Consider the following 123486-nt stretch of genomic DNA (forward strand, 5'->3'; position numbering starts at 1 on the left):
CATAGGAATCAGCGAGTAGCTGAAATATACAGCATAGTTAAGTCCCACTAAGGTTAGTTAACGCTTCTGTTTTGTAGTTCAACACAATAAATATATTTTATGCAGTGTGCGTTACACGTTGTTAAACTCGTACTATAGTTACATAAATGGATAAACTACTTGCATAGACTTGCTAATTTAAAACAGTGCCATCTAGTGCCCACAACATGAACAGCAAGAAAAACATCTCAGTACTCTATATGCAATTTGAGAAAGGTAAATAAAGCATTAACACAGTGTTGAGTACTGACACCGCACTACTGCAGAAGCAGTGGGTTTATAAACTAAATAGCCTTAACTGGCACACGTGGCAAGAGCCTGGGGGTCTCAACCGCGTCCTCTACTACAAATCTTTGCAGGCAGCCCCGTAAAAACAGACACACGATGAGGATGGTATTAAAGACTAAACTACTCTCACGCTGCCTTCTTTGTTAATTGATACCGGATAAATGTTTTGTGTTGGAGGCATATTACATTAGTTACCAGGCATCGAATACTCCTGTGTTTTAATTATTATTTTTTAAATCATTTTTTTTACAAAACATAAAAATAAGCACTGCACTCTGAGATAACGGGATGTGGGGCTGCTGGATATTCCGAGGGTCAACAAAAGCAACACGTGCTTTTTCTTGTAGAGCTCCTAAATTATGGAATGCTCTGCCTTCGTTTGTCAGGGAAGCCGGGACCGTTATAGTTGTCAAGCCAAGACTAAAAACGCACTTTCATAAAATGTCTTTCTTATCTTAGTGGGTTTTAATGTAACTTTAAAATTGCCGGGTTTGTATTTTTATGTGTATACTGTTATTTAAATGGTCTGACTGTGGCAGTTGTATGTGTGACACGCTATACAAATGTATTGTGGTTTGCTGTTTTTCTGCTGTGTATTGTACAGAGCTTTGCGATACTTTTGCGCTATATAAATGCAATAAATAAATAAATAAATAAAGTAACCAAGACAACGGGTGGCAGAGAACACAACATTCAAGTTCAAATATTGACTACTAGAGGGAGACAGACCTGCATTTTGTAGTCACGTTCCAGGCACAGGCTCTTCACAGTCATCCGATGGGCTGGTCTTCTGACTTCTTCTTTCTCTTGGGAGGACCGAGGAACACAAGCAGCGGCAGGGCAGGTAAAATGCAATGAATGGTATTTGTCCGATTGAAACCAGACTGAGAGAACACACACTGGGATCAAACGTTCTGTTGAAATGTGTCTTGTTTGATACAGAGAGGAATGCATTGTGGAAACCTACAGCTATAATGCAGTCTGATGTTAGGAAGTGTTGTGTATCGTTTAAGCAAATGTTTAATTTTAATACGGCTTTGAAAAATCTTGCTTCTAATGGGCTAGTTAAGGAGGTAGTGTGGTCCAGTGGTTAAAGTCCAGGGCTTGTAACCAGAAGGTCACCGGTTCAAATCCCACCTCTGCCACTGACTGACTGACTCACTGTGAGCAAGTCACTGTGCTCCATCCTGCGGATGAGATGTTAAATCAATGTCCTATTGTAAGTGACTCTTTACCTATACAAACTCTAAGTAAGCATAATATTTTTTTCCAGTTTTGAGAGAACAAAATACCAAAAAAAGCATCACTCATTAGGGCAAGTTTTTTCTTTATTTTCTCCAGTTTTTCAGTGCTAGATTAAATGGTATTGGCAGAAGTCTGAAATCAAATAACAAACGAAAAAACTGGCACACAGAATTTCTTTTTTTTTATACCGCTATAAACAAAAATTGAACAATACAAAATAAACAACAAAAAAAGAAACTATACATTTAAGTATATACACAACTCTGATAAATAGACTAATACTGTTTAGTCATTAAGGATATTTTTTTTTAATTAAATTTTTCTTTAACAACCAGTGCATTGAAAAATGAGTAATTAGGTCAAATTTAAAGTTATTTAAAAACGAAATCAGAATGGCTTCTTGTTTTCTTAACATTTGACCCAGTTAGAACATCTCACTTAAAAAAAAAAAAAAAAAAATCAAAATAACAACTTTTTTTCTATTAAATTAACAGGAAATACAATCTTGGTCAACTTGGCTACCAAAGTTGAATCTTGTAAAACTGGCATCATACATAGCAAGTTGTAACCACCCGTCTTAACTGGGCCACAATCAATCTCCCTATGGGCTACCCACTGGCATAGCACACTGTCCAAAGAGACTGTACAGAGACTACTCGGGTGCGCTGTCAGACCCCGGCTGGTGGAGCACCAATGAGAATCCCACTCATTGAAAGGAATCGTCACCGAGAGACGAGGATGATGGCAGCGATAGTGTGGCTAATTGAGCCCACCCTCTTAAATACTCGTTTTATTTGATTAAACATCAACCTGCTTCTCGTGTACCTCATACTGACTGCAGTCAGTGCATCGTTCAGCCCCTAGTTTAGCACATTGGAAACACAGCTGTGTGCCTTCAGCTCAAGTCAAACCGCTGAAGCCCTCCACTTGTTCACAAACGAAGGAGATTAGTCGCGACATGCCGGTAACAGTAATCGCCAGCAGTGACGTCGATTTAAAGCGTTGTACACATTTTAAAATTGTGGCACAATCAATGCACTTTGCTAAGGAGTGGCACCAAAGACTGGGTTACCAAGAAGCTGTCGAAGGGAGAACGTGTGCCAGTAAACTCTGGTATCCAAGTAAGTTTGGAACTTTTTTTTTTTTTTTTACACGACTGCTTTTGAACACCTTGCTTTTTACCCATTACTGGCCATGATTAACATACCATGTTACAGGATGCATCTGCTGTGTGTAAATGTATTCAAAACCACTCAGAAAGCTGTCGCTGATGTCACAGACCCCTGGCAGTGGATACTACTGTGGGCAGGGACAGCATGGTAGGTGTCTCACAGGGCAAAGGTTTGGCTCAGAAAAGCCAAAGGAATCTGCCAGCTAGCTGCAGGAGCCTCAGTCCCCGATTCCTCTATTACTTAACTGCATGGAAAGTATCTGCAGGGACTAAACCCCAACCCGTTTCTATATGCAGTCATTGTTTTTTCTCTATCAGTTTTGAGCTCCTCTCTGTCTAGCACTGTGTCTCTTTTGCATTTGAACGCATGATTTTTAGCAACTACGTTCTAGCAAGCCTTGTGATGTTTTTGAGAACCTGTTTTTTTCAGATGGGCGTTCTCAATGAAGAATGGGTCAGGTATTAGAAAGAAACGCTTTCCTCGCGCCAGGAAGTAAAGTGATACAATTGCTGATGTTCTAAATGTACTGCCATTGGAAGCTGCAACTATGTTTACAGATATTAGAAACAAGGTATTGCCCCCATCTTTAAAACACATTCCCTCTGATGCACAATCCAGGATGAAACTGTCCTTTTGGCGCAGTCTTTGTAGACACAGTTCATTCTCTATTAGGAGAGGGAAGGTAAGAGTACTTCCCCAACATCGTGAAAACAAACAAGAAAAAAAAAACACAACAAAAATCAAGTTCCTGAGGGCTTTAAAAGAAATTCAGAAGCGATTCTTCCAGCCAGCGAGATCAAATCCTTCAGAAAAAGCACAACTAAAAGTACAGCAGCTTTAAAAAATAGGTGCATGTAGTAAATATTTATATATATATTTATGCAGAACGAAGAAAATCTTAGATTAGATTTTTTTTTTATTATTATTATTTATTTTTTGCAATGGAAGTTAGTTTCACTTGAGACGCCACATTCAGACCCGCTGAGTTGAAGAGAAACTGTGATGCAAAAACCTTGAACAAGCCACTCCCTCCATTTGAGAGGAGGGTCCACACAGCTGGCCAAGCAGCCAGTCAGCACAATGTCAATTCCCCCTGAAGTGCGGAGATGTGGTGGGGCGAGCTAGTGCCTCTTCAAGGAGGAGACCTTCTTCTTCCTGGCTGCCAGCATCTCGTAGAAGGGGTCTCTGCTGATCGCAGCTCTGAAATCAAACCACAAAGACACTCAGAACCAGGCGCTCCCGAGCAAGTGTTTAGATTCCAATAGGCACAGCACAACGGAAACTTATATTACTACTGTCTAAAGTCATGCAGCACGCTTACAAAACCCATTTTACAGAGACTTCTTAAAAGTAAACAGACACTTCAGGAGTCTATTATAAAATATCTAAGAAGTGGCAAATTTAAACATCACCGCACCCTCAGAATGAACTGACCTTCTTTATCGCAGACCTCACACTGCAGTAATGCAAATAAGTAGGTCTAAAAAAACACCCTAGAGGAAAGTCCACAGATGGATTAATATTGAATGGTTGTATTTAAATCTGCCACCGTTTGGATCATTGAAATATGAAGCCAGAGTGTCACACAAGTCCTTACTTGATGCACTTGATCCACTCGTCCTTCTCCTCCGTGGCAGCGGCTGAGATGCGGTAGAACGTGTGGTTCCCCTCCACCACGCGGCCGTCCGCCTCCGTCTTGCAGGCTTTGATCACCTGGTCTTTGTTGTCTGGGATGTACAGCTCAAAGCAATTCTGGAACAGATAAGATGCACACACGCACACACACACAGACACAGACATCAGCGACGGAAAGGAGGCAGTTATTTGTCTGGGAGCAGACATATACAAGAGAGACAAAGAACACGGTCCGATTGCCTCAGCTGACGTTTATTGCTCTTCTGGCTTAATGCTCCCATTAATGTGCTCTGCTGTAACTAATCATCCTATTATCTCTGCGTAACCCTGCATAAATAATTCATAGACATGGGATGATAACAAAACACAAAAGTTATTGGGAAATAAATACATTTATAACAGTGAATGGGAAAAAAACTAACCCTTCCACTGATCATCACAGATATGCTTAGAAAGGTGGATGCCCACTAATATTCATGTTCGTGAACCAGGGTTTTACCAGAGATTAGCCTGGTGTGATAATGTTTTGTCTACAGTCAGAAGAAATGGATCTCTGCTATAGTCACTCAGACCACTGCCAGGTCTTTTGACTACATGATATTCAAGCCGCTCCTCTGCTTTATCCCTTGGTCGGAGCACTGTGACAGGCAGAGAGACTGCTTCATAATTACTATGGTATCGCTGTCATATTCCGTAACCTGCCCAAACAAAAATAAATAAACAAACATCATCTTACTGGCTTTTTTGAGTCCTCGACTTCTCGAATGCTGAGGTTTTCCAAGGGGATAATTCCTCTGGGTTCTTTGTCCTTCAAGTAAAAAATAAATAAAAAGAAAAAGAAATACTGCCGTGAGTTTAGAGTTGATCACGAGACTGTCTTACAGATAATCCTCTGCTGCAGGTCTGCTGGGGTGATGCATAACACAAGGCACTGCAGAGGTCCTCAAAGTCGATACTAATATAGAAACAAGCCACTAAAGGGTCCTAATATATTACCCTGCAAGCTGACCCTTTTATTATAACTGGTGCACTAAGAACCCAGCGATAGAGCATCTAAATAATACAATCTGTATCACTGCAGAGAGGAGTGAGGATGACCTGGCAGGACAGCTTCCTGGTCATACAGGTCGAGTCATTGCCCCTTGCGTCAGTCTGTGATAACTGACCCCGAAGTCCGCACTGTAGTACAACTTTGAGGCTATCATTATCAGCAATTGATCGACGTGGGGTGAAAGTCAACACAGTCAGAAACATGTATTAACGTGATATATGGCACACACTATACGCCCGGCCGCAGGGTGCAAGGCAGCATTAGAAATGAAGCAGAGGCTTCCTTGGCAGGTGCCAGCCTGTACTCACTGTGGTGTACTCAAAGTAATAAAGGCAGTTGTCTGTGAGAATGAACCACCGTCTCTTCCAAGTCTTTACACGGCCACCTAGTGGAGAGAATCAGAAGTGTCAGCAGAGCCGTTTCCATGGAAACCAAGCGCAGCAGAGCTCAGCACAGAGCAGCATGGGGGAGACAGACAGGCGGACGGACAGATAGACAAACAGACGGATGAAAGCTGCCACACAAAACACACAGCGGATGGTCTGAAGGTTTGCTTTGCGATTAAAAACGTCTCGGGGCTTCTTCCCGTCAGCCTGTTTGTCGTGACATCCATCAATCCCATCTGCTACACAACCCAAATCACTGTTAGCTTATTTTTGTTAACAGCCCAATCCACCGCATGCCATCCCACAAGCAAAAAAAGACCCAATTATTGTTTTTAGTTTCTTTTAAAAAAATCAGTCACCAGCAGCCTGTTCAGGCACAGAAAATGAAGTATCACTTGACAAAACACTGGCAAAATAACAAAAGAAAAAAACAAAACGAACACGCAAACCAAAGCTTTGTCCCTCGCTCCAAATTTCACTAGATGAGACAAAACATATTAAACCCAAAAATAAAATCCAAACTGGGACAGATAGAGTCAAGGTTAAACATGTTCAAGCTGTAGTTTACGTTCACTAAACTCAGAGATCAGCCACTAAATTTATTCATTGGAAACTCAACGGAACGGCGTTCATGATCCCAGAAAATAAACTACCTTCAGCAGCACAGAAAAAATGTGTGCTTTGATAAACGGTTCTTTGAGGACTCACATGGTCAACACTACATTTCCACTACCCAATGGCGATCTGCAGGTCAATTTGTTGAACTTTTTTTTTATTAAACACAGGGTTTTAAAAAGGTTTTTGTATACTGCGAGGCTTCCGAATGCTAGTCACCAGCTAACTCCACTTTTTAACCTGTTTCCATGTCAAAGTAATTTTTGAAAACTTTGCACAGCATGTGCTGCCTGATCAAATACATATCTGCAAGTTATTGTTCTTGCATATTCATTTCAGCATGTTTTATTGAATACACTACTGCCTTGGCTGCCTCCCAGAGCCCCCTTTGAAGAGAGATGTTTCATCTCAAGGGGAGAAGATTTTTAGCACACGTCTGAGCTGAAAAACACACACTGCATAGCCCTTACAGTTGAAGAAGTCAATTTACTTTTGTCATTGGTGACTGATGTTTTGCCCTTTAAAAACAAAAATGGGCCCTCACACTTAAAGATCCACAGTTTTGCACTCATGAGGAATACAACGGTATATGCCACAGGAGCTTTTACATTTAATCAAAACAGAATCTTGTTTATACAATTTTGCCAAACTTGTATGGAAATGACATAACATTTAGCATGCATATCTCAAAACAAGCCAAATGAGACACATGCCGACTACTAGGCTTAGTTCTGTGTTCAGCGACACTACCTCGTTATAGATTCCCTGCTAAACTGCCAGGATCAATTCCTTTTGAAATATTTACACATGCCGCCTTCTATTGGGAAACCAAAGCACTTGCCTGCGCCAGACAAACAGAAGGACTCAATCCCATCAGCAGCCAACTCCTGCAGTTTACAGCCCCCGTGGAGGTGGTTAAGTGGCTGAGAACTGAAGGCTTCCTCCAGTTAAAAACGCTGCCTCACCGGAAAGTTGGGTCCTATCAAGCATGTTCAAGCTGCACAACCCAACAGCAGATAAGCCACCCGGAGCAGGGGCTGTCTGTCTGCAATCTTCCACTTCAATCTCCTTGTCCGACGCCCAGTGTTCCCTTTGCGAGCCGCAAAGCGATGCTCTTGCTGTGACTGGCTGTGCTAATTTCCTGTCCTAGTTCACGTCATGTTGTACGCAGCATCGTTTTTCACATTTCCTAATCTTGTTGGAAGCCGCTCCACTGCCTTCGCACAGACAGGAGCACATCCGCAGTGGTTAAGTTTCAAGTCATATTCCCTTAACTGCTGCATTGCACAGAATTAAATCTTACAACAATGTCACACTGCTAAACTGTTAACTAACCCTGTGATGGGGTACCCCCGCCCCTGGGTGTATGTTTGGTTTATTTTGTATAGTTTGGCTTATGTATCACGGGGGAGTTAATGTATATTGGTATGTGAGCACAGGGATGTGGGTTTGGGTTTGTGTGTGTGTGGAACAGTGGTGACAGGGAGGCAGTTAAAATCCTCCCTGTAAAAACACGTGGCCACAGGTGTATAAGTGGGGTGAACACAGGTGAGAAAGGAGTCGGTGTGCCAGAAGTAATGTTGGTGTTTGAGGTATGCGGGGAGTGTTCTGTGCTGTGCCCTTCGTCCTGTATTATTTATGTCCGTGAGTGTTTTGTATAGTCCTTTTGTTTTGGCCCTTGCGCCTCAAATGGTTGTGCGATATCCCCGGTACACTCACAGAAAGGAGCCTGACAAGCTTTAAAAAAAAAATTTATAACAACCTATTTTTTCATATTATATTTTTTTTTTATCTGAAACAAATACTTTGAAATCCCTCTGAAGAGACAGTGTGAGTTTAAGATCTGTTTTTTTAATGCTGGATTAATAAAGGCTCAAGCAAGCTGGCTACTTCAGAGGAGAGTGGATTTAAAAGGAGCAATTTTTTTTTAAATAATGATAAGCATCACAATTAAAATAAAACCTAATTTTGTCTATAAATGGGTTCAGTGAAAACAGGAAGCTTTCTGTAGCAGAGATAACAAGACGTATTTCAGCTCCATATGCGACAGAGAGGAAGCACTGATGGGCTCATATTTCAATGATCTAGGCTTGGTGCTAACATGGCTTGATCCTCAGCACAGATCTGCTGGAATGAGCGATCTACCTCACTTGTGCTATAAAAACACTTTTGCAATGTAAAGTGCTGCATCAATAATTTAGAGTAGTGCTCAGACTGTATTGTCACGTTAGACTTCCTCAGACAGCCAGCAGTTGCCCAGGAATACACAGTAATGCAGCTATAAACAAACTTTTTTTTTTTTTAAATCCCAGCGTGCAATCAATTTTTCCGTTAAAATATTAACGCTAATGTTGAGTGGCCAAGGTTTAGAAAAGGCAGAGGGGGGATCAGTGGTGCCCAGAATGGCTCTAATCTCTGGGGATTATAAAAGTGTGAGATTGTTACTGCCGCTCAGATCCGAGCAGGGAGCATGTGGGCTCCCTCAGAAATTAACTGTACTCGGCTGAGAAACCCCCAGGGGCTTTTCTACAACGCAATTCACAAAACAGGCATCGTTATGAAGCCTCCTGATGACTGCTATGAACTTCAATGACATGGAGAGGCTTAGTTCATCAACTTAATCACACAGCTGCAGGGGCTACTCAGGTCAGAGCAAGACTCTGTGAAGCAGATCTGCACTCTAAAGACACAACTGTCGCAGATGAGCCTTATTCACCACTATAGACTTGGGTGTGGCGGAGACAGCTCATTGTAAAAACCTCTGGAATGGAACGCCTCAGTGCTTAACAAGAATACAAGTCTTATTTTCAGCCCTGTAGAGTCACGATTAGCCGCCTAGTTGAGACAACAAAGTTGCTTCTCTGGTTATGGGTGTCAAGCTTGAGGAATTTCAAATACTGTACCCACCCCTCGAGCCCTCACCTTTTACCTGCACTCAATCCAGAAACTGAAAATTCAAGACATAGACAACCCAACAAGATGATACTTTCATTTCCAGCAGATTGAGTGGAGTCAGGATCGGGATGAAAAGGGTTAAAGATCATCACTTCAATCTAAAATCAAGCAGCAGGGTTACTGGACTGGTGTGGATCACAGGCTGCCCAGGGAATTTCAGGACAAGAATGAATGAATAAATAAATAAATAAATAAAAAGCATGAATTTCTTCACAGAAAGCTAGACAGAAAATTTCAATAGAACAAATAATTCATTAATACCTGGTTTGGTTAGTGATGTGGATGATCACATTTGAACAGTGCATTAACCAATCATCTGTCTGAATTGTTAACTTGTATTTGTTTGGTTAAAAATAGTGTCTGTTTTTTTAAATACATTTTCGCTGCTGTATTCACACATTTGTCTCAGTGGTCTTAAATCAGACAACCAACTGGTAACTGATTAGATGATTCAGAGAACAAAAAAATCACTAATGAAGAACTGCATTGCAAAAGTAAAACATGCAGTCCAATATCCAATGTACCCTGCAAATGTTTGTGTAAGCTGAACCCCCGATTCCTCCCTCCCCTGTCCTCAACACCGTCCTGATCCTTCAGGTGGGATTCAGCTGCTTCTCCTTCTGGTTTCGGAACCACATCCAGCGCTAGCCCTCCGATTCCCCAACAGTCCAGTACCATACCCAGTCAAGCTGTCATTTCAGTTAATTTTTGCAATCAATATAGCACAGCTTTAGCCAATTTGGTAGGGCTGCAGTATTCCTTATCAAGAGACAAGTATGTTATTTTTTGAAACGGCAAAGCTTGGCTATGGTTTAAAATAAAATAAAATAAATAAATAAATAAATAAAATAAATAAAAGCATGCCCAATGAAGAAAAAACAAGTTTAACTGGTACAAAAAACAAAGTAAAAAACATGGGCAGATTAGAACCAAATAGATTATATATATATATATATATATATAAAAAAATGAATGAATGAATGAATGAATTAATGAATGAATGGAGGAAAACGACCGAGAAAAAAAGAATAACAAAGAAACGAAAATTAGTATAAGACCTGATGACTCACTGGCCTCTCCTTTTGTTTGAGGCAGCGGTAATGGCAGGATTGGAGTTCGGGGCACAAGGCTTTTGAAAAGGAATAGTGCAGCATCCTACAGGGACCCACAGAGTCACCATCACAGCAACAGGGAGGACTAATTCTCCACTAGGCACAAGCAACACCGAGCAGCTGGGCGCCCACCCAGAGCTACTACAAGCCCCGAAACAGACACAAGCAGCATGTGGACATCTACCAGCTTAAAACAAAATTAAACTGGAATTAAAATAAATCATAATTAAATAAGTAAAAAAATAAATAAATAAACAAACAAAAGCATGGCTGATCACCAAAGCACCCAGGAGCAGAGCTATGGGCTAGGGAATAGCAGGTGTACATACCTCCTGAAGGATGGGGGGGGGGGAGGGAGTAAGAGAACAGCCAAAATCATGGAAATAAACAAATGAGGAAGAAAAGAAAAAAAATTAAATCAAAGAAATCATACTCTGCTTTTTGGTATTAGAATGTGGTATGCAATATTTTATAAAGTAGGCATTGTAGTATCAAAACAAACAACAAAAACCACACACACGCTACACATAACAATTAACTTTTTTATTGTGCTTCGTCCTGTCAATTATCTTGTGCATCTCTTTCTTTATGTGGTATTTGGCTCAGCTGTATACCCTACAGTAGTGCTTTGGAATTGTCACACACTTACTGTACTTTAAATGTTTCAAAAAAAGATTGCCGTACTTTTTAACAAATTGCATATCGCTTCTTCTAGACCCAGTGGGAGGAAAACCCAGCGGCACAGTGGCTAAACGCTGGCTGGACCCCAGACGGAATGCCCGTTACATTCTATATTCTAAAAAGTTGCCTCTTTTAGCCACTGTGTAACTGGAGAAAAGCAAAACGTTTTTCAGACACAAGGGCTTGTCATTGAATGAGATCCCTCGATTTTTTTTATTTTTTAATCCACACCAAGGAAGCGAATCACAGACTCTGCACAGAACTGGGATACAGCTGGATCAACCAGAATACACAGGACTGGTTCTGAATAATCTAGCCTCACAGTAAAACTAAAAGAAATGTACTTTATTACATTGACACTGGAAAACATGAGGATGTCTGCATCTAAATAAAAGAAACATGGGTATGGAAACCATGGCAGGAGATGGTAGGGCCAAGCTCTGACCACAGGACTACTCTCCAGATAGAGAATTTCTATCATAGCTGGCATACCCAGCGTGATGGACTTCAGTATTAATCTAGACCCATAGAACAGCATTTTAATATATATAGGGGGTTCTCATAGCTCAGGTTTACAAGAAATCTAGAATCTCCTAAAGGGAACAGGGGACATAAGAAAATCAGCTAAATCCGAATAGATACCAGGACATGATGCATACATCTAGGGCATTATTAGTGATGGTAGCCTTACATTTTGATAGGTTTATATTTTAGTTAATAAACTGGACAAGACACTTAAGAGTCATCTATTTCATTAAATACACTGCTAGGCTGAAATTACTAATAGAACACTGGCTATATTAAAAGTATACATGATGTCACTTATTTAATATAAAACACATAAAAGCCCTTTTGTTGTTCTGCATGTATTTCTTTCAGAAGCAAGGCACGTTACTTACCGAGCTTGAGGAGCCAGCCCTCTCGGTCGGGGTTGAAGAAGGTGTGTGTCAGGTCGTTCCCATCGTCCTCTGGGATTTTAAAGGGTTCGTTCTTAATGCTGTCGTACAGATTCTGCACAACAGAAGGGAGGAGAGAGAGCGAGAGAGAGAGACAGAGAGAGAGTTAAGACAGAACTGTCGCAGAAGAAAAATCAATTTACAAGAACGGTGAGCTAGAGGCAGATTCCCATTCCAGCCTTGTATCTCTTATGCACTCCAAGATTCAGCACGATCACACATGCCTAAAACCTCATCTCACACGTACAGTATGCACGCAGCTAAACATTCAATTATCTGTCTGTATATATTTCTCCAAGACCTGCCAAGTTTATTCATGATATGCCTTAGCAGCTGACAACTAACTTTACAAGTGAGTTCTGAAAATAGAAAGAACTCTCTAGTGCACAATTTACCATTTTTCCTGAGGGAAAAAACCTGTTCATGCAGCAAAACGAGCAAATAGAAAAAAAAAATTTAAATGCAGTTGCGTCTCAACAGATTGGGTAGATTGGATTGAAAAATACATAATCCAGGTGTTACAGCGGGAGTGTGTTATGGCAGGGGAACACTAAACAGGAACTGAACACTGCAATCCCTGACTAGGGGAGATGGCTGAGGTGATCCCTTGGTCTGCCAGCAGTGGGCACTGACCCGGAGCAGGTCCTCTGGCAGGTCCCCTCCATCGTTGATGCCCCGGTTCATGGCGATGAAGCGCTCCACCGGGGGCTTGTCCTTCACATTGGGGTTGTGCAGGCTGGTGTTGAGCATGATGATTGCGAAGGAGAGCACGTAGCAGGTATCTGAGAGACACAGGGAGGAAAGGGTTAACAACGCAAAGCTAACAAACATATTGCCATCTTAATTCTTGTTACACAACTTTCTGGCTTGTGGATGATGGGAGTCCGAACAAGCACTTGCCATTCTCTCTTTAATATGGTACGCAGCTGACACTCTCAAGTTTTATTGTAGCTTCCATACAGCGATCACATATGAAATGGGTGGTCTGTTTGTCTAAATAAATAACATCCTTGAGTATCTAAATCAATTTAAATTGTTAAACTGCAGCTGCATAAAAGGTCCACAAACACAGATACAGTATAAATGGCATGGGAGCTGAACCCATTTCCTACCAGCTAGGCAAAACGATTCTTGCTCCGTCAGCCCCGGTGCTGAACAGACATACCTGTGGACTGAAAGACCCCTGGGTTACACCGGCAGTATCGCTGGGCGAACGCTTCCATCATGCGGTCAATCTTCTGGGCCTCTCCGGGCAGCCGGAAACTCCACAGGAACTGCCTGTAGGGGGAGAAGGACAGGGAGGGTCACATTGTGCTACTACAAAGAGGGAATACTGCAACAGGGATGGGAATAAGACAGCAGTTTATATCCATTCCTGGTTTTACTATGCGTTTAAAATCAGACACACCTCCGCTTGTTACCTGCACCCTGTGGCTAATCAAGCTTGTAGTAAAACCTGGAACAGGTGAAACTGCTATGCAATAAGACTTATTTCCATCCCTGTGAAACAGTGGAAGCTCAATAAGCAGGGGTATCTATGGACCAAAGAGACTCCTGCACTTCACATTCTCCATCTAGACAGATCCTGCACCTCACAAATACCCCAAGCTAAGCAGACAGATGTCCTTTAACTGTTACATTTGTAATCTGACGTACAGCTGCTTGGTATTGCAACATGTTGTGACACTGTGGCTCCGAGTGAAGACACCGCTGGAGCCCCCCTCAAATCACCGACACCATCGTTATTTACCGTAGAGCTTGCACCAGGTTGAGGTCCGTGAATTCATGCAGCTCCACAAAGGCATGAAGAACTTGAATATTGAAATCATCCCTAAAAAAAAAAAAAAAAAAAATAGAAAAATGACTGAATATGCATTTAGAAAGCAGCACCAATCTTTCATTTTCAAAGCATTACATTACACCCGTGACCCATGACCTGCTCATCAGTGATAGCCCCTGCAGGGACACAAGCCCTTGTACTCAAGCTGCTGAAGTTTTAACACCCCATTCCATCTGCTGCTGTAATGTATCTCAAGTGATGCACTGCAATTCTGACCATTCTTAAGTACAGTGGCTGTTGTTCCTACAAAGCATAACTGCACTATGCCTAACACTCCAGTGATCCCCAAGTGTGTTTTCTTTCATCAGTTAAGTGTCCTAGGCATTACAAGACTTTAATGGGTACTAGCTAGGATTTTAAATGTTGCGATACTAACCTGAAGCTTGCTTAATAATGACCTCTTTTGCTCCTGCTATTCCCCAAATGCAACCATAGTGGATTACATGCACCAGGGCTGCTCTCAGACATTACTGACACAGACATCATCATAATTCAAAATGCACAAATTGCCACTGCATTCACATCATCCAAACAGGATTCTTTGTAGCAATAAGTCATTTTCAGAAATATGCACTGCAATTAAAAAAAAATCAATACTCTTGCAATTGCAGCGTTTAATTAAATATAGGAGACGAACGTTTTCCTACTATCTTAACACATTTTCACTTTAAAATGATTTTATAAACAAAAAAACAGACATTTCCTTTTTACCAAGAAAACTTGATATGTGAATCTAAAGGGGCTTTTAAAATTAATTACAATAATAATCCTGCGCACCTGTCTTACAGTGCGCCACTAAGGGCTGTTTTTAATAATATTCAGCAATTAGACAATGCCCTTCACAATCCGTAAGGGAGAACGTACATTTAGATAACAAACTGAGCTCGCCTGAGGCTCACAGTGGAAACTCACCATTGCTGAGTTTGGACTTTCACACAGTGATTTATGCAATTGCACACACAAGAAGAAAATAGTCTCAGGGATAGAAAGAAACTCCCCACTGAATAGCAGTTTGGGCTAATTTTGCAGGTTTTACTACTTTCAAAAAAGATAAAAGATCATTGGAGGGGCATGAAGAAAGAAATCCGATTAAAAAAAAAAAAAAAAAAAAGAAACAGCAGTGCGTGGAGCTCAATTAGCGTGTTCTAAAAATAAAAAGCACTGCCTCCACAGAGATGCACATGACCAGTTAATGTCATGTGCAGTTAATATCATGTGCAGTTAATATTTGTTTCTCAATGATGACCTAGCCAGGTTTTTACATGTGCAAGATGTGGTGGCGGATGAGTCACAAGCAGGTCAAGATTACAAAGCGAGTCATCTTAAGGGATTCACTTGTCAATCGATTCCCAGTGGTTTATAATAAAAAGAGGAAACAAAACTACCATGGGGTTAGAAAAAGACCAACCCACTTACAGGAGAACTATTTTAAAAGAATGATTTGTTTGTTGAACCAGATGAGCAAACATGCTTTCTTTCCAGTAAACAAGCACTGGGTTCTTGTGTGCAAAGCGAATTTGATTACAATTGGAATTGTGTAGAGAGGCAGAAATCATCTTATCTTTTTTTTTCCTGCTGCAGAAAGGGAAATCAGAAAGCTTTTGACAAAGTCCTGCATAACAGATTAATTCTCAAACTGAACGCTGTAGGGATTCAAGGAAATGCATGCACATGGATTAGGGAGTGGTTAACATGTAGAAAACAGAAAGTACTGATTAGAGGAGAAACCTCAAAATGGAGCGAGGTAACCAGTGGTGTACCACAGGGATCAGTATTATGTCCTCTGCTATTCCTAATCTACATTAATTACAGATCCTGGTATAGTAAGCAAACTTGTTAAATTTGCAGACGACACAAAAATAGGAGGAGTGGCAAACACTGTTACAGCAGCAAAGGTCGTTCAAAATGATCTAGACAGCATTCAGAACTGGGCAGACACATGGCAAATGACATTTAATAGACTAAAGTGTAAAGTACTGCATGCAGGCAATAAAAATGTGCATTATAAAATATCATATGGGAGATACTGAAATTGAAGAAGGAATCTATGAAAAAGACCTAGGAGTTTATGTTGTCTCAGAAATGTCTTCATCTAGACAATGTGGGGAAGCTATAAAAAAGGCCAACAAGATGCTCGGATATATTGTGAAAAGTGTTGAATTTAAATCAAGGGAAGTAATGTTAAAACTTTACAATGCATTAGTAAGACCTCATCTAGAATACTGTGTTCAGTTCTGGTCATCTCGCTACAAAAAGGATATTGCTGCTCTAGAAAGAGTGCAACAAAGAGTGACCAGAATTATCCCGGGTTTAAAAGGCATGTCATGCAGACAGGTTAAAAGAATTGAATCTATTCAGTCTTGAACAAAGAAGACTACGCGGCGATCTGGTTCAAACATTCAAAATCCTAAAAGGTAATGACAATGTCGACCCAAGGGACTTTTTCGTCATGAAAAAATAAACAAGGACCAGGGGTCACAAGTGGAGATTAGATAAAGGGGCATTCTGAACAGAAAATAGGAGGCACTTGTTTTTACACAGAGAATCGTGGGAATCTGGAACCAACTCCCCAGTAATGTTGTTGAAGCCGACACCCTGGGATCCTTCAAGAAGCTGCTTGATGAGATTCTGGGATCAATAAGCTACTAACAAACGAGCAAGATGGGCCGAATGGCCTCCTCTTGTTTTGTAAACTTTCTTATGTTTACAGGAAGTTCATTATGTTTTAAGTAAGGTTTTGAAGGTTTTGTACTTACAGCACTAGTAGTTGCATACATACTTGGGTTTCCATTTTAAAGCAAAGGCAAATTCTGAGGTACAAAATGGCACAAAAACTATCAAGAAACTACTCAGAACAATAACTCAACCCTCCTTTGTTATTGGCACATGTTTCTTCTCTTCTCCCAAACTGCCTTTTGAGGGATGATTTGTTTTCTGCGTGATCTTAGTCAGCCAACACAAGGTATTTGTGTCGCTGCTAGGTGTTGAATTATTTACTGTGCAAATCAGTGCAAACAACCTGGAAAAATTCAGAAGGCAGAAAACTAGAAGATAAAGCTGTGTGCGCTCTCTCTCTATCTCTCTCTCTCACACGCACACAGGTTGCCACCAGCCTCACCTCTCCCCCAGGTAATCTCCGATTGCAGTCTTATTCAGGCCTTCTCCCTTGTACAGGAACTGAGCGATATCCTCACAGGTGTTCTTCAGCAAGTCATTCTCTATCAAGAACCGGATCCCCTGGAAAGCAATGGGAAGGAACAAGAAATTGAAACATGCAAGTTCAACAGGCTCTGCTTTGAACAGATATTTAAAGCACAGACACTGCTTGAGGCTGCCTGATTTATATCGTTTCTATCATATTCGTACAGAGGGACGCCTTCACTACATCCCAGACGCCGGAGATATAGTCTGCATCCCTAGAGCAGGGGGGTAATAATAAACAGCAAGACAAAGCATTTAAGAATGTTTAAGACAAACACAAACATGGAAATATCCAAAAGGAGATGTAGACAGAAAGCTAGTCATAACCAGAGTCAGATACAGATACAGATGTTAACAGCAGGAACAGGCTGACAGATACAAGTAAACGCCTACCTTTTTGGGGTCCATATTGAATTTCTTACGGCCCATGGCCACCTGTTTATTCCTTTGCATGTTTTTCCTGTAAACAAAAAAAGAATAAAAAGAATACATTCAAGAAGTTTGTTGTAAATAAAAAATAGGTTTTAGATCAAGCACTGTAATACACAGGAACAGTTAGTTCTCACAATTAGTGGTCAGCCACAACTTCTGCTGCCCCCCCCCCCCCCCACATTTACAATACAGCCATTTCCATCCTCTCAGTGTGGTGTCTATGAAGGAACCGTACATTACACAGTTACAGAGAACAGCAGATAGACAGACAATGAATACACAGACACTGCCCTCTGCGCAGTACTGTTGTGTGTTGGTAATGTCTGCCTCTTGTTCATAAAAAAGGACCATATTTTTTTATATTATTATTATTGGGATAATCTTTAACCAGCCAGTCTTGTTTCCATTAGAGATTAGAGACCTTTGTCGGAGTCCTAATCACTGCCAGCACTCCCACGATGCAGAGACAGAACCGCTCCTGCCTCTATAGGAGGGTCATGCTTCAAGCAACGTACACAGTGCTGTCCTGGAAGCGACACAAAATAGCGCAGTAACGCACAAAAGTTAAATGGTCCACGAAAAAGAATATGCTAGGGGCAGTTGTGCAATATGGGAACAACTCTTGGAGTAAAATCTGTTACAGTAGGTTTTAAGGTCCCAATGAATTCCACCACACCACAGGGATGAAAATAAGACTCGTATTGAAAAGCAGTTTCACCCATTCCAGTTTTTACTACGGGCTTGCGTATAGGTAACAAGCTCAGGTGTGCCTTACAATACTCCTAGTAAAACCAGGAATGGATCAAACTGCTATGCAATGGGAGTCTTACTATTTCCATCCCTGTGCCACTACTTTTCTCTTTAGGAAACATGTATACTGAACAACCAAGGACTGTTGAAGGGCTGAATGAGTCACAAGAACCGTGTCCATGTCTGGGGGCTGGGAAGCTGGGGAGCAGGGGCAGGAGAGAAAAACAAATCTTACATCAACCGTCAAACAATGAATGTAAGTAAGCCACTTTACAGAATATTTCAAAAGAGGCGGAGGCGATGATGTGATAAACCTAACAGGCAGTGCATTAGTAACCAGTGTGCAAAGTGGAGTCCTGAGTTAATTACAATCTACCCATCCCTGTCAGTACTGCAGCAGGGGAGTGTCAGGCTGTCTCAGCTACACCGAAGATGATCACAGAGGCAGCCACGGCAGCAACCACACAGACACGTTTGAACACATAAACCAAAAAGCGAACTTTGAGGTGAGAAAGTGGAGTGAATGGGGGCTCCCGAGTGGCGCATCCAGTAAAAGAACTCGCTAGAGTGCAGGATGCGCTCTATAGCCTGGACGTCGCCGGTTCGAGTCCAGGCTATTCCACAGCCAACCGTGGACGGGAGCTCCCAGGGGGCGGCGCTCAATTGGCCGAGCGTCGCCCGGGGGGAGGGAAGGTTAGGTCGGCCAGGGTGTCCTCGGCTCACCGCGCAGCAGCGACCCCTGTAGTCTGGCCGGGCGCCTGCGGGCTTTCCTGTAACCTGCCCAGAGCTGCGTTGTCCTCCGACGCTGTAGCTCTGAGGCGGCTGCACGGTGAGTTTGCAGTGTGTAAAGAAGCGGGCGGTTGACGGCACACGCTTCGGAGGACAGCGTGTGTTCATCTTCGCCCCTCCCGAGTCAGCGCAGGGGTGGTAGCGGTGAGCTGAGCCTAAAAAATAATTGGGGAGAAAATAATAAAAACTAATTGGCAACGACTAAATTATTAAAATATAAATATTTTTAGAAAGTGGAGTGAATATTCAGTATTTGTGTCTTCGTTAAGAGTTATTTTGCAGCATCATGTCATGAACTAGAATACTCAAGAGTTCTGTCTCGAGGTATCATTTGCATCACGGGCCTTATTGTACATACCAACAATGCAACACTTAAGCATTACACTGCTCTGCCAAGAAGCACTTCATTAGTACAGAAGGCTATTCTGGCTCTTCAGAGAATGCAGTACATTATACTTGAGATGGTCTTTTGTTTATGTGTATTTGGTATTTAAAGTCTTTTTTCTTTTGTTTCATTTTAATGACAGAGCAGTTATTTTCATGCATTGAAAAGCTGAAGACATCAGTGTCGCCCCTGCTGTGAATCCTGCAGCCGCCTTCTGAGTCACACAGCTCCGTAAATAATTCACACGCACTTCATTAATATGTAAAATATATATTTTCCCGCAGGCGCGCTTATCTTGCCTTTACCATTTCATGTTAAAAGTTAATGTTGTGTAGTTTTAGATCAAGAGAGGGTCTTTATTTTTTTTCATGTTAAATCGCAGTGGAGACGTGAAAGGGAACGTGGAGGTTTAGGGAAAATTGTCTAAAAAAACAGGAGAAAAGTTTCCAAAGCGTTGACAAAGAGGGGACATGCATCCGCAATCACCAAATGAAAAGAAGCCCTCGCATTCAAAAGGCCAACGCCTCACCTTTCATCACTAAACAGATGAATGAATGAATGAATAAATGAAGAAGAAAGGAGGTGGCTTACCGCTCTTCAGTGGACCCCAGGTTCTCAATCTCATTCGTGACCTCTGTTATCTCATCCTTCAGACGCTGGGGGAGAGAGAGGGGGGGGGGACAGTGAGGAGGGGGAGACTTTACCTTCTTAACTGCAGGCCCAGCTACAGCAGCGAATCAAGCCAAGCTAGAATTCATTACAAAAAACATGTATGACAATTAAATTAACTTCAGTGGTGCAGCTTGAAGCCACAAAAGCCATACCATCCATAACTCAGCTGCATCCAGGTTACTGGTTACATGGATACTGAGATGTAATGGGCAGGGTAGCAATATGTGATAAGGTAAGCAGTGAAAATGACAGAGGTACTGTAAGAAAATGAATTGTTAAACAGCCACACCACCCTTAACAAGGAAAGTTTCATTAAACAATGATAATGACTGTTCTAGATAAATAAACAGAACACGAATAAAAATAAAATGTGGGGTATAAAAAGGGCTAGCCAACGACCCCTTTTTTGAAAGTTATATGCAAGCATGTAATAAAAATGGGGGGCCAAGTTTGTCCTAAAAGAGTCTTATTTGGCATTTTATTTTTCCCTTCGTTCTTTCTTTTTTGGTCACATTAGGAAATACTGCACAGTCACTCCACTGGAGGATTGAAAAGAAAACACAGACTGCCAGAATTGTCATGCAGCTCTCAAATCAAGAGAGCAAATCCAGAACAAATTCTTTTTTTTTTTTTTTTAATCCAAATAAGACAGTTGTTGCTATGCTGGATTTTGAACTGTAGTGATGCAGGACAATCCTTCACCACAGAACCAAGCATACATACAGACCATGAATGTATGAATTGCCTATGAATCCCTGAACTCAGACAGCACCTTGTCAACTCCCCGGCCACAACCAGCCCCCTCCCCTTGAAAAGAATCAGTGTAGAGTCAGGTCTCCACCTGATCACTGCAGAGTCAGGGAAAAACTAACGAAAAACAAGGGGACAGGCAGGCATGAACTGCACTGAGACAAGCAGGCATGAACTGCACTGAGGCAAGCCTGGATATGCACACAGTATGAACCTTGTGCACCATGCAAACAACTGAGCAACAAAAACAAAGACATGCCGTGCAGCCACAGGGGTGTGGAACAAACAGCATCTTTAATCAGTAAGTGGCTTTCCCACAAAAACAAACTTTTTGCAATGAAAAATAAATGGAGAGAAGAAATGAAAGCTTCTCCTTGAAGAACTCTCGAGTGTGTGCAAAAATCCGGAGCCTGAGGGCATTTGCAAAGCCGGAGCTAAATCTGCAAAGAAAGTTAAATTTACACAGAGTACCACAGCAGCCTGAGACATAGCTGAGTGATTCACTGTACAAACAGCTCGGAGAATGAAATCCGGCAAGGAAATCAAACCGGGACAGCCAGGGAGGGAGTGGAGGGACAGGCGGGACAGGGAGAGAAGCATGAACTAGGTGGGGTCACCTTTTAGGGACAGGCAGATGTTTGCATAGCTTCTTGCACAGCATCATTCCAGCTGCATATCATTTCACCAATGAATTAATTATACATGCATGCTTTTTAAATATTAACATAACACAACATACAGACCCAAAGGGTTGAAACTTCCTTCCTTCTTTCCCTTTTCATTAATGTATTTCTTCCACGTCAAAACCCCTGGAGTGGCACAAGGTAGGCGTTTCTGAACTATTGAAATGCTGTGCATTAAGCCTGTACTGAACACAGGTCTAGACGGGTCGATATGATACAACTACCACTGAACTGAGCATCCCAGAGGACCTCGATTTAGATGTTGAATCCACAAACAAATACAATAATACTGTAACAACACAAGTATCAAAACATGCTCCCTCATCCAGCTCTCTCACTACAGTAAATCCAAACCATATGTCTATAAATAAAAGGATTATGTTAAATTACCTAAAGCCTCCTGTTAACCAGTGCTGCTTTTAGTGTTATATACAGGTAGGGCAATGTGAAGCATGTTTTAGTGAGCTTTGTGCTCTACAAGCACTCTGAGGACAAAGGGCCACTAAGACCCAGGGGGCACCAGCTCTGCAGCAACACCCCTGCCCCTGGGCTTCAGAAGTGCATTGGGAATGCGATTTTAAACGTCTAATGATTCCATTTGATATTGTTAAAGCAATCAAAGAGACCTGCGTCAGCTTTGATCAAATACAATAACCAGAGCCAGCCAACTGTGAATAGAGCTCCTCTTTGTGTTCACAGAAAGGTTCAGACTGGATGGGTTCAAGTACAGCCTGTACAGTACGTGACTATATCCATAGGATAGGAGAGGGAGCTGTAGAAATATATATAGATGTACAGGCTACTGCAATAGATACTGTGTAGATTACAGTATCTATAATACAGACAGATAGAGGATGCACATTTGGACAGATGGGTAGAACAATAGACAATGGAGGTGCTGTAAGGAAGAGGAGACAGAGTAGGTAGGCAAACATTTCCATCAATGCAAAGGAGCATAAAAGGCCCAGTATTTCTTTGAATTGCTCAGCTTAAAAGCTTGTCTCCAGCTGTCCAACCCCCCCCCCCCCCCCCCAGTCTTTACATTATCCGGTCTCGCGCTTGATTTGGGAATCATGGTGCTCCTAACAACCTTGCTTGACCTAGTTTAGAGTTTGCTTCAATTTTCTGCCCTAGAGAGTCCAGATAACCCTGGAAATCGAGTCTGCGGGGGGGCTTCACGAACACGCCCACCTAATCCGCATCCTACTGGACTTTCATATGACACCCTGCTCAAGTATGTCTTAAACAGAGAGAGATGCTGTGCACTAAACAGACTTGCACGCTGTGTTGGGCGTTTGATTTTAATAACCTTAAAATATATAAAGCGATGCCCTGAGTAAACCGCTTGATTCTTGCAGTGCATTTCATCACGGCTGTCTTCCTGATGTCATTGCACAGATTACAAGAACCCTTCCAGTACATTTGTTGGTTCCTCAAATGGACGCTCTCTTCTTACACAAGAAATGCAGCCTCATTACACAAATGCTTTCAGTAGTGAAATGGGGAAATGGAAAAGGCAAGGCCCTGTGGAAAGTGCTATTTTCTTTGCTCTTCATCCTTACGTCACCACATATCTCATAACAGCTTGTGTGAGATATGTGGTGGCTGTTAGGGAACTGAGCTACAACGCATCAGGTCTTGGGCTCAAGACCCAGGAAATAAAGTAACCAGAAGCATTGACCCATCTGTGAAATGGGACCAGTAATAAGACTGGAAAACCTCCAACAGTATACAGCCTGGTAAATTGCCATGGCTTTGATGGTACTTTAGTCTTGGAGGCTTATCTTGTAACCAGCAGAAATGCACTGTAAACCACAAGCATTCCTAAAGACACACATTAAGGGTTCCTGAAATGTAGATCAATCTCCTGAAGACTGCTTTCCAGCCAGCTACAACTAGAACAACTAACACTAAGGCAAACAAATTAAAAATAGCATTAATCCCTGTGAAAGCTTAATTACAATTAAAAGACAGGAAATCTGTCAGTCACAATCCCTATGAACTTCAGAATAAATAACGATAAAAAAAATCGGATTCCAGCCTTGGTGATGCTGGTTTATTCCCAATTGGAATAATTACGTTCTCTCTCTCTCTCTCTCTCTCTCTCTTCTCTGCAGTATATTTCCATTCATTATTAGCATTGTGCTTAAGTTCCTTTCTGACTCCTTTAAAACACCATCTACTGTAGTGGCTTTAATCAAAGCCAGGACCACCACAAAGCTTAATTTAACACTGTGAAACAAGACTGTGCATCAGGGGGTGTTCAGCATGCCTGCCTGTTTGTCTCATTGTAAAAGCTTGCCAATTTGCCCGAGTCACCAAAAATCACATCTGCATACTGTCCCTCTACATTAGCAGAACTAAAACGTAACTGTTTTATCTAAAACAAAGCCTGTTTGCATTGCTCATAACCTACTGCTGTAGGTTGCAGGTTTCAAGTTGGGTAAGAGGGTCCTTGCAGTAAAACCTACCCCTTGGGAATGCAAGCAGGACAGTCCATCTCCCCCTGCGCTACTAGGTTCACTTACAGGAAACACACTTCGGAAGGGGGAGCGATAACATCACTATTCATGACGCGTATGGACACATCAGGTCAAGCGTCATGCATGGTTCCCCACTATTCTTTACCATTGCACCTCAGTTCTCCATACCTCAGGGATGTCCTCTCCCTGCTATTCGGTCTTCTGCCACTGCTGTACGTCATCTACGTTAGGATCCCAGGGTGGATTTAACACAAGTACATTGCAACCTTCTTTGGTCCCAGAATGATGGTGCAGCAAAGTGCTTGAGCCAAACGAAAAATACCAAATCTTTATCGAGCATGAGGCAGATAATATGCGGGGACAACTAGACAGGAAAAACCATTAGGATTTTGTCTCCATGATCCCCTCCTGCAGGGAAATCAATGGGACGCACAGAGAACTCCCTGTGGGAGGGCGGCAGGAGGACCGCAGTCTCTCAGCATGAATAACAGCTGAAGACTGCAACACACCCTACCCAGTTCCACCGTTTTTGCAGCAGTGACGGAGAATATCATCTGTGACATGGACTGCGAAAGGGCTTTGGGAAAATGTAAAAGCATGCAAATAAAATGGAGAAAGGTGAAGCAATATTTCTTATGAACAAAACGTCATTCAAAATTGATATGCCTCCACTTTCTCTGGTTATTGCCTGAATTAATATCCTCTCGAAAAGGCACCACCTCCATAGCTAAGAAGTTAATTGAATAGGCCCTTTGTTTCATGCATTAAATTACTGGGCAGTGTTCAGGGCTGCTGGACTTTGCAAGTCAATTGCAGTTTCCTGATTGCAGCAGCATAATGGTTTCAGATATTATAAAAGCAACTTGGAATAAGGAGCTTTGTTCCAGCTCCTCGTCTAGGATGCAAAGAACCTATTCTCTACAGTCATGACTACAGTACTGCTTGATGATCTGCACTGGTTCTGAAGCACCCTAAACCGACCTCCAGTGTTCGACTACACTTAACTTCGTAAGGATCTCTGCTGCATGTATTAACCATTCTTCTTGATGGCCGGCTGTGTATTTGTTTGTTTTGAGGGTTTATTTGTCCGTTTAATAGTATACAGTTCCTCAACTTCATGGCATCTACAGGCCTCTATTGAGATTAAAGCACAAGGCTGTTCTACACACGCAGCACCCCTTATTTCATAGCCCTGTTCCATCAGGTCTGTATAATGCTCGCAACTACTTAACTGTGCAAGCAGCATTGATCCAGATAAATAGCCCTCAATGAGTGTAACAAATACCTCGCTATCTTCAACAAAACGGAAACATGCTGTGGCTAATGCAGCAGAAATAAATAAAAACAGCCTCGGAAAAGCTGCGTGTTATCAGAAACCACAGTGCTGCCAGTAGAAGACAGTGGGAGCTGCAGTATACTGTGTAAATAACTCACCCACATCTCTGGAGTAAAACTAAAGGCGGCTGCAGTCAAAATACACACTACTTTAAAAAGGGAGGATAATTACTAACATTGCTTTCATTCAAGTGACACAGATCAATGTCAAGTTACTCCAGCAGAAAGAAGCCCTTGCTGCTCACTGGGGGCTCCAGTCCATTATCAATAGATGAGGAAAATACCAGCAGAGTTCCCTTCCACTTCTTTATGCAGCACTTACAACAAAAGGAGCACCGGGCAGCTACCCCGGTTCGAGTCTCTGCCTGGTGCTCAGTGGCTGCTGAATTACAGACAGCACACTCCCCACCTAGACCTATTCCTTCCAGGTCAGAGGGCATGCAATGTCCTGACCCATTCCCTCCAGCTGATCATTCTAGGCTGTCAACTCCTGTGTAGTGTGAGCTGTCTGGATTCATTGCAGTGTTTACCTTCAAGACAAGGATGTCTGAAGCTGCACGAGAATCTAAACTCTTTGTTTATCCAGGGCTGCGCAAGCAGAAATCTAGTTCCTCCAGCACAGGAATCATTTAGAAATCAGGTTAGCTGTTCATATTAATGACTCAGAAAGGCAGGGAGGTGGAAATGTCTTTGTTTAGAATGTAGAGTTACAAGGTCAGCATTCTACCCAAGGACAGATTTTACTCATATAGAAAACATGCTAAGCAAGCAAACAGCCACAGATATGAAATGCAAATAAACCACAGAACACAGAAAACACAGCATGACTGAAATTGAGAAGCAAATGCATTTACTTTATGGATGTCGGTTTTCAGGGGATCCCTATACCTCTGTGACTATCTCAGTTTTCTAACTACATCCCTATTAGCAGACACTGCCGGCTCAGAAAGGCTTGTGATTCACATTTTACCCTGAGAGAAGGGAATATTCCATGTGTCTGTGCTATCACACCACATTCCTCAGATATTTTCTTCTACAAACAAAAGCTGTGTGTTTAGAAAGTCCTTGACACACCCCTGTGCATGTACTGTTGTAGGCAGCGGATGCTGACTGGCCAGTTGTTGTAAATATTTCTTGATAAGAGGAGAGCAAAAAGCAGGACATAATCAATTTAAGTCTGTCTTGAAGAACCCTATCTGCTTGTTGTGATCCCAGTATCTCCCAGCAGCTACTGGGCTCCCATGAAAAAAGAGGGAGCGATCGGTTTGGATGAACCCTTTCACTGCAGCCACCCCATAATAAACTTTGACAACTGAACCGAATCAGCCCAAAAGTTACAGTGCAGTGCCTGGGGGCTCAATACCAACCCAAATATATGGAGACAAAACAAAGACAAATAGCTCTGTGATTACACTTATTCACCGTTACACACAATGGCTACGGTGCATTGCAGATGACATTTTTGAAGAAACGAAATATAACCATCAGATTTAAAAAATTCAAAATGGTTTAAAATATATATTCAGTTATGTATTGTGAATGGGGGGGTCACAGCAAAGTCACTTAACATGTGGTGCCCAACAACAAAAACATGTGAGACTCCGTGTTTCAGGAATGCTGGAGAGGCCTGCAGATGGCAGTTCAGTCTAACATCTCAAGTACCAGTTTTCCCAGCAGGGACCAGCAGGTGTACCAGTAACTGTGCAATCTTAATGGCTGTTGTAAAACAGAGACCTACCCCATTACAATCGGTTTTCTCACTGAAAATGTGACAGCATCGTCTAATTATATGACAAGAGTTCACCACAATCAACGCCACAGAGTGGCTGCTTTGTTTCTGCATCAGTAAACTTTGAAAGATCATAACAAATACCTCTCATCATAATTTCTCATTCCTCTGTGATTCAGTGGTACAGACAGATTGATACGTTGCGATTGAGGGAGTATTGTGGGTGAGGAATCACACAGTCATAAAGAACACCTGGTACGCGTACCACAGGTTGAAAACCACGGTCTCACCTGAATGTCCTCCAGCAGCTCCTGTTTGCGGCGGCGGATATTCTCCAACTCCTGCCGCTCCTCCGGGGTCAGGTCGTTGGGAACTGGGGGAGAGAAAAGGGAAGGACTGTTAAAATCAAGAAGCAGGGTCCGAAGCAGGATCTGGTGAACTACCAGCACAAACGTCGCACTCTGCAATCAATTAGCAACCAATAAAACTGCAGGCAGGACTGGTTAAACTGCCAACATACAAGTTATGTCACTTGCAGACCGAGTAGCTCAATCTGTAAATTCGGTAATTGCATGTCATCAGCACTGGAAAACGAGAGGATTCATCTCAAAAGAAAATAAACTAAATAAAAAGCACCCTAATCAAATGCTGGCCCAGACTTCAAGATAAACATTGTAGTGCCAGCCGGCGGCACAGAGTGCCAATTGGCTAGTCGACCGAGTTTAGTAAGCTTAACAAAGGAACACCAACAAGGAACACACATACCGTGTCTTCCTGTGCCGTGGCTTTACCAATCGAGGCTTTTTGTGAGCCTCGATTGACATATTCAGTGATCAAGATGTTGTAACTTAAGCCCTGTTAGAAGATTCTGATTGAATGTAACAAAATCAGAAACCTATGGTGTTATCTACCAAGTGGGATAATGTCCAGCGAGTAGCTGCCTTAAATACTCTCCTGTAGATAAACTAGGAATCAAAATGCTGTCCTGAGCAGCCATTTGTCCGGCTGTTGTTACTTACAAAAGTCATGGTTACCTAGGAAACAAGGTGCAAAGTTTGACATATAAACAAATCCTGGCATGGAACGCAGTCAACAAATTTCATGCAAGCACTGTTTGGAATTACAAACATTTGAGCCATTCCAAGCACTGCACTATTTAAAGTAGCTGCAAGCAGTCTTGTAGCTGCTGTAGGCAGACGAAGAAAGTACACATTCTAAAAGACGACAAGTTGGGAAACAGACCCTACAGGACACGAAGTAAAGCAACAGGGCACTGCTGCATTGTCGAGAAAACTACCCTATTCTTATATTTGTTTTTCTACAGCAAGCGCAATCATTGAACACTGAATCAGCTATCTCTTAGCAGTCATCTGATCTCAGCTCACACAGCTACACGTCACATGGCTGGTAACAGCCTTGCTCATCTGCCCTTGGGCAGACCTCTGTCAACCCATCAGGCTGGCTCTGTAGAGTTCATAGGTCACGACCCGTAGCTAAAGGGGACAAACTCATTGTCGGCACGAACAGGGGGCGTCAATGGGTAATGGTATTTTCATGTAGCAGAGGGATTTGTTACAGTTTCTGTACTGTACTGACATCCATTAGGGCTTGTTCCTGAATCTCTTCTGGATAGGGATGTCAATGAAGCTAGACTGCTAAGGTTGATAACATGGCTTGTGAGGCAGCACACATTAACTGCAGCTGTGTAAGGTGTTTCCATATTGTGATTTACTGTACCAATACAAGAACTGTACAGTATATCCTCTATTCTAATGGGCAGAGATAACCAGCCCAGGGTTGGTGATTTTTTTTTTTTTTTAAACCGGATTTGATTTAAATCAGATTTTTTTTATTTAAATCAATTTTTATATTTTTATATATTTTTTTTTTTGTAGTACCATAGTTTTAGTTCTACGGTACCTCCAAACTGTAAATTTAAGGATGTTGGAAATGGTTTTCCGATAGTTTGTGAATAGTTACAGACCAAACTAAATTACTTAAATGAATACATAAATAAAGCAAACTACTTATCACTGAGGCATCCTCTAAATGTGAACTACAAGAATTGAGCGATGGAGTACGCCAGAGAAAACCCCTCCTCGCTCATCCCAGTCATTCTTTTCTTTTACTTTTCTTTCTTTGATTTCCTCTTTCTGTGTCGGTCCAAACACACACAGTTGTTACTTAGGACTACTTTGCTTTTTGGGTCCGACTTGGCCCAGTTTGATTTACTTAGCCCATGTCTTCAACTCCCCTGCCATTCCCTTATAGTTGACTGCTATCCATCAAATATCGTGGCAATGCAGCTTTGCCATCATCAAGATGTTTCACTGTAAGGTTTCAAGACCGCTCGTAACCTTGACAACCAGCAGCATGTTTCCAAGCGCTTGTTATTGCCATAGCAACCTGACTGCCTCTACTACTTAAACCAGATGGATTTCATCAGACAGTCTACAGCTGGTATCCATCAAAAGAAAAAAAAAAAACCTTAACATATACCCTGTGGCCTAAAATTAGACACTCTGAAACACACCAGATACAATCCATATACATGGATTTACATCTCTTATTTAAACCGGAAATGAGTCTTCCATTACAGAGCAGTATGAGCAATTCCACATTTTATTAAGAGCTTGTAAGCTCCAATAGCCACAAGATATTACATTGCATGTACCTGGCATTTAAATAACCTGTTAAAGTACCAATCACACTGACGAGAACATCTGATATTATATCAAGGCACGCCAGGCAGAGTTTCTGAAGGGAGGCCCTGGTCTTGGAACCCTGGCTACTAACCCCCCGGCCTTCCTGTTCCCACGGTGAAAGCCCCTGGAATAGACACTGGAAACCCCGACACCGGGGGTGTGGTTCCCAAGGCAGAGAGGTCAGGACTGGGACAAGGGGTGGGGATTGGTCTGTGGTTAATACCGGGGAAAATCAGGAGCGTGTAATCTGTAGGAGAGATGAACCTTCGCTGCCTCCCAGTAATAGTGAAAGTGCCCCCTCCCTTCTAGATCACTTCCTTAACGTCCAGACCTTCACAAGGGACACCTAAAAACTCACACTGAGTCATCTACACAGGAAAGTAGGACAGACGTCATGTCACGATTAACCAATGCATGGTAGAAATTGCAGAGTATAGACTCTAGTTTAATTGAGTTAAAAGATGGACACATTACCACAAACCCCATAGGATGTTTTTGTTGCTCATGACCTGTGGGAAGATGATGCAAATAAAAAATGGGTGGAGTATGTGGCAACCAGAGATCTGAAATGTTTTGAGGTCACTTGGGTGGATGCGCTGTGTTGCAATCAGCCACATCCCTGCTGCCCCAGTGTCTGAAGAGAAAGCGTATGAACAAAATGGTTCTGAAATCAAACAGTCAAATGCCCCATGCTCATGTCCATTTTCCACCAGGTATCATTTCAATTTTGTGGAAAATAAGTACAAGGGTACCGCCTGTACCTACTGCCAGGCACAACTGCATTTCACAGGATAAAAAAGGATGATGGAGATTCATTTGATTGAAAACTTTAGCATACGATGGTTTAACTGCCATCTTGTAATACTTTATCGGAACACATTTTATTGCTGACATCTACTAAAATCAATAAATAAATTCCCTTGCAACTGCTTTCCTTGTAGAAGAATTAGATCCTTCAATCAAAAATACAGCTTTAATTCCTTTAAAAAAAAATACTGTAAAGCAGAGAAGAAAAAAAAAAAGTCTGATTTCAGATTTTCAATTTTTAAAAATAAATATTTTAAACTGAATCACGAAAAACCATCTGCCACCAGTATTAAAATACAAACCAAAAAACAACTGAACCCTTAAAATGTACCACTCCCCCTAACCCTACCCCCGAATAACATGTCACAATACCCCTTTGTGTAAACCAGCATAAACAAATGTCTAAACAAGGTCCTTCTGTTTCCATAGAAACGTCAGCAAGTCTTCCTTGGGCTCTTCAGCTTCTCTCGCATTCCGTAGGTAGACTTCAAACAGAATCCAGAAGTACAGACGACATTAAATGATATGATTCAGTTTATGAAGTTATGGATGGACTTGTTAACTCACCCAGTACAAAGACTCTCTAGTTAAAGCTTTATTGGTATAGCCAACTACAAGCAAACATGTGCATCAGAAAGGCTTGGGATAACTAGGACTTAATGAGGATTGTGCTTGGGCCATAAGCCTCAAAATCCTTCATGCATTGTATAAATATGCAGATGTCTGCAGAAATATAAAAAAGGAACAGTGCTCCTAACATGATGAGGAGTTTAATTTGAAGGTAATGGAAAAGATTTATTGCGTGCCTTAGTGCTTGGGCATTTACCTGATAAAAACGCCTGGTCACGCACAGATAGCAATTCCGCATGTTATGCATGTGTGACCATGTATTTGTGCCAGACAAATGCATGCATGAACGCAAAGAGCCTACACGCAACGTGCATATATTAATATTATGTTTTCTCCCTCCCTCTCTCTGCTAGACACAGACACGTGGGTGGTGCTGCAAGCCACCCTGTCTAAAATAATGACACGCAGAGAGATCCTTCACTGGATCAGGATACTTGTCCTAACTTCTAATCAGCAAAGGAAAGACAAAAGTCTTTTTTTTTTTTTTTCCTGAAATGAGAGTAAAAATACGGGATGCACAGAGAAGTGCGGTTTGCTGAGCTCTTGGTGAGGGATGTAAAGGATTTGGTTAGAATATTCATGTAATAATAATAATAATAATAATAATAATAATAATAATAATAATAAACTTTAATTTGATATAATTTAGTACCATTCTTTAACACTGAAGTTTTGATTCACACCACACATATGAATAGGTTACTCGTTTCACAGCAGCAAGGAGGCTGCCAGTATTATGAAGACACAACCTTTCAAATTAAAGGTTAAACTAATCTGCAATACCAATTAAAAAAACGCTCTGTGATCACTCATCAGTAGCCTGTTCAGAATGTACAGAATAGATTCTTATAATGCCACGGCAGAATGTGTCAGTCTCTGCTAGGTCGTTCCTGAAATGCTCTTTTAAATTGCAAAGCATCTCACCAAACCTCCAAAAACTACATATCCCAATACAATCTAAGTGAATGTACGGCTCAATACGCCTCATATACCACAGCTAGTTACAGGTATTAATATGCTAGACTGGCTCAGACTAGATCAAATTCCGGAATGCCCCAGCCTGCTACCACAGCAAGGTAGCAGAACTCTGCCTTCCCACACTGTAGACCCCTTCTCCATTGCTTTAAATAACACTGTACACCCCCTTACCCCTCCTAGTGGAGTAGGATCAGCCCTCTACTGAATAAAGCTTGATATAAATTGCACTACTGCACACTACTGTAAAGAAACAGACACAGAAGCGACACAGTATTCTGCACTACAAATGGGCACTGTGGTGCAACATGACTGTACATTAGTGATGCGTAGATAATGTTTAACTGTACGTGTATATACTGTATCACATAGCATGCATGTTACGGAACTACACAAGACGTGTAAAGTCTACAGAACACTCTACTGTATTACAGCCTAGTCACTATATTATTTCACATATAGGTTGTATCTACAATAGCGAGAAATAGTATAACCGATATTTCAAATAAAAACAACCCATTTTCTTAAACGATACAAAGCTTTGGCCTAGCCCTACTGACAAACAGATATCCAATACACAAACATCAATTTGAAGACATCAAAGAATCAATGCTCTTACCCTTGAAGAGGCCCCCCCTCTGGGTGTACAGTGTGTACGGTAAAGCTCTCTCTCCCCCCTCCCCACCCCTCCCCTCTCCCTCACTCAGTCAGCCCCAGTGTCCTTGTAACCTGCCCACTGTCCCAAAGACAGATAGAGGCACACAAATGTCACTCTGCTGATCAGGAGCTGTAATCACCACTTCGTAATCCAGGAGACTCCATTGAGAATCATTCAGAGAGGCAAAGGAGAAGAGCAGGGTCAAAGCACCAGTCCAGTGTGTTAGCTAGCAAGCCAGTTAGCAAGTAAGCCAGCACTAGAATGACTGACCACAGCCGAGATAATCAAGCCTGCCCTGTGTGTTACACTGCAAACCCCTCTCTCTGTTTCCCTCCCTCCTCCTTATTATTTCCGTGAATGTGTTCAGCATACTGCAGGCTCCACCCTGTGGCATCTCTCTCTCTCTCTCTCTCTCTCTCTCTCTCTCTCTCTCTCTCTCTCCCTCCCTCCCTCTGTCTCTCTCTCTCTCACACACACACACACAGAGCTTCAAAAAAGGACAAGAAAAAGAAAGGTTTTAATTCATGAACAGAGACTAATTAACCCTCCCTTCATATATCTGACTTCACATTGTGCTTTATTTTGACAGATTATTCTGTAAACCTAGCAAATCAATGACAAAAGGCAGGTTGTCTTTTAAAAAAAAGCTTATGCAGAGAAGTCAAGAATGGACAGCACACAATTAAAATGACAGGGGAATGCCTGTATGTAACCCTCACTTTAAATAAAACATAAATTGAGACTTCCTAGAACGGAGTCAAAAGATTTCATTGATCTGTCTATACTATAATATAAAAAATGCATTTTTCGTAAACATAATTTATAAATCGAAAGCTCAGTAAATCTAGACAAAATTCTGATTGCCATGCAAATTCAATAAGACCAAACTGAACTGAGCCATCTGGGTAGGTGTCCCATGGAGAGAGAGGGGAAAAAAAAAAAAAAAGTCTGGCATCTATATTTGACATGCATATTTTTGACTATGGGGAAACATTAAAGAAATCCCCTATCCTAGCCTCTGTCACATACAGCACCTATTCAGCAGAGGTACAGAAAGAAACAGCCACAGTAACTTATTTAAGCTATAACAAGTCTAGCTAGAGCAACTTTTGAGACAATACACTGGATTTGTAAACTGTGATGAAAATGGGTGACAGCTGTGACTTCTGATAATCAAAATTGAAAACCTTTTTTTTGTACAGGGAGAAGTACTATGGTGCATTCCAGTGCATTAGGGAATTCACTTTGATCACAAATAACCCACACGTCACACAAGACATGAAACATTTGTACAGCACAGTGAAAATAAACTCGGATCAGGAAAGCATCTCTACAGGATAGCTTTTAACTTGCTGAATAAAATCAGATTGGTATTAGCTTCTCATTCTGATCAATATTTTGCAATGTAATAGACGAATCCTTTAATAAGTTAAAGTTCTGACTTGCCCCGAACAGCATTCTATGAAACCCCGAGACTAGCAGGGGGACAAGAAAAAAACATGAACTCTCAACACACCCTGCATAAACATAATTAGGGCTTCTGGTTTTCAGATTTTATTTTCCATCTCTGACCCTCCCTTTAAACCTTAATTAATATTTAACTGAATGCCAGATTGTTTAAATTAGCGACGCACTACTACAAACTAATGCCGTGGAAATTAATAAGATGAATTTGTCAATTAGAGTCAGAACAAATGCAGGTGCAAATAGAACCAGGTGAGATCAATACACGTTGTTTGTGAACTCAATCAATATATGAGGGTAAAAAGAAACAACTTCCTTTGGTAATTAGCGTTTGATTAAGAAAGCGAATCAGCTCAAAATATGTTTAAAAGGGACATCACGTGATCAAAAATAGCCCTAAAACACAATGCACTATCCAACACAATGTATAACTGGGCTTTTTTTTTTTTTTTTTTTTTTTTAAAGAGAGTCAGGTTACGAGGAGGGCTCCCTCTGGAGGATCTAGAATGAAGATCACATTTAAAGCTGTCAAGTGACGTTATCACCATGACCTTGTACTGCATATGCATGTAAAAATGTGTGGGACATACAGATGGACGGATGGACAGACAGAGATTCTGATTCTGTAAGAACCACGTTTATCACAAAAGTAGCAGACAGAAGTAAAGAAAATACTTTTGTGACATGCAGGTTAGCGCACTCTATCCAAAGCAAAGGATTGTATTTACTTAGATCTCATTTGAAATGTATTTCATCTGCAATTCCATTTTAGGAAAAATGCTCAAGCTGGTAACCAAATTCTCTTAAATGGCTACAAAAACTGCATCCAATTCTCTGTGCCCCTCTATCAATTATTCAGACACGAATCAGTAACACACTGGTTTCCTCCCGACTCCCAACCTGACTGAAAATATTTATTTTGCATCTAGTTAAGGCTTTTTTTATAGTGTTGTCTATTCCAAATCAATGGTTAGAGGCAAAAACACGATGAAAGACTTGAGCAATACAGGAGTTAAAGCAGTGTGGTATTTGTGATGATAAACGGTTTTATGTCTTCACTTAATACTTAATATATATTTATTAGTGTGTAATGTTAATATTAAAATCCATGTCGCATCAGCAGCCTCATATACACAACATCGCAAGACAAATTCTTTGCAAAAAGGACTTGTTTTGACACCACTTCCTGTTTGGATTAAAACCTGTGAGGGTTTCCTGTCTCGGGGGTGGCGTTCGATAGCGTCAAAAGTTTTCCCATCTCACAATTCTCAATGTCTCAGAAACCGACTATGCTTACAATCCAGACAAGAACCATGCCTGCTTAAATAAATCTGTACTCAAGTACTACAGAAAGTATTATACAGTATGACAGAGCATTGCCCTTATCGACAACAGGAATTGTTTTCTATCAATTTTTAAATCAGTGCCTTCAATAAAAAAAAGATTAGCGTGCTTGTGGAATGTTTGTGTAATTAACCAAATCTGTCATGTCTATGGTATGTGCTACAAGTATGAACTTGTAAATCTAGCAGAATGCAACCTACTGTATCCAAATTTATCACTCTATCCCTTCTTGTGCACAATTATATTGCAGAGAGTAGATAAACCTCTATAGGCCTATATGCCTATTTGCCTATTCCGACAGGAAAATTGTTTGAGTGATGAGTCCAATCACTGAACACAGAAACAGATCAGGGATAACTGGGTTAGTAAGTCATATAACAGAATGAACAGTAAGCTGGTAACATCCTGCAACAGCGGTGACGCCTCACACAGCTGCATGGAAACCTGATGATGCAGATTATTGTAAGTCTTTATGAAAAACAATTCCAGACACTGTATACATGTATAGTCACACACTTTTTTCTTTAATATGTAGAATTTAATACGTAGAATTTAATACAATCATTTTAAAAATGTAAATCACATTTAAAGTAATACAGTTCATGGAATTGTTGTTGATGTAAGCTGCTTTGCTTTTTAAGCTTAATAAAACATTCAAGTTCCAAAAGCTGCACAGCCTGTTTACTGTACTGCACGTCAAGACTGACCTGTACTGTAAAAACAAATTATACATTCCCTGACGTTTTCTGTATTTTTCCTTTTTCTTACAAAACAATAAAAACATAATTGGGAGGAGTGAACATAATGTTCTAGATGTAATTCAAGGACGCACCCATCTTAAATTCATCACACTGGGTGTAGCCTTGATGTGGTTTTATATAAATAGCACAACAATGGATATGCAGTTATGCATCGTATGCATTTTCTATTGCTTCATCCCCTGGAGGAGCAACACATTTTAAAAAGATCAACGTGTGCTCTGGAACCTCAAGTTAAAAGCTCTTCACAAGAGTAAGGAGGGACAGCCGGGTGCAGTGGTGTAGTCGAGGGTAGACGCAGGTAAACGGCGTTTACCCACTTCTATATATGGTACATAGATTTTACTCATTTCTACTGTCCTTTGATATGCAAATCCTGGGTTAAAGACAAGATATTTTAACAGTGAACGTCTGTGTTGTGTTGCTGTGCGTGAGACTGACAGCTGAGCATTCTCAGTCAGAACTGTGGCGCGGCAGGGGGGCGTGGTCACCGGACTGCGTGTTCTTTGTGTGTGAGTGTTCTGTGATTGGTTGTTTATGTTCTGTTAATGTTATGTTGTTAGGCACTCTGTTATGTTGTTAGGCACGGTGCTAGTAGCCTTCATCCTGGCCTGTGAAAGGATGCTCACAGAACTGTTCAGTGAAGCGCACCATCAGGTCTGTGACTAAGTGAAGTACACTTAAGGGAGGGGGGGGGGGGCGCTGGTTGGCTGAGAGTCAATAACAATGTATCTGTTCATCTTTATCTGTTCAACTCCAACAAAAGGGGGCGTTTACCCACTTTTGGATTTACCACTACACCACTGACCGGGTGTAATCCCTTAGAGCAAGATTTTAAGAAATGGTTAAAACCATCCTTCATCTTGTGAGGTTTTTGCATTTAACTTGGATCAAGCAGGCTGGTTCAGGATAACCTCGAGCCTACATACAGTACCGAGCCCCCCCCCCATTCATTCTTCTAGCACTGCGTTCATCCTGCAAGGGTCGCAGATATCCCCCTCTGTTCTAAATCCCCTCGCGATTGCATCCCATCATGGATCTGTGGTCTCAGGAGCATTAACACTAAAGAACGCTTTCATTGCCTCATCCACAGAGATCAATATAATCCAGACACATCTATCCTTTAGGAGCAGCGGTAGTTACTGCACAAGGTTGTTCGTCACCCTTTTCAGATATCAGGTGATGAGCTTAACTAGGCAGACGAATGGCGTTTTACAGACTGTAGAAATGAGTCACGCTAACATCTCAGACCGATTGAGCCTCAAATCCCCTAAAAGGCATTCCATCATTCAAAAACTTCAACAGCATTTAAGTCTCCAGCACCATGCTTACATGAACAGTTTAAATATGAAGTAGTTTACAGACAAATCAACGCCTTACTGATAATACATGTTTTAATGACCAGATGGCACTTTTTTGTAGTAGTATCAATTATTAATGAAAGAAATACAATTTACACCCTGCCACTCTGTCAAATAAGATAAGTTTGGAGGCATATGCTCTGATGTAGAAACACGATGTACTATGCCTGCATCTATATGTTATCATTACCACTATGGTACTGATACTATACCCCTTGACGTTTTAAAAGTTATATTCTGATTAAATGATGACAGCGATACACCCAGTACTGGGCTGAAAAAGATGCCTATAGACTTTGTGGTATCAATGAATAGAGATGTTCATTGCGTTACACACTGCACTCTTAAAAAATATGTGTACATTTAGCATTTTGAACAGGTTATTGTTTTTACCCTGAAGAATGATGACAGTCATTGGCCTGCGGTTCAATAGAATTACACACAATTCATCGTGACTTACTCATGTGTTTTGCATGATGTTCTATGGGACTGCTTTGTAAGCTTGTAAACTTGCTATGAGTGAGAAGCTTTGTGTTATCTTCATCAATCTGCCAAGCTGTTTATTGTAGCACAAGAAATCCACGATAGGGGTGTGGTTATTACACCTCGGTTTTACTAGAAAAAAACATCTTTATTTCTTGAAATTTAAGACATAGGATGTTTCACTTACTACATGCTGGATTTCAGAAAAACGATTTATTTTAATTTCGATGGAAAAAGATAGCTTACATTAAGTAGTAATAATAATAATAATAATAATAATAATAATAATAATAATAATAATAATAATAAATGACTGTACTACAGTCTGTAACAATCTAACCATGACATTATAACTTTTGTATTATATTGTACTTCCCTTTTGATCATTTAACTAGCAGTCCAAGACGGATCTCTCTATATATACGGATCTTGCAATTAGGTACTAGTCTATAGCATATGTTTGTTTACTTGTTGAATCAGCGCGTACATATCGTGACATACTGTAAACTAAGTTACAATGTTTCGGTACAGTAACAGAACACACTTGCCTTTGTTTATGCTAACAATATATTGTACTGCGTGCAAGCTACACTTTAAAATATATATATATATTTTAAACTCGGCAGCAACGCCTTGTACCAACAGTAAAATAGACAGCACTAATATAAACCCATTAAAACACGACGACAGTAAACCACACGGTTGTAGTGTGCAAATTACGGCGCTGAGAGATTTACTTTTTAACTCGGTAAACAAATGGTATATTGTTCGTAAATTAGTACGAACCGCCAACAAACAAGCAAAGGCGAACGCTTGTTTCACAGACTCCTAAATTTCACTTTCAATAAACGAAACTCAACAAATTCACTTACCAATGCCGTCCTCTGTTTTGAGTACCATTTTTGTGTCCCAAACTGTCTGCAACTAGTAGTAGTAGTAGTAAATCCGACTGGCTTTCAAATCACTACTTATTAACTGTTTTGTCTGGTTAAAAGTTCTGTAGGTTTGCGATTCGCTTTTGTTTGTCAGTACTATCCCGCCAGCTCTGAAAAATGTTAATTGAGTCAGTTGAGTAGATATTCAGGACAGCAGGTGGGGCTACCTGCGACCTAGGCCAGCCTATCGCCTGCTACTTTCTTGCTGTATCGAGCGCGTCACAAGCAGGCCCTAGTGCGACGCGGTTCTGCCAATGAGCCGCTTGTTTGTTGGCAGGAGCAGTCATTTCTCTTTGGGGAGTTTAGTTTCAAACACCCAGTTCTCCAAAAGCAAAATAAGCTAGACGAGAAGGGCTGGCGTGGGGGCGGGGTGGGAGTAAAAGACATGCAGCCGTACATGGTGGCCAGACGTCTGGGTTTGCCAGCAAAGGTCCCGCTGTCCCAATATTTAGCTCAAAATGCTCAAAAAGATGTTCAATCAATGTATTTGCCTTGCAACAGCGTTTCCCCTGCGCAGTGAAATGTCAAGGTTTGTAAAGTACCTGCAACGACACCTTTACAAAACGTTCTTCAGATGTATTCTCCCATCACTCAAACATTTAATCAAATATAGATGGAAATCAGTGTTTCTGCTAGTTCTCTAGAAAGGAAATTGGCCGGTTTTGTTACGTTACATTGAATAGATCGGATTTCCAGAGCTAGCAGAAACTTCAGTGTATGAAGACTAGAGCGTTTAAATAAATATGATCATACATGTGCTGCGTGTGCCCTGGGCTGGCGTGATTACAAACGATCCGCCCCCAGACAGGTTAGTATTCACACAGGGCAAAAAGAATAGATCCGCACCAGGGTCGAGAGCCCAGACGAGCCGAGCCTGCCTGTTCTGATCTCGGGTCTGGTCGTTTGCTCGTCTAAGGTCTGCGGGGCCGCCGGTTCACACCCAGGCTTGGCCCTGTTACAACAACACTTACTTCATACTGCACTGTATAAATTGTGTTGGATAAAGGCATCTGTTTATTATTATTATTATTATTATTATTATTATTATTATTATTATTATTATTATTATTATTATTATTATTATTAACAGGAACTTAATCTGCATCAGATTAAGTTTGACACTATACATGCCCACACAAAGTGGAGTGTAGCCCCCTCAAATTTTTGCCTAGCCCCCCCAAATTATACACCCAGGAGTGTACTGAAATGAGCTAGCTGCTAAGAGTCAGAGGATGGCTGTTTAAATAACCATTCAAATACCCAATATTTAAATTGTTTAATTCGTCTTATCAATTATTTAACAATGTGTCCCGGAAAATCTGGTCACCCTACATATAGAGAAGTTTGTATCGTTTACAAAGCGACCAAATTTATCCAGAGTGCAGCGAGGAGAGGAGGGAGACTTCAGCTGCCTTGCAAAGTGTCACATAGCCCTTTACTGAAGATCACTTACTTCTTCCATCCCTCACACAAGAAAGACAAGTTTTAGCCTGTCAAAATTCTGACAGATTGGTGATAGTCCCACTGATATGCGGGTTGGCACTTTCATTATTTCAATTTTTGTCGAGCTGAAGAATGAGAAATAAAGGTATATTCAAGGAGAACCTCCTTTATTGAGTACGCATGTGTACAGGACGGAAACTATTTGTATATATATTTTGATAAATTGAACTCCATATAGGGGAACTCCAAGTGACCACATTTAAACAACATAGTTGTGGTTGATGATCTGCTACTGAAAGTTGGGAAGTAGCCCCTGTAAAACAGCACTGAAAATTAAAGGAATTTAGGCTTCTGGTCACAGCAATAAAAACTGCAGTGAAAATGTTATTATTGTGAGCTCAAACAGCCCTTACAACTGCAGTTACTGTGGGGCCACACTGCTGGTGCTGTACAGCTATGCCCAAAAGTATTGCCTCACCCAAGAGAATGAACTCATTTTGCTTCATAAATTTGAACGAAACCCAGGCCCACCGAGAAGGCGGGGAGAACGGGGAAAATTCCCCAGGGCCCAACGCCCCGAAGGGGGGCCCTGATGAAGGGGGAATTTTTTTTTTTTTTTTTAATATATATAAAATATTTTAAAACAACGAGCCCTGCACAAGACCCTTTGCGTTCCCACCACCACATTAAAAAGAAAAACTCCCGTACTGCACACCGAGCTGATGTGCTTCTGTGGTGTAATGATTGTGTATCCAGGCGCTGTCAAACACTTCCTTTCACACAATGATTTGAACTTTCGCATTTCATATTTTACTACACCAAAAAGCTGAAAAAAAGGCATAGCAATTTTATGTATTTTTTAAAGACTTTAAAAGAACCCTAAAGTTGCACAATATATACCACAGTATGAATTATTCTATTATTAAGATCTATAATTTGCTCAGAACAACGTGGTGCAGCAGTTTGTTAGAAAAATTGTATCATATAAAATAAATAAAGTACTTCTTCAGCTGGTAGTAAACACAATTAGAGAATGACCTGCAGATCAGAGTTTACTGATGGGGATTGAGTGACTGTTGAGTACTGGTGTGACTGTGGATTTATACAAAAATAAAACCCTACCTCACGCTGAACAGCATTTTCAATTCCTCCCCTACCTGCTCTGGCATGTTGCCTGAGATTTGTTTACCAGATGTTTCTTCAATGGAATAATGCTTTCTGAACATGGTGGTATTGGACCCCTATTCCCTGAACCACACAGGGGGTGGGTGTGCCGTTATCTCCATGTCAACAGGAGAAAAACACACCAGGTGCAGAACTGTTTACAAAACTACCTGAATGAATCAATTAGGATCATTTATGTGCTTCAGTCAACATCAGCATTGTTGTTTTTTGTGTGGTTAGTAACATCAAAATACTGTACGTTGAAATATTTAACCGGAGGAAAAATCTTAGATAAAATTCCAGTGTGTGTTTTAAACCAATCCCTGGTTAAATAAATGAATCACGCTATAATCTAAGACTGATATCTGTGGCTTTTGCTTTAATCTGAATCACACCAGCACACACACATCCACTGATTGTCATGCTTTCACTTTATTGGGATTAAGTATGCTTTGCCCAGGAATTGTAGTTTTGAGTAAACCGTGCACGTTCTCTGATAACTGATATTGTTTAGAAGTACAAATATCATCAATTTCTGCCAGGGGACTACAATCCCAGTGGTTAAATACATATTTTGTGGAATTCAAACGCTCTCAATGTAATAACCGTACTGGTAATTATCCCTGACAAATAAATACAATAAACAAACACAGGTTGCAAGCTTGATCAACAAACTTCATTCTAAGCATGACCTCCTTGACGTTAGACGCCCACTCATTTATCAGAGCAGTTGGAATGGAAACGATTTCTCAGATCCGTTTGTTCACTTTGCTGTGATTTGCACTGTGCTCATGGTATTATTACAATACTCCATTCACTGTGCTAGTGTACATCAGCACTCGACTGTTGTGGGTGTTTGCATCCCCAAGGTCTCCACCTCCACTTTAAAAACATTTCCCTGTTAGCATTCAGTAAGTGCATTCCCTCATCAGAAACATCATGACCGGAGTACCGTGCAAAGACTGGCCTTCCCTCGAGATGAACTCATGGAGCTGACACAACCCTAACGACAGCCAAGAGAGCTGCAGGACTACAAACGTCAGGCTGCACTGGGACCCAACAAAGAGGAAAAATTCAGGGGTGAGAGATCTTACAATAGACCGCTGCAGTTTGCTACCTAGAAGCATTTTAAGGGCGTTTTATCAGGACCACAGATATCTGGGCCAGAGCCTGAATATGACCACTGAAGGTAATTACTGTTCATTCTTCCGTATAAAATATACTACCTTGGTTTCTATATTCTTTACGATATATGAGAGAATGCAGATTTACCTGCAGTGGGTCATTTTCTAGCCTGGCCTACTATACGATATATGTGTGATCCATAAGGAACCCTAATTATGCCTCCAGGCAGGACACTGCCTGTCTTCACTTGTCTAGTCTTAAGATTATTCAGACCCTGGACCTGGTTTATATTTGCTGCATGTACTAGTCTCACATATCATTTTGTTGTTTTTTAGAATTGGTGCAGATGCTGCCATTGGTCGAGAACGTCGATGGATTGAGACAGTTTCTAAGTCTAATAACTTTAATAGAATCAGTAGTCTGCTTTATGTATCACTGGATTTTAAAGGGGTGAAGCATTGCACCAGTTACTGGTGTTCAACAAGACAAATGCATTGGATGTAATAGTCTTGCATTCATTTTCCCTAGATTAAGCATGCTTTGCACAGAACATGTGGATTATATAAAGAGGTTGGATATTAAAGTTCCAAGCTGAAATTCTGACATACTGCACTTCTCATAAATGATAAAGGAATTATGCTAATAAGCAGGCCACACAGATGAGTTAGCCCACGATCTCTCTATTATGTGTGTATTTTAGTACAAGCAGGTCCTTGCTGTTACTAGCTAGAGGAAGCCTTTAATAAACCCCAGCCAGCAATTTAAAGAGAGGATTTAGAGCTGTGACTCACTGTGTGGTCCTGGTTCAGTTCAACAGTCTCTCACAGTTTCCTCTGAAGGAGAACTGAGCTTTCTTCAGGAATGGCAAGCATGGAAACCAGTTCTGTTTTTCTGTTACTCTTTTGTTTAATTGCACGTATCACATATCTGCATGGAACATTTCACAAACCTTTTAGTAATAAGACACAGGCTTGTAAGGCTTTAGCACAGAATGTACTCCCATTGCCCCGAGACAAAATGAAACACAGACCCACACGCAAACAAACAGGAGCTGTAGTCTTCCATTCATATAGCAGTTGTCTTTTTTTATCATAACAAGAGTTTGATGAAAGGTGGAACATTACACGTAGTTAAGCTGCTGTGTGAGTATAGATGAGCTGATCAATGCACAGGTCTCCTTTTAAATAGTGACTGCGGTATACCATGGTAAAAGCACAGTGAAGACACAGCGAAACACTGACAGGCACTGTAAATTACATACCCTGTGCAACCAAGGGGAAAGCATGGGAATCACTGTGTACATTTACCACCTTTTAAATCTGGGGGGTTCAATCCCAGTCCTGAAGGGCAATTCCACTCCAGGTTTTACAGGTACAATGAAATAATGAGCTACTTCAGGGTCTGGTTGCAGGTTTAATTGGTTGAATTAAACCATTTAGAACAGGGTTAGAAAAAAAGACCAGGGGTGGAAGGGTCAGCTTTCGCCACAGTGTGTCTGTCTATCTCTACCTACACAAAAAAAAAAGGAAATACAAAGAAACTCAAATTCAACACCCTGACAGTATATAAAACCCTTACCAATTGCAAGGATTAGTTTATATTTCCAGGTATGGCTCCTAATTAAATCTTATAGTAATTTAATAGAAAATGAAGTAGAAAGTATTTCAGGACTCTTACCTACAGTACACATTATTTTCTTATTAGTCTCGCACATTAGCACTTTTCTTATTTTTTTTTTATATAAAAGCTTATTTAAAAAAGTTTGGCTGTGAGTGTGAGTCACAGATGTAAAGATTACAGAACAGTATTTCAGGATAAGTGAATAATCTTCACTCTCTCCCCCACACATACTAATACACACTTACGCCTCAGCTTACACACATACTCATACCCATGTGGATCACAGCAGCACGGAAGGATATGTGAAGGAAGAATAAGCCAAGACCCAGAAAGACTATGAGTAATCAAAGGATTTCACAGTCATCCTCCTTCTCTAATGACGGGCGTTACGCTAAGAATTCACTAGCGAAAGAGAATGCAGCTTTTCAATTAATCGCTGAGTCGCTCACTAATTTAGGATCCTTTATGTCACATCTCCGCAGACGGAAGCACTTTAACAATAGGCGTGGGCCACAGTAGATTGCTCTAGCCATAATTACAGACTGAGACGGCACTGACGTCCCCTGCAAGCAAGAGATTCTACGGCTTCAAATGGAAGTGCATCTTAAAAGCACTTTTGCTGATTTGCAATTAGTATTTTAATGCAGGGGTAATCAGCAAGGTCCATTTTGTTGCAACGGGACAGGTTCTGCTTAATGATGTGCTCACCAGCGCCATCTAGATGGTTCTTGAAGGTGCTTCAGCTACAGCTGCAAACTGATACATACCATTTCTTATGCTCACTGGTGAAAGCCCACATCGATTCCTTGATCTTTACCCACTTTTGACACGGTTGTCTGTCCAGACCAAACAACAATACAAAATGCTTTTATACTGTAATCATTGTAAAGGAACTTTGTACTGTATCAGCAACAGATGATTCCTGATCCTGGAGGTATTGGTGGGTAAATGTGTTGAAAATGACTGCAGTAAAAGTGCTGCGAGAGTTGGTACTGCATCACAGTACAGCTAAAATGCAGCTTTTATTACCAAAGTTTACCTAGCTATGTTAAAGATACCACCACACATTTAGGATTAACAGATTAAAAAATAAACTTCCAGAGAATACCATTTTATTTTGCATGGATGTAAAATCCCTGTACCCCAGTGTTCCCAGGCATGAAACTTCAGAAGCATGTAAAGAGGCACTGGATAACAGAAAATATAGTAACTTTTTGTTAAATGCTACGGTGCACACCCTGTTAGATAGATCTGGGGAATGTGAAAAACACACAGCAGAATTTCACAAGTGCATTGAAACCCATAAACACCACAGTGCTGGTGTGGCAAGCTCTACTGCTGATCTGAAACAACTTCTCCCACTTCTGCTCTTGTGACATTTTTTTTTCTCTTGTAAATGTCGTTAGAAATGATTCAGAGCGAATACGCTGGCTGGTTAACCCCTTCCTGTCTAGACCCCTACATGCCGTTTGCATCTGTTGAAACACATCTGCAGCAGTGATATTAATAATTACTGGACCGACATGATTAACCGCTGTGTTTGTTCCTGTGCCGAAAGCACAGCAAAGTGTAATAGCTCAAAATGAATGCATGGTAAAGAACAGATCTAGAATCTATGGTAAATGCCTATACAGAAGAGGAAAAGCATGTTGAAACTGTACTGGTATTATAATATTCAATAATTTATATTTGACAGAACCTGGCACACTGCAGCAGCGTACAGAAAACCCATTGCTGTATTTAAACATGTCTCAATCCCTTACCGGGAATGCCAAAGCACGACAGAAGGATGGAATACTAATCCGATCAGGCTGAGCCCTGGAAAGGGGACAGTGCATCTCCTGTATGACACCCACGTCATCTCGGTAATGCATTTCAAATCCTATACAACTCCCTTTTTGTAATCCTTCACTAATTAAGCAATAAGACTTAAACTCAAAAGGAGACTGGCAGGGATTACAGTGCGGGTCACTAAGGACGCCAAGCCAGCCTCTCATCCCCGCTAGGGCACAGCCTGTGGAGCTCCCTGCTTGAAAGCTTACCTTCATTCACTGTTATTACGCACATTGATTGATGCCTTTCTTATGTCACAGTCAACTATCAGCCAGGGACATTTATAGAATGCATTTACTGTGGGATGTCATGGTTGAGCACCTGTGTGTGTAAAATGTGACCACACAAAATCCATCATATATATATATATATATATATATATATATATATATATATATATATATATATATATATATATATATATATAAACTTACTTACTGTTCTTTCTACACAGCTGAAGAAGGATTTTAGTCTGAAACTTCTTAAAATAAAGCCTGTGTATAAACCTGGAAGGACAGTGTTTGAACTGCTCTGTGAATTGGTCCGAGGTGCTGGGGTGAAACCCCTGGGTGTTGCGTGACTGAAGTATGAATAAAGATCACAGCTCTCTCAAGAGCACCTGGTGAGTGAGTCTCAACCAAAACCAACCGCTGTGGTTTCCCTGACATCGGAGCCTCTGCAGCAGGTGCTCTGCACTCTGAATCTGCAAGACCTTCATGTCATGCAAGCACCAGTGTGCCTAAATCAACATTAACAACAAGACGACTTCTCTATCAAATTATTCTTAGTGGGTTTGGAGCCAAGTCCATGCATCATCTGTTTTTTAATGAAAAGCCACTTCATTAAAATACACTGCTTGTGGATCTGTGACTGGAGTGCAGTGTACCACTTCTTAACCGGACACCATTTCATAATCAGGGAACTATTCTGGCTGTGATTTCATTTTTTGTTATGGTTCTGCATTTTCTGCAGCTTTAAACATCTGTGATAAGGATACCTGTTCCAAGATAATTGCAATTAATTAACACAATTGTCGTAATCAAACCTAAATCCTAAAGACCAGCGCCCCGCTTACCAAAGGACAGACGGACTGTCCTTTTTTAAAGTGCATTGCAGTCTGCCCTGGTAGAATATGAAAGTGTAGTAGAGCATAGCAAAAGCACACTGAATGCAGGACACAGAACAAACATGCAAGCGAATTGCAGAAAAGCAATAAAACACTTTAAACGCACAGTATAGGATGGGAATTAAAAAAAAAAAAAAAAAAAAGGATGACTGTATAGCATCAAACATTGCGGTATGTTGTTTATGCAAGGCTGAATTCAAATATGCTGGCGTTACCACCAACCTTACATACAGTGGTCTAGTCCTACATCGTACCGGGACGACAATTAAAATATCGATTTTTCTAAAACAAATTATACAAATTCACATTTTATATATAAAGCAGATTTAAACCCGTGTTTATGGCCACAGTCATAGGATGCACTTTTGAAAAAACATGTTTAATATAAAATGAAAATAAATATGTTATTTATCATAAGAAAAAAATAAAATTACATTTAAAATCAATGTTTTTAGAGAATTTGAAATAGCTTTCAAACCAGCACTGTTTTTCTATTTTTCAAACGTACTTCAGAGGATCCAACAAAAATTTGTTACTGGGCATTTCATACGAGAGTTTAATTTGTCATATTACATTCTAATACTTTAAATTCCATAAAAATGACAAAAAAGCACGGTTTACATATGTAGATTTATTTTGGTAGCAAAAAATCAACATCATCATCGTTCGCCGTTGAATTTCGCAATATATCGCGATATTGTCATTCCCAATACCCACCCTACAATAAATAGCGCCATAGCAACGATGAAGTGCAAATGTGGTTTCTTTAGATGTAAACTTAGCACAGAGTGCCACCCCGTGGCCATCACTTGTAATTGCGGCAGGGTCCCTCGGCAGGAGAAGCGAGACTCCTGGTGTGCAGGTAACAGCAGGAAACCAGAGGGCCTGCAGGTGTTGATGATTCAGCAGTATACTGTCAACCTCAGGACCCACACCTATTATAGCAATATGTCTCCATTATCACTCTCCCCACTGCTTGACACAGAGTGTGCTCTTTGAATCCGTCTACCTTGGGGGCTGTGTGTGTTTTCTGCATTCGAGGGATCAATTAAACTTCTAACCTTTCCCGCAGTGACGCAAAAGGGAAGAAAGGCAACATTAAAGTTGTGTAAAGGGGAGTGGGTGGGCTGCCTTTGATTAAACATTTACCACTAACCACAGTGCAGCCCTGATTCACTTCCAACAGACACAAACTCGTAGACTTCGGAGAATTAGGGTTCTTGTGTCCTTCGCTTAGGAAATAGGCAGTGCTATGGACAGTACAGAGCTCCACTCCAAACTATCTATCTGCTGCTTTTACACACACCCAGGCATTCGGTAAACCATGGTAACATCCCATGACTGTTTCACGGTTACTGATGGTATAACAGTGACTGCTTGTGATGTTCTGAAACTCCATGGCCTGATCACGGCAGTCTGAACACACATGATCTAGAAAGGGCTAACCACATAGAATCAGACTGACCATGTTTATAGTTTATGGCCTGAAAGACCACAGCTCAAGCACAATGCAAAATGCATCTCACTGGTTTTCAGTGTAACACAAAAAGGCATCCACAAAGACAGTTTCATTGAACCGTTTACCTAATATTATGCGTATTGATGCAGCACCTCACCTGTACAGAACAGTAACAAATCCCTGACAAACATCATTTAAAAATCCAGGCACCGGGCTGTTTTAGTAATCAGATAATCAGAGTACCTACATTGACAATGTTTCCTTCAATCCATTTTCACTTAACAAAATGAAAAAAAAACAAGAGGTGAGTAAGGGAGATTCTTTGAGCCAATCAAATACCTCTCCGTCTCTAGCCCTCTGACTGCCAGGCAGATTCCTATCTCCTCAGCACTATATTAAAAAATAACGTCCCTCTGATTCACTTTCCATGTGCTTCGGGAAGATTCGCGTCACACTCCCTCGCAACCCCATTGCAGAAGGAGGCTGTAGCTGCTGGGATGGAAGCATCTGCCTGCCTCTGTGTGGGGTCACTAAGCTGTCAGAAGGCTGAATATGCAGGCTTTCTGCTGAGCTGTTGCAAGGCTTCAGCACTGCTCTAATTGATCGCCTCTCTGAACTTGTATTGATGGATTGTAATGCACTGTAGCAGTTATCAGCGGTGAAACTACAAGGAAAGCAAGTCAAGCAGACCATCGCCTCAGCAAGTGCCTTCTTCACAGCTCATATGAATGATGTGGATGTGGGTAAATAGCGCTGGCTACAGACAGGCACAGCTCTGGCCAAGGGTTCAGCGATGCAAGAAGTCAGAGACAAATGTTCTATATTCTCCATGCGCCAGGACATACACAGATAAACCCAACAGAAAACACAAACTGTACTGCAGGCAGTGGACCGTTAACTTTGACTTCAGTACCAATGAGATGATTAGAATTTAAAAATAGCTGCTCTGCGCTCACAGCCTTTTTACTAAATTATTATTATTGCAGTACTTCCATCATCAGTTAAATCTTCATATTCCTAAATCAGACTCAAGAGATTTGTTTTCCTATTGCAGTGAAATCTTACAACCAGGTAGGACAGCAGTTTCACTTCTGCACTGCGAGTAAAGCACTGCGCACTGTGGGTTAAACCTCCCTTTCCCCTTAGCGAAGCTTCAGTTAATGGGCAGCACATTCAGTCAAATGCTATAAATCAGGTATCAGGCTGCTTGTTGACAATCAACGACTAGTCCCCGGAGCGAACTTCCCAGCTTTACAACAGCCCTAATGAGTGGAGTGTGAAGTAATGACACCCTCACAACATATCTTTTCGAAAGCCATAAAAACGAGGCTCGAAATAGCAATAGCACTGTCTTGTCTCAGCACTTTTCTGCACAAAACTGCAAGACTTAACCAGCCTGCAGTGGGTGCTCAAGTTGATAAGAATCTCCCACATGTAGTTTTTTTTTTTATTATTTATTACAAAAATGGAACCAGGAAAAACTCATTGCGATTCCAAGTATATCCTGGTGGCCCAGTATCACAAGTATGCTATATTTTCAAAGCATTCCATCCATTCTTTAATGAACTCACACACCACCCGACACAGCTAGGAGCTACTTCACAGGGTTACAGAGCTACCCTTGTTTAGATACATTATTTAAAAAGCTGTGGATCTTACTGTATTTTCATTGTCTTTGTTGGTGCTAATTTTGCAGTTAGTCAGGCTTTTCCCCTGTCCTTACACCATGCATTTACCATGATGTCTACCATACTTATCTATACCTATCTATACTTACCATACTTTATTTTACTGTACTTTACTACACTTTAATAGGTTTTTACCACAGTATATACTGCAGTCGACTTCCACAGAACTCGCTGTGTATACAGTTAGAATAACTACCAAATAGAAATGGTTAAAAATGGAAAAAAAGTAGGTTTCTACACTAAGAAATGAAGGATGCAAGAATGCATTACTGTACACTGATTTGAGTCACGTCATTTCTTTTATTTCTTACCATTTTCTTTTCCAAAAGCACATTCTGGGGGTTCGGAATGCTGTCTCCCTCCCTCCCTGTAGCCTGTAAGAAAAGTTTGCACAGATGATTGTCACCAGCTCTGCGATACACTAAAACAAAATAGCACTTGCAGCAGTGTTGGGGAGGCTGGTTGTGTGTCGGTTATAATGAGATTTGCTGCAGAGGAGGCGAATTGAATGGAATATGAAGCAGGCAGAACCATACTTGAGAAACACTGAATAATAACCTTGTAGCAAAGGCACAAAGAGCACAGAGGATGCTGGAAATCAGAGAACAAAATTGCAGAGCACTACAGTAGCCCACTCTCTTCTTATGACTATAGATAAACCGGTGTATGCACAGCTAGCGAATAGACATGGTTAGTGACCAATATACATAGATTTGATGCTGAAAGACAGGCCACAATTATTCATCACTATGTCATGCATAATACACAATGGAAGGTAGTTGTATCATGATGATGATGGATCATGTCTGTGACCAAACTTTGCATACAATTTTGAACAATACCATTGGGATAACCTCATAATATTTAATAGCGGTATATTACTCTGTAGAAACCTTTGCAGAATTGTTAGCAGACCACAGCACTAGCAGCAATGACAACACAGTACATATATGGAACAGTAGTGCAATGTGTTACCAATGTGTACTGTTTATGCCATTGTGATGCTATTGTTTTGTCTTATAATGTTACCACTATGGTGTAATTCCATCAATGGCTCATACCCTCATTGCTGCCCCCTTGTGCTTCCTTGACCATTGGCCCTAATTTGCCAGTGCAGTATTACAATGCTATACCAAATCTATTATGTTGCCATTGCTTCCTGATAAAGCTATGGTGCTCTAGCACTTGAGCTAATAATTCTCCTCATTTGACAGGGCACTCAAATTTTAATTACATACATCAAGAGCACTCTCAAATAATAACCAGAGAGTGCTTTCAATAAACCAGGCTGTCAATAATGTCTGCTATTAAGTAGATCGCAACAAAAGCTAAACAATGTAAGAATATATACAGACACCAAGGTGGTGGTGGTGGAGGCTCTCCGCGTGGAGTGCAGGATGCGCCCTATAGCCTGGACATCGCCGGTTCGAATCCAGGCTATTTCACTGCCGACCGTGGACAGGAGTTCCCAGGGGGCGTCGCACAATTGGCCGCGCGACACCCGGGGGGAGGGAGGGTTAGGTCGGCCAGGGTGTCCTCGGCTCACCACGCACCAGCGACCCCTGTAGTTTGGCCGGGCGCCTGCAGGCTTGCCTGTAAGCTGCCCGAGAGCTGCGTTGTCCTCCGACACTGTAGCTCTTGGGTGGCTGCATGGTGAGTCCGCAGTGTAAAAAAAAGCGATCGGCTGATGGCACACGCTTCGGAGGACAACTGGAAGTCTTCAGGAACACAAGATAAAGGCACCAATGCACCTCAGTTCTGACCTGACCTAAATGCTAACTAATATTCAAACAGACTGATTGAGTGTTTTTTAAATCCTGTCTTCAATTAGTCCTATTTTTGTGAAAGGAGCAAAAAAAAAAAAACTGTTAATATTACAAAACTTGTTGATGATTTTGTGACACAGGATCCCACACACCGAGGGCTCCATAGGAGAAAAATGCCAGTCCATTATCCTGTGACTGCACCACCGCGCCCCTGTTCCACAGGGCTTCATCGTGGGTTCAGACTCATGGCAGTGTTGCCTCTAGTGATGTAGGGAGCCAGCGCAGGTGTGGGATATTTGCTCATTTAGAAATGATTCGCCTGCAGGATGGCCCAGGTGAGGCACATCATCTGTTGTTTTTTTATTTGTCAGTCAGGATCCTGCTGCTTCTGTAACTTCTTGAACATGACTTGAACTTGACAGAGACGATGCACAGTCTTTACAAATGCTGGGCTCAACTGGGCAGTCTTCTTACGCTTGGCTTTTGATAAAAGCACTTCAGATATGTATGGACAGGCAGGGTTACTCTAAGGCTTACTTACTGCAGATGGTTTTTCTGTGGTACTCTCATACTAAGACCCCAGCAATGCCTTGCCACTGGCTGTGATAGTAAGTGGATGGGGTGAAGGGCAGTGCTGAAAAGCTGTAGTCTAGCAAGGCAATGTACCGGCACAGGGATAATTGACTTGCAGCACATCCACAACCAGAGAGGTACAGCCAGCCCAGTGTTTCCAGTCTGATGCAAAGACGTTTCAGTGTGTTGCATGGTATCAATAACAGAGTCTGCTTTATATTAAATGTTTGTACAGTGCATCTCCAAATATCTGGTCTTTTAATTAAAAAAAAAAAACCTATACAGAGTTTGTGTATCTATAGTGCAGCCTTAATCTGATTGCCACGGCTGTGAAGACTGCGATGAAATTATGAACAGGCAGACTCGATGAAGAGAAGCTCTTCACAGATTAATTTGAAGACAAAATTCATTTTTGAGGGAATAGCAAAGAGTTTAACAAAGGCTACTGTTTTCCTCCAGTGAGATAATTTCCCTTGCAACTCCCACCGCTAATACAATTGAACTTGCTAGTGTTTTTGTTGTGCTATTCCTCTGGGTCTACAGCAGTAACATTTATTTATTTAAAAAATAAATTAAATCTGCCTTTGCAGCCTATGCAGTTATCCAGCTTTAAAAACCCAAACTGTAAAACAAATCAAAGTCTTCTAGCTGTCTTTAACATGTCTTAACACATTCTTTATTTTTTTTTATCTTTTAACAAATATTATAGAGGTTAAAATACTTATTATAACCTTTTATTATTATTATTATTATTATTATTCATTTCTTAGCAGACGCCCTTATCCAGGGCGACTTACAATTGTTACAAGATATCACATTATACATTATTTCACATTATACGTTAAAATTAGAAACATTATCACTGGGAAAAATGTTCTAGTGCCGAAGATTATTTTACTCCATTGGTATAACTCCAATCATATGGTGTGACCTACAGAACAGGAAATGGTTAGGTAGCACTGCTTTTAAGAAATCTACACATCCTAAAAAAGATCTTCTGCACAAAAGTGTGCAAGTGTGTGATACCGTTGCTAGAGCTAATAATACAATGTAAGAAAATAGATTTGAAAGTACACCAGTCTTATGCGGTCTACGTAATTACTTATTTTGCCCTGCGGCAATGTTACCAAGAAAAACATCATTTAAAAAACGACAGGAATTGCTGAGAAACATTATGCTATTATTTGCAAAAACTGCAAAGAATCAAGTCGGTTTTCAAGAGAACAAAAAAGAGCTAAAACGTATCAGTAGAAATGAAGATGAGAATCCATGCTGAGAGACAGATTGAGAAAAGGTGTCCTGCTAATCCAGTATGCTGAGCATCAACAGGTAGACGTCAAGGCAGATCTATGAACCAGAAGACAGGGATGTGCTGATGGACAGTCAGATTGCAGATGACGGGAAGCATGAATTAAAACTGCTCCTTAACCCTCTTGCGCCCGATTCAAATCCAAATTGACTTGTTAATTTCAATATCACATGCAATCACACTTAGCAGTCTACCTCTAAGTGGGACAGCCACTTGAGTAATAAACTAACAGACACCGAATGGGAAAGCCAGCCTTCAACGTCTATTCAATTCTACAGCTTTGTTGCTGTTTCTCCATCTTCTGCACATTCAACACGCACTGTGTTAGAGATGTTTGATTTTCATAACCGAGGTACGCAAAAGGGCTGTATTAACTGCAATACAAAACCATTGAAAACCAGGAAGCACTACCTGATTCTATTAAAACATTTATTTCTTTAATATTTTTGCTGTTAGACACTAATTTGGGTTCATACTTGGCAGCGCTGTGCTTTTAAGGCAGGCAAAGCTAGGGGCTTGCATTAGTTGTCAGTCCTGCAATGAGTTACGTTTAGGGTCAATTATCCAGAAAATCACTTTACTGCTTCCTCTCTTCATTAGTCCAGTTACTTGATTTTGTACAGTGTCTAACCTCCGTTGTCATGTGAGCTCTCGCACATCAGGATTAAATGTGCTGCATTCATCGTGTTAGATCACGGCTCCATCCTGGCACTTCCTTGCGTTGATTACACGTTCATTATCACACTGATTTTATTTATACCACTCAGAGCTGGCGTAGCATTAGGAACAAGAAAGGCATGAGCAGAAATCCTTTTAACGGTGCATGCATGAGCACAAACGAATCAGGAAGCACATTTCAATCCCAGCCCAGAAATGGGTCTTGTCAAATCCCATAGAAATGTGAATGAAGCCCAGTTCTCGATGGCAGGGAGAGTTCATTCTTCAAATGGTTTTTGCTCAAATCAGTTCTAATTGTGAACACTAATTTGAATGTCTCATTGCTTCCAGTGCACAAGAGGTGCCCTCTGGGACTTGATAATTAACAATAATTATTGCAACCAAATTAAGTTACAATACAAGTTTTTTCTTTTACCGGATGTTTTACAGCCAACTAGGACAATAGAGTGCAGAAACACTAAATGCAGGAGTAAGCGACTCATCTTTATGACATTTAGAGTGATATACTGTACCATGTGTAGTGAAACATAGTGGAAGCATTGTAAAGCACGGGCAAGCATGAAGATGCTTAAAATAAATTTTAACGAAACGTTTGACAGATTATCAGATTTATTACTCAGCATGTCAAGTCATGGATGAACATGCTAATACTTTAAGAATATTGCCCTGGATGTTTTTTGTTTTTTGTCTGTTAGAGTGGCTGAGTGTCTGACACTGTGTCTATCTGTGTCTGTTTTTATTGGTGTTGTTCCTTTTGGACAGACACTGAACTCAGGATGAACTCAAATGCTGAAGATGCTCATGTATCTACATAAAGGACTGCTGAGGCACAGCTGTCACTCGTGAGCAGCTGAGAGCAGACAGCCTCGAAGGTTTCTCAACCCCAGATTGCAAGATAACAGTGCAAACAGCAAAATAAATATGAAACAAATAAACCGCCGGCACCCACCTGGGTTGGCATGGAGGCTCGGACACAGGAAAGCCTGGAAGCTGGAGGCGCAGAGATTACTCACTGTCCCCATGTTGGAAAACCCCGCTCCAAAAAAAAAGAAATAAGAGAAAAAAGATAGATCCTTTCTCCTCGTGATTAAAATAGAAGCAAGGGGAACTTCTTTTGACAGCTTCCTCTTGCTGGCACAGTCGATCAAACAACCCTTTCCACCTTCCAGTCCATTTACTTGTCTCGGTGCCTCCTCTGCTGCTGCTCCTGTCCTCTCCTAATCCGGCCCCCTGGATAATTCCACTTCTCTTCTGCTATTCACTCTATCTCTCTCCTCCTGCCAGACTCACACTCACAACTGACTGCACTAGTAGCAAAGATCCCTCTCTCTCTCTCTCTCTCTCTCTCTCTGCCTCTGCTCCCCTCCCTCTCTCTCTCTCTCTCTCTCTCTCTCTCTCTCTCTCTCTCTCTCTCTCTCTCTCTCTCTCTCTCTCTCTCTCTCTCTCCTGTTGCTTTGCACAGTAATGGTGAGATATTCTTACAGACCTAACAGATTATAAACCAACCTCCACCACCACCTCCCCGTCTTCACACACACACACACACACACACACTCGCACTCCATACCTCTACTGATGGTTTCCAGTGCTAATGGTTCACTGCTGTTTCAGGGTATGTGAGCTCGACTGCTCTGGGGGAACATACAGAGGGTTCCAATACTTCCAGAAGGACAAGGCAGGACAGTTCTGGGACAGGGCAGCTCACAGTAAGCCCTTTAGTGCCAGCCTCCAGGGGGAGTTTCAACATGGAGATGTTTTAAAGAATTGTCTGACTGCGTCTGTTTGTAATAACTCAGTTTGTAATAGCACGGTAATATTGTTATATGCTATTTGCCTTCTCTTTCCGAACACACTTCCCTCATTTTCAAGACTAGATTTGTGTTTGCTCAGCCAAGGCAGCATCTCAACAAATGCGACCAGAGGACCACGTCCCTTCAGTAGACACAGACATCGAGTGTTTCGTGTGAGTGAACAGAATCAAGCACGATGACAATTTCAAAAAGCAACTCGCTCAGCTAAGACCTTTGAAAACACACAAAAAACCCCACCTGCTTCAGTAACCACTGGAACCATGGCAAGCTGTTAAACCCTATCAATGTGGGAGTTTTGAATCCTAACCCAAACCCCTGACCCTGGTTATTTCAGTTGGAAACGAGTATCGGATGTGCTCTGCTGCAGTTCAGATCAGCTGCTGCCAATGCGCAGTGTCCCTCTCTGGATCACTCACAAACGCTGCCTTGACTGCCAGCAGCTTCTCCACAGTCATGGGCCGGGAGCCCACGCTCTCCCCTCTCCAGCCCTCCTCAGCTCTGAGGAGACAGAGGGAGGAGAGAGCCCTGATATCCCACCTCTAGTTGGCTGCTATTGGCTAATTACTTTGTAAGGCCCCCCTGCCCTCCTCTCCACACAGGTTTCCTTTTTTTTATTGCAGCACAGCACTCCCTCATTTTCACCTTATTAAGCTTTTATGTACTGTTTCAAGCGCGTGTGGTTGCATAGCAACTGTGTTACATAAATGAAAGGTTACTGTATAAGCATTTGTATTTTTTAATAATGCAATTCACATCCACAAACATACACACGAACAGCCACAGATGCAAACAGACACACACACACTGGCTTGTGGACCCATGCAAAGTATGAGCCTGAGGTGCATTTTGCAGGTATTCCCAGCAATGTGTGTGATTGCTTCCATCGCAGCGGCAGGGTGTTTAAAAAGCTCTCTCCAAGCAAAAACACATTTAATGATTTCCTATTCTGGAACTGCGCGCACCTGTGCAATCAGAAGTGAGATTCTACCCTTGAGATCTTCAAGGGCATTAGCATGAGACACATAGAGAACTTCCTACCAACCCACACATCCCTGTTCAACAGCAGTGCTCTAACTTCCCAGGGTAGAATGCAGAGTGGGGAGGAATCGTTCCAGTTCCTGTTCCCATGCAGGGAGGGCGAGGAGAGTATAGTTTGACCCAGAGATCGAGGGTCTGTGCTACCCCAGATCTTCTGTATATTCAGAATACAAGCCATCTTTCTCTGTAGTTTTACAGGTTTCTAAAATGAAGTGTGCCGTTTTTATACTAATGTAGCACAAATACATAAAGGCTACAGTTTTTAATTATCCATGCAGATTAAATAGATGAAATCGAATCTGTTTTAATGGTCATTTTTTTGTTTGTTTTTGCTTTATTATTTTAAACACAATTTTAGGCTGTGACGGTCACAGCCGCTCTGTCCAAACAGAACGACCTGCCAAGTCTGCACTGACATAACGAAACAAGCACAGTTGCGACAATTCCTTATCGGCATTGAAAAACTGACCAGATCTCTGCTTGCAAAACTGCTGACAATGCTTCTGCAAGGTCTGAGAGGTTGTGATTTCACTTCACGTTTTTTAAGGCATGTCATGTGAACATTAAAAAAAAAAAATAAACAATTTGACCTGTAAGGTACAGAGGCAGTGAGAAACAAAAAACTGGAACAAGCTCTGAGTCATTACTGTTTTTCGCAGTTCAGTTTTCCATATTACAGTATTTTCTTTCCTGCTTTTTTGCATGTGATCATGTGAACACTGAGCCTGCTTCTGTGGAAGGTGGCAGTGACACGCTAGATACACACTTATGGCACAAGCACACACTTATAGCCTGCAAGGCAAGTTCCCTGCTATAAAAACGCTATTGTGACATTGTGGATGCAGTTACTGCAGAGGAGTGGTTCCAGTGTCTGTTCTCACAGGGGTTTTGTTTTTCCAGGTAAAGCACATCACCTAACATCAATTCTGAAAATCTTAAATGGTATGCCCAGGCCTGAAGTTGTGTGCATCGAGGAGGAGGAAGGGGGTTGAGGGAGTGAGGGGGTTTGAGAGAGGGAGCTTCACTGCACCTCAGGCACCCTGAACGCTCACAGAGAGATCTGTGGGACCAGGAGTTTTAATAAGAGTTCAATTGGGGGCTCCCGAGTGGAGCATCCAGTAAAGGCGCTCCGCGCGGAGTGCAGGATGTGCCCTATAGCCTGGAGATCGCATGTTCGAATCCAGGCTATGTCACAGCCGACCGTGACCGGGAGTTCCTGGGGGGCGGCGCACAATTGGCTGAGCGCTGCCCGGGTAAGGAGGGCTTAGGTCGGCAGGGGAATCCACGGCTCACCGCGCATCAGCGACCCCTGTGGCCGATAGGGCGCCTGTGGTTCTGCAGTGGAGCCGCCAGATCTGTGTTGTCCTCTGGCACTATAGAGTTCAGTTTTTACGAGCTTCTCAGCGCTTGACAGCCCCCACTGAACAATAATGTAATTATATGTAAAAATAATGTGATATCTTGTAACAATTGTAAGTCGCCCTGGTTAAGGGCATCTGCTAAGAAATAAATAATAATAATAAACAAACAGGCTGTAATTGGAAGAAATGAACCAGGGAATAGAGCTGTGGAATAACTGGCTTCAGCAAACCTCCCAGCAAGGATTTATTAAGCAGGTTTCAAGATATAGCCAACCAATAATAATAATAATAATGAACACAATGCAAAAAAGTATTAATAATGGATTTGGGAGGCCCATAAGTTAACTGGGGTGATTTTTTTTTCTTGCTTGCTTTATAAACAGAGGTCAATGAGTGACAGCTGTGTTGGCAGATCGATTGGGGTCACTGCAATGCAGCTACCGTTGTGCAACAGAGTCCGGTCAGAAAGCGTTAACCCCTGAGCTGAATGAAGAGTGTTTCAGTCTATTACAATAAAGTTTTACATGGTCAGCTATTTACAGTCCATGCATTGCGATCCTACGTGTCACATTTTTTATTTGCTTAATCAATGCAGACTCGTTAACAATAAATAATTCAGATTTGAGATAACTCATAAGGTGAACGTGTGAATGAAGCACCTGTATCTCAAAGGTGTTAAAAACAGTACTTTTAGTTAAGATACATGAGTCACTCCAGTTGCCCGTTTACTGCAGTTTGACTGCAGGTATATAGGTTTCTTTTTTCGTAGAGGTCATCATGCTGTCATTGTGCAGCCCCTGCATTGCACATATTCCTGGCACGGTTGTATTAACAATGAGCACACGCAGAGCAGAGGGAGCCAGGGAATGCCAGCTCTGACTGAGTCAGTAAGCAGTCTGTATGAGACTCTGCTCTCCTACTAAAGCTATTACACTTCCCAATCAATGGTGTAATGCCAAGTCAGAGAGTGGCACTACAATAGAAATGTGATTGGTCTACCGTAAGAGGCAGCTGCAATGGAACATGCCTACCAAATGATTTCATAATAGTATAAGCCAATACGCTGGTAATGCATTGGACTGTAAGTATGACTGTGCTGTTCTGTTGTAATCACTCCTTCTCCACTGCAAGCGTGTCTCTCTCTTTACGTGTTGGGGATCCATTATGAGGTTTGTCATGTCTGCAACTGCAGCGTCACATTGAGGTTAACCGTGACTCTTACTCTCTCTGTCTCCGTCTCTGTACGCATGCAGGCTTGCATCAGCAAAAAAAGAGAGGGGAGGGGGGCTGATGTAGCAGTCGAACCTCTCTTCAGCTACCTAATAAACACACTTGTGCATATGACCCCTCACCCCCTTTAAACACAATTATATGAAATCCTTGCACTGCCTGCAAACCAGCACAGCAGTCTTAACCAGGGCTCGGCCTGTCTGCAGTGGATCTGCAGACAGGCCGAGCCCTGGTTCACAGGCAGTGCTGGCACTGGTGTGCCCTGGAAGTAGCTGACAGGAAGCAGGGGCGAGGTGTGGCGAGAGGGTATACCATGTTCTGAGCACCAGCACCACACAGGAGGAGAGGAGAGCGCACTGAATGCTGCGCGGCAACGACAAGCAAAACTTGAAGAGGGAGTAGGCGTTTTTTTAGCCTTCTTAAAGAAGTAGTTGGTAATAGAAGACGTTCCTAATGCTCTTTCCATTGCATCAAGCAGACGACTGGCTGATTCAGACAGGTGTGCGGGAGATGCGAGTCATGTGACTTGGCTTGCCTAGTATGCTCGTGCTTGTACCCTGTGGTGCACTGCCATGAAACCGCAGCTGTCCCTGAAAAAGACACTTCACTCCAGCCTTGATCTGTTCATCTGGATGTGTCTCCATGGCAACAAAGTGAAAGCTGCCAGAACCCTCACAGCTCTGAGGAGATGGTTCTGTGCGCCACTGTACTGTAGCAAGTTACAGAAACCACCTTTTTATTACGGTTATAAAAACAAATCCTCTTCAGAGGCGAACTGTGGATCACTAACAAGCTGGTTGTGAAACTGCAGATTTCTATCAGATCCTGTTTACCATTAGCAGCGCACTAAATGTTTGTTATAATAACTCTTTAAAACAAATGTGTAAGAGGTGAGATGAGATCCCTTCCATTTAAATACAGGACTTCTTTTACAGTGCCAATGTATAACAAACATCTTACCTGTTTGTTCACAGGCTACCTGCTCAAAATAGCAGTTGTTTTTATATGCAGCCCATGTTACACTGTAGCTGTTGTTCTTGTGACTGTCAATCTGGATGTATGATGATGAATTACATTATGTGGCACTTACATTAACATGGGCTTCACCAATATAGTAAACAAAAAGGTATATTCAGAGGGTCCTCATAATCTCATTTGTATAAAATAGAGAGTTTATCGGATTATACCCAAATGCAATTCATCTACAGGAGGCTAGGAGCATATAATGAAAGTCTGGTGAAAAGCAAAGCTAAATGAAGGCAGTTATTGTGCTTCCCTTGTACAGTCAGTGCATTGCATTTTGAAACTGGACCCTAAACAATGAAGGCCACTTTCATCCTAATCCCCGCACATGTGTCGCTGGCTTAGTGCACCAGCAGAACTACTGGATGTGTTGCCAAAACAACTGTAGAATGAACAGTGTGACATGGCAGCTGCACTGGGGCTTCAGTTCAGGCAGACAGACAGGCAGGGAGGGAGGCAAGCAGGCAGGCAGGCAGGCAGGGAGGCAGGGAGACAGGGAAGCAGGCAGGCAGGGAGGCAGGGAGACAGGCAGGGAGGCAGGCTGCCATGAAACAAAACTATTAGGTGCATTCATTGTACTGCTCAGCTGTCAGCACAATGCCATCAATTGATATTTAAACCAGTGCACACACACATACACACACACACACACACACACACACACAGAGGGTATCGCAATGTATTTTGTGATATATGTAAAAATGTGCACCCCGTTAGGTCTATAGGAGGCTAGCAGCCGATGATAAAAGGTTGAAGATTCTTGAAAATTCGAGTCAGTTTTCGTGTTCACAGTGTGGAGTGACAGACAGACAGATAGACAGACAAACATGATCAGTCCAAATACAGTATGAGGACCCATGAAGACACCAGCATTAAATAATAACAATAAGATGGTCTGTCAGCCTCACTGTCTCAACGTGTTTCTGTATTAAACAGGATTGTCTGTCACTATTGATTGCTGGACCAAGTGATTTTTCTTCCTTGCTGGGTTACTGAAGCAGAGCAGGCTGTGGGGATGTTGTTTGCTGTGTGAACGCTGGAGGGCACTCAGAGCTCCAGGGGAAAATCAAAAAAGAGTTCACCCTTTCCCTGTCGCAGAGGGATTGCTTTCTCTCAGGTACTCGTTTTTGTTTCTCTTGTATTAAAACCACCGCAAAGACGTTGATAAAGAAAGCGTTTGCCTAAGATTTTACAAAGTCCCTTTTTCAGCTGCCAACATTCAGAGGACTTCCTTTGGCATTGTTCTCTTTTATTTTCTTTAAGAAGCACTTGAAAGAGCGTGTCTCTGGAGTAGCTGTCCTACCCCGGGCTGGAGTCTAGGTGAAGTGTCTCAGCTGGGGAATGGATAAGCTAGGAGAAGCAAATCCACATAGAAATCTGTTACCATACAATGAAAGAAAGCATACCTCTCTCTGTATGCAAGCATATAAGAGCAAAGACCAGAAACTTTTACAGTTTACATCCCCTTCGGACACAGGGTCCAAGTCTGGCATAAAATAATTAGGTCACCACCTGTTTGTATTGCACTCTCCACCTATTTCCTTATGCAGACCAGGCTGGATCCTCTGATTCCCCTGGAAGGCAGGGTATGTGTGTGTACCTGAACACTGCTAATCAAGTCAACACACAGGGTAAATGCAATATATTCATGCACACTAGATAGCACTGTACATTTCAGGCATGCTTCAGCAGGGAAATGGAGGCAGGAGAGAGATTAGCATGGACACAAGTAACATAACAGCATGAACAAACCAGTGAAATTCAAGAGATTTGGGGAGCTGTTTAGGGCAACCCAAAGTAAATGAGCAGAGATGAGTCTGAGTGATACTGCAGGGCTCAGCAGTGATACTGCTGCAAGGGTTAAGTGAACAGTTGAAATTCTCTTTTAAAACAGCAATATAATTTAGCAAAAATCCTGTTCGAAATGAGGAAAACAATAACACAAAGAGGAAGTGATTGTTGCGACACTTTGTTTTTTTCCACAGCTTTTACGTCTTTCGAGAGTGGGGATTTTTCAGATTCGTTTCGTACATCTATCTCATTTGCATTGAAGCGCACCGCTCTCTGAAGAGGTGCGTGTTCTTATCTGTGAATTCACCGGAGTTCTTCACTCTGAAGTTACTACAAATAGCAGCCCCTGCAGATTTAGAGATAACTAAGTAAGGCTGTCACAGCACCCAACACGTGATTTAAAAAGAGATCTGGTGGAGACGAGATCTCTTCAGCACCGATGATGGAGGTCTAAGAAAAATAAACTCCACTCAGAGCTGCAGACTAGTTAACCTGTCCTAGTCTGTGGTATACCTCTATACCATTTTGCATCTTATTTCCTTGCAAGAAACTAAAACTCTTTGATTAGTTCTAGCAGGGTTATCTTTTTCTACGCTTTCTGTGGCTTTACATTGTAGCATACAGTACCAACCACCAATACCAAACCAATATTTTTTTAACAACAACATTAGGGTTGATTTAAAAACTCTGCTTACTACTTATAAGGCCATTCATGGTTCCGGGCCTTTGTGTTTACAGGAACTGCTGGTACTTCATGCTCTTAGTCGCCCCTGTGAAAGCTGAATTTTCAGTCGTTTGTAGAAGTCATCTAAAATCAGGAGGGGTGAGGGGGTCTAGTGATGCTCCCTGCCTCTGGAATTCCACCCCAAGTCATATCAGCAATGCTGGCCTAGTCCAGGCTTTTAAATCAAATTGAAAAACACATTTGTTTGCGTTACCTTATATTGATTGGCCAATGTTTTTTTCTGTATAGAGTTTTTATTGTAAAGTGCCCTGGGATGCTAACTGGATTGTACTGTACAGTATTGTTGTTGTCTGCATAGGAGTCTGGCTCGTTGCTTTGTTTTTGAAAAGTGAAAAACAGCACGCCCACGCTTGTGGAGCCCTCGCCACAGCGACCACAGTTCACCTGACAAGTTCCGGCTTCAGCAGCAACGAGTCTGTTAATCATTAACAGTGTTACCTCTGCTGCTTCTAGGACAGACAGTACACACTCCCAGAGTAAAACCTGTCATCAGTATCCGTGCAAACAACATCATAGCAGTAACTGCATTTTAACTTTGCTGTCTGAGACGGCTATATTAATCCGGTGCCACTGTAGTTCTGCTGTTGTCCAAAACGCTGCAGTGACAGCACTGCTGATCTGTGGTGTGATTGCCCTGTTCTGGTGCAAACCACTGCACCTTCCCTTTCCAATTCATGGCCACGCTTAACTACATGTTATAACCACTTTTTTGCACTATTTTGCATTTAATTTAATATGAAAAATACAATTCTGAAACTATATTTTAATCAGAAACATAAGTAACATAAGCTGTCTGGCGGCATAGAAAACTAGGACTTTTTTTTTAAATAGCGGGACAAATCTTTGGACAGCGGGACAGTTGGGGATGGTCCTGGTCAAACTGGGACATCAGGTCACCCTAATTATGGGCAGAAATTTATATATATATATATATATATGTTTTAAATGTCTTCTTTTGCGAGTATGGAATGCAGGCATGATGCATTAAACGATGTGTAGGCGATTCACAAAGCCATTTGCTCCAATGGCCCATTATATCACCATTTACAAAGTTCCAAAGCTTTCAAACGTAGCCCACGGTCACTGAATTCAAGTGCTTGCATGTATTTTTAGGCTATTTATTTCAATTGTCGCTAATATTAAAAAGCATTCACTCACTGGATATCTTTCTGTACCACTCACAGCGTTTGAGACGTATTTCAGTGATTGAATGCAGCATGGGAAATGTTTGCCTTAAAAAACAAAGACAATTGACATTTGAAGCTGTTCCAAGCACCTCCACACTGCCCTCACCAAAACACGTGGTGGTCGCTTTGGAAGGTCAGGCTTGGATTCCGACTCTGACACAACGGTGTGCAAATGTATTAGAACACCCCACTGCTTCTGTTTTGACTTGTTATGCAGATGAAATCAAACCACTGGAACTGAAACTCTTGGAAAATTGCCAGACTGGGAAAATTAGTGATTGTCTAATTATGACTTTAATAGGCCACATATACTATTAATTTTAAATAGTAAGAGAAATGGAGCCACAAATGGTACCGTGCATGAGTCTTTTTAGAAGTTGTTTACGATACAAGATTAACATTTTCACACATCACATCACATATATATATGTAGAACATAATCTAAGCTAGCATGCACAGCTTTCCCTGTCTGTTAAAATATGTGAATTCACGAAGCACAAACAGTTATGGAGTTATATTGCCTGAGAAAACAGCAAGATGTGGAGGAGTGCATATCAAGTCAAGCCTAACATTTAGAATGAATGAGAAAGACTGAATGATATATTATTATTATTATTATTATTTCTTAGCACATGTCCTGCTTTGTACACACCGGGCGTCAACAAAGACATCAAGGCTCTCGGATGGGCGTGTGTTTATGGGATGGGCGTGTGTTTATGGGATGGGCGTGTGTTTATGGGATGGGCTTGTGTTTATGGGATGGGCGTGTGTTTATGGGATGGGTGTGTGTTTATGGGATATCTGTACCCTCCTCCCTGTCTCTCTCCCTCTGGGATTTGGAACCCTATTGTTCATTCCTCTTCCCCCGCCCCCCCTCACTGACCTCGCTGGTCCCTGGTGTCCATGAATACATTCTTCAGTTCCTTTCCCCTGCTGTGTATTGACCTGCTGCTCCTCTGAAGACGGGAGCCTTGTTCTGTAATCATTACTGCACAGGTTTACAAGAGCTCCACCGATCAGCTGCACGCTATACTGTATATCCATTCTGTACAGGCACGCACTGCACAGTGCAGGACAGAAACACACACACACACCATGGTGGAAGGAAAAACTATTTACACCACTGCTGCTCATAAAGCACATCCTTCCTGGGTTACAGCACTACAACCGTAAATCAGTCTGCAACTACCTTGGTTTTGCCCAGGGAAAAATTGTTAGTAACGAATGGGGTTAGGGTTTAGAGTTCGCCAGTAAAAAGCGATAAAAATGAAAGACTAAGAATAGGATCATACAATGCAATCCTATAATGGGCTGTATTAATATCAATGGTGTAAACAGTAAGGGATCATACAATATAAAACACCACTGTAGTGTATATAGGGACCATTTCCTTACTATTTACACAGCACAGGAGTGCTGTAAATTAGACACATTCTGGATTGATAGGTACAGTACATTAGCAACCCATTCTTGAATTGCATTGCAGCTATTGATCTGTTTGTGCCCCCTGGGAAGTGAATACTCTTTGGATAATGTGATGTTTATCTCGGTCTCTCGCTCTCCACATCATAAGACTATTAGCCTTTTAAACGTAACTCTTCCAATTGTAAAGTGAGGATGTTCAGCCAACTCCACTAACTCTTTGCTCCAGTGCAGAGTTTGCTCCACTTTTGCCAAGTGAAAAAAAAGAAAGCTTTTTCAATTATGGAGAAGCCTTTGCACTGAAGTAAAATCTTAGTAAATCAAACCCATTGTGTGACACCTGTATGTATTTCCAACACCATACTGAATGTATACAGTATATATATATATATATATATATATATATATATATATATATATATATATATATATATATACACACACACACACACACACACACACAGATAGCGTGTTTTAGAATTGCATGGTCATTGGACAACACAAATGATCCCACCCCAACCACCCATTTTTTTTTTTTTGCTAAAATGAGTGTGCTGTATAGATTCAATGACGCTCTGTTCTTGAGAGCAGGTGTAGATCCCTGGGGAATGTCCCTGCGCCTGTCCTGCTGGTAATACGAGCAACCGTGCCTCTGCCTCTGCAGGAGTGATGATGACATCATCGGGATCTGATGACTGTGTTCTGAAAGCATGGGTCATACTAAGAAACGACATCACAAGGGAGGGATTCATAACAAGCTGCTGTGTTATGAATGCAGCAAGCAGAAAGTCACTGTAGCCATAATAATACAGTCTTAATGTGGTTACAAAGTAAGGGTTATACAGTTTAATAAAGCCTTACTAAACACTGCACACATATCAAGAATGTTTAGGAGACTATGTTCTTGTTCTCTTGCAATAACAGGCAATTGTTGTGTCAGATAAATATGGTTACCCCCTCCCCTCCCCATAATTTCATAATGGGGGGTACATTTTCCATGAGGGGGACCGGATTTTGTGTGGGGGGTGGGGACTAGATTTCATAATGAAAATTGTTTCGAGGGGGACCATTTTTTGCGTGACAATGGGTCGAGGCAATGGGGACAGCAGCATCTTTACACTCTAAAAAGCAGCCGGAACAGAGAGGACCTTAAAATACATCCTCCTCCTCCTCCTCCTCCTCCTCCTCCTCCTCCTCCTCCTTCTTCTTCTTCTATTAATTGGGTGCTTGTGTATCTCATGCTCAAGAAAGATGAAGAGCAATGGTACAGCCCCTCGGAGCTCTGTAAGCCTCACTTGTGTGTAAAAGCAGTGATAACCAGGGCTCTTACCTCTTATTAACTTCATTAACGGAAGCTTGCTCAATAAGCAAGTTGCCAACATTATATATATATATATATATATATATATATATATATATATATATATATATATAATTCTGTTTTGAGAATATAGACTAGTCCATGTAATAACATTTGTTTAGTAACACTTATTACTAGTTCATGCTAATAATGTTCAGCCTCGCTCTCCTAAAGAAACATTATTACTGGATTAGTAGGACTAAGAACAGTAAGACAATAAAACAGAGAATATAGGAACAGTTTCCAAGTCAGTCAATATGGTTACACAGCTACACAGTACATAAAGCATGCACTGCAGTTTCGACCTGACTCACATTAACATGAGTTATTTCTGGGAAGATACAGAGTGAATGACTGATATGAATAAAAAACAAAACAAGTTTGATGTGAATTTTTTTCCTGCCACTTCTCAGTTTTGATTCAGCAACTTAATGATAAGGCGAACAAATCAACATAAAAAACACAAAACTTAAAATAAAAGGCTTTTTTGTCAATAAATCCTTTGAGAAAGGCGTCTCAACAAACTGTCAAAAAACACAGGATTTCCTGCAGAAGACAAAAAAAACCAGCAACCAGCTCACACCTCTCTAAAAACATCCTTGTGCAAACCTATTTTTCTCTTTGTTGTGACATACGGATAGCACCTTGCTCTTCCACTGCTTTCTCAGTTGCTTAGTATACTTGATATGGTAGTTCCAAGTTCCAAGCTACTGTAAAACAGGATTTTTTTGCGGCAACTTCATTTCGCTAATGGCCTTCAAGGTCCGTTTTTGCTGCAATACACGTTTGCGCTTCTTTTTCTTTTAATGTACGACACATGTATAAATAATATATTTCACGGCACTTGCATTTTGCGGGTTTTTAATAAACGCGACATTAGCAAACCATTCTTGCTCGCGAAATGTTGAGATACGGTAAGAACACTGGCAGAACATCCATCAACAAAGTTCTCTCCGAGTCTTAAAAATGTGCAACAACTATCAATACCATAGCGGTGAATAAAGCGAGGGGGGAAACGCATTTCGACACACGCTTGTTTGATTATTTAGGATACTCAGCCTATGTACTGTAGTCTGTAGCCACCACCTCACTTATAAAAACATGACATTACTGCACAGCACTCGTAGCCTACTGTACACGCGTTTTTGTTTATCTCTGCCTTACTTTGCACTCAAACGGATGAAAAATGTTGATAGACACGAAGGTCAAAACAGGGTCTGCATCCCTGGACCATATCCCACCAGCGTGGCAGCTGGCAACACAGCAGTGTGCTAGACCAGTACAGTCAGTAGCATCGCCCGAGTCTGCCCTTTATAATAGTACACCGTTTCCTATCATTAGCAAATAGCATCCTGCTCCCATGCCAATCCAAATAACACACACATAATTAAAGTCTGCTAATTGACTATTTGTTTCGTTTTTTTTTTTTTTTTATATAAAACTCGAAATGCAGCAATGCTTTTTATAAATTATTATAAAACCGTAGGTGCTGTAATAGGTGTTGTACTGACCGTAGCTGTCTTCTTCCATGCTGCTGTCGTTTTTTGTATCCTCTCCTCTTCCTGTCACTGGATACCAGCAGCAGACTTCTACCTTGGTCGTTGTCTCCCTCCCTCCTTCCCTCTCTCTCTCTCCCTTCGCTGCGCTCCTTATCCGCTCTTTCACTTGCTAAACTTCAGTCTGTGCTCGCTAGGGGGCTCTCGTTCCTCTTAACGTCACATCGAATTTTGAAGCTACAGGAGTGCGTGGCATCTTTACTTCAGACACGTGACCTACTCTACACAGGGAATAAAAACAATAACCAATGTTTTATAATTCTATACTGTAGTGTGCGAGAAAAAAAAAAAAACACATTTTGGATTTCTGTAGTTTTGGCATAGTCGCTTTATTCAATACGTTTAATTCGGCTTCAGTTGTTTTCTTTGGTAATTTTAACTTGCTTCTACTCTCTGTCATCTCTTACATCTGCTGGAAAAAAGAATTTCTTAAACTGGAAACGAACGATAGTGCTGTCAGTAAACGAGACTTTAATATTATGATTTTTTTTTTTTCTATGTGTCGAAAATAAATAAAAGTCTCAACTGCTGGCTCATTCCTTATAACACAGTACAGCGATTCTCCCACCAGCATAATTCTACTGACCCGAAACATGTATTGCTGTTGTCTGGACTCTAAGCTGTGCTGCAGTGCTGTAGCTGACAATTTAAAACTGAAGGTGCATTGACTAATCAACCACAGATATTAAATGGTGACAAACTGTTCTGGCACCTGCAGAAGAAATCGTCTGAATGCATTCTGTGCTTTTACCAGAGTCGTGAGGGGGGTAGTGCACATGGTCAAGGCATAATTGCACTGGCTGCAGCAAGGCATGGGGTTGGATGAACACTGTGTACCCCCCATTTCCAGCAACAGATGCTTTTGGTCGTTATCTCCGTTTCTCAGAAAGACTGCAGTCGATAGAATATCACCTTGTTCACAGGGACTCCCGCCAAGATACAAGGAAGAGGGGCGTGAATTCTGCTGACTTTAACCGCAAAAAATCAGCAGCGACGGAAATGTTCACTTGTATTGCTATCACAGCAGCTGGTGATGGCTTTAACTTTTCTATAGAGTCCCAGTGGAACACGCAGAGGAGATGACCAATCGAGTGAAGAACACACTGTCTCTTAGCAGACAAGTTTCTCAATGTTAAAAAGAGGCACCTTTTAAATTGACTATACGCAGCAGTGTGCCATGGTCAAACAGTTCCTTGAGCTTGGTGCATGGATACAAGGCTGGGTTTCGGTGAAGCTTTTTAGGCATTTATGGATACAGGGGCCAGCTTCTATAGCACTGACCTGTAGATTCCTCTGTAGCCTAGGACCTTTGTGTCAGTGGAACTATACTGTACTGTATTAGGAATTTACTAGGAAGGATCTAGCTCTGGTGAAACCGTGCAAGCCACCAAGCAACAAGGCCAGATCTCCAGAAAAATAAATCAAATAAATAAATAAAGGAAAACCAGACCTCAGAAAATGGACAACTTTATTGCACCTTTTTTTGTTTGTTTTGTTTTCCTATTCAGAGTCTCTAAAGGTCACTCCTTGGTCAGAAAACATGGTGCAAAATACAGAACCGTATATGCAAATATGATATATAGGAGCTTTAAACCAGAATCTTCTGTTTAAAAAAAAAAAAAAATCAAATCTCAATATATTTTTAGATATTTCCACATGAAACATTCATAAACTCTATAATACAGTACGATAGTAATGTCTCTCTATCCCATTGTACTGTATTCACTACAGTAACCATATTACGATATGAAACATTTCTTGACAAAATCGAATTACAGATAAATTCTAAACTCTAAAGTTTTACAATCCAACAACCTGCGACTAAAACAGGTTTTTATATATATATATATATATATATATATATATATATATATATATATATATATATATATATAATTTAAACATTAAAAAAATGTAATCCATTTGGGATGTTTTACTCTATAGTGTGGATTACACTGGAAGCACAAAAGTGTACTGTACATATCCAATACTACCAAAGCATTTTGATACTATTGTTTATGTATCAACTCAATCTTTCTTAAACTATAAATCTGAAACATCAGACAGTGGAAGACCATCTTTTATTTCTAATTATACATATATTATATATAGGTATTTATAGGTTTACATATTGGTTATTTAAAAGACTAGGGAATAGTAAGTGATCTCAACGACACAGTATATGACCCCCTCATCCTTTTTTCTTTACAGGTACAAAACAGAATTTCTGGAAGCATATGAAGCAACTTATTAAAGTAAAATCAACTATGAAGCGTTTTCCTGAGGTGCCCGCTTGTTTAAGGGTATCCTGTTTGATGGTCAGACAATGAATTTGCATAGAAAGTAGAGGTGGGGACAAATATATATATATATACACACACACACACACACTTCCTTAAAACAGGATCTCACTATACACCAATAGTGGATGAATAGGACCAAACTGCACTATGAAGAGAACTCCTGGTATGTCAAACTGCAGAGCACATAATGAAATTTGTACAGCGGAATACAATCGCAGGTATGTTCTGAGCAATTCAATAAATAAATCAAGTCAAGGGGCTTGACCTGCAAATACTAGATTAACCACAAGCAGTGGAGGTAGATCAATGCAAAAATGAAAAGTAATCCAAAAAAAAAAAAAAAGTGAGAAAGCTCAGAGCTGTCACAAAAATCATGCCATTTTAAAAACATATTGTACGCAGAGCTATAAAAAGAGGATTCACACGCAGTGTGATATTATGGCCAGCTGTGTGCTTAGTCTCAGCTCTGCAACCCAGCACCACTCCGGTAGTGGTAGGGGAAAGGGAGGCACAATGATACACTCGGCAGTGCCCACTGCATACTGCACTCAAGTCTCAAGCTGGATTGTATTGCACTAGGTTTGTATTTCAGACCACAGCCACTAGATATGCACATTTTATCTACTTACTCCAGTCTGTCCACAACTTTAAAAAAAACAACACAAATCTCATAAGATAGCTGAGCAATTTTAAATTGAAATCTGGTTATTAAAATGAAACAGGTTTCAGAGGTTTATTTTTGTTCTTACTGAATACCACTGAAAAGGGTGCAGAGTGGATGGCCACAGCTTTTACAATGGGTGGAACTGTGTGAAATGTATGCCACTTCTACTGCCAGCCAGCCTCCAGAATATTAGGTAACCCTGGTGCAAGTATGAAAAGAAACTACAGTAAAGTTTCAGCAGTCTCCCACAGCAACCCATTCTATTTGATACAAACAGAGCCCTGCAAATATTCTACATTTGGGTTTCGGCATGCTGAATCCCATTCTTTTTTCTTCTTTCAGGAACTATGTTTGTGTTTATAAACCGCTTCTTGTTACCCCCGAGTTCATTTTTTAAAACACCACAGCAGAGTGTTGTATTAATATTATTAATATCATTAGCTGCCATGTACTTTATTTTATTCATGTTAGTTTAAATACACAGCAGACTAGCAGTACAACATAGTTCTGGGAAAGCTTTACTGAGAGCAGTTCTAACCAGCACTGGAAAGTCAGGCTTGTTCAAAAGTATTCCTGTTCTATTTTTTTATTTATAATATTGATTACTGGCACAGGGCAGAGAGATTGTTTAAATTAATCTTCAACTCTGGTCTGGTTTAAAATAGCTTAAAAGGTTACTTTCTATCTACATTTTCCCCAATCAAAAATAATCAACCTTTATATTTCATTGGTCACAATATAATGCAAAATTAAAAAAAAAAAAAAAACAGCCCTGGAGGTGATTCTATCAATCAAGCCTGGTACTACTATTAAAATAAAATCATTATAATCTGGTCTGAAATACAGATTGAGACAGTGTGGATATGTGTGTGTGTATGCCTGCCAACAACATATTCAAGTAGGAGAACTCCCCTTGAGTTTTAAGAAATCCAGTCTCCTTGTTACTTGTGTAGAAGGCATTGTTATCCTTTTAAAAAACACGTTTTTTTTTTTTTATCCACCATATTAATTAATTTACTGGGGGGCGATAAGCTCCTCCACTGCTTGTCTCATCAGAACACCTTTTTTGTGCATTCACCAGATCACCTTTTCTGCATTGCATTGTGTAAATGTTAGTCCTTCGAAAACCACAATGCTGCTTTATCTATCTGCAATAGCAGATAGAGAGGAGACCGAGTGAGACTGATATTGAGAGGACCATCCCCTCTCAATACCAACCGTTATACTAGATTTTCAGTATTTTAACTACAATATTGTATTTCCTTTTTTAAAATGGGCAACTAAACTCATAACACCCACATCCTCTATAAAGTTGTATACATAATAAGTACAAATTGTTAAGGACTATGAAAACCAAACATATACATTTATAATTACAGTTATTTAGTACAAGCCACTAAAACATTACGGCTTTACCACTGAACCACTACTGTGTTCATATATTCTTCAATATAAAGATAGCAGAATAGTAAAGAAGTGGTTTTGTACTTGGTATACATTCTACTAAAACAGACCCAGAGTCAAAATAGAATTTAATCAAAAATGAACCCCTGCACCTAGCAGTTTGTACACACTGTTTCACAGCAGCGGCTGGCTGGCATGCCACGCAGTGAGTTACAGTTCAGTACGGTCCTCTTATGGCTTCCAGCCTTCCTTTGGTTCAGAGAAGCTTCAGGCCTCCAGACAGCATTAGACACGGAGGAGGATAATGACAATGATGTTTGATTTTCACATTCACTGCATCGCATGGAGGAGACTCAAAATCTTCTACAGATGCTCGTTGCCGAATCCCTGTATGATCCCTTCATTATTCCATATTCTTAAAGGTATATGTTTTACCTGTAGGGACACAAAAAAATAACTTTAAAAATCCATCACTGGGGGCACCCAAGTGGCGCATCCGGTAAAGGTGCTCTGCGTGGAGTGCAGGATGCACCCTATAGTCTGGACGTCGCCGGTTCGAATCCAGGCTATTCCACTGCTGACCGTGGACAGGCACTCCCAGGGGGCAGCGCACAGGTCGGCCAGGGTGTCCTTGGCTCACCGCGCACCAGTGACCCCTGTAGTCTGGCTGGGCGCCTGCGGGCTTGCCTGTAAGCTGCCCAGAGCTGCGTTGTCCTCCGACACTGTAGCTCAGAGGTGGCTGCATGGTGGGTCTGCTGTCTGAAAAGAAGCGGCCTGCTGATGGCACATGCTTCGGAGGACAGCGTGTGTTTGTCTTCGCTGCTCCCGTGTCAGCACGGAGGTGGTAGCGGTGAGCTGAGCCTACAAAATAATTGGCTATTCTAAATTGGGAGAAAACGATAAAAAACAATTGGTGAATACTAAATTAAAATAAATAAATAAATAAATAAATAAATCCATCACTGGAATACATGCAGTGAGGAAGCATTTAATTTCAGGGGAATAATAAACTCTTACTGCAATCCAGTGTTATTTCCTGGAACACAAGACACCTTGTCGAAGCGCTCATCTGACTTTATTACTGCTGTAAAGGGAAGGCTACCCAAAGGGAAAGGATAAAAATACCATGACTTGTGGATTTATTTCTGTACTCACCCGAACCTCCCAGTTCAGTATCGGTAACCGAGGCTGGCAAACTTCCCTGGATGGGTGGCCGACCAGAAATTACGATGGGTCTGCATTTTCTGGAAGACGTTGAAGTTTCTCTTTTTCTCCTTTTTAAATTTAATTTTCTTAACCTGATGAACCAAAAAAAATGAATAAAATAAAACTTAGCTGCCTTTATGTATTTTATTTAACCAGTTCTTTTCACTAGCAGCACTTGTGTTGCAGGCGTTGTGAATATTAAAAAAGGAGGGTAGAGTACATTTTAGCCAACAAGTAACAGCACAAAATGAAGACTGGACAATAAAAGGCTGGTCGTCTGGCACCTCTCACCTTTCCGGTGTCAAAATCTTCGTCCCATTCATCAATCACAGTGTCGTTTTTAGCAGATCTAGCATCCTCAATAGCATCCCGGCTGACAGCAGACAGAGCCCCCTCCCAAGTCAGGACTAGAAGAGGAAGAAAAGAAAAGAAAAAAAATGGAAATTAGGAGGATGACTAAAAACAGTAACAATCTTCCACAGTAAGTGCTGATTTTCTTGATACCATACCTATAGCACGTGGGGAAGGAGTTACAAAGTTAAGTAAACTTACCAAATCGAAGCTGTTTAACTTCCCCCCCCCAAAAAAACCAAAAAAAAAAACCCTAATTGATCACAGAAAAGCATGTGACGGCTCTTGAAAGGACCACAATGAATCAGCAACAACAACAAGGCTTGGCAACCCATTCCATACACCCACCACTCTCTGTGTGTGAGAGTTTGTCCTGCCAGTTTACTTCTAAACTGACTGTGTCCCTGTACTGAGGGAGAAAAGGAACTCACACTACCGTAGCAGACCCAACTGCAGTTTCAAAACAGTCTTATATGTTAGTCACAACTACCTTCTGTTCCATATGCCTTATCCATGGAGTGTTTAAGAAGCTCATCCACCACACTGGACCCTTTTTTGCCATCCCAGGCAAGACTAGAAGGCTTTGGAGCTGGGCAAGTGCTCTCCGACGTGGGAGCGTTCACTGTACGTTTATAACCATCCTGAACCTGGCTGTCCCAAACGAAGACTGCAGCTGTGGAAAAAAACAAACCAGGCATTGAAATATATAGTTTCTACGCATGTCCAGAGTTTAACCCTTTGCGGACGAGAAAAGCTTTCAATGGCCGAGAGGCCGATAGAAGCCGAAAAAGAAAACCGTGAGGCGGATCTGAGCAATACGCATGGTCCCTTCACCACAGACATAAACAAACAAGACAGCTGCTTCCGCATCCAATGCTCAAAGAAAATCACTGACATTTGCCAAGCTTTTTGAGATGTTAAAGTAATAAATAATAACTTGGATAGCATTATTGAGGAGTTTGGTGATAAATCGAGTGATCAGGAGATGATTTATCAGTATGCACTACTATGAAGAGATGTGATAAATACAGCAAACAAGGAGCGGGGCAGGTCTGGAAATGCAGTACCGAGTGTCCTTTTGATATGCGGTGCCTTTTAATCCTGTTTTACTGTGAATAAAATTACTTTTAAACAGCGCGTATAAAATAAACAGCTTGTGTGAAAATAAATTAGACCCAATGCGCCTGACAGGCGCTGAATAAATTGACCGCAAAGCTACCGGATGGTTGTGTGAAAGCCACTTTCATGAATGTCATGTTTGCTGTGGATTTTGTTGTTTTCCTTCATAGGAAAGGATCTTGCTTTAACGAGAACACCTGGTTTCCAGTATCTGCACGACATGTCTGGTTAATGCAAGATTTTACTTTGTATTGCAGTGAGAGAAACAAGCTACAGCTGTGGTTTATTTAAATCTAGTGTAAGGAACATGTGATCTGTCTATGAAACCTTGATATGGAAGGGGGAAAAACACACACACCAGCAGCTTGCAAACCTTAAGATTTCCTGTTTCAACTTACAGTTTAAAGTTTCAAATCCTTGCTCCTCGTAGCTAACAGAGAAGCAGACCATCACTGGAAACAAAAAGTATCATCTTGGCATAACTGGATTTAAAAAAAGGTACATTTAAATGTCTAATAGGGTGTCGGAAGCCACTTCTGTACCTTGTTTGGCTTCTCTGTCTCTTTCCCCGTTAACAGTGTGCTCCACTGGAATGGGATCGAAACCAGCATCTTCCTCGTCACTCACACTCCTCTTTCTCTTCCTCCTTTCCTTGATTTTGTCCTCCCTTTCTTTTTTGTGCTTCTTTTTCTTCTTTTTTGATTCTGTCAGTTCATCCGTGTTCATTGCTGGTTGTTGGTCCTCCAGTATCGAGCTAGTGAGGGAAACGAACGGGAAAGTCACATTAGGTCAAAATTCATAAAAAAAAAAATGCCTTACAGCATTCCACCCAAGTGACTAGCCCTACAGTGACCAAGGACAGTATAGCACCCTTGCCAGGTAAAAAAAACACATGGGCATGAGAACATATTTGTGCATGCTTTTACTTCCCTAAAAACATCCATTATTGAAAAAAGCACATGATGAAAGGAATGAAACCGCACCTTTCCAACACAGGCTCTGGAACCATTTCTTCTACAGTTGTCTCTCTGTGTTTCTCGCTTTGCTTCTTTTTCTTCTTTTTGACTCTCGTTGCCGTTCCTCCAGGACTGTGCAAGGTAGATTCTCCTGAAGCGTCGCCCTGTCTGGCCGTGTGTTCGGGCTCACCTTTCTCACTGTGCTGTGTGCACGTAGTGATGCTCCATGCTCCAGCGAGACTCCAGTCCTCTTCCTTCTCCTCCAGGTGAGTGTGCACGCTTGTCCTGAGAGGGTCCGTTGCCCCTGACTCCTCGTCCCTCCTCCTTTTCCTCTTTTTCTTCTTCTGTTTGTGAGGGACCTCTGTCGCTTCCTCGCAGCTGGCCTCTGCAGATACCTCAGGCTCTGGTGGTGGGCACTCCTCTCCCACTCCCTCTGATTTGCGTTTATGTTTCTTCTTTTTTCTTTTGCGGTTAAGGCTGGATTCAGGCTCCAAGGTACCAGCGGGAAGAGTTTCTGAAGCAGTCCCGGGTTCGACTGGTGCCTTGGAGTCAGGGCCAGATGGGCTGTGGAGCACCATAGCTGTGGCTGCAAATCCGTTGAGGTGGGAGGAAGAGGGCCGCTGCGAGTTCAGTGAATCAGATTCAAAGGAAACTGACATTTTCTTGGGGTTTCTACTATTACTACATGCAGAGCCTAATCCTAATTTAGATGGAGTCTGCAATTTGAGAGAATGGGATGGGAGAACCCTGCCAAGAGAAGAGGAACATGTGAACGCCAGGAGTACTGTATACACTAATCAACCACATAACGCGTTCCTTGCACTATTTATTGCCACTAATATCCTATTATGTTGGTTCTGTACAATTCTCTTTTATTGTTTCTGCCAAGATCATTTTCCATGCTTACTTCTATCCCAGAAAAAAAAAAAAGCTTCTGAAAAGACTCCAAGGCAGATTTTCTTTTCAGGGGAAGTTTTTGCTGGAATAGTTAACGAATGGTAAAAAAGCATCCAAGCAGAAAAAAAAAACTTAACATAAAACATATAATACGATGAAAACAATTAACTCTTTAGAAAATGTAGGCCTATGTGACGTAGTGTCCTTTTAAACTGGATTTTTACTTTTATACATAGCTTCTTTAAGAAAACTTTCTCAATTATAAGTCCCTAATAGAATAGATTATGTAAACTAGCTTTAATAAATCAAAATCTCTCAGGGCTCTGATGCCGTAAATAAATAGCGTACCCAGAACCCCTCAATAAAATGACTGCCTTGGCACTGTACTATGTATAGTTGGGTGTACTTGTAGCAGTAGTAGAATCGAAATAAAACTGTACTATGCCAAGACAACTTATGAGACAGCAAAGCAGAAACTACCAGAATTCTCAGCAGCATCTCTGGAACTCAGAAGTTGTTTGTCTCAGGAGACGAGTGTTCTAGGGAGTCTCTTATGGGACTAAATACCTGTTCTTGTGTGCTGGCGATGAGGAGGTGAGGTGTTGGTGTTTCACTGGATGAGGGGGATTGCTGGACGGATGGCGTGGAGAGAACTGAGGCTCACTGCCGCTCGGTGTCTGGAGGGAGCTGTCCGCCTGCAGTTATTGACATAAATAAAAACTTGGTGGTCTAAAAAAAACCGCATCCATGAATGTGAAAAAAATTAAAATAAATAAGACAAAAGGAAATAAAAAGAAAAAAAGGAAAATAAAAAAACAAACAGAAAAGGGTATGACAGAGAATAATCAGAAATGGTTAGAACGAAAGGATAGAAAACGTAGAAAGCAAGACTGAAAAAGCAGGCTAAGAAATACGAAAACAACTCTCACTGAACAAAAAGACACGACAGGCGGTTGTTAGCTTCAGTTAAAAAGACAATAGCGGCACAGCTCACAGCTTGTGAGAATATGCAATAAAAATGTCTTAATGATTAAACCGGGTTGAACTAGCGTAACTCTGAATGTTTATAGTTTTTAGAACATCAAATTAAACCTGATTGAAAATAATACACTACAAGCATTGATGTAGTTTCTGAAGCTGTTCACCAATTCCAGTGTTGTTTTATATTTAGGTATTTTTGCATTGCAGTTGAATGCAAAAATAAAAACCTAATTTATTATGAACAATACTTGTGGGTCTCAGCTCTGGCCCTCAAGTACCCTTAAAACAGTCCAGGTAACAGCACGTTTTGACAGCTTTGTTTTTGTAGTCATATTTTCAGGGACTGTGTCTACAGACCGTTTAGCCCAAGAGGTTCTATCTTTCATTCTGCCTTGGGTACTGGACAACTAGAGGCGCTGCTGCAAGCCCACAGTGTACTCTCACCTTCTTAGCTGAGAGTGCCAGCTTCTTGGCAGGCGGGGGCGACATGGTGCTGGTGGGTTCGGAGGAGACGTTCATCAGGGCTTGGGGTTTTAACTTCACCACCATCTTCTGCTCCTCTGTACCACTCAGATCAGCTCCCTTGCCATTGGTGGCAGCGTGGGTTGGTGTCCCTCGACTGGTTGACTGAAATCCGTTCAAACAGTTCCTTGTGGGGGTGTCTCCATTGGGAATGCCACGAGGGCTCCCCTTCTCCTTGCGATGGGATTCACCAGGGTCCAAATCCTGCAAGTCACATCACATCTAACATTGAGTTATTGTAAAAAGACTACCTCCCGTAAGTGTTTAGCAGTTTCTGCAATTATTTACACAGTGCACCAAACTTTAATTTTAAGGACTCAGACTAAATAAAGTTGATAAATGGTCTGCAGCGAACTCGACACAATCACTCAAAACAAAGACACAAAAAGACACGAGGCATGACATGGCAAGTCTGTCTTACATATTCCTTTAATGTACTTATTCATCTCTCTACCTAGAGATGTCACAGCAGCAGAAGCAGCAGCCGCCACCACCACATTAACCAAAGGTCTTTGAACACATGATAGTATAAAAGAAGACAAACGCATTTTACAGCAGACCTCCAGGTAGGAGCAGCCTGCAATGTCAATAGTCTTTACCTTCTGATCCTGCCCCTTTGCAGTTGCCTCCGACAGTGATTTCATTGAGGTAGACATGGCCAGGCCCCGGCTCTCAGACCCGTATCGTTTGTCGCTCTCAGGCCTGCCTCCACCGGTACCATTAACAACCGGCCCATGACTGCCCCGTGCCTGAAGTGGCGGCGATGGCTTCTTCACCTTTTTCATCGGCTCGTCGATCACAGCAGGGGCGTTGGAAGGCTTGGAGGGGGTCCTGGGGGACTGGGAGCCCTGCGAGAGCTTCGGGGACTGGCTGGTGCCGTTACGGGGGACCGGAATACCAACTCCATCAGTAGCCTGGATCTTCCTCAACTGCGGGGACTCCAGTTTCTGAGAAAATCAAAGAAGACATATATTTAAAACAGAAAATGTATTTGTTCATATAATTGTAAAAAAAAAAAAAATGTTATGTTGTTATATGTGAGGACTTCATCTGCTGATGACTATTTAGGCTGCCTTGTAGCTGGGGGTTATGTTACTACACCAAGTACAGTCTAGCTGACTAAATGTTATAGCTAGGGTCAGCTCCTTTTGCCACATTTTCGACCAACATGTAATACAGGTAAGTTCAGCCCAGCTACCTTGAAATAGAAATTATATTACAACTTTGTTACAAGCAATAAAGTTTGATTTTATGGGTTTCTTTTTTAAAGCAGTTTATAGCCTACAGTCATAGCAAGACTTTAATATCGGAAACAATTACAAAGCAGAGACGGCATACTCCTACACTATCAACTGTATATAGTAGACACTATAGTAAATTTATAATAAATCCAGAGTACAAATGCAGCTTAATGATGTTATGTATGTTTATAACATGCTGCATGGTCTCACCTTCCCTACTTGCGGTGAAGAAAGAGTTCCATTAAGAGGGGATTTCTTTGTTAGTTCTGGTGTCATGCTGTTCCTACCAGACTGGATTGAGCTCTGCTTAGACCCGAGACCATCCAAGCTCTTCTTTGAATCTGGGATTCTTTATAGAAATAATAAAAAAAAGGAGTACCAAATATGAAGACAAAATCTTGAAGCACAACGTCTCACAATGCAGATAAATAAAGACACATGACACATTCTTTTAGTTTTCCAGACACAAAAACAAACCAGATTTTGTGTATACCCTTACCTTAGATAAAACAGAACATAGGCCTGCTGGTTGAGAACAACTTTGATATTGCTGGCATGCACCACGGAATCATTCATTTGGTACCACTGTCCACTGCTGGCCTGCAGGAGGAATAAACAGCAGCTTTATCTTTAGCTACCTTTAGCTAAGTATCTCTTAATGGTAGTAACACAGCGCCTCAGAATGCTGATTGTTTTTTATGGTTTTGACTTTTTTTTTTTTTTTTTTTTTTTTTTAAATAAATAAGTATACATCACAACCTGTTAATAAGCACAAAACCAGCAAACCGTATGAGAGCTGAGCATGCCGTGTTTGGGATAAACTAGCCCAGCAGGTGTGTGATTAACTATTATCCCCTAAAAGTCCATAAAAACAGAACATGCAAAGATTAAGTTCCTGAACACCCAATAACACGAAGCCTACTTTGGATATCTCACCTTAACATAGCAGTAGTAGTGACCAGCGTGGCAGCTATATCCAGAATGCACCAGAACAGCGTACAGTCCATACATAACAGGGTCCCCGGAGCTCTGGGACATGTATGGGCGGATATTCAAGAATTCGGGGTAACCAACATCCTGAGGAAACAGAAACGGATCTAATTACATTATCCCTGTGACTGTTAACATCAAAAAGCTAACCAAAGCCTACAATGTATTTTGAAACCGCAGTAACCGACTCTTCATGTGTGTCCATCTGTACTCAAAACGACATTTTAGCCATCTGTACACTGCCTTCTGGGTCACTCCAGGTGAAATGGACCAATGGGGCTTACTCCCCCTATCAATACTTTTTGTGCATTTTTGGTTGGAAAGCACTTGAAACATGTTTTTAAATGATAATGGTATTCGTCTAGGTCATCGCCCACAATTGGCATTTTTACCACCGACTCACCATGTGGAGCTGCATCATTTACACAGCTCTTCACTTGCATGCACACCTGCACTGGCCCCATTTCCTTAATCACATGTGGCTCAGGTATAAACCCCTAATGGAAGAACGACCTCCCCAGAATTGTGTCCACTTGAGCTAGAATGACCCTTATGTGCTTTATACGCTAATCAAAACGGTATTGCATCTCGTTTAAGAAATCCGTCTCGCATTCACCTTGGTGATCTTGCCTCCGCTGAAGTTCGCAAACCTCTTGAGAGACAAGGTTAAGACGTTGGACGGCCGATGAACCGTAAACCGTTTAGACGCTGGCACTTTTTTCTTGCACCTGAGGAGAAAAAGGACATAAAATAAATAAACAAATTAAGATCACACTTTTTTTTCTAACATTCCTACACTACAGAAACACAGAATACAAATTAGCCATTGCTGTCGGAATTGAATTGATGTTCCACGCCCAAAAAAAAAATGCAAAAGAAAGAAAAAGATATGTCCTACTCTTATGTTACAAGCAGCTATTACCATTGGTAACATGCATCCCTCAATCATTACACAAATCATTCTTAGAAACCTCTGAAAATGTGTATCACCAACATTTAAATTAGGATATTCGGTATTCAAAAAATAAATGAATAAATAAATAAATAAAGTTCATGGGCATCTTGCACGGGGAGAGTGACCAATACTGGTCAGGGATCTCGCCAAGAAACAAGGATTTTGTTGTTGCAATGAAGCCTGGCAATGCCAAAGAGGGTTTTTTTTCTAGCAATGCCTTGTGTAGTATGTGTAAGCAAACAGAAAACACTGTTCGGATGTTCAAAGTTTTGCACAGAACTCACTTTGCACACATATAGGCGTTCTCTCCAATCAGGACATCTGGCTTCACAAACAGCTCGAGAGCTCTGACAATGTTTGGAGCTTGCTGCAAACAGACAAAACGGCTCTTTAAATCTAAAAGGCTGGCTTAAGGTTTTACTGCATCTATAACCCAGGTTTACAATGTGCTCGATTAAAAAAAAAAAAAACACTAAGCATCTTTTACAATCCAAAAAGGACACATTTATTTTGCTAAACCCACACTATACCAAATTGTAGCCGCAACAATAGAATTTCCACAGGAAAATGAATCAGTTAACATAGGTTACGTAGCTGTAAGCACAAGTGTATGGCACAACTTTTAGATCTTCATGATAAAATATGAAAAGTATGCATTTACTATGTGGTGCATCAGTGAGAATTACTGCATATAACATTTTCCAAGGAGATTACCTGGGTACAGAAAAGGTAGAGCAGGTCTCTGAGGCAGAGTGCTCATTCCTCTTTGCTTCAGGGTGTTTTCAATTCACCAGCTAGCTGTTCAGGTCTCTCTGTCCTTTTAGCAACAGAATCTGCACGCACTAATGCCTCACTTACCCGGATCTCAACCGCTATGTCCAGATAAGGGTCGTAGGTATCCGACACGCTTTTGCAAACGGAACACTTGACTAGGGGGGAGATCAAAGAAAATAAAGGGGTTGTAGATCATTTACATCTCCCTCTTACTCAATTAATATTATCACTGGAAAGGAACATGCAATAAAAGCAATATTATGATATATTGCTGATGATTAAACAGCGCTTACCTCTTGACCTGAGGTAACCTCCAAATATCTGATGGACTAAAGTGGTAGCCTGTGTTTGTCTGTCTAATCTGAAATTGAAAAATAAAAAAGGGAAGATACGTACGTGGATACAGTTTCTGGTACTTTGAAAAACAACACAATTTTCCACTTGGCGTAAAATGAAGCAGTTTAATAATTCAGGAACTACTTTCAAATGAAGAAAATTTGTCACTTACTTGGTGTAACCGTTAAGGCAGGCTTTCTGCATAGCATCAATGGTGTAGCGCAGGAATTCATGTGCGTCCTCCTGACTCCCGAAGCGGAAATGTCTGGCAATTTCTTAAAGAAAAAAAAACATTTTACAAAAGTAATCTACAGCAAAATCTGCTGGAGGCATCTGATTTAAAAAAAAAAAATCTTGAACTGTACCATTGAGAATAATAATATAAAATCAAGGAGTTAGTGCTCTTCTGCTACCTAATACATTTCAGCCATGACTGCACAGTTAATATTAAAGTGAAAACAAATTAAGACCTTGTCAATTTGTAAACCCAATCCAAGAAAATGCAATGCCAGCAAAATACAATCTGTGGTGCATTTACCAGTCAACTTTAATCACCAGTTACAAAACCAGTGCATATCGCAGCAGAGGGCTCTACAGCCATTCCGGAATTGCAGGTGTCAATACTGCGAAAGTATTGGTTTTCGTTATTGTTCTGTTTGTATCTAGATCTTGATTACCATCTAATTTTATGCCACAGTAAAAGAAGCAGCCAGCTCCAAGATGCAACAAGGGCAGGGGGATCACGTGAGGCAAATGCAGCAGACTGCAAATTGTAATCCAGAGGGTGCGCAGTGAATTTAGAAGCAAGAGGAGACCTACACAGTGATACTAATGATTCTACACATGTATCATAAAAACATGCTATTTACTGATATTAAAAAGATAGAAAAAATAGACAGCACAGGCATGGATTCTTATATATTATACAACATTTGTTTCTATCTTTGAAATTACAGTATTTTATTTCTATACAAGATAAACCATCTCTTACTTTTCAGGTCTCTGATGAAGGAGACTGGTTTGATGGCGTTGCCAGTGTTGGCGAAAGCCTGGATTAAGTGGTTTTCCATAATGCACATCATACAAAACCCAGACTGGTGACCTGAAATAGAAAGACATAGGTGCCGTTAGACTGTATTGCACAAAAAAAAGCAGCTAGGCTTTAAAAAGTGAGGCACGCAGCAAGACAACACTTTCTCAATTGTTGTTGTTGCTGTCTTTGTTTATCAGACACACAAATTGTGTTAGACTGCAATTGGAACAGGGCAGCTATGTATCTGCAGTTTATAACAAAAAAATGAACAAATAAATAAATAAATAAATAAATAAATAAATACTTCTGCTAATTAAAAACTTCTCAAATGACAAAGGCAAGTTTTTCACAAAGTTTGTGATTCATTTTTTTTTAATCTTAACCCCCTATCTCATTATTAAGGAGATTCTCCCAATAAATCGGGATCACATGCACTAATCCATTCACATAGCTATCTAGGAATACTGGAAGCAAGGTTCAAGAGAGAAGTAGAGAAGAGATGAGGTAGTGTGGCTTACATGCTCTGCTGTGCTCCTTGGACAGGAGGTAGTTGGCTAGTGGTGGGGTGTAGGTAAGACACTGCACAGTGGAGTTGAGGAAGCAGGTGTTACCCAGGTTGTGGAGGCCGGCTCCAACCCGATAAACTCGCTCCCACTTCATGGACAGCCTGTTCCTCGGGAACAGCATCTTGTGAGGGGCAGGGATGCCATCGCTGTGCCCCCCACTCGCATTCTCTGAGACTACAGACAAGCAAAGAAATTAAATTACACTAACAAGACTGTTAGCCAGATGCTAACCTACATCTTTTCCAGGGAAATAACATTCTGGTTCATGGTGTACAACCTGGTCATATCACATTTGACATTGCACAGAGGGAAACATTGATCATCCACAGGCAATACGAGATCTTCATCCGTAAACATGTCTTCTGTGAATTAAAATACCGTCACACAGCATGTGGATTGAATACAGCAATGACAGTCCACCCAATACACAGCAACACAAGGGTTACTCTATGGATACTGGGCTACTAATTGCTTACACAAGGCAATGTACTCAATAACAGCCACCAACATAGCCGTAGATACCCAACTGCTGCCCACCCTGGCCTTGTGCAGTACACACCTTGTTTTTTGATCTGGATCACATCTGTGGGCCTCTGTCCTGTCGCTCCCTCAGATTTGGGGTTGAGGATGACATACTTGCTCTTGAGTGCCTCCAGCTGGTAGGAGAAGCCTTTGCTGGCAGGCTCAAACTCTATCTTCTGCAGCAGCACCTTCTTTGCGGAGGACGCTAGGAGCTTGTTGAGATCGCCGTCGTCAGCAGAGTCCTTCCGACCCGGCTTCAGAGCCTCTTTCAGTTTGTCCACTATGGGCATCGTGCATCACTGCAACACAGCAGAGGCAAAGTCATTTATTACAAACACATAGCACAGTAAAGTCATTGTTCGGGATTGACCGAAATGTGCCTTCTCAATTACACTGATAATTATAAAGAATACAGAGCCAAAAGAATGGGCATCCTGGCCTGGAATTAGCCCCGGAAATATAGATGAAAAATACATGTTTAAATATTAAATGTTTAGCAATTATAAAATTATTAAACTATTCGCTTTACCGTGCTCCAAATCTTCAGCTCCTCCAACTCTCACTACCTCTGTGATTCCTTCACCTAATCATGTCCTGTAACACGCCATTTTGTGAACATGATGTATGAGATGTATAGGCAGCTGTCTGCTTCAGTTTTCTGACTGCAACGTCAACTAAGGAAAACAGCTTCACAGCTAGCAGAAGCAAACAATCGTGGACGCTCTGCATTCCTGCTCAGTGTATGTGGCTGTTTGTTTCTGGCATTTCAGAAGCACTGAATTGCTATCCAGAAGGTGCAGAAGGTACAAGCTCCTGCTGAGGCATACAGGCAGCTTCAGGGTGCCGTGAGCTTTAGAGGAGCTTAATTAAAACACAGCAGGTGCTTCATATGGCACAAAATGACTTTGAATTATTACAAATTCAACGTTGTTTATGTCTGTAGTACTGAACCTAACACTTTCCTCCTCACATTTGCTACATTAAATTTATATTAATTTACAGCTCTAATTGTATGTCTCGGACCCAGTAAAGGGCAAGCATGTAGACTTAGCCACCATGCTGATTCAGTCAAAAAATTCAGATTAATGCCAAATTTAAAATGCAAGGATCATTTTATGATTTGATTTTCTCTATGAAATAATTATCAAAGTCCCACAACAAGGATGCGTTCATGAATGCTGCAAATGTGCTACTGATTGTCTGAAAGCTTGCTAGAGAAAATTATTATTAAAAAAGGGCTTGTCCCTGCGGATAAAACTGCATTCAAAATGCTTAAACTGGAAATAGATCCATCAATGTTCTGAATTGGGAGTGTTCTTAGTAAAGCAGTAAAACCCTATCTCTCATGGTTGGAGTGCAGTATGTACCAAACAGCTTCAAATGTCTTTTAAAAAGACCTCAGTAAGGACCAAAACACTTTGCTGTCAAGAGCCAAGCATAGCAATATCATACCAAAAAGACTCCTATTTGTTTCTATTGTAATCTAATACATAGCTTACCAAAGCATGGTAATTATGGCAGTAGCGCATCCACTGTACTAAAGTCAGTGTCATGGCTCTGTACTCTGTACCCTATCATATTAACCCTTCACACCATTTCTTAGAAGCAACCAAACAGAGATGCATGGTAGACCCTAGTGTATCTGATATGCCTTGTGCTGGGCCACTATTATATGTTGTCCTCCAGTTTTTGGTTCCAGGAATAAACATGCTAAAAAAACAAACAAGACCTATCCCTGTCAATACCCACAGGACAAAATGAGATGCCAGGTCAAACAAGCTCATGAGGAGCAAAACATTCAGCTTTTATTGCCAATGCCTTACCCTGTACCATCACTCGCCCAATGCCTCACTGAAACACTACAGTAAGAGAGGGATGCGTGAATAAGCTTACTCATCAAGCTCTGTACAGGAGCAGCAGCACATGAATTAAACACACAAGGGTAAGATAACCTTCATGTAATGATATGCAGTATTAAGAATAACAAAGCCCTCAAAGTAATCAGAGACAAGCTAATGAGGGTTAAATGTTGCATACATTTTAACGTTCATAAAAATGTACCAAAAGCACATCCCTATTAAGAATCCCAAATGGTAATGTGCAAATATTACTAGTGGGGAAAAAAAATAAAATAAAAGTCTGGCACAAGACGATTCCTGCCTGAATAATGCCCCAGATATTGCACCTGGTTACATGCGTAGATTACTTATCAGAGGCAGCAAGGCTTCAGGTATGTGCAACCAAAAGCAGTCCAAAACTTACATCTCACGCTAAGCATTTTATAACGTCTTAATTAAGTCGGCACACTTTTCATACACTACCATTTCTTTTATAATGATTTACTGTGTTGTGTGTCACTGCAGCATGTCAGCTGCGAGACTTCTTGGCCAGGCTGTGGAATTGTCAGAGAACTTGTTCAGTGGTTTCATCCATCTTACAAAGGTAACTGAAATGAACTAAAGCAACTTGAACTGCCTACTGGTGGCAGATATAGCCAGCCCTGTAAGTAGCCATGGAACTTTTGAGTTTAATATAGCTTGCAAAAGATTCTGGTGAACACCTCTGCAGTCATCTAAAAATGGTGCGATATGTTCTGCAACATTGCAGAAACATTGCTATAACACGACATGGTAATAAGTCACTGACAGTAGTGGCGATTTTTAAGCGTTACATTTATGAATTATCTGCAGGTGTGCAAAAGCTGCATCAGCACTGTGTACATGTGCATGTTGAAAAAAATAATGCATCAATGTCACAGGACACAACAAACAGCTTGTTTGTGCAACAGGACAATACCTTCCCATGTAGCGTATGCATTGTTCCTTCATTTATGTCTAGGGTGACTTAAGTCAGCTACCACGTACTGTAGCAGGATTTAAGACAACTGAAACCTGTATTTTGAGGAATTCCTTTGTTTTTCTGGGTCGGATTTAGTAAGCTTTTTCATCCGTTTGCACCACTTGTACCTCTCGACTATGAATAACTAGATCATAGATGAGCATGTTCTGGAGAGCTGTTTTACACCTAAAAGGTACAACGAAACTACTCTGAGGTCTGGCTGGAGGGTTAATTGGTTCAATTAAATAATTAAGAACATGGTTGGAACACATACCTGGTCTGGAAGGGCCAGAGTTGCCAGTCCCTGAACGAGAAATAGGAAATGAAAGTGAAAATGTAAGTGTGACATGCACGTGTACACACAGGCACCTCAGCTGAACTACATCCCTTTCGCAAGGGAATATGCACTCCCATGAGAGAGGAGATACATTCTACAGGCAGATACCTCCAGTGTCTACTTTGTAACTTCATTCATCTTACTGTACTGCATTACAAATGCTTCTACTCACAGTCAGGGGTGTAGTGCTGGTGGGTCGCGGGGGAGCGCTGCCCCCCCACTTCTCTTCAGCAGTGAGAGCACCGATTCAGAATATTCAACTGTTTTGACCCTATTAATATACGGAGATACACATGTGTATAACCCATACAAATAAGCAAAGAATACAATAACCGTAAGAAACCCTTGAGAGATAAATAATGAAATAAGTTTGAATATGACGTGCCTGGTCTGGAACAACAGGTGTGAATAAGAAGGGAACCTGTATTAACGCTTTACAATTAGATGTAATAATTGGGACAGTTCTTATTTTAGACCTATATATAAGAAATAATGTAGATAAAATAAGCTAAACATTTATCCCAATTTATACCATCAGTGAGTGATGTTCGTCTCAATAATTTTTTTTTTTAAATCATATAATTTGGGGCAAAGTAACTTATAACAAAATAAAAACTACAAAAGTAATTGTTTCCTGTTTCAGTATTGTTAAATGAACCTTTAAGAAACACACCTATTCTAAAAACATTATCCTATCCGAAGATGTGTTAAATATGTCTATAGTATAAAGTTATATCTTCACTAGCAACTGTAATTATAACCATAAATATAAACATTTCAATATATACTTTGATGTGTAGGTGGGTTTTTTTATTTATTTATTTTTACTTTGTAGTTCAGTCTTTGCGATGTTAAAACGTTATTTGCTTATTTAGGGTTTATTTGCTTAGAAAATACTAACCAGGGCTGTCAGTATCAGAATGTAATACTATTATTATTATTATTATTTATTTCTTAGCAGATGCCCTTATCCAGGATGACTTACAATTGTTACAAGATATCACATTATTTTTTTACACATTATTTTTTACATACAATTATCCATTTATACAGTTGGGTTTTTACTGGAGCAATTTTAGGTAAAGTACCTTGCTCAAGGATACAACAGCAGTGTCCCCCACTGGGGATTGAACCCATGACCCTCCGGTCTGGAGTCCAGCGCCCTAACCACTACTCCACACTGCTGCCCTAATATAAACTGTGTGTGTGTGTGTGTGTGTGTGTGTGTAGATATGGTTTAAACGCTGACATTGCAAAGAGTTTAAACATTCATAAAACTTACCAAAAGCAAATCCCTAGTTTTTACTTAAGTATTTAGTTTCCTAGTACTGTATTCCCCTCCACCGAACCACAGCAGCTGTTGTCAGAAAACAAGTTATTTTTGTGAACAGCTTGGCTATAGTCATGTCAGACTTCATGCACAACAACATGAAACAAGAAATATTAGATTTTATATCTAGACCACTGTATGCATTTTGGCTGTGAGCTACCAAACAGGCACACTGCTATAGCAATGTTTAATCACCCAACCACGTGCTTTCACAATGTTACCCAGAACTTGTCCATGGTTGTTCCATCACACAAGCAATACATGTACTAATTTCTGGACTGGGTATGCAAAAATGCAAATTACTGTACCTGAAAGCAAATAATCCACAGTCCATTTGGAAAGGTACATGTTTGTTCCACTGCTTCACTACCCATTTTGTGGTGTGTTTATATTTTTCCCCCAAAACCAAAAAAAGAGATGGATGATAAGCTATTTTCTATCACTTGTTAAGTGCTGTAGTTTATACCAGTTCAACTACACATGTAAAATCCAGCAAGTACCCGACATGCTGGGTTCACAAAAATGACTGTTAGTGTAAAACATAAGCATATTTGCCACCATGTTTAAGAGATATATACAGTTAGCAGGCTGATCAGTACTACAGGTTAGTTACTGATACTGTATATGCAGTTCAAATCAGGCCCAGGCAGTAACGGTACAGTAATTAGCTTTCTGTAACATCTTCTGTAACAGCTCTGATGCATGCATGGGTCTGTATTAAAAGCAGCTCCAATTCATGGATAAACACTTCAGTGAAAGAGCTAGTTTAGAAACCAACCCCCACAAGTCACAGGAATTTAGTGGTATGGGGGGTTGGGAAAGGCATCCACATTTTTAATTGCTCCTGTGTAATTGCGTATACCAAATATAAATGTAAGAGTCAGTAAAAACATGCCAGCCTGGACTCGCTGAGCTTTTTAAAATGTGTCAAAGCTGCTGTTGGTTTTTATTAGTATTTTATTTGAATTGTGACCAGATTTTTTTTTTCTTTTTTACAAATGCGAGTATAATTTGTGAACTTCTGTAAAACGGATTTATTCAGCACGTAAACTCTTCAGTTTAGTTAATGGTGGGTACATGAGCGGAAACCCTTCTTCTCGCGTACAGTCGCGCATCCACTCCCAGCCCCACGTTGCAACGTGGGTAGATGGCACTATTATTATTTTTTTTTTATAGACTAGCACACGGATTTACATTTTATAGATCATGAACCGACAGATGCTACATTTGTTTTTTCGTGTATCACAAAAAGTCTGTACAGCAACAGAAGGATAACGTTTAAAATCACCTTACTTAGCTGGCGATGCAGTCGCTTAGTCTCTAATCCACCATGCTGTTGTAATGTATATGGGGAATGTGTATTTCACTCTCCACCACGATTACGCATAAGACGCTGACAATGTTAAAGGCAATGACAGATTCATTTAAAACACACACGCGCACGCAACTACCGCCTTTTATCAGCAATAACATATGAAGATCAAACGCGGCTGATCAATTCCTTGACTGAATAAAGAAAGTACATATCTCTGCTCACTCTCGCGCTGATCCTTCTTCCCCTCCCATGCAGCGTGCGGACACGGCCACCGCCACCGAACAAAAATTAAAGACAAATATACACGTTTTACAAAATGACAGCCTCCTGCAATACACAGATCGGGCGTTATTTTAATATGCTAACCGTGTTTACCTTTTGTTGTGATCTTTTCCAGGGGGGGAGTCTTTGTAATTTGGAAGATCACCCTCCTTGCTCGCTTCACAGTATCTAGATTTTTTACATTCTATCCTCCATGCTGCAATATGAAAAGGCGGGGCAGCGGTGACTGGCAGCCCGTTAGGCGAATCGGCAAGCTAGTCCGATGAAGACGTCCGATTTCAGTCACGATGAATGCGGCTAATCAGTGACACTGGGAGGAGGGTCTTATGGCAACTCGAGGAATCCATTTTAAATTCGCTTTGTTTACAACTCAGGTTACAGCTGAGAGCTGAGACCAAAGGTCGTGAAAAACAGCGCTTTGCTTTCACTGTGAGACAGGGTCAGTTGCAGTATCTTAGCATCATTGTTTTGTTTTTTTAAATAAGCACAGTTTGTATGCCTGCAAAAGAGCTCCGCAGAATCCTCTCTCATGGAGGCGCTTCATTAGCGGGTTTCAACCCCCGTCCTCAAGTACCACTAACAGTCAAGGCTTTTTTGTTCTCTTCTTAAAAAAATATATATAAAATGCATTGCAGACCGGTGATGAACATAAAACTGTAGAGCAATCAATGTAGCAACACAGTTTAAAGTCTCAGATGCTTTCTGTAAATGTGGTCTTATGCACAGGAAAACAATGCATATTTAAATCATACACTTAACTCGTGGCTGGACCTTTGGCGGTACCCGGGTTAAACACCAGCATTCTGTTTATTACTCTGTTTATTTTCGGTATACTGTCCTACAAAAACTAAACTTGATCTTATCAACCACATGCAAACACCTGACAGGCCTTGTGTCTTTTTAAACTACTAGGCTCCTGATTTTTAACACAGAGCAGAGACTAGACTACCACTCATCCACATTGATATACCATGTTAAGTTTTCTCTCTATATCTATTTCAATGCATACTGGTTTTTTTTCCAGTCTTGATAACTTCTCGAACTCCATAGAGTTCACACAAACTGCTTTAAAATTTCTAACAATGCAATATAATAATCGTGACTGAAGAGGCATACATAACCTATTTATAAGATGCATCTCCCACATTTCCCAGTTCGTTTCCGTCGCAATCTGACAAAGGGCTGATCTGTAGGCCCTTGGATGGCAGATTCTTCTCAAAAGAAATGAATCTATGAGCTGATTGATTTCCACCTCAACAAAGCAATATTTTGTTCACATACAAGTAAAGCAAAGAGCTACAGCGAATAACTCATGCTAAAACTTAGGTTACACATTGTAGCCCATTCAACTCCACAAGATTTTATTACTAAAATTCAGTAAAATAACAGCTACAGTACAGGCGCCTCGGTTATATATGTGTGTGAAAAAATATGGTAGTTTGTAGACAGAATGGGTTGGCCACCTGACAATATCAAAATATTATTTTAGTATGAAAGTATATAATTGGTGACTGTGAATATGAATATCTATATTTGTGTATATTAAAATTGATATGTAGGTCTATATAGCTAGACATGTGTCTGACTAAAAAAATAACTTATGTATGTTATTATTCATAATCTGTTGCTTTGCAATTGTAAATTAACTGAATATTTCACTGGAACATTTGAATAATTGAATATAAAACTACATTTTAGTACAAAAAATTAATATGGACGATAATGTTATATTATAGGTATAGGTCACCTGACAAAAACAACAGACGTACTATTATTAAAGCAAAAAATATAAGTATATAAAAAGCTAAATTGCCTATATCTGAAAAAAACAATATAAACGTTCATGGATATTAGAATATCTACTGTACTCAACGTCAGTTTGACTGTGTTAAACAAAGATTTGTGACTGTAATTATAATATCGTCATTTTTTGTGTCCGTGATTTAAAAAAAAAAAAAAAAAAAAGTAAAGTAAACAGCAGTGACAGTTAATATCAATTGATAATAAGTGTTTTCATATTTTACCTGTGAGCGTTTTGTCTTTCTCCAGCTCTGGTACGGCAGACCCCTCGCAGTTTCCACTTGATATGTTTTCTCACACAAACACGCACAGCGCCCCCGCTCGCTCCCTCCTCTAACTGCAGCCAGGAGGAGCCGCGGGAGAGCCGCAGCGAAACTCAACATCCGAGACAGCGCGAGCCCGACCACGTGTACACAGGACACGTGCGGCCGAAGTCTGTTCAGAGAGCGAGCGCAAGATTCGTTTCCATCTGAAGGACACAGCTTGCTTTAAAGGGACAGCGACACAGTAATGCAGATTTATTACATTAAGAGGGTCATTATCAGAAAGCTTCAGGTTTTATGGTCTACGTAATACAGTCTCTGCTGAAAAAAAAGAAAATAATAATAATGCAAATGTACATTATTATATTCCATATCAATTCACTGCACTTCATCGCAAATCGACTTCTTCGACGCTTGTATTATTTGTACGTGTGACAGCTGGATTTTAACATGCAATGAGATACACGGTAATATAGTATATCCGCCCTGTGTAAACATGATTTTATCATCTGCGACGGGAGTTTCTTTACCTTATTTTTTTTCCCAATGGAATAATGAATTGCTACCCTGCTGGTGTCGTGCCACCCCCTTGAGTTAGAAAAACAAATATTTGCAGCTCAGACAAAGTGCCAAACGCAGAAATTAAACCACGTGCTGCAGAAATCTGTTTACCGCCAAAGAGCAGAAACCGACTGATTTGGCCCAGCCAGCACTTTGTCACAATTGACCTGTGTTTTAAACACAATAGTCCAAGCTCCGCACAGCGCCGTCTATGGTAGACAAACATAACCGGCTTTTACCAGTCGTTTTGTTTCCCAAGCACCCTTGAACAACCACAATCCAATGCTCAGTCGGCCTATTTAGGGATAGTCAGATTTGATTTAGATTTGCAGTGTATATTCTAAACCAGAAGGGGGCGGTGTTGCACCGCATTGTCAACGGCACGCAGACCACTACTACCCTTTTAACCGCCGATGATTCATGCATTTACGGCAATGGCAAATGAGAGGTTTTTCGTCCCCTGATTAAAATGGTTTAATAAAATGTATCTGTTGCTGGACTTCCTGCTTTCATTGATAAAGGAAACACGTGTAGTCCATGATTATTTTTTTTTTTATAACAACTTATTAGCGTAATTACACGCATCTTTAATTTTGGTGAAAACACAAACAGAATTGTTGTCAAAATGTTCACAGCAGAATACCCGGGAAGATACACATTTTGGGTCGCCCCCCCTCCCCCCCAAAAATCAATTAAAGTTGCACAGTTTATATTTATTTATTAAAGTCCCCTCAACCATGCTGGTGCTCTGTGAATAATGTGTGGTAAAAAAAAAAAAATAGACAGGGGAACTACGTAACTGGAGTTATGCTAACTCTTTATTGATAATACTGTATATTTTATCCATTGACTGAATGTCCACATATGAATTCTGCAAAGCAACAAAGACATGCACAGTCTTACACAACAACTTCCACGTGTTCCCAGCACAAGAAGTCTCAGACTTTACTTTAGCAAACTTTAAAAAAAAAAAAAAAAAAAAAACACATCCTCCAAGCTTTAAATTATGTTATCATTTTAGGTCATATTTCATACTTCTAATGCAAAGATTACAAACATAAAAAAAGAAATATAAAATGAAAAACGTCTTTAATGTTTACGCATTTCAACAGCAAAATTGTGTTCTGTACAGGGCAGAAACATCTTTAAAATACTAGTTAATGATAGAAAACCTGGAGGTATACTACATTGCCGTAACGTTTAATGACCACGTATGTCTTTTAACTGATAAAACTGAACCAACAGGCCAGTTAGAACCCCCTCATAGTGCCCCCTAGAGACTCGAGAAAATGGTACATGAGGGTAGAACTTAAGAACGGACTGCTCGTTAATAACCATGTAATCTAAAAGTGCTACCATTAAGAGCTCTCTCTCTCCCATTTCACAATGCAAGTGTTGTTTTTAAAGGTTTTGTTCAGCATGCATGCTGGGTGGGTGGGGCAGTACCTAGTAGGTTGTAATAATAATTAAAACAAACAAAAAAAAGTTTCCTGTAAATTCTATGCACAGGATGTGATGAAGATAACTTGCAAAAACTCAAACTGCACATCAACACTGAAAGCCTTACCCCATCTGAAGGAAATTACAATAGACAGTGCAGGATATTTAGCAACTTCTCATGTCATACAAGTTGCATTGGTGTACATCCAGTCAAGTTATAATATTTTAATTTCTGGGTCCTGATTATTATTGTTATTATGGGTCATGGATTGTATAAAAAAATTAATTAAAAAAAAAAAAAAAATCAGACCACATAAGTAAGAAACTCCCCAGTCACAGTGTTTTTAATTAGCTATAATTATTAATAAAAAAAATGAACTGTGTAACAAAGCAGAGTCAGGGTCACCTCCTCAAAGGATAGAGAAACTTCCGATATTTACAGAGCCATTCAAGAGTTTATTACCTTTTGGTTTTGTTTTTTTATTGTACAAGGAAGCGCGTCATTAATATCACCCCGACCTAACTGTTTAAAATTAGGTTCAGAGAATAAACTCTGGAATTCGTTGTAGCAATCGGCAGTCCATTCTGACAGCCCCTCCCTCACTCTGACAACAATGCAATTCAGCTAAACAAACCTTGAATCTAGCAACAACATTTCATACACAGTGACAGCAATTGTGGCCGGGAAGGGCTGACAGTCACTTGGAATACAAGTTTGCCCTGCAAGGGAACAAACACACTTTGGCAATGGCCTAGTCTTGCTTTGGAGAGACATTCGTTTGTTATTTCGGCTTGGTTTCACATCCTGTCTCCAACCAAAAAAAAAAAAAAAAAAAAAAAGACAGAGATGGTGACCTAGAGCTCTAATTTAGAATACACTACTGGAAGAAAATAAAGCTATATAGTACTTAACATAGCATCAAAATGAAACACATACAATATAAACAAATCTGGTAACGCTTTTTTTCCCCCAGTTGGACACCAGCATTCATAACCTTTTCATAAAGGCTGCACAACACTGTAAAAACTACATGCATAACCCTTCATAATCACTTTGGAAATGCACATAACAGGCAGGCAAGGATTCAGAACGCAGATCTGAAGAACAACATGCTGGAGATCAAGATTTACAAATAAGTGTTGATGGCTACGAATCACAGAAAGGCATTTGAGACGCTGAACTTTCAATTCCGATACTTTTGGTTTGTAAAAAAAAAAAAAAAAAAAAAAATGCTACAAATCCTTACATGCAGGTTATGCAAAGTCATTCTGAAGGATTGTGCACAGTTATTATGAGCGCTTTTCCAAGTCTAATAAAGCGCTACCACACAATTTCTTAATAGGAAAGCAATTGAAAAAGCGCTCTTTTTTTAAATGTAAAAAGGAGGATACAAACACTATTACAAAACAAAGAGAGAGGATTCAGTCCTCCCTGTTTGTTAACACATCGGTCTTTAGACCAAAGGGTTCTTCTGCAGCAGCTCTGCGAAAGTGCAAATCTAGACCTAACCAAGATTAAAAACAGAAAAATAAGTGTATATGCATATGAACTGTACAGCAGACAGGGGTACAGCACACAAGGGTAGGGGGAGAAGGAGACAGTGAGGCAGAGAGGGAAGAGTATATGACATTTAACATTAAGCAGATAGCTATATCGAAATCGCATAGACTGGTCATGTGGGACATTAGAAACCGCTTGGAATTAAAACAAAACTTAGGTCAAATCTCACACTGAATTGACGTAGACACCTGGTTTCACAGCACTAACCTTCGACTACATAACTTTACCTTGTGGGAGGTAGTCCAACGTGCGTGCTAAAATCGGGGTCTGTGAATCCAGCCGTTAGTCTGCAGTTTATACATTTTATATTTATTTTATTATACAAATAAAGTTGTTAACACGTTTATATTCTAGTTGAATACGATGCTGTACGCATCTGTATTGCAATTCATGTTACAGTTTAAAAAGTACTGTATCAACATGCACAAATCCAGAAGAGGTTTCTTTCTGATGCCAATTCTAACACTCGAAGCCGACCCTTAAAACTGTCCCAGTTTACTGGCTCATCGCAGTTCTAAATGAATGGAACTTGCTGTTAGTTCTAAATACATCTTAAATGATTCAGCACATGGCTTTCCTTCTGTACCATTTGGAAATTCTTTCCATACATTTTGACTGAAATGTGCTATTACTTTGGTAAAAAGAGAAATCCCCAGTGTATGATGGGGGCTTAATCATGTATAAAGAGGCAAACAAAATAGTAACTATGCGCAATATACAAACAACATAAATGCTGGCGTTGCTGGAATTCTGGCTTTAGGGATTTTTTTGGGATACACAGGGTTATTTGGAAGCTGTGCAAAGTAATGAACCACCATAAATATCTAAAGCGTTGGTGTCACGTCATTCTGTCTCATAACCATGGGATTCCTTTCTTTTTCTAGAAACAAGTGCTGGAATATTCTGGGAAGTCCCGCCTCTCCATTAATCTGATTGGTTTAAACTGCATGGTTAAGATCTACAGGATATTCAGTGAGATTTGACCTCTACAGAGCTTTCAGAGCTCACTTCTGACTGGCTAAAACCCAAATTCATTTTTTGTTAGTTTTACAAAAAAATAAATGTACATTTGTCATACTTTTATGATAAATTTCAAATCCAAGCGCCTTTTGGGGCTAAAAGTGCTCTCGTCACAGGATTGTCCCTCATAGGTTGCTGTAGTTTCCTGCAGCAGGCTTTCATGGGGAAACAATGTCAGCACTGGACCAGTCTATATACATTTAATTATTATAATTATTTAATATTATTATTTTTTTAGTTTCATTTATTTTTGTGCAGGCATGTCTATTGGCTAGCTGGCAGGGGGAGGAGTCGGTCTAGGGGTCCTCGATATCCAGGAACTCCTTCTTGGGCGGGGCCACGCCTCGGTACCACGCGCAGGAGCCGTCGTTCCTCTTGATGCAGGCGTAGTGCTTGGCCTGGCGCCCGTTGATGCTCTTCTCCGTCACCCAGTCTGTCCACAGGCACTCGTCCGGGGCTGTGATCATGCAGGGGATGGACGGGCAGCGAGAGATCTGCAGAGTGGAGGAGAGCGGCTCGCGTTATAACATTAGAAATCACATCTCAGAAATCAACCCATTATTTTCTTACCCAATTTGATTTCATTCGATTTTTTTTGCACCAATAGTATTCAAATATTTATAAATGTCAATGGAACAGAGAATCATTCTCGGAAGAAGAGAGAGTTTATTTTCCAGCCTCAATGCTGACCAACATCACAACGCCCGGGAGTCTAACAGGTCAAAGGGACACATCCTGCACATAAACGCTCAATCAAAGTGCTTTCCAAGGGTCACTCTTTGAAGATGTTTCGAGATTCTTTTAAGATTAAAAGGTAGCTATGGGAGATGGGAGATGGGAGATTAGCTGGTTTTGATGGCTCGTTTATTCAGGTCACGTCGGGCACAGCAGTGGTTTTCCAGGGGCCTTACCTTGCACTCACAGCCCATCTGGTAGCGCTGATTCAAGCTCTTCTTCTGGGTGGCGCTCAAGGATTCCCAGGGGATGATGAAGTCACAGAGGGTCACGTGCATCTTCTCATCACCCTCCGCCTTGCCTGCACAGCACACAAACACACAGAGAGTCAGAGCCCAGAACCAGCGGCAAGACCGATTCACAAAAACAAAGAACAAACTCCTGAGAATCCTAACCCAGTCTCTCACGAGTGCAAAGAGATATCTCTCTTTCTGGGGTCTACTCCTCCCAACCCCCCTCCAATTCACAATCCTGACGATACCGTACCGGGAAGATAGCCCAAGAAATTACAAGCCCACTGGATAGTGATGTTGTCTTCACTTGTTCTAAAGAAGCTAATCCTGCAAAACTGGAAGTCAAGCTAAGCTCCTAAAATCCAGCCATGGAAAAAACGTAACGCTTTACTATTGAACCATTGAAAAAGGCTTGGCAGAAGACAAAAACAAAATAGCTCAATTTGAAAAGATCTGGGGCAAGATGGTGGAGGATCTCCGGCTTTCCGATTCTTAGTTGAAAAAAAAAATTAAGACAAAAAATTTTAAAAAAAGTGGACAAATACATGTTTTATCTTCTCTTTGATTATTTGTTTGCTGTGTTCCTCATTTTGGGAATGGTATGTAATGGTTTTGCTTATATGTGCATACGTCCAAATACCTTGTGTGAGACCCCCCCCCCCCCCCCCCCGCCCCCCGCACTGTTTCACTGTCGTTTATTGTCTTTTGGTTTTGTTTAATTGTCTGTTACAGCAAAAGGAAAAAAAAAACAAAAAACTGTTTTACAAAAAAAAATAAGAAATGACAAGCCCAGACAACTTGAGCAACAAGAGATGGCAGATAAGTGTTTTTAAAATTGTTACCCACATTATTTTAAACAAACACACACTGTAATTTAAAGTTGTTTTGGCGTTAACTGTAGATAATGAAAACCAAGAGCAGAAACCCCAGACTGCGGTTCTCTGAAGAGGTTTTAAGATGACAGTCAGGGATAGTGCAGTTAAAGCACTATTGCAGTACTGCTCTGTCACTCTACCTGATATCAGGTACTCCTTCTTGCCGTTGGTCTCCAGAGTCACGCCACACACTGCGGACGAAGGGGCTGTGAACACCGCCATGATGAGTTTATTAGGTCCTTTAAACATCTGTGAAGACAAGGGCATTACAGGGTTAATGATTTCTAAACTGGTCTTATTATTGATGGTCCATTTACCCCACCCCACCCTTCCAACCCCATTGGGCAGATGTGATTGGTGGACAGACAGATCAGCCCAGTTCTGATTGGTGGCTTCCTGACGTACCTTGAGCTGCTTAATCTCATACTGGATCCTCTTGATAGGATTGCCATAGATGTCATTCCCAGAATCCACCTCTTTTCCTCCAACCACCTTCGCTCTGATAACTAAAAAAAAAATATATAATAATAATAATAATAATAATAATAATAATAAAGATCAATGCAAGGTCAAACACAGAAGAACCGGAACAAGCCAGTCTGGGTAACGACCTGAGAATGAATCCATCTGGTAACTAAGTGCTAAGACTCAAAGGTAGCGATTAAAACCAGGAATGGAAATAAGACTCCCATTGGATAGCAGTTTGATCCAGTCCTGGTTTTACTATGAGTTTAATAAGACACACCTGAGCTTGTTACCTATACACTGGGACTAATCAAGCTCGTATTAAAACCTGGAATGGGTGAAACTGCCATGCAATAGGAGTCTTGCTTCCATCCCTGAAAACACAAAATTAGCTCAAATGAATAGCACAAATAAAAAGGGGGGCACGGAATGAGCAGATTGGTGAGGCAAGGTGGGCCAAGTCCAGACAATCAATTGTGAAACCAATGCAACGATCTAAAGACTAGTGTGACATGCTGGTACAGTTTAGATAGAGTCAAAGATCCTTGCTGCAGCATTCTGAGCAAGTTACAGTAACAGTGTGCTGTGCATGTGCTATTCCCCTGGGTTAACAGGAGACACGTAATGCAGCTATAGAAGGATGGAAGTGCTTGTGTCACTTCCTCATATTTGCACAAGGTTGGCACACATCTCCCCAACCCTCAGTGCAGTCACCAGTAGCACACACAAAAAAGACAAAGAGAATGAAACACTGGCTATTGCCATAGAGACTTGATCTGAAAAACACATGAGGCTGCATAGAGATATACATGTACATGCGTCAGCGTGGCACTTGGGGTGCAATATCTGTCTGGATCAGAACTCTCAGCTCTCAAGAACAGAGTGGCAGGTCTACAGCAGATCAAATGACTTACCTACTTTAAAAACCAACATGCCTTTTGTGTATCAGGCATCTCATCTTTGAAATTCACCGCCTTCAAACATAAAAACAGCCTCTGCACAATACCTTTTTAGACATTATTTGAAATCTGAGCAGAGTTGCACATTCTGTAAATTCTGACTATGACTAGGATCATGTATATTTTAATGGTTTTCTGCTAAGACTCAAAATCAGGAGGTTTGGGGAAAGGCTGGCAGCAGACTAAAGTAAGTTTTCCACCGCTGCCAGAAACAACTGGAGAGCCTTTTATGCATCCCAGATTACTGCCAGCCCAGTCAATCACTGCTGATTACTCAGAATCACGGGAGCAAAAGAAAACACACAGTGGCCCACTGTTAAACGAAAAGTCGTCTTTTAAAGAGGAAGATTTATTGATGTGTTTTGACAACCTGAACGGTCAATTTTCCTGCACTTACATTGTGAGCAGTTGCATCATTTCTATAGAAATGAGCGTGCAATTAAAAGATCAGCCTGCTACTTAACACCGAAAGTGAGACGTACAAGGCCATATTCTGTTGCTTTGTACGCACAGCAGGGCTCCACTTTAAGCCTTGTCTGTTTGCCTGGGATAGTCCAAGTTGTGGGATGAATTGTAACAGTCCAGCACATTTATTTCGCTTTCTTGAAATTCAAGTCAAGTGACATGAATAGTATCTAGTATTTATATGGGGACATATGAAAGATGCAAATACATGACAGCCTCATATGAGGGCGTGTTGCAGGATGACAGAGGTTTGAGGCTCAGAGACAGTGGAAGGGGCAAAATAATGATCTTTATTAAACAAAAAAATAATCAAATAAATAGGCACAAGGGCCAACAAAAAGGTTCAAACAAAATACAGAAATGTAGGCTGGGCATTCGCCTTCACTACAGTTTCTTTTTCAAAACAGCACAGCACAGCACAGCACAGCACAGCACAGCACAGCACAGCACAGCACAGCAACAAACAAACTCACCCCAAAACTCTTCTCCCTAACAAAGGGTTTCAGCTGTCTTTTATAGTCTGTGGCTGGAGCCCAATTAACTAATAATTAACAATTAAACACTTAAGGCTCCAGCCACATTCTCACATGCATTTTACAGGGAGGAATTTAACCCCCTCCCTGCCAATCCAAAACAAACCAAGAATCACAAAACCATAATGAAAACAGTAAAAATAACAACAATAACAAAACACAAATTTATAGGGACGAGCTAGCACCCCATCACAGGGTGCCATTCCCCTAGGCTCCAGGCAGTGGCACTACAGCAAGTTACAGGAGTCTAGATTTAGAGATGGAATGCTGGAGGCAATGCTTTTTTCCACATTCAGCTGAGGCTGCTTCCAATTTAAATCTGAGGGCACATAAATAAAACCTAATCAGGAGCAGATGAAATTCAATGAAAAATACCAGATGATATGTGAACACGGATTTAGTTTAAAATAAGAAAACCGGACAACTCCCCCGCACACTATACTGGCTGTGAGCAAGCTTTTGACTTTGTATTTTAAAGATTCAGTCTCATCCCTTTTCTCAATCACATCACACAGCATCGAGACTAAATGAACCTCTAAAACCCTTTGTGGGAGTGTCTGACAAACAGCCTCCAGATTGCATTTGGCACAAAGACAGGACAAGCATTTAGAAAAAGGGGGGTATAGAATTCAAAACATGACTTTTCCTTCAAGTCCAGGACAAAAAAAAGACTATTGGCAGGCAGTTATCTCACCGCATTTATACAAAAATGCCCCGATGCTGGACATACAAAGATACTGCCTGTTATTAAAAACAGGTCAGAAAATGGGTACTGCTACTGAAGTACATTCCTCTCATTCACGAAAACATACCATGTGTTTCAAAGTACACCATATAATCAACGCATGCTTATTTATTTTTTTTGCACATCATTGCAAAATATAAGTCTGTTTAGAAATCTTCAGTGAACATAAACAGACACATTTCTGTTTTGCTCTGCATGATTTAAAAATTATGCGGTCTAAAGTTAATTATCCTGAAAACCAAACAATCCATCGCGTGCATGAGTTGAACACAAAGAGGCTGTACAGAGGCCAGCAGATGGAAATAAGACTCCCATTGCATAGCGGTTTGATCCATTCCTGGTTTTACATTGAGCTTGTTATCTATACACTGTGGCGAGTCTTATTTCCCTGCCTGTAGCAGTCAGACACAGCGAGGCAGCTGCAGGGATACTTGTCTGTGAACTGTAGGCAATTACTGCATCCCCTGTGGTCAGCCCCTTCCATTGCCTCCCTCAGTCCCAGCAGCCTGCATCGTCACAGCCACTGTTTATCTAGGTCAGATGGAGCTTGTACAACTTCTTTCCCCCCCTTAGTTTGCCAGCAGTGCTTTAAGGACAGCATTGTTTTTCTCAGCCTGAATTTTCAAACAGCTGGCTGTGCAGCTCCTGATTGAATGTCCCGGAGTCTTTCAATCAGAAGCTGCAGCATGACGGAAAGGCAGGTCAAGCCACCCTGGGCTTTATGCTTCTGGGCTGGGTTGCAGCGTTAAAGAAAGTTTAGTATAACAGGGTTTTAAAAAGAGAAAGGAACGCGCAAAAATTAAATATATACAGGACTTGACTTCCCAGTGTTGTTAAATCTCCATTCATTGTGGTACAAGGAGCCCCTTACAGGAGTATAGTGTTCCAGTTCCATGTGCAGTCTACTCTAGATACCAATTATACACTATCATTTGAAATAACTGAGTCATCTCAGCGTTGTGTGTTTATACACAAAGCTGTAATCTTTTTAAATCAGAGCTTCTGCTGAACACATTCCAGTCTGAAAGGATTTGATTTTCTGCAATGGCACCTCTGACTTGCTGCATCTCAGTGAAGTGGTGCCTGGAAATACCCCACTAGACCACACTGCTGCCCAGTCCCTCAGCTCTAACCACTAGGCCACACTGTCACCTTGTCATGAGTTCTAACCATTCGGCCAAAATTGGCCTCCAGTGCCTTCAGCTCTAAATCACCAGACCACACAACTTCCCAGTCCCTTAGCTTTGAGTAAGTCCACTTTCTTTAGATAATTAAGTTTTCAGTATTCTTCATGGGGGGTGAGGGGGCAAATGAAATCACCAGAAATCTACAGCATCACAAGTCCAACCACGAGACATAGCAGAGATGTTACTAGAGCCAAAGGTTTAGAGATCTTCCAGAAAAGCTTTCCTCCCTTTCAATTCTATTTTTCCAGATGCTCAGTAGAGGAACTCAAGTGTACACTGTGTTTAGAACAAGGAGGCGAGAACTGCACAGGACGGCAGTCCAAAGAACTGAAGGTAAAGCGAAAAAGCACATGACTGGCATAGGAGACCAAATGAATCATTTTAACATGCAGCAGCAGGAGGCCAATCTGTATAGTTTTAATAATAGGAGACCTTAATGACTGCTGGCAAGGACTGCAGAGCGCTCAGTGGTTACCTTCAGACCAGCACTGTGTCCTAAAGCAAAACGTCAAGCAATGAGGTCACACAGAATCAAAGCACTGTTTTATCCAAGAGCACGAAAAAAGTTAAAGTGGGAGAAGCTGCGTGAAACAACAAACATATTCATGGAGTGACAATCGAAATGCAAAACAGGACTACAGTAACAAGCATCCACAAATAGATAGATAGATAGATAGACAGATAGATAGATAGATAGAGAAAACACAAGCAAAAAACTAAACATCTCTAGCAGGGAGGTGAGTAATACATCTTTTCCTTCTGCCTGTTTTGGGGTTCTGTTCTGTCTGCAGGTTGATGGAGGGCACTTCAGATTATCCTCCGTTTCCGATGATCATAATCTTCAGGACATGCTCTTCCATTTCAACCTGCATAATGAGTGTGCAATGGGAATTACCAGCCTGCTGCACCGGCACACAGAGCTCCTGTAATCCCTCCACAGCGTGGTCTATTGTGTTGTGTAAGAGGTTGGGTCACATTTGTTTGCCTGCTTGGTTGTTGCAGGTTCTCTGTAAAACTCGCTGTTGATTTGAGGGATGGAAAGAAGAATCCCATTACACAGCAGTTTGATCCGTTTCTGGTTTTACTAGGAGTTTAATAGGACACACCTGCGCTCGTTACCTATACACTGTGGCTAAACAAGCTTGTAGTAAAACCTGGTAAAGGTGAAATGCAATAGGGAGTCTTATTTCCATCCCTGAATATGCAAATGGTTAAAAAAAACAAGTGTAAGCTACTTCAAGAAAAGTCTAACTTATTCAGGTTTCTCGCTCACTTCTTTTACAGCTCGACTTGCAGAGAATGTCAATTATTTTACATCCTTCTTTGTAGATTTCAGTTACCGTGTGGCAGGATGGAAATCAAAACTAATAAATAACATGCTTTAGAAAAGGTGGCAGGATCCTATTAGCATCTTTTCAAAACCAGGAGTGCGCTGTCCCAGCGGTCCTCCCGAGCCTACTTGAAAGATGAAGCCTCCTCCCCAGGAGAACACGACGGCTCCTCCAGTCCGAGACAACACTTAAACATCCCATTAAAACACACTTGCCATTTGCTGCTGCTTCAGAACAAAACAGACACCACGCTGGCACTGAAAGAAAAATATGCTAAAGCCTGCGGCAAATATTCCTTGTATAAAGCAATGAGGACATGCAACACGATCTAGTGGTTAAAGCCGTGGTTTGAGCTTAAAATATTAAAGGAAGTTTAGCCTATTGGGACATCAACCCCACCCCAACCCCTGAAGGTGCTCCTAAAATAATACTGAAAATATACTGTATGGGATGCTTGAACGCATTCTTAAATATAAAGCACTCCCACTGGTGGTAAAATCTATGAAAGCTTTCCTACATGTCTTCAGTGTTGCTTGACCATCAAAAAGGTCTTACCATTATGATCGATCCAATGCTAAAGCTGCATTTTAGTGGAATGTTAGAAAGTTGTCTGAGTTTGAATCCATCTTAGATTACACGGTAAAGAAGTTTAGTTAAAAGTGGGAGGTAGTAAAACCATCACACCATTTGTCACAATTGTCAATCTCTGCTTGGGAGAAGCCCAGGTCTGAATGGCAAGGTCATGAATGAGAAGCTTTGAATCTATGTGGGTAGAAACTCATAGTCCAATCTGCCCAGTACAGGCCCACGGTGATCATGAGCAATAAAAACACAAATACATAAAGGGGTCTGGACCAGTTCTTTGGGGTGAGGCAGGGATGACGTCTGTTCTCTGCTGCCCATGGGAAAGCAGGACAGTCCACTTCCAGCCAGAATAAGCACACCCACCGTATCACCGCCTCCAACCACACTGACTCACTGCCTTTTATCTGGTCTGGCTCACAGTCACGGTTAAAAGGAAAAGGCAGAGGCCCTGGGGAGCTGCGGCTGATAAAGAGAATCACACACAGATTAACGGAGCCCCTTCCAGTAGATCCTGCCTTGAACCCTTGCTTCGCTTTAAGACACACCTGAGCTTGTTACCTATACACTGTGGCTAATCAAAATGGTAGTAAAACTGCTCTGCAACAAGAGCTTTATTTCCATCCATTAAGAATATAAAAGGAGAGGAGGTCGAGTGAGCGAGTTTAAAAAAGATCTCAACTATGTATAAACACAGTGAGTAAAAGCACTGCATCAGTGTGTGGATGAATCTAGTGGGGTTTGTTTAAACTGTACAGCTGTGCTGCCTTCATAGATCAACCCCATGAAGAACCAGACAATTTGTAGGAAGGAGACCAGCTGCATTACAGGCAGCTTTGATCTGGCTTTGAATGCCCAGGGACCAAGTGGACGCACCCAGGAGGCGGGTTCAGATGGAGGGAGGAAGGAGTACAGCACAGTCCAGCTAAACTCCAGTTTAATCTCCTGCAACCCGACATACAGTTGCTTACACAAAAAAAATCTATACAGCTGATGCACAGATCAAGATCTCAATTTATTGTCCACCTAGTTAAAATTAATATTTCAAGGCTGGAAATAAGACTCCTATTGCACAGCAGTTTCACCCGTTCCAGGTTTTAATACAAGCTTGTTCAGCCACAGTGTATAGGTAACACGTGCAGGTGTGTCTTATTAAAAACTCATCGTAAAACCAGGAGTGGATCAAGCTGCTATGCAATGGGAGTCTTATTTCCATCCCCATATTTTCATTAGGATGCAATCCTTATTCCTTAAATGTAGTCCCATGGGTCCCTAAAGTAGGACAAATGTGGCTCCCGATCTGTTTTATAACACAAACACACCTTTAATTGATTCAGTGTTAAAATAAACAAGCATACCAGCATAATACAAGTAAGATTATCTATCGCAAAATACTATAGCTAAATGAATCTGTATGGAAACATCCTCCGCCCTCCCCTCCCCTCCCCTCCTCCCCCCTCCCCCCTCCCCCGCTCCGCCCCGCCCCGCCCTTGAGTACCCTCATCAGGGTACAGCGAGCTCAGCGCTGGCACAGACCTGGGTCCCGTGTTCCAGCAGCAGCTGCCAGACTGCTTGGGATTCAGCAGCATGATTGTTTTGACTGTACACTCCAGACTAAACGCAGCACGCTGCGCAATCCTGATAGCATCAGGTAATTAACCCAGCTAGCAGATCAAAAACAACACAGCATCCGGGCTCTAGAAACACAGGAAAATCTCTCATCAAGGTAGACGCTACGAACACTGGTTTAACAGTTTACACTCTGTCTCTTCCCAGCAGAGCTGAGGAAATCTCATCTCCTTTAAGGCACTAGGCATTTTTAAAGACCACTGCATTCTGTTAAAGGGAAAGCCATTTGAATTTCCGGCTTGAAAGTGTGAGGTTTGGAATGTGATTATCGTGTTTGATTGCTCTCCGTGAGACCAAGCTGGAGCAATAGGCCTGTTTTGCAAGTCTTGCCCCATTGCACAGACATGTCACCATCAAGCCACGTCTCAACATCGGCAGTTACAAAACCAGCCTGGGAAAAAGAGGACTTGAGATTTGGTAGCATTATATTAACCTTTTAATGACCATCGACCGGTTTCGATAGAAAATGCACCTTGGTTTGTTTCTTTGAATGTTGTATTTGAAGCTGCGATCAGTTCTCTGTCGTTGCTTGTAGTGGGTATTCAACCGTTACTTTATTTAATGTAGTCGCACCTTGAGATCAGTGAAAGCTGAACTTTTAGTAGTTCCTAGAAGTCATCTACAATCAGGAGGGTCAGTGAGCACTTTTCTGCAGAGCTCTGCATTTTTCCACTTAAGAGATTTGATTTATGCGGAGCGGAGAAGCCAGAATGTGGGAGTGAATCCAATCTCTCCGGGGGCTAACAAACCGATACATCAAATCATTTCACATTAACCTCAAGCAAGCTTTCCCAATCTAAGCGCATTACAGCAGAGTCACTAAGCTTGAACCTGATGCGTTAACAACGTGGCTCAGCACATGTTCTTTTGCTTCTGGCTTAAAGAACAATATGTTTGTATAGCCAATTAAAAGAAAACAATTAACAATCAAGTAAAAAAATTACATTTGACTGATCTGATCAACAATGTTCTACAACATTCAAGTCTAGCAACGCTCAGAAGGAAACATGAGAACGTGCATGTTCTCACATTAAACCAGTTGCAACAAGGAATGGAAATAAGACTCCTGTTGCATAGCAATACTTGATTAGCCACAGTATGTTATTATTATTATTATTATTTATTTCTTAGCAGACGCCCTTATCCAGGGCGACTTATAATCGTAAGCAAATACATTTCAAGTGTTACAATACAAGTAATACAATAAGAGCAAGAAATACAATAACTTTTGTTCAAGCAAAGTACAAGTGTGACAAACCACAATTCAATAATACAGCAGATAATAGTGATAGTTACATCAGGATATGATTAAATAGTGATAGTTACATCAGGATGTGATTAAATACAAAGTACTACAGGTTAAACACTTGGCAGATTACAGTATTCTGAAGTACAGGATTAAATGCAGTAAAATAGGGGGCAGATAAGAGCAAAATAAAGCACATTTACATGAAGGGTGATAGTGTCCCAGGATATAAACAGAGGAGTTCTACAGGTGCTCTTTGAAGAGGTGAGTCTTGAGGAGGCGCCGGAATGTGGTCAGGGACTGGGCAGTCCTGACATCTGTAGGAAGGTCATTCCACCACTGCGGAGCAAGGGTGGAGAAGGAGCGGGCTCTGGAGGCAGGGGAGCGTAGCGGAGGTAGAGCTAGTCTTCTAGTGCAGGCGGAGCGGAGAGGTCGAGTGGGGGTATATGTGTAGGTAACAAGCTCAGATGTGCCTGATAAAACTCATAGTAAAACCAGGAATGGATTAAACTACAGTAAAGTTCAATGGAGATGTTCAGACACCAGCCATAAATGACAAAGGCCTGGCTATTAAAAAAAGAACACAAAACATATTACTTAGAAACCATCAGTTTGTCAATTTTAATCCACTGCAGTTAGGAGGCCTGGAATAAACAGTAAACAGGATAAGTAACCAAGATATCTTCACAAACCCACAGCACGTAAGCTTTGCATTTGTGGGTTATGTTTATACCCAAAGATGGTCTCCTTGCAATACAAGCCAACTGTTTATTTGGTCCGGTCAACTATGATCGAAATCACAGACTTCCCAGAATGGAAGAGTGATTCCTAGAGATGCCAACATGCAAGCTCCTCCGATCAGAAGGAAATCCCGGCACTGTGCCTCAATAACTCCTAAATAAAGTTTTAGTTTTCTCCCAGTTTGGATAATTGGATATCAGTTGTATTTGCCCTTCCTGCATCCCTGTACATTGTGTACTTTTGCAGGCTGCAAGAAAAACTGCAAGAACATGAGAAACACAAGGGCGACTCCCTCCAAACCAGACAGGGAGCCAACCACAGTCAGGACAGAGTGCTCTCTAATGAGCAGGAGCCTCCAGGGAAGCCCTTTCATGTGCTAGAGCCTCCCTCTGATTGCGTGCCAATGATACAATGGCACAGTCACAGAGAGATACCGCCATGGAGGTTAAAGTTTATCATCTCCTTTATGTGCATCTGACTCACAGCTGGCAAACATGTGTAAGACCAATAGATCCCAATACAGGACATTTTAAACCCTTTTTTTTGTGTGTGTTCAGGTTGATTCGGCTGACAATCTAACATGCTCAAGTCTGCCCGTATTCTTCCCATCTCAGAAACAAAGACAGACACACACACACACTGCACATGCCCCACTCATTTCAAAGGCTCCAGAGCTTTGAAAGAGACACTGACATTCTCCAAACCCCTTACTCGTGGGGTATTTTGGTGTGGAATCTTTATAAAAATTCAACAGTGTGGGGCCTTTCAATGCCATTTCCCACCCAGTCAACCCCAGGGCTCAAGGAAGAGAGCGCTGAGGTCAACTCCTGGGACCTTCAGGCTAGCAGGTACGGGTATTAGGTACAAAGGTTGAATTGATGCAATTCAGGGCATTGGATTCCATTTAAACATCCAAAGATATTTCAACTGCAACATAGAACCAGATCAGAAAACCCATCATTAAGAAGGCCTCCAAACAGGTTTTTTTTTCTTTTTGTTATATCGTTATGCACAACAATTACACTGTACACACAATGGCAAACACACAACTAGCAAGGCTCAACAACAAGATTCTAAACATTAAACAACTAACCAACCTAATCTCAATAAAAGCCACTATTGCACCATCGCAGATAAATCAGCTATTAAAAAGTTAATTGCTGTGGCCACGTACTTTATTATAAATAAAGAGACTGGGAAAGCGTGTGAGAGAGTCATGTGCAGGATGTCTCATCATCACAAAGTGTCAGGAAGACTGCTATCCATCACAGGGCGGGTCTGTGGTCACTGTATGACTAAGTCTCCACACCATGCAAATCTGCATACCAAAAGACTAACAAACCGTCCAGGTATCCCAGCTTGTCCACACAGGGTGGGGATAAACCTCAGAGAACTCAAAGTCTTTCATCTGGGTTATCCAACAATCGTTTTCACCAAGATGTACTTTATCTGACAAGGTAAATGGGACTGCATACCCAAGGATGGAAATAGGAACCCCATTGCAAAGCAGTTTCACCCATTCCAGATTTTAATACATGCTTGATTAGCAACAGTGCATAGGTAACAAGCCCAGACACGTCTTATTAAAACGCATAGTAAAACCAGGAATGGATCAAACTTCTATGCAATGGGAGTCTTACTGCCATCCCTGCATACCAAACACACATAGAATATTATGCTGTTCCCACATCCTGGGTGTTTCCAAGTGCCCTCTAGCACTTGAACAGACAGAGGAGCGATCCTACACACAGTTTACCAAAGTGCCTTCCAATTAAATGGCAATGAATATCTAATGTGGTTCGAAAGTCTCTATATTCGTGGATATCAAAGCAGTCTTAGCAAACGACTGTTTCTACAAAACACTGCCCCATACAGTACAAGAAACTCACCTCCCTTTTTATTTTAACTTTAACTTGGCAATTTGCACAGCACTGCAGTACAGTAAATGCCCACCAGTGCAGACAGTCCCCTTGTACGTAGTGGGAACCCCATGACTGACCTGCCCACATGTGGGATATTACTCTCATTAGAGGTGACCACCCAAGTGACTCTTACTTGGTTGCCTTTAGCAAGTGCCACCTACTTGCTCAAACCATTTTCCAATCGTTATGAACGCAATATTCAAATGCCAATTCCAAAGATACCTCTCTGGACACAAATCCTGCTTTCTGGTGGGCTAATAAGGGTGGCCAAAAAACACACCAGTAATCAGCCAGTTCAAAAAATGACTTAATGGATGTCAGATCCACACAACAGTCCCATTTTAATAAAGAGCAATGTGTAACAGCAGTAACACCCTCCCACGCAGAGAAATGACTCTTACACACAGGTACATGAACTCTGTGCCCCCCTCCCCCTCCCCTTGCAGGATATGAGGGACGGGATGTTGGCAACAGACTGTGCATCTTTCACAATTCCAGTTCTCAGTACTAGCATCTTAGCTAAACCATGATAAAACGTATCTTGAAATGTATTTTTGTTTACGACTGTAAGTCGCTCTGGATAAGGGAGTCTGCTAAGAAATAAATAATAATAATAATAATAGGTACAGTATAAAGCAAGGCATGTGGGAGTTTCAATGAGTTGGGAAGAGCTTTGCATTACAGACTACCTTCTTAAACAAAAACACTACAGTGAAGTTTCTACATTCTTGCACTTAATTTAAACCTCTTCTCAAGTTCTACAAATCAGGTGCGTCGACTTCACGGTAAATCAATAAACTGTAGCATTTCAGATGTCCGCACTCATGAACAGAATCTCTTTATTTCGTATTCTTTATTCATTGACGGAGGATGGAGGTGAACAGTTAAACATATTTCAACCTCAAGCGACTGTCCTCAGTGTTTAACATCTTGACATTCCCAGTGATATTTATACCCAAACAATACAATTATTAAATAAAACACCGGAATACAAAACAACTGCATTTGAAATCAGTGACAAGCTACAAAATAGTATAAAATGGAGGAGCAGGGCTTTGTAGTTGCACTGCAAGGATTTAACAGGAACGTTTTGACTTTCTTACGCCTGGCCAGGTCAGAGCGTTCACGCTACCTGCTCGGGGACTTGGACAGGAAAGTGTCTCTCGTGGCGCTGCCTGCAAACTTCAGAGCAGGAAATGAGCTCATACTGAAGTGGGAGCCCAGGACTGCACACAGCCACACATTCCCTGACAGGCAGGAAGCAGACTCACAGAGAAGCACTGGGATAGTCCAGACGCACACACTTCAGTTAAAGAGTGTCAAGTCATTAGTAATGTTTGAGCCTGGCACTTCTGGTATGCCCTTTCTCAGGGTACAGGTCTTGTTTTGTAAAAAAGAAGCAGAAAATAAAAAAAAAAAAAAAAAAAAAAATAAATAATAATCAGGGAAAATTGTAAATAAAAGTTTAAAGCTGGACTCAGAAATAGGATTGTCACGTGAACACACAGTTGCTTTGTCTAAGGCATCTTCTGCTGGATTTCACAGGATTTTGTAAGGCGTGGTGTGATGCTTCAGCACGCAGAGAAAAGTAATTTAGGAGCCTAGCAAGGACAAAGAAAAAGCAGTTCTTGACCCTCTCCAGCAGACTGCAACAGAGAAGGTGACATCAACCACTGAACTGTTCTGCCTACTTGATCACGGCACCATTGATTAAAGAATACTAAATTGTTACCTATTGTTAAGGAATGAATCAAATAAAACAAAAACTTTGGGATATGAACAGAATCATCCCAAATGAAATTCCAAAGAGAAGAGAACACAAAAGTAGCCCCACCCAAAAAGATCAGCCCACTATGTATATTTTATTGGCAGAATTTCCCCAACAGAGAATTAATAATAGATCAGCTCTAATTAGGAACTCCTATAGGTTAGACTAAACAATCACACTGTGTCCAAGGCACGGCCATTAAATATTGCAAAATGATTTGGCTTCCAACAGCAGCGAAGTTAGACAGACAGTTCTCAAACACTCATTTTGAAAACAAAGCCAAATTATGCTTCAATAACTCTTTTGTGTTTTGTGAAGTGTTAAATATTCTTCATTCTTGGGGGGGAAAAAAAAAACACTAAAAGAAATGTTTTGCCAATATATCTTGATAATCTTTAGCCCATGAATCTTTTTTTTTTTAATTCTATTATTTCAATTATTTGACCTGGATAATCCGATTGAGATGATACAGCTTGTTTACTGGGATCAGAAGCTACATTCAGCAACAATGCATTTCACATCTCCGTTCCTCAGCATTAGTTACAGGCCTGAGAGAAATATTCAGCTTTCACAGAGTTTGAAAGCAGCACACATCATGCAAACAGTTGTTGGGACTGTGGTACAGTATACAGGATGCTTGGGTTATTAATAGAACAGTTACTTCAAAGTTTTCAATGACTTTGCCTCTGGTAACTTCCAAGCCCCCGTTTACTATGACCTGCATTTCTTTCAAACCCAAATTAGCTGAAGGCAAGATTTTTCTTGTGTATATAGTTTATGTAAACTTTAAAAAACACACATACACACACACACTAAGATATAAAGTGGAATAGGCCAATGCCTTGTTCCAGCTGTGACTGCATCTGGATCAACATCTGGCGAGCACGGTTCCCGTCGCAGTAGATCTGGGCAGGGAAGCCCCAGTGGGACGCATCCTAACATTCCTGCAATTCCTCAGGCATGGCTAGGGGGATTGGCAGCCTCTTCACTTCCAGGACTCTGCGCTTTTCCAATCAGGCTGCCTGTAGTAAACACCCCACCAGCCTCTTCTTGCCACGTAAACATCTGATAATTAGCCCCCCGAGCACTGCGGGGCAAACCAGCGCACACGCTTGGGGGGGGGGGGGGGGGGGGGGGGTTCTGGAAAACTAAGAAGTTGGCTACGCCAATATGTGTGTTCACTGCCGAGAAATGTCAGTTTAAACCCAAAGCACTGAGGCTGTGTGGTCTGGTAGTTAAAGAAAAGGGCTTGTAACCAGGAAGTCCCTGGTGAGACGTTGTTGTAAGTGACTCTGCAGCTGATGCATTGTTCACACACCCTTGTCTCTGTAAGTTGCCTTGGATAAAGGCGTCTGCTAAATAAACAAATAATAAATGTCTGGCAGTATTAGCCTCTGAACTATACAGGAATAAAAAAAAGTTCATGAGTTCTTCTATATATAAAAAAGCTTGTATATTTAGGCTTTGCAAGAACAAGTTTGGGATGCACACAAACACTACAAGCAATGATATGGAAACCTAATCATCTGTCCACTTCGGTGCAGCAGATGCAGATATAGGCGAGGAGAGTTTCAGCCGCACACACACTAACCTGTGTGGGTTACTGGATACCTAAGTCACTGAAACAAGCTCTACAGAGAGCTCAGCTGTGAATCAGGTGAACTCTTGATACAGGTACATTTCCCTGCCTGTTCACCCCACCCTGGATTATTGCTGGGATGCAGCTGACATTTTGAAAGTCTTGCACAAATCTTGCTTGGCCACGCCCACTTTGATACCACCTGCTGCACAGCCACCCTGCTCTGTGTAGAAGAGCAATGGAAACTCAAACTTAAAGGAGCGAATACATTTTATTACCGAGGTTATAAGCAGTAACAGCATCACTGGACACTCTTCAGATATTTCAAAGACAGCGCTATAGCTTGTGTCTGTAGTTGCAACTCTCTCTCTCTCTCTCCCCCCCTCCTCCGCTTCTGTTTTCATTTCGTAATATGATGAAAGCTACTTCTTAAAACAAAACAATATCCAAACACTTGACTGGGAGTATAGCCCGGCCATATGGCGCTGTAATTCCTGAAAATGTAATGTTATAAATAGACTTATGCAATATTCTATGACCCATAACTTTAATGAACACTTGAATTTCTATGTGTGTGTGTGTGTGTGTACAGAAGAGCGTCGAGTCATGATGACTGGGTCACAGTGAGGAGGCGTTGGCTGGAGGAAGGCTATTATAACATTTGTTTACAACAGTTATAGTCCTTGTGTCCAGAAAGTGTTAAACTTTCCTTTGTTTACTGTGCTGGTATTGACAACAACAAGCAAATTGCTTGCTTCTGTGTAACAGCTTTGCCCAGTCGGCTACATTGTATAGGTAGATTGCAACAGTGTCATTTGTGGTAAAGAATTACACACACTTGCCATTTTCTAGATTAATTCATTTTTAAAATGAGGACAAGTGGCCTCATTTAATCAAAGCAGTCGTTTCATGGGAGCTGCAACATATTAGACGCACAAAGTGCAACTATTTATTTCCGAATCTTAAAAATAAGAATTAAAAATACAGCAAGTTATTTTTCCCCCTGCTCAAAATGTTCTGTTTTCTGTGTTGCAATTAGATAGAGAAATCAAACGGTAATCTTTGTTTTTTCATTTTAACTAAAGACTTGCAATGATATGCACTGCAGAGAGCAGAGGAAAGATTTCAGCTGTAAAAGGTCAAAATCTGGTTTGTGTTATTTTTTTTTTTGGAGAATTGTCAACTCGCTAAATAAGATCCCTTTTAAAACTCAGATATGCACTTTTGCATTGCAATACTATACAATTGATACAACGATTAAAGAAGAACGAAATGTGGAACAAAAAAGAAAAATCTCAATAAAAATAAGCGTTTTCTTACCTACATCTGCATTGCAAAAAGCCTGTTGTGGGTGGATTGGGGAGCAACTACAGGCATCGGCGATCTGTTCCACCCGCCAGAGCAGAAGCAGGATGAGCGTGGCATAGAAACTGCTAACTGGACAGCTCATTTTGTCTCGTCGTTTGTCTTTTTTTTCTTTAAAAAAGCAATTAACTCACAGAACAGCAGCCCCGTTAAGAGCTTTGATAATGACACTACAGAACGCCTCCTACTGAGTGCCGCGCAGCAGCTGAGAGCGCGTCTAAGTGGTGTAGCGTGTTTTTCTTTCAAGAAAACTCGATCCAGAAACCCACTCGAACAGAGTCTAATGAGTGTATCTGTCTCCCTCTCTCAGGCTCCCTACCACTGCCTTCTATGGCTCTGTTTTCTTCCTTTCTTTATGGCTGACCGTTTCCTGGAGCTCCGCCTCCCTCCCCACCTCTCTCCATCGGGAATGGAGGCACGATCACCTCTCAGTTGTTTTTTTTTTCGTTTTTGTTTTTAGTTGAGATGCACTGGGGCGTAGATATTTTCACACACGCATTCTTAATCTGTTTGTTTTGCAAGATAATTAGCCCTGTCAGTCCCACGCTAGGTATTACTGGAGTGGTAAGCGGAGCAGTGGAACAGATGTCTTTCAGTGATGAGTGGTTTTACTGGGTTTGAGGGGACTGTGTTGGTTTCAATGGCATTAGGATGCAAACGTTCTTCTTACATTTTTTCTTCATATTTTTTTTAAACAGGCTTTTACTCCCTTATACCCCTTGACTGTCCCACGATCATGTTCACCTTTCTTCCAAATTTAAATTAATTTACATAATTCCATAGCTTTTTATGCACTCGGCTTCATAATCGGCTTTTGAGTTTGCTGTTTTCGCTGCCAATAGCTGCTGCTGATTATACTAATAGCATTTTACACTTAATCCAAAAAACACATTCTATAGGCCAGGTCTTCTTGGCTTTTCACCTAGAAAACGTACCTGTTGCATGCATATTTCTCCCATTCATTAAACCACACTAGAGTTGCTGATGCAGTTATAGTTTGTAGCACTGATAAAGAAACTCCAGAATCTCTCATCGCATACTCTCTGTCATGCTGTCACAGAATGAGCTGGCGCTCATTCCTGTGCGAGACCACAGAAGCATGCAGTGCTCCTGAGACCCGATGCCACAGAGCAGCAGAGGTGCCAGTAGCAAACAAGATGATATCACCGAATGATTCAATCTAACCAAAACCGTACAGGATTCAGTCTGGCTTCAATTCTGGAGAACAGCGACTCCAATTAGTTTTTTTTTTCTTAACTAAAACAGAGTGATTGTACTCTTTAGGCATTTCCTCCCCCCCCCCCCCCCCCCAAACAGAGTCCATTTAGAAAAAGAAGAAGAATAAATTTATAAAATACTATATGTTTACACAGCCCCTCCATTCTGTCACTAGGGGTTAGAGCTGGCTGCTGAATCAGTCCTCTGTTGGGCTCGTTAGTTCATATTTCCACACCCTTTCTGTTACTCAGCTTGCTTTGGGTTTAAGATTCTGTCACAGTCAGGGGTGTATATCATACCTACAATCCGCAATAGACAGCTCTTTTCCTAAACCAACATTTTTTACTTTAATTTAGCATTAGAAACATGACCACCAGGATGTGCCACAGTTTACATTGCTGGTAAAAGACCACGTCCTGGGCCCCGTGGTTTACTAGAACCGAGCTGGGACCATAGAAGCACATTGGACAAGCACTGATGGGCCGTATGGCATCCTCTTGTCCATAATATTTCTCATGTTCTTTAGTGATGCTGACTACCTAAGAGTCGTGAATATCACCCAAAGAGACAGCTTTTCAGTTCTTTAACCCTTGTAGTGCCTGGTGCTTGTTTTAGTTTCACGGGTTCGAAGCTTACTTTGTTAAGTCAGACACCTGCAGCTCCATTGCTTTCAGCTCCAGTCTCTCCAATGCCTAGATATGAGCAGGAATGTACAGCACGTGGAATGACAGTACATGAATTCAAACGAAGCTCGAAAGCAGAAGCATTTACGAAAACGACTGTAAGCTGTTGAAGTTTTTTTTTATAGAGCAGGCACACATGGGCTGGTTTACTTAAATATAAATGCAATGCTATTTTTATTTGGTAGCAGATGAAACATCAATAAACAGATACCAATGCAGTCATCAGTATGGGAAGATTAGGTTACACGAATGATGAATGCATCTGATATGCTTGCAAAGGTAAGATGTGGCATCACTTCACACTATAATAATATTCTCAACTTGCTGCTGTGCCTGTTTTGAGGACGGTATTTATGCAAACGGTTTTCCCAGATGCTGAAACTAGGATAACCCAGTTTTAAAACCCACTTGTTTATAGCAGCCGCACTTCCCACTGCAGACTCATACTGAACCCTTGATCGCCTGCCTTGCTGATGGGTTATGTAGGGTCAATTCTGATTCCAGAACTGGGGCAGATGTGCACATCATGCTGTCTGAAGCAGTCAAACCAAATCAAACCATGTATTCACCAGTACTCAACACCAATTTTTAGAGAAACATATTTCTCATTGCAGTTGCCCCTTTTCAAGTGTCCAAGACGGTCTGGAACACAATGTCCAGCAGCTTCTAGCCTGGGTCACTGCACTACAATTCCTTTGGTTGACCCCACTGACCAGAAGAATGACACAATGGCAGTGGTTCCGTAAAGTCTGAGAGGTTGTGGGTTTGATCCCTGGCCCAGGTCTACACAGTCTTGTAGTGAATAAAAACAAGGATAGCTTGGCCACCAGCTCTTGGTTATATATATATATATATATATATATATATATATATATATATATATATATATATATATATATATGTGTTATCCTGAAGGGTTGCTGGATCAGTCCAGCTGGAAGACAATCTGTTATTGTGGGGACTGTAGCTGGTAAGGCATGGGGAAGCTCAACACATACGCTGCACTTTTTAGTATTGGGCTGAAGAATCCACTGAGGATTACGATTCACCTATGGTAGGACAGACGTTTCACCTAGCTATAACCAGTCCCTACAATGGCTTGGAATTGTTTGCGAATGAATATCATATGACTGGCCTGGCTCATTCTTCTGCTAGGGGTCAAAACTGTTTTCCTAAGAGAGGCTCGTACCCCTTCAAAGCATTTCCTTCCTTCCCGCAACTCATAAAGAGGATAGATTTGGGTTTTTGAAAGGAACCTTCAAGTCATTAAGCTAACATTTTGCCTGGCTGCTCTTAGCTGGCTTCTACTTGTGTGGTCAGTAAAAGATATTCTTTAGGCAGCTCTTTTGAGATACCCAACACTGTCAGGATGTGTAATGATAATTCCACAATGTTATTCCACTGTACTCAGCCCATCCCAATTTTATAAACGATATTTATCAGAACTCTTGCTGCTTATTCCCATGCATTGAGCACAATACTGTTATACTGTATCATTCCCTTCTCTCTTACTAGCTATTACATGATAATTATATCATAGTTTACTTCAACTTTCATTTGTAAATCTGAATGAAAAGACAAAGGTGTCCCAGGCACTTGTTATTTTCTCTGGATCACCTTGTGTTTTTACAGCAAGGTGGTGCCTGACAGCAAAGATAATATTACCCACCCCTGGGTAGTCAGCTATGTAATTTCTCAGGAGTCACTCCCCCATGTGAAGGCAATGCCAGGGCTCTCTGTGGGTCAGCGAGGCTGCCTGCCTGCCCAGTCCTGATGCTGTCAGGGAGGCCTGTCTCTGTGAGGCAGCATAGTGGCAAAGGTTATCTAACCAGAAGTCTGATTCAAACTCAGTGCAAACAAAAAATAACCAACGAAAATAAACCACGTGGGTTAGCACAGTGCAGAAGAACCACTGCTGAAACAGAATTAAAGAGAACACAAGACTTAAATATCTGAAAAAGATATATATATATATATATATATATATATATATATATATATAGTGCATTGTTAGACACAACGTCTACTAACAGTTTCCTTCCTCCCACACCAATATAGTTATGTGATCATTTTTAAGTGATCCAAAATAGAGCTGCGCAGGTGTACTTAAATTATCCAATTATCCATTACAGATATATAGCCTACGCACAGCTATAAGTATCTGATGACACCACCAGCTGTGTGACCCACTGCATCCTATAATTATGAATCCAGGTAGAGGAGATACAAGAGTTCTCGCGGTACAGGCTCTCCCCCCTAGTCGATTTAGCTCTGCAAATTCAATCTGTAGGGTTATGTACAAAATCCTGAATAGCAGTGGCACACATTTTTAAGAGAGGGCGATTTGAAGTAGCCCAGTTGCTTTGCAGCCACCATGCCTACTCACAAGCAGGCTGGCAACTGATACAGGGATGAAGGGATCTTTACAGGGGAGACAGCTGACTGTCTTATAAGCCACCTGCTGGACACTTGTGCATTGCACCCGTTCTGTAAAAGGTTCAGGTTCCGTTTATTACAATCCAGTTCTGTTAAGCCCTTTCTATGACTTGACCTGCTATGAATGTCACTTTCAAATAAGCTCTAGACCTCACACGTACATCAGCACCTTCCACTGAGGGTAAAGGTCTGGTCAGCACTCAGTGTGTCAACCACAACTCCTCTCCACTCACCCACTGCATTTCTGAGCAATTTCAGTGAATCCTGAATGATACTTTGAAACTATTTAAAGGTCTGTAAAAGGTTTTGATCTTGCATTTAATACAAAATGAATGAATAAACTATATTTATTAAAATAAAAAACGGTGAAATCTCTGCCAATAATAAAACAGCAGTGTTATTGGGGAAAGCAAACATTAACATTTCAAACGTGGGTGGGGCATGGAGTGTTTGGTGTGGCAGGTAATGTTCCATTGAAAGACAGTCCCTACAGACAGACAGACAGATTTATTGAAGGCAGTCTAGATGGGACCTCCTTGATGGTTAAATATAGCCTGGCTTTGATTTGAGGGCAAAACTCAACCTCTGTGAAGGAGCAGCCAGCTGCAGTGACCGCTGTGGTATGCTGCTTATCCACGAAAGGGCCTTCTGCTGATTTCGGTATTAACTCATCAGCAGCTAGGAGGAAATTCATTACACCCTTAATCCCCAGTTTAATGTGTATTTGAAGCTCTGTTTGTTTACAAGTTTTAATTTAATTTGCAAATACAAGGTCTTTATGTACAGTACCTTCATCAAGGAAATCACCCCCTAGCTTGATTCCTTGACAATAATGAATTGCAATAATGATGCAGGCAACTTGGTACAATACAGTACTGTGGGGGGAAGAACACTACCAAACAAGTACACATGTTTTGCATTATTGAAAAATGTGTTCTCCTGTATAGAGTTTTATAGCACCTGTGTGTTTCTTCCAAGATGCTTCCTGAAATTAAAATTTAAAAAAAAACCATGATATAAATCTGTGGAAATTGAAAAACTGTTTCATGGTGCAATATAAATTTTCAATCTGGCTGTTAGCTACTCAGAGTGTTGAAAATGAAAGCTTGTAATAACCTGCAAAAATAGAGAAGTAAGGGCGGAAGCGCGGGCAGCGCTGGAGAGACTCGGTAACATTCTTCCCTCAGTTCTGACTGGGCTTGGCATCCCGCTGCCTCAGGAGGAAGCGCCTGCGGTTGCAGGTCTGCCTGTTGTCTTTTTAACTAATTTCCAGCTTACTCCAATACTTTTTTTTCTGTTCTGTTGACACATTTTTGTCTTCGGGACCGTTAAGCTTGTTTTGGCATCATTACCATTTAAAAGGGCCCGCAGGTTGTTCAACAGAAACCCTTTATTTTAGATATGGACGCCTGGAAGGATTCTTTTATTCGAGTGATTAAAGGCCCCCAATGTTTTTTAAATATTATTTCAATGTACCCTTGGTGCTACCGTTTCACTGTGCCCCCTCAACGTAACGTTTTAAATACACTTCACGGGTCGGGTCGGATCAGGTCGGGTGGGATTGCTATAGGCTACGGAAGTAGAACAAAACTGTCGGAAAACAAAAATCA

General features: G+C 41.2%; 3 protein-coding genes across 10 annotated transcripts; all 3 read right to left on the reverse strand.

The window, feature by feature from the left end:
• Positions 1-1634: 1634 nt before the first annotated feature.
• On the reverse strand, positions 1635-69676 carry cyth1b (cytohesin 1b). 6 transcript variants are annotated; one of them, XM_058992397.1, is made up of 13 exons: positions 69568-69676; positions 27475-27557; positions 20124-20188; positions 17570-17636; positions 17094-17212; positions 13886-13966; positions 13301-13413; positions 12769-12917; positions 12078-12190; positions 5739-5817; positions 5116-5187; positions 4342-4496; positions 1635-3944 (listed from the first exon to the last, which is right to left on the reverse strand). In XM_058992397.1, the coding sequence occupies exons 1-13, from the start codon at positions 69584-69586 to the stop codon at positions 3866-3868; spliced, it is 1194 nt and encodes a 397-aa protein (XP_058848380.1). In that variant the 5' UTR covers positions 69587-69676; the 3' UTR covers positions 1635-3865. The 6 variants fall into 6 exon arrangements, with proteins under 6 accessions (XP_058848380.1, XP_058848377.1, XP_058848379.1 ...); XM_058992394.1 differs by lacking the exon at positions 69568-69676 and adding an exon at positions 51074-51126 and having other exon boundaries at positions 5739-5815; positions 12079-12190; XM_058992396.1 differs by lacking the exon at positions 69568-69676 and adding an exon at positions 39242-39557.
• A 4248-nt stretch (positions 69677-73924) lies between these two features.
• On the reverse strand, positions 73925-94726 carry usp36 (ubiquitin specific peptidase 36). 3 transcript variants are annotated; one of them, XM_034041144.3, is made up of 22 exons: positions 92628-92819; positions 89545-89574; positions 86470-86731; positions 85863-86084; positions 85303-85413; positions 84484-84586; positions 84269-84336; positions 84060-84130; positions 83486-83568; positions 82863-82974; positions 82193-82333; positions 81756-81856; positions 81467-81605; positions 80615-80962; positions 79938-80219; positions 79080-79207; positions 77643-78362; positions 77202-77413; positions 76031-76213; positions 75481-75596; positions 75139-75281; positions 73925-74418 (listed from the first exon to the last, which is right to left on the reverse strand). In XM_034041144.3, exons 3-21 carry the CDS (start codon positions 86720-86722, stop codon positions 75153-75155), a joined length of 3522 nt encoding a protein of 1173 aa, XP_033897035.2. In that variant the 5' UTR covers positions 86723-86731; positions 89545-89574; positions 92628-92819; the 3' UTR covers positions 73925-74418; positions 75139-75152. The 3 variants fall into 3 exon arrangements, with proteins under 3 accessions (XP_033897035.2, XP_033897034.2, XP_033897033.2); XM_034041143.3 differs by lacking the exons at positions 89545-89574; positions 92628-92819 and adding an exon at positions 94559-94726; XM_034041142.3 differs by lacking the exon at positions 89545-89574.
• A 1232-nt stretch (positions 94727-95958) lies between these two features.
• On the reverse strand, positions 95959-117933 carry LOC117424762 (metalloproteinase inhibitor 2-like). The gene is made up of 5 exons (XM_034041457.3): positions 117495-117933; positions 101428-101528; positions 101163-101271; positions 100091-100215; positions 95959-99673 (listed from the first exon to the last, which is right to left on the reverse strand). Exons 1-5 carry the CDS (start codon positions 117622-117624, stop codon positions 99476-99478), a joined length of 663 nt encoding a protein of 220 aa, XP_033897348.1. The 5' UTR covers positions 117625-117933; the 3' UTR covers positions 95959-99475.
• Between the last annotated feature and the right edge of the window lie 5553 nt (positions 117934-123486).

This window comes from Acipenser ruthenus, chromosome 19 (assembly GCF_902713425.1).
Source record: "Acipenser ruthenus chromosome 19, fAciRut3.2 maternal haplotype, whole genome shotgun sequence".
Classification (NCBI taxonomy): domain Eukaryota; kingdom Metazoa; phylum Chordata; class Actinopteri; order Acipenseriformes; family Acipenseridae; genus Acipenser; species Acipenser ruthenus.

Bases quoted from the DNA above. Each gene is read 5' to 3' on its own strand.
- LOC117424762 (XM_034041457.3), bottom strand. From the start codon at position 117,624: ATGAGCTGTCCAGTTAGCAGTTTCTATGCCACGCTCATCCTGCTTCTG. The intron at 101,529-117,494 runs GTAAGAAAACGC...TTTTTTTTTTAG, and splicing joins TTTTTGCAATGCAGATGTAG to TTATCAGAGCGAAGGTGGTT. The intron at 101,272-101,427 runs GTACGTCAGGAA...TTGTCTTCACAG, and splicing joins ATGAGATTAAGCAGCTCAAG to ATGTTTAAAGGACCTAATAA.
- cyth1b (XM_058992395.1), bottom strand. From the start codon at position 56,110: ATGGGGACAGTGAGTAATCTCTGCGCCTCCAGCTTCCAGGCTTTCCTG. The intron at 17,637-20,123 runs GTAAGCCACCTC...TTTTGTTTACAG, and splicing joins CTGGGGTCCACTGAAGAGCG to GAAAAACATGCAAAGGAATA. The intron at 12,918-13,300 runs GTATGTCTGTTC...TGTGTCTCTCAG, and splicing joins AGGGGTCTTTCAGTCCACAG to ATACCTGCTACGTGCTCTCC.
- usp36 (XM_034041143.3), bottom strand. From the start codon at position 86,722: ATGCCCATAGTGGACAAACTGAAAGAGGCTCTGAAGCCGGGTCGGAAG. The intron at 83,569-84,059 runs GTAAGTGAGGCA...GTCTGTTTGCAG, and splicing joins ACATAGCGGTTGAGATCCGG to CAAGCTCCAAACATTGTCAG. The intron at 76,214-77,201 runs GTACAGAAGTGG...TTTTTTCCACAG, and splicing joins AGACAGAGAAGCCAAACAAG to CTGCAGTCTTCGTTTGGGAC.